Consider the following 131,910-nt stretch of genomic DNA (forward strand, 5'->3'; position numbering starts at 1 on the left):
TTTAAAACTATCTCTAGGGGCTTCCCAGGTGGCTCAGACAGTAAAGAATCTGCCTGCAATGCAAGAGACCCAGCTTCGATCCCTGGGTTGGGAAGATCCCCTGGAGGAGGAAATGACAACCCACTCTAGTATTCTTGCCTGGAGAATCCCATGGACAGAGGAGCCTGGCAGGTTGCAGCCTTTGGGGTTGCAAAAACTTGAACATGACTTAGCAACTGAGCACACACATCCCTAGAAAAGAATTAGAGACGTGTGACATATTTCCTCACATGGCATCATGGAAGGTGACTTTTTAACTAGTAAATATTGCCTGTGGTCTAGCATCCCATTCACAAATAAGAATTAGGCATTCATTTACTGAGTCAAGTGTCATTGATCCTATTCCCAGTTCAAGTACTTGGTTTCATATTGAGTTACCCATATAATAGATTTTGTAGGAGTTGATTATTTTGGCCAAAGAAATAGAAAGAGGGAGATTTAAACTATTGTCAAATTTTGTCTTTAAATTAGCAAAGTTATACAAAAGTATAATACAACTCCTAAATCTTAAAGTGAGGTTGTGTTTTTTTTTTTCCAAAAACATTGATTTAGTTAAATACAGTAAGATTATTTCACCATTTGTTGTACTTCTTAAAACTCAAATATTTCTTATTTATATCACTGTTCTAAATTTCAGTCAATATTTTCTTCACTTTGAACATATATGCCAAATTAAAGATTGGCCAGCCAGATTGCTATTTAGGCATGTAGTCATTCTCATCTTGAATATTAATATAATACAATTTTATTACTATTTTATGTAATGTGCCAATATAAATCTTTTGAAATATCAGTATTCTAAAATATAGAAGCAGAAAAGAAGTTTGTTTGGCAAATAACTTTAATATTTAGTTTTTGGCCAATTTAGCCAATTTAGTTGTTGGCTCTTGTAACTAGAGAAAGATAAAATAAGGTTTTTCTTTCAAGTAGCTTTAATTAGTAAAAGATTTACAAATCTCACATTCATATTACTAACTCAAAAGATGCAGTTCTCTAATATTAATCTCAGTGCACACCCACATATATACATATATATAAGTTTCTTGAAAATCCTTAAATATTCATTTGAGAAGAAAATAATCTAAGTAGCATAACATGGAGTTATTTTTAGAAATATTTGTGTGCAATCTGCATTGTTTAGAGTATTTTCTTATCAAATGCATATATAACAATTCTCAAGAAATATGTGTACTCCATGTATCTGGATACAAGCTTTCCAATTCTCCAAACATCTAGAACTTAACCTAAAATCGAGTTGAATATATAGGCTTTTGAACATTCCAAATATCTTTTCATATCTTTTGCTTCAAATTGAAGTCTAGATAAACTCAAATATAAATTTTTCAAAATAGATTCCTATTTAAAGCAGATCTTTTAAACCTGGCATTGGAAAGATCAAATTAATAGCGACTAGAAGATGAAATAGAGATGGAGATATACAGAATTAGGCATTCTCATCAAGGTAAGAAGGACTTTCCCAGATGGCTCAGCAGATAAAGAATCTTCCTGCAATGGAGACCAGAGACCCAGGAAATGTGGGTTTGATCCCTGGGTCGGCAAGATCCCTGGAGAAGGGAATGGCAACCCACCCCAGTATTCTTGTTTGAAAAATCCCATGGACAGAGAGTCCAGCGGGACTCTACAGTCCAAAGGGTCTCAAACAGTGCAACATGACTGAGCAACAGAGTGCATGCTCCATGTGTGCACGTGTGTGCATGTGCGCGCACGCACACACATCTAGGTAAAAAGGGGAAGAACTTAAACATTAAAACAAAGCATACCCACCATGTATTTATAAAGTCGTAAATAAAAAGTGTATAATATTTTTAGATTTCCAGCAGAAATGGTGAATGCATACAGTATTTTGCAAATTCCGTGAAAGGGCACATTTGAGATATTTGAGAAAAATGATTGAAGAATTTTAGGACCTTTATCTTAACTCAATATCTTGAGACAGCCTAAAAAATGAGAAAATAAAACATAAAAACCATACATATATTGAAATTGATAGTCACCTAGAATAACACAGATAAAAATAAAGCCTGTGAGTAGAGACTGTGTCCGACCAATTTAATTTCCTTTGTGACAAAGTAAAAAGTCATGTTGATTAAGACAAAAATAATAAATATCACTTATCTGTGCTTTGGGGATGCTTTCATATATCTGTACTTGATCTTTTTTTATGATCTTTTATTATTAATTCCCAACTTTCATGTAAGAATTATGAAGAAACACCAAATGAAAGAAGGTGAACTTTCAGTGTCTGTTGAGAGTAACAATACACTTTTTCAAAAACGGCATCTGTGAAAAAATTTATATTTTGTTTTATCATGTATATAATTACATAATTGAAAGAGATTATGATATGAATGTGTACATGGCATGTATTCAGCATGAATCAAAAGCCAGAGTGGGCATTACAGATTTTAGAATCTCTAGAATAACTCTGAGCCTGATTTCTTGAAATTATTGGTTTATTAATTTAGTTTAATTTAAAATTAATTGTTAAGTATTCAAGTGATTCAGGATGGTTAACAATGATTTCATGATTTCATGCAGAAATATACTAATTACACCATTGAAATCAACCCAGAGATTATTACTATTTAGTAACTTTTCACTGACCTCAATGTTGAAATTGGGAATTAGAGTATACATGGTATATAATAAATCATATTAATAGCTCTGAGGGATTCAAGAATAGAACACAGGATAAACTTGAAACTTTTAGAAGCTGACAGACTCTGAAGTTCAACCAAGGTTAGATTTTGAATCAAGAACAAACTATTAAGCATAAATATCATAAGATGTTGGGAAAACTAGTCACGAGTTGGTGGAATCAAGACCCGTATGTTTAACAAGAAGTCAGTGTTTCTGATTAATAGTAGGAAGAGGATCATAGGATGTTTTTATATGTAAAGACTGATTTTATTTTTTCAACCCTTTTTATAAATGTCAAATTGACTTGTGCAGATATAGGCTAAATGAATACAGATACCCTATTACTGAAACAATTTGTAAAGAAAATTATGCAAAAATTAGGAATCATCTTTTATTGCTGTTGTTGCTGTTTAGTTGCTAAGTCATGTCCTACTTTTTGAGACCCCATGGACTATAGCCCATCAGGCCCTTCTGTCCATGGGATTTTCCAGGCAAGAATATTGGAGTGGATTGCCATTTCCTTCTCCAGGGGATCTTCATAACCCAGGAATTATCTTTATGCTATTTGTAATTACTATTATTCCTTTAGAGTCTCTGAGCAGCTCAGTGAATTTGGGAAGAAATTGGAAAGGAGCAGGTGAACAATGCAAATAATTACATGGTGTCAATTACAGGACCTTAAAAGATTGGAAATTTTTCAGATTGGAAAAGAGCACTGAAGGGAGAGGTGATAACTGTTTTCAAATGTATCTAGGTTTGTTGCAAGGAGAGTATGTAATTGTATCTTTTTTAATCTCTGTAAAAAGATAAATTACTGGCAATGGGCATAAATGGTACCAAGAGAACTTCATGTTTTTTTTTCTTCTTCTTCCAAAAGTGATTTGATCTGACTTAAAAAACCAAATACAGTATAAATCAAAATAATAAAGACCAACAAGCTAAAAGGAGTGGTGAATTTGATGTTCCAAAACCTAGAAAAGATATGACTTATACTTGGTTCTGAACTTAACTTTGTGCTTCTAACGTTAACTAGCTAAAGGGAAAGCATGGAGGGTCATGGGGTACATAAATAGACCTCATTGTCTACACAAGAAAGTTAATGAAGGGGACACACTGGAAATCTCTGCTATCCCTGGATCATCTAGCATGTAACTGGGCATGGTTGTAGTTTAATAGTTTCTTTGGTTGATTAATTGATTGCTTGCTATTTCGTGAGCTGTTGTTGTTGCTGAATTCCATTCTACCATATGCCTGCCACTGTATGTCTGTCGTTGTTCAGTCAGAGTCATGTCCAGCTCTTTACAACTCCATGGACTGCAGCACTCCAGGCTTCCCTGTCCCTCACCATCTCCTGGAGATTGCCCAAGTTCATGTCCATTGAATTTGTGATGCCATCCAACCATTTTACTCTCTGTTGCCCTCTTCTCCTCCTGCCTTCAATCTTTCAGAACATCAGGGTCTTTTCGAATGAGTTGGCTGTTGGCATAAGGTAACCAAAGCATTGGACCTTCAGCTTCAGCATCAGTTCTTCCAATGAGTATTCAGGGTTGATTTCCTTTAAGATTGATTGGTTTGATCTCCTTGCAGTCCAAGGGACACTCAAGAGTCTTCTCCAGCACAACAGTTCGAAACCATCAGTTCTTCAGCACTCTGCCTTCTTTATGGTCCTGCTCTCATATCCATACATGACTACTGAAAACACCTTAACCTTGATTGTATGGACCTTTGTCAGCAAAGTGATGTCTCTGGTTTTCAACACACTCTCTAGGTTTATCAAACCTGCCAAGAGGCAATCTTCTTCTAATCTCAAGGCTGCAGTTACGGGTCAACTGTATGTCTATGCCAACTAATTAGAAATTTCTGGTATTTTTATCACATGCAACTTACTTTCTGCACTTGGCCCTACTTTGTAACATCTAAAACACTAGCTATTTTTATACTAGGATTTTTTGAATTTTGAGGTGCAAAACATTCTGAACGTTTCTTACTTCTGCCAGAAAATTATGTAATAACGTATAAAACTGACTATATGTGGAAAATAAATTCGGCTCAATTGAATATTCTGGGTACAACTTAGTATCACCTACACAATAACTTCTTCTGGCAGATGTTCTGCAAGGTCTAAATTGGTCATTTTAAAGGACACTTTCAACACTCGATTCATTAAGTGACATAGAGACTCCCTTTGCAGGTAACCCCTTCTGACAGATCCATCAGGATACAGTCTCCTTAAAATCAGTCATTCTTCATGTGCCATTCTTTTCTTTCTTTTAAAATGTGGAGGGTATAGTAACAATGGCTGCCCTTCTCCATTCTTTATAACACAGAGTTCTGATATCCCAAGTAGCCGCTTGTTCAAGTGCTTGAAATTATATTAGACCATTTTTTGAGAAAGATTTGGCCTGGAGGGATTCCTTGAGTCTACTTTTAAGGAAAGTTAGGATGACTCAATTTCTCAGTGAGAAAACATATTGTAATGATAAATGTTTCTAACCAAATATCAGCCCTGCTGCCTGAATTTCTGCTTTTATAACAAGAGCATTGAACTGTAAAACAGTAGACCCAGATTTCAATTTCAAACTTTCACAAGCTATCTGACTGGAGCTAGTCACTCCATTATCTGTGGTACCTAACTTTATTGAACCTTCATTTTCTCCTTTACAAGGTAGACAGTTAAAATTTTAAGAATCTGTTATGTACAAAGTGTCCTTACATTTTTAACGGGGGGAAGGGGAGGTGTCAGGGAATGCTTGTTTCCAAGGCATAAAAGCACATTCAAGTTAGTACAGGTCAAATGGGTTATTTATTGGAAATCCCACAGACCAAAACACAGCTAAGACGTAAGGAGACTAAACTGAACTGAGAAGTCGGAAGCCACATCACAACAGCTCCCTCTGGCTCACTGCATGCTTGCTTCTTATCTCTGCTGCCCTGTCTTTTATGCTTTGGCTGCTGTCCTCTGCTTGCTCAGGGCTGGAGAGCGCTTCCCAGACTCAACCCTGGGTCACTGCGTTCAGGTGCTTATAGTGTTCTGACTCACTCAGTCTCACTCCAATCTAGTCATTCTCCGGAAAGAGAACCCTATTGGCTCAGATAAGCTTGTGGATTGGTTCCATTGTGATCTGTGTCCTCATTTCACCTACCAGGCTGTGGCCCCCGGAAGGGATGGGAAAGTCAGGTGGTGCAAACCTGGTCACTTAGGTTCATCTTTCAGCCCTGGTTGCACATGGGGCTGAGTAAGCACCCTAAGTGTTATTATAAGAATTAATTACATTTTACAAATGATGAAACTGAACTGAGGGAAGTCAAAAAACTATTTTAAATGTCAGTTTACTAAGGGTTAGAGCCAAAATCTGAACCAAGATATCCTCTTTGAGTTCAGTGATCTCACTCCAAAACTTTCATGGTTGACAGAATAAACCTCCAGGTCAGAAGTGACCATTCCTCTATTTAAATTATTGAATCATGGATTCCTCTCTAATCAGTAAACTGATACTTGCATGAATTAATTTAATTCCTTAGGTATCAAATACTTGATTTTGATATTTATAAAGTATGCCTTACCTAGTTTATTCATCTATACCAGTGTTTATCAACATGTGCCCATTGATTAAATATAAACCCCCTATCTTAATCACCTGAACAAGTGGTTTAAAAACAGATTCCAGGCCCAACTTCAGATCTCTGAAACAAAAATACTTGGGTGGCTTTGGACTTGTGTTTTCCAAATCTTCCCCAGGTGATTTTTATGAATAAAATCATTTATATCCTCAAGGTTCAGTATCTATTAAATAAATTATATACCCTATTATTTTAGTTCCCCACAAATTAAAAAAATTCACTTAATTAAACTTTAATGTTCCATTTTTAAATTTTGTAGAAAGGAGAATTTTTATCTGAATGAAGCTCTGAAAATTTTTATTATCACTCTATGTTTGAGTTCCCTTAGTTTGGTGATGACATATATATTAAAGTGAGATGTGGGAGGACAGTGGATTTGCCCTTCTTAATGACCTGGGACTGGGCAGATGACCTGGGTCAGCCTCTGATTGTGAATTCATTCATGTATTCATTCATTCAAGAAAACATTTACTGAACACAGTGTGGCTCGTGTGTTGGTTCTCCCAAATGTTGAATAGGATGATCTTGCTTATACTTCTAGGAGAGTTGGGGGAAAACAGAGGATAAAGAAGATTTAGTTGATTTAGTTCTTGTTGGATATTTGCACAGTTTGCCTTTTTCCTTAATGCTGAAGTTGTCTTTTCTGCCTTCCTCTTTGGTGGGGGGAAAATAATTGAATAGTAGCAAAGGAGTCTTGGCTTGTCTATATAGCCAGCAAAATTTGGCAGGTTAAAAAGATGCCCAGAATGCTGAGTAATGCTTGCACATGTAAGAGGCCTGTCAACCCCATCCCTACAGCTCTGTTCATGTCCTCTATCAGGGCTGTTAAGTCTCTGATGCTTTATAACCCTGTTTCTAACCTCAAAATGAAACTCAAGCTAAATAAAGCATACATTTATCCATTTTTTCCTTCATTCAAATCAGTAGCATCTAAAGAAGTCTTGTAAGGACTCTTCGCTTCAGTTACCAGAGAGACAAAAAAAAAAAAAAAATATTTAAAACTGCTATGTCTCTTGTTTCTCAAAAGTGTCAAAAAATTTTTCTTTCCATGTAGTCAGTGTTTAAGGGAATTAATGTTAGATTAGTTATGTGAATTTTAAAAAAAGAAAAGAAAATCTCTGTTTCATCTCAGCTGAGAGCCAGCAGTGCTGCTCCTGAAAGAAGTGATTTTATTTCCAGCCTCTCTGCAGTGTCTCTGTACTGCATTAGTGCATTGCTGCAAAGCTTTGCATTGCATAGCTTTCCCCAACAGTCAGACAGCTGTTTAGCTGTGTTTCCCATAAATGTTATTGTTCAAAAGGAGGCAAAAAAATATAAACCCATTGCAAAATAGATTATTTTGTTCTGACATCTCTTTCATGCAGATTGTGGGTACAATAACATGCTAGTAATTGGAATGAATGTAATTGTAGTCTGATTTAACTTTGGCCAATTACATTTATTTTAATATAAAGTCTTAGGAAAATGATATTTTAAACTTGGATTGTTTGGTTACAAGAAATGAATAGCAATACTACTATAAAATAATAGATTTTGGAATTTAGAATCTATTTGGGGGATTTCACTTTAAAATATGAATTTTAATGAACAGTTGTTCAATTCATCAAAAATTTTGAAAAGCTGTTCAGTCCATCTTACTTTCCTGGGTGTCATAGACAGTGAAAGGAGTTTGTAACAATGGTAAACATGTAACAATATTAGCTACATTTTGTAAGAAAACATCTATCTTATGCCCAGTGAGTGGTAGACAACATAGGGTGTGGACTTTGGTGACTGGGGAAACTGCGTGGTTTAGACTCTGTTTAAGAAGGCAGTGGCACCCCACTCCAGTGCTCTTGCCTGGAAAATCCCAGAGGAGCCTGGTGGGCTGCAGTCCATAGGGTCGCTAAGAGTCGGACACGACTGAGCAACTTCACTTTCACTTTTCACTTTGATGCATTGGAGAAGGAAATGGCAACCCACTCCAGTGTTCTTGCCTGGAGAATCCCAGGGATGGTGGGAGCTTGGTGGGCTGTCGTCTATGGGGTCGCACAGAGTCGGACACAACTGAAGTGACTTAGCAGCAGCAAGAAGAGCTAAATGCTGCCAAATTCATATCCTTTCATTTTTGCTAGGAATATATTGTATCACATCTAAGGCTGAAGGGAATCTACTATTGCTTTAACTCTCTCAAAAGTGTATAGGTTTATGACTCATGCAAATGTGTAAGAGCGTTTTCCTTCCTGTTATTATGGCTGTTCAGGTTTACTGGTTTCGTTCTTCGTGATCTGACTAAACAGGGTGTGAAGGAGCAGATGTCATCCATGCCAAGAGCTGGGCTTTCAGACCCTTCTAGTTGAGACTTTTGTTTTAAATGGAAGCCAATGTTATTAATATAGCCATCGCTGTTTACACACATTGAAACCCAATGAAATTAGTTAACTTGGCCTGTTTTGTGATTTTAATTGCCATCTCTTCACCATTTGTGAAAATCTACTGGCCACTGATTTTAATATTTACCATTATCCACTTAAATTAAAAAAAAAAAAAAAAAAAAAGCCCACTACTGATTCCCTCATGAAGTAAGTACTGTTTTTGATGGAAAAAAAAATCTAGCACAAGTGGGCTTTCCCTGGTGCTACTGCCTTATACTCTTAGCCCCATTCCGTCCTTTGTCTAGTCTCTCCCTGGCCTTTGATAATTTTGTCAGAAAATCCCCACTAAAACTGATTCATCTGCAGATATCTTCCCATTGAAATTAGTTTCTACCTAACCATAATGAACCTCTTCCCGCCAAAAAAAAACAAAAAAAACTCCCAGGCCCTTCCATCTGACTGACTGACCCACTTTGACTCAGAGAAATGAGCTAGACATTGGGAATTAAGTAGTCTCTTTAAATTAATTCACACTGACACATGAACAACTCATATAATTCCCAGAAATATTTATCTTTTAAAAGAGAGTGCTTCTAAACTGATTGAAAAATGTTAATTGACTGAATGTTAGGTGATGTGAAAATAATTTTTAGCAAAGAAGCCTTTCTTCGGATTTAGGATGACTAGATTTAACAAATAAAAATATGAGATACCTAATTATATTTGAATTTCAGATAAGCAATAAATATTTTTTTGGTATAAAGTGTGCCCCAAATATTGTATGGTATATGCTTATACTATAAAAGAGAGTCTGTTGCTTATCTGAGGTTTAGGTTTAATTGGATGTCATGTATTGTTTTTGGCAGCCCTATTCCATTTCTCTAAATCACCATTGTGACTACTGGTATCCTCCAAGGTGTAAGCTGGCCCCGGCTTTCCCTATCCGTCTGCCTGTCCAATCCCAGTGATGTGTTGGTCATTGAACATCATTATATTTCCTCCTTTCAACACTCTACCCAAAAAACAGCAGTTTTCTCAACAAGTCAAGCACTCTTTTAGATCAGCTCTGAAACTTTTCTAAAAAAAAAATCAGACCCTGCCAAGCCCAGGGGCTTTGGGACTTTACTGGGGCTAGAGGTGAAGCAGTAGGTGAAAAATGTTTGGAAATTGATGCAGAAGGAAAAATCATTTGAGTGTAAGCTTTAGTTAAATGTAACAACAGTCTACATTATTTACAAGGTTTTATTTAACAAAGTGTGTAGTTGAACAACTTCAGCTGCCACCTGCTATGGAGGACAACAAAAAGGGAAATTTTTCTCAGCACTTAAATGTTCAAAAATATATTGGGATGGAAGAAGAGAAATGGATCCAAAAAGCATGCATTTTTCTTCAGGAATTTTTATTTTAACTAGCTCTTCACTGACACCTGAATGAACGACACTGGCGCCGCAAAACTGGTTATGTAGAAAGAAGGCAGGACATGCAGTGCACTTTCTCTTGTCTTACAGGCTTATTACCATTCAATATGATATACTAAGAACGTCTTAAATGAATGTGTTTTAAAAATGGGCGTCCAGATTACAGAAAAATCACTCTGGCCTGATAGTTTAGTGTGAGACTATGAATACACATGGTACAGTGGTTGACGAATTAGTAAAGCATGGTTTAGCAGTAATGATTCAGAATAGCTTTGCAGCTCACACTTGCACCTGCCACACACGCAGATATTCTCTTGACTTGTGAGGTTGGGAGAGATGTTCAGTTTTCAGTGCTTCAGTGTTCAATGTCCTTTTTTTTCTCCTCTCTGGGTCTAAAAAAAATTGAATCCATTAAGATAAAAAAGCAAATGTCTAATTCTCAAGTCAAGGGTCACATGGCCCTGAAGTTTATTTCATAAGGTAGCTTATAAAAGGAATTTGCTTACCTTCCAGTATTCCCAATATTGTTCTTTTCCACTTGCTAACTTAATATCCTTAACATCCTTGTTCAGTGCCTTGTACATGGTATACATTCAATAAATATTTGAAGAACGAACAAAATTAATTGTGCATATCATATGTTGCACAGAGAGACAGAAACAGTTCCAGCTAAGGCTCTGCTGTGACAGATGTTCTGGACATCTGGTCATGTCCACTCTATACAAATCTGTGCTAATCATCAGCTGGTGGGCATTCAATCTAGAAAAAACTATAGTAATAGCTAGAGGGTCACTTTAACACAGACCAGTACACCATAGAAGAAATGCAGTGAGGACGGTTGAATTCACATCACAGACTGACAGATGAAACATAAGTATATACAATTAACATAAGTATAATTGTATATAATAAGTGAATCATAATTATATGTCATAAATGAGAGATAAAGAAAATTTAATATAGTGAATTTTGAATTAGGAAATCGTCTCCATTTTTCAAGATCTATTTTCTGTAACGTCTCTCAGCTTACCCTGTATTGATAGGGTTTTTCTATGAACAAATAATAATTGTACATAATACTATTACTTTGCCTATAAATGTTCAGTTTTAAGATTTTGCATAAGCAGAATATTTTTCAACTGAGTTTCAGTAGCTCTGGTCTTAATTCCTCGTGTCTCAGGGAGTTTCCCGTCATCTTCAGGTTGTTCTGAGAGGTGAGTTTCCACCATTAGATCCCCCTCCCCCAGGGCTGTTCATTTGTATGCAGCGCCCTTCTCTCCCCTTCTTTCCCCTGTAGTTCTGTCCTGTCTCTACTCAGCTGCCCCTCAGTTGTGTACTGTGTTTCTCCATATATCAACTCTGCCTTCGGCAGTTTTGATTTGTGAAGAGACGGTGTCATACATAGTCATACATACAAACTTCTTTGGGCCAGAAGAGTAACTTCAAATTGCGTTCTTGCTAAAGAGGAGCCCCCTGGGCGGAATCCCACCCTCCAGGCTACTTCCTGTGTGACACCATTTCCACATCTTTCCGGCTTGCAGCTGCTCTGGGACTTCTCGAGAATTATTTCGTACTCTGAACTGTCAGGCAGCACTCAAAAGAGTGAAGGGTGAAAATCCTCCCCAGATAAAAATAAACAATTATGAATTCTTAAGAATACCTAGACATTCAGGAAAGATGTGACCAAAAAGACAGACTCTGTTTCTCTCATTAACAGCATCTAATCATGTGTGTTGTGAGTCCTGAAATTGTTTACATCCTAATTGAAAATATTGCATCCTTTCACTGAAGTGATGATCAAGGTAGATAATTTGCCAGGAGGGAATGTAAGCCTTTTCTCCCTGACATCTTGTGTTAAATGCTAGTGCTGGCTTCTACTTCCCTTCAATGGGAATTGTACCAAGTAAGCCTGATTGTTCTTCTCCCCTTGTTGTCCCATAGCCATCAAAGGACAGATGCCAACTCTAGCACCATGACCCCTGGCTGCTACTTAGGGCTACAGAATACCCACCCCTCCTTCAGGGACCTGGCCACAAATGACTTGCCTTGCCTGAGAGAGAACAGCAAGAACAGCGGCATTTATTTCATCTATACCTTTGTGGAGTTTTATATTCAATTATTTTTTGGCAGTAATTTCAAAAAAAAATTTGAATGGACTCCTGAAATTTCTGCAAAGGAAGGGGGTGTGTGGGGAAGATGAGCAATGGAAGCAAAATGGGGGCTGAGGGAAAGGGAGGGAAAGGGATTCAAGGAGAGTTGGGATAGAAAAGACTGAGCGATAAGAAAGGGAAGGGTGAGCAGAAGAACAGCACCAGTCTCTGCACTTCTGGGCTCTAACAAATTCTCTGCATTCACAGCCTGCTGTGGTTAGCCTGGATAGAAGTGTGCTTCCCTCCTTCCCAGGTCAGCAGGCTTGGGGCATCCGCAATAGGCTCTTGGTGCCCTGCACCTCACAGTCTGTCAAAATCTGTAACCACAGACACAGCCAAGAACTATGGGTCTTCTTCTCTTTATATCCTCCCTAATTTCTGTGACCCTGTCTCCCTTGCTCTGAGACCCAAACCTCTGGTTTGCAATGCATTTAAGATTTTACCAGGAGCATGGACTGCAAGCAGCTCCTATTTACTGCTCTACTAAAATTCCTGAGGTAATAAAGCCTCACAATTCAATTTGCTTGAAATGACAGAGAAAGGAAAATGTATACAGTGAGAAAGGAGAATGTATAAACAGAGAAAGGAATACGTATATAACATACAAAGTTATATTTCACTAAATTATGCCATCACATAATGAGTTTTCTAAAGGCTACGATTCTCAGCCTGAGTCTAGGACACAAGCATTTCAGCACTTTGTACTGTTAAAGTATCTTGTTCAGGGATCCACTAAATGCAAGGTGTATCTTATATTAGCTAGCAGTTTCTGGAGTTCAGGAAACTAATTAATGGTATAAAGGCATAACCTGGAAATAGCAATTGTTCATAAGACTGGACCCCATTAATTATTTTGCCAAATAAAATTTTCCACTGGGCAAAGAAAGATAGGATTCAAGGCAGGCAGGATGATGTCTATTAGAGCTAAATTTAAGTAGATGAGTTCTCTGTGGCGTGATAGTATAAGCCTGTGGTCTACAGGAGTACATATATGGTCAAGCCCTTTATGGGAGCTGATAATGAGTCTGTATATATTTTTTACTTTTTCAAATACTGCCTCAATCCTATTGCCAAACTGGGATAACATTCAAAGTTGACTCCAACTAATGTGATGTGAGGGCTCATATTTTGTTTTTCTAAACATTTAATTAAAAAATCATACAGCAAGGCAAAAGCCCAACAATTGAACAATCGCACAGTTTTATTAATAAAAAAGTGGTTATAAATTTTTTTTCCCAAACATGCCTAGAAAGTGGTGTTTTACTTTAGTTCAGCATAGTGGACTTGATTCTACTCCGTGTTAATTTTGCTTTGGCATCTGAAGTAAATATAGACCATTTGTTTAGCACAGGAATAATGATGTCAGTTTGGACAAAGTAGTTTATTGATACTGGATCAGCAAAGGCACTAGGGGATTTACTGAATTTTGTAGCTTGTAGTCTATTATTCGGATGCCCTGAAAAATGCTCCTGAAATGAACAAATGTACATGGAGATGTATATTAGATATGTGACCTTATTTTAAATGTAATTTGCATATAGCATAAAAATTAGTTTTGAAAGATTCAAATTTTTTGGAGGTTAATAAGGTTTTGAAAGAAAGCAAATGTTTTAAACACAGGGATGAACTATGTTATTTAGTCAATCCCAGTTGCAATACTAAAAAAGAGTCTTGTTAAAAACCATGTGAAATATAGTTATTAAAAGCATATCAAAGCCAATTATTTCTAGAAAAGAAATTCATAAAACAATATTTCTTAGGCTTGTGAAATTCTATGTAAAAGCAGCTTCTTTCTTGACTGTTTAAGAAATAATGATGTGAGATTACAACCGTGAGAATAACATTTGCCTAGTTATTTTTATTATTATTGGCAGTAACATTCTGTTGTAAAGTAGGTGTCAGAAATACCACAAAATCAAATGAAACATTTCCTCACGAACTACTGTGCCCAGATGGATTACGTCCCCAGAATAGTAGTGGGATGCTGCAAGGAGCTGGCAGTCATTTTGGCAGGAGACTGCTTTCTCCTCAGTTTGAAAATCAAATCATTTTAAAGACAGAATTGCAGATATAAAGATTTTCCCTGTGTTAAATTGTATAACATAAAGTGGTCAAGATACATCAATGTTATATAATTATAGCTTTGATTAGAAAACCTTTGAGTGGATCTAATGAATTATACAGAGTGATCTTCTCAGTAGTAAATAGAAGTAGGTTTAGCAAAACATAAAAAGTTATGAAATATAAATTGACTGTGGAAAGATGATTGATCAGGTTTCAAATCTGTATAACATAGTTTCTAAATTTAAGTATTATCATTCTTTTTGGTGTCTAGTGTTTTCCAGATTTTTTTAAAGATAGTTTCAACTTCTGCCAAAATACTTCATTTACTAGGTTTATTTTGTGTTTTGTCAAGAAACATAATTCACTGAATGAATGCCAGGTTACCATAGCTACTTGTGTTATATTTGCATACATTTTATTTAAGTTTAAAATCATGTAAGTACTTGAAAATCATTTCATAACTATTAAATATGGACAGGCACTGGTTTGGGAGTCAGGAAATATTCAGAATCCAGTTCGTTAATAAACTTGTGACCTGGACAAATCAGGTATTTATTTTGGAAGTAATAAGCACACATATTCTAAACAAAGTGTCAATTTTGTTTTGATTTTGTTTGTTTTCTATTAAATGAAAGGGATGGTTTAGATGGTTTTTAACTTTTCTTTCAACATTTGCTATTTCTTGATTTTATGATTTACGTATCTTTATCTGATTCTCTTAAAGTAACTTACTTAACCTTTCAGAAGTCCTGAGATTGAAGCACACTAATTCTTCTTTGACTGAAAAGCCTGTCTTATAAACTCTAAGGATCTCTTCCACATCAATAGCAAAATATGATTATGTTAAGGATTGTTTATGTATCTATTCTAATAGATCATAATGGCAGTAGTAAAAGTTTGTTGGAGAGCGTGATAAAATGGTCTTACCACGTTGGGGTGAGGGAATGGAGTGAGTGGAGAAGGAAATTACATTTAGGCTTTCCAGGTAACATGGAATTTAAGAACCAAAATAATTCCATGAGAAGTTGTCTGAATTATGTCATTCCTCACCTAAGTCAACAGCAGCATTAGGATGCAAAGTTGTGGATGTTGGGAGTCTTTTAAGGGCAGCATTAAATGACACATTTTTTCTCACTCAGATTCTGAATGAAAGAGGCAAATTAGCAGAGGAATAGCATATGAATGGGCTTTCCAGGTGGCTCAGATGGTAAAGAATCTGCCTGCAATGCTGGAGACCTGGGTTTGATCCCAGGGTTGGGAAGATCCCCTGGAGGTAGGTATGGCAATCCACTCCAATATTCCTGCTGGAGAATTCCCATGGACAAAGGAGTCTGGTGGGCTATAGTCCACAGGGTCACACAGAGTCAGACATGACTGAGCGACTAAGCACAACACATATAAAACAAAATATCACCTTATGATTTCATAGAAGTTTGTTCAGAGGGTATAGCTGTGTAGTCAGGGACAGAGGTATCCCCCAAAAGAAGCTGCATAGTATTAACTTATAAAAGGCCTAATTTCTTCAAGTAGTTGTTGTTATTGTTCAGTTGCTCCATATAAACACAAGGATTAAAGGATTAAAATGTATCTCTGGTTCTCCAATACATACACATACAAATATGTATTTGGAAGCAATATCAATTTTCACATTGGAGCTTTTCTGCTCAGATTTTTCCTCCTAAATTTCATATTCAAAAGACAATGTCATACATTTGCTCCATCTTAAATGTAATATTTAAGCATTACATTTCCAAAATAGATTCTGATCCCATCCATTTTTCTTTGTCTTCATTGTCAAAAATCTAGACCAAGCCTCTGTTTGTTGTTCAATCATTTGGTCATGTCTGATTCTTTGCAACCCCATGAATTGCATCACACCAGGTTTCCCTGTCCTTCACTGTTTGCTGCAGTGTGCTCAAACTTATTTCCATTGAGTTGGTGATGTCATCCACCCGTCTTGTCCTCTGTCGTCCTTTTCTCCTCCTGCCCTCAAGCTTTCCCAGCATCAGAGTCTTTTCCAATGAGTTGGCCCTTCACATTAGGTGGCTAAAGTATTAGAGCTTCAGCCTCAGCATCTGTCCTTCCAATGCATACTCAGGGTTGATTTCCTTTAGGATTGACTGGTTTGATCTCCTTGCTGTCCAAGGGAATCTCAAGAGTCTTCTCCAGCACCACAGTTCAAAAACAGCAGTTCTTTGGTGCTCTGCCTTCTAAGTGGGACTATAAGTCCAACTCTCATATCTGTACACGACTACTGGAAAAACCATAACTTTGAGTATGCAGACTTTTGGCATCAAAATAATATCTCTGCTTTTTAATACACTGTCTAGGTTTGTCATAGCTTTCCTTTCAAGGAGCAGACGTCTTTTAATTTCATGGCTTCAGTCACCATCTGCAGTGATTTTTGGAGTCCAAGAAAATAAAGTCTGTCACTGTTTCCATTGTTTCCACATCTATTTGTCATGAAGTGATGGGACCATATGCCATGATCTTAGTTTTTTGAATGCTGAGTTTTAAACCAGCCTTTTCACTCTCCTCTTTCACCTTCATCAAGAGGCCCTTTAGTTCCTCTTCAATTTCTGCTGTTAGAGTGGTGTCATCTGCATAGCTGAGGTTACTGATATATAACCTCCCAGCAGTCCTGATTCCAGCTTGTGCTTCATCCAGCCCAGCATTTCACATGATGTACTCTACATAGAAGTTAAATAAGCGGGATGACAATATATTACCTTGAATTATTCCTTTCCCAGTTTGGAACCAGTCTGTTTTTCCATGTCAGTTTCCAACTGCTGCTTCTTGACCTGCATGCAGGTTTCTCAGGAGGCAGGTAAGGTGGTCCGGTATTCCCATCTCTTTAAGAATTTTCTACAATTTGTTGTGATCTACACAGTTAAAGGCTTTAGTGTAGTCAATGAAGAAGAAGTATATGTTTTTCTGGAATTCTCTTTCTTTTTGTGTGATCCAAGGGATGTTGGCAACTTGATCTCTAGTTCCTCTGCTCTTTCTAAATCCAGCTTGTACATCTGGAGGTTCTCAGTTTACATACTGTTGAAGCCTATCTTGAAGGATTTTGAGCATTACCTTGCTAGTACATGAAATGACCACAGCTGTGTGATAGTTTGAACATTCTTTGGCCTTTATAAGACTGCCTTCATGTTTAAGACTTATGTGAAATGCCACACTGAAAACAAAATGCTTCATTTGAACTATTGTAGATATTTCTGTTTGGATGCGAAAATGCAGATGGTCTAAAGGCATCTGTACTGTGCAGCATCATGGGTTAAGGGTTTTGTTTTGTTTTTTTTTTTTTTTTTTTAATTGAAGTTCCTCTATGTGTACTATCAGTTCAGTTGAGTCACTCAGCCATATCTGACTCTTTGTGACCCCATGGACTGCAGCATGCAAGGCCTCCCTGTCCATCACCACATCCTGGAGTTTATTCAAGCTCATATCCACTGAGCTGGTGATGCCATCCAACCGTCTCATCCTCTGTCATTCCTTTATTCTCCCACATTCAGTCTTTCCCAGCATCAGGGTCTTTTCCACTGAGTCAGTTCGTCACATCAGATGGCCAAAGTATTGGGGTTTCAGCTTCAGCATCAGTCCTCCCAATGAATATTCAGGACTGATTTTCTTTAGGATGCACTGGTTGGATCTCCTTGCAGTCCAAGGGACTTTAAAGAGTCTTCTCCAACACCACAGTTCAAAAGCATCAGTTTTTCAGTGCTCAGCCTTCTTAATAGTCCAACTTTCACATCCATACATGACTACTGGAAAAACCATAGCTTTGACTAGATAGACCTTTGTTGGCAAAGTAATATCTCTGCTTTTTAATATGCTGTCTAGGTTGGTCATAACTATTCTTCCAAGGAGCAAGCATCTTTGAACTTCATGGCTGCAGTCACCGTATAATTTTGGAGCCTGAAAAAATAAAGTCTGTCATCATTTCCATTGTTTCCCCATTTATTTGCCATCAAGTAGGGGCCAGATGCCATGCCATGATCTTAGTTTTCTGAATGTTGAGTTTTAAGCCAACTTTTTCACTCTCCTCTTTCACTTTCATCAAGAGGCTCTTTAGTTCCTCTTCACTTTCTGCCATAAGGATGGTGTCATCTGCATATCTGAGATTATTGATATTTCTCCCGGCAATCTTGATTCCAGCTTGTGCATCATCCAGCCCAGCGTTTCTCATGAAGTACTCTGCATATAAGTTAAATACGGAGGGTGGCAATACACAGCCTTGACGTACTCCTTTCCCAGTTTGGAAGCAGTCTGCTGTTCCATTTCCAGTTCTAACTGTTGCTTCTTGACCTGCATACAGATTTCTCAAGAGGCAGGTCAGATGGTCTGGCATTCACATCTCTTTCAGAGTTTTCCACAGTTTGTTGTGATCCACACAGTCAAAGCTTTGGCGTAGTGAATAAAGCAGACGTAGATGTTTTTCTGGTACTCTAGTGCTTTTTCGATTCTCCCAACAGATGTTGGACATTTGATCTGTTTCTTCTGCCTTTTCTAAATCCAGCTTGAACATCTGGAAGTTCATGGTTCATGTACTGTTAAAGCCTGGTTTGAAGAATTTTGAGCATTACTTTACTAGCATGTGAGATGCATGCAATTTTGTGGTAGTTTGAGCTTTCTTTGCCATTGCCTTTCTTTGGAATTGGAATGAAAACTGATCTTTTCCAGTCCCAAAGCCACTGCTGAGTTTTCCAAATTTGCTGACATATTGAGTGCTGTACTATGAGGGTTACCAAAACCATACTGTTCACCAGTCCAAACTCCTCAGAAAAATGTTTTGACTGTGATAAATGCTTACTGAAGTCCAGCATGTAATGCATGTGTTATTTTCTAAGGGAACAAGAGATACGAAATATCAGGAAGCAGGGAGCAGAGTTCCTATATATGCTCAGTGGTCACGCAAGCACTATCCACTGTCAGTATCCCATACCAGTGTAGTACATTTGTTATAACTGAAAAGCCTACATTGACACATCATTATCCAAAGTGTATAGTTTACATTAGGCTTCACTCTTAGAGTTGAAAATTCTATGGGTTTGGACAAATGGATAATGACATTTTTCCATCACTATAGTATCATATGAAGCAGTTTCACTGCTTTAAAAATTCTCTGTACTCTACTTATTCAATTTTCCTTTCCCTCTAACCCCTGGAAATCACTGAGCTTTTTCTTGTCTTCATAGTTTTGCCTTTTCCAAATTGTCATGTAGTTGGAATCATACAATAAGCAGCCTTTCAGACTGACTTCCTCCACCTAGTAATATATGCATTTAAGTTTCTTCCATGTTATTTTCATGGCTTGTTAGCTCATATCATTTCAGTGCTAAGTGATATTCCATTGTCTAGATGTACCACAGTTTGTTTATTCATTCACCTAATGAAGGACATCTTGGTTGCTTCCAAGTTGTGCAATTATGAATAAACCTGCTATAAACAATCATGTGAAAGCTTTTGTGTGGACATAAGATTTCACCTCGTTTGGGTAAATACAAAGGAAGATAATTGCTGAATCATAAGCTATGAGTAAGTTTTATTTTGTAAGAAATTGCCAAAATTTCTTCCAAAGTGGCTGTACCATTCCAAATAGCAATGAATGAGAGTTCCTGTTGTTTCACATCCTTGCCAGCATTTTATGTTGTCAGTGTTCTGGATTTTGGCCATTCTAGTAGCCATGTAGTAGTATCTCATCATTGTTTTAATTTGCACTTCCCTGATGATATATGATGTGGTGCATCGTTTCATATGCTTATTTGCCATCTGTATCTCTTCTTTACTGAGGTGTTAAGATCTTTAGTCTATGTTGTAATTAAGTTGCTTGTTTTCTTACTGGTGAGTTTTAAGAGTCCTTTGTATATTGTAGATAACAGAATAGCAGTCGTTCACCAGCTTTTGTCTTTTGCAGTTATTTTCTCCTAGTTTGTGCCCTGTCTCTTCATTTTCTTGTTATTGTCTTTCACAGAGCAAAAGTTTTTAATTTTAATGAAGTATAGCTTATCAGTTATTTCTTTTGTGGATCATACTTTTTGTATTTATTTAAAAAGTCATCAACTTGCCCAAGAGTACCTACATTTTCTTCTATATTATCTTCTAGGCATTTTATAGTTTTGCATTTTACATTTAGGTCTGTGATCACTTTTAGATTAATTTTTATAAAGGGTATATGGTCTATGTTTAGATTAATTTTTTTATATATGAATGTGCAGTTGTTCCAATACCATTTGTTGGAAATAATTATCTTTGCTCCATTGTATTTCCTTTGCTCCTTAATCAAAGATCATTTGACTACCTCTTAAAGGTTCTTGAAGTCAGGTACTGTCAATCATCTAACTTTTTTATTGTCATTCACTATTTTATTGTCTATTTCAGGTCCTTTGTTTCTCTATATAGATTTTAGAATGTTTGTGAATATCCACATAATAATTTAAAATTTAGATTTTATTTATCAGTAGATCAGTAGACTAATAAAGTTCAATTTGGAAAGAATTAGCAGCACCCCACTCCAGCACTCTTGCCTGGAAAATCCCATGGACGGAGGAGCCTGGTAGGCTGCAGTCCATGGGGTCGTGAAGAGACAGACATGACTGAGCAACTTCACTTTCACTTTTCCCTTTCATGCATTGGAGAAGGAAATGGCAACCCACTCCAGTGTTCTTGCCTGGAGAATCCCAGGGACGGGGCAGCCTGGTGGGCTGCTCTCTCTGGGGTCGCACAGAGCTGGACACGACTGCAGTGACTTAGCAGTAGCACCAGCAGCATCTTGATAATATTGAAACTTCCTATCCATGAACAGGGAATATCTCCATTTATTTAATTAGTACTTTCCTGGTACTCAGACAGTAAAGAATCTGCCTATAATGCAGGAGACCTGAGTTTGATCCCTGAGTCAGAAAGATCCCCTGGAAAAAGGAATGGCAACCCACTTTAGTATTCTTGCCTGGAAAATTCCATGGACAGAGGAGCCTGATGGATTACCGTCCATGGGATTGCAAAGAGTAGGACATGACTGAGCAACTAAAACTCACTCACTTGATTTTTTGGTCAGCTTTATAATTTTCCTCATATAGACCTTGAACATAATCTGTTAGATTTGTATTTAAGTATTTCTTTGAGGGGAGTGCTAATGTGAGTGGTTTTATGTTTTTAACTTCCAATCCCACTTGTTCTTTGCTGGAACGTAGGAAAGCAACTTATTTTTCTATATTAACTTTGTAATTTGCAACCTCACTGTAATTGCTTATTAGTTCCAGGAGTTCTTTTGTTAATTCTTTTGGATCTTTTTAATATAAACAATTATGATGTCAACAGAGACATTCATTTCTTCCTTCTCAATCTGTAAACCTTTTATTTCCTTTCCTTGCCTTATTTCATTAGCTAACACTTCCAGTATGATTTTAAAAAGTGGTGAGAGGACTGTTTGCAGATGACATGATCCTCTACATAGAAAACCCTAAACACTCCACCAGAAAATTACTAGAGCTAATCAATGAATATAGTAAAGTTTCAGGATATAAAATCAACACACAGAAATCCCTGGCATTCCTATACACTAATAATGAGAAAATAGAAAGAGAAATTAAGGAAACAATTCCATTTACCACTGCAACGAAAAGAATAAAATACTTGGGAATATATTTACCTAAAGAAACTAAAGACCTATATATAGAAAACTATAAAACACTGGTGAAAGAAATCAAAGAGGACACTAATAGATGGAGAAATATACCATGTTCATGGATTGAAAGAATCAATATGGTGAAAATGAGTATACTACCCAAAGCAATCTATAGATTCAATGCAATCCCTATCAAGCTACCAACGGTATTTTGCACAGAGCTAGAACAAATAATTTCACAATTTGTATGGAAATACAAAAACCCTCGAATAGCCAAAGCAATCCTGAGAAAGAAGAATGGAACTGGAGGAATCAACCTGCTTGACTTCAGGCTCTACTACAAAGCCACAGTCATCAAGAGAGTATGGTACTGGTACAAAGACAGAAATATAGATCAATAGAACAAAATAGAAAGCCCAGAGATAAATCCACACACCTATGGACACCTTATCTTCGACAAAGGAGGCAAGAATATACAATGGAGAAAAGACGATCTCTTTAACAAGTGGTGCTGGGAAAACTGGTCAACCACTTGTAAAAGAATGAAACTAGATCACTTTCTAACACCACACACAAAAATAAACTCAAAATGGATTAAAGATCTAAACCTAAGACCAGAAACTATAAAACTCCTAGGAGAGAACATAGGCAAAACACTCTCCGACATACATCACAGCAGGATCCTTTATGACCCACCTCCCAGAATATAGGAAATAAAAGCAAAGATAAACAAATGGGATCTAATTAAAATTAAAAGCTTCTGCACAACAAAGGAAACTATAAGGAAGGTGAAAAGACAGCCTTCGGAATGGGAGAAAATAATAGCAAATGAAGCAACTGACAAACAACTCATCTCAAAAATATACAAGCAACTCCTGCAGCTCAATTCCAGAAAAATAAACGACCCAATCAAAAAATGGGCCAAAGAACTAAATAGACATTTCTCCAAAGAAGACATATGGATGGCTAACAAACACATGAAAAGATGCTCAACATCACTCATTATCAGAGAAACGCAAATCAAAGCCACAATGAGGTACCATTTCACACCAGTCAGAATGGCAGTGATCCAAAAGTCTACAAGCAATAAATGCTGAAGAGGGTGTGGAGAAAAGGGAACCCTCTTACACTGGTGGTGGGAATGCAAACTAGTACAGCCACTATGGAGAACGGTGTGGAGATTCCTTAAAAAATTGCAAATAGAACTGCCTTATGACCTAGCAATCCCACTGCTGGGCATACACACCGAGGAAACCAGAATTGAAAGATACACAGGTACCCCAATGTTCATCGCAGCACTGTTTATAATAGCCAGGACATGGAAACAACCTAGATGTCCATCAGCAGAAGAATGGATAAGAAAGCTGTGGTACATATACACAATGGAGTATTACTCAGCCATTAAAAAGAATACATTTGAATCAGTTCTAATAAGGTGGATGAAACTGGAGCCTATTATACAGAGTGAAGTAAGCCAGAAAGAAAAACACTAATACAGTATACTAACACATATATATGGAATTTAGAAAGATGGTAATGATAACCCTGTATGCAAGACAGCAAAAGAGACACAGATATTTAGAACAGTCTTTTGGACTCAGAGGGAGAGGGAGAGGGTGGGATGATTTGGGAGAATGGCATTGAAACATGTATACTATCATGTAAAGAAATGAATAGCCAGTCTATGTTCGATACAGGATACAGGATGCTTGGGGCTGGTGCACGGGGATGACCCAGAGAGATGGTATGGGGTGGGAGGTGGGAGGGGGGTTCAGGATTGGGAACTCATGTACACCCGTGGCTGATTCATGTCAATGTATGGCAAAACCAATACAGTATTGTAAAGCAAAATAAAGTAAAAAAAAAAAAAATTAAAATAATAAAATGGAATCTTTAGGAAAAAAAAGAGAGACACGTGTACCCCAATGTTCATCGCAGCACTGTCTATAATAGCCAGGGCATGGAAACAACCTAGATGTCCATCAGCAGATGAATGGATAAGAAAGCTGTGGTACATACACACAATGGAGTATTACTCAGCCATTAAAAAGAATACATTTGAATCAGTTCTAATGAGGTGGATGAAACTGGAACCTATTATACAGAGTGAAGTAAGCCAGAAAGAAAAGCACCAATACAGTATACTAACAGTATATATGGAATTTAGAAAGATGGTAATGATAACCCTGTATGTGAGACAGCAAAAGAGACACAGATGTATAGAACAGTCTTTTGGGCTCAGAGGGAGAGGGAGAGGGTGGGATGATTTGGGAGAATGGCATTGAAACATGTATAATATCATATATGAAACAAGTCGCCAGTCCAGGTTCAGTGCATGATACAGGGTGCTTGGGGCTGGTGCACTGAGACGACCCAGAGGGGTGGTACAGGGAGGGAGGAGGGAGGTGGGTTCAGGATGGGAAACAAGTATATACCCATGGTGGATTCATGTTGATGTATAGCAAAACCAATACAATATTATAAAGTAATTAACCTCCAATTAAAATGAATAAATTTACATTTTTTTAAAAAGTGGTAAGAGGAGATGTCCTTGCTTTGTTTGTAATCTGAGTGGGAAAGGTTCTAGTTTCTTCCATTGCATTTTAAAACTTGTTGTTCCTATAAAGGAAATATATTGAGTTTTTCATATCACCTTTGAAATAGACACTTCAATTCTTTTACCACTTTTAGGAATCTTTCAGATGTTTCTATTTTTTCTAGGCATACAATTATATAGTATGCAAATAACTATATTTTACTTCCTTCATCCTTATTAAATAGTGTAATTGTATCTCATATCTAATTGGATTGGTATGTATAGTGTTGAGTTTTTCCTAAGCTTTATGAGAATATGTTTAGGATTTGTAAAGTTTTTTGTTGACCTTGGGGATCTTTGTGTGTGTGTGTGTGTGTATATAAAATATTAGAACAACTGGACAAATGGATGTCTACCTCACTCCATATAGTAAGCAAATTCTAGGGCTTCCCTGGTAATCCAGTGGTTAAGAATCAGTATTGCAATGCAAGGGTCACCAGTTCATCCCTGGTCCAGGAAGATCCCACCTGCTGCAGTGCAACTAAGCTCACACACCATAACTACTGTGCCTGCACTCTGAAGCCTGTGAGCCACAACTATTGAGCCCACATGCAGCAACTGCTGAAGCCCACCTGCCCTAGGGCCCGTGCTCCATAACAGGAGAAACCTCAGCAATGAGAAGCCTGTGCACTGCTACTAGAGACTAGGCCCTGCTCCCCATAACCAGAGAAACCCTCTGTGCAGCTAGGGAAACCCAACACAGCCAATAAGTAAATAAATATTAGAAAACAAATTCCAAATAGATCAAAGATTTAAATTTATAAACCATAAAATGATAAAAATGAATGATGAAAACATGATGTATCCCTCCACACTCTCAGGAACGTGGATGCTTTCCAGAGCATGACACAAAATCTAGAAACCAGAGAAGAATTAGAGTTTAATCATCACATAATATGTAAAATATTTTAACTAAATTTGGTAATCTGTAGCGCTAAACACCATAGACTCAAAATACGTACACTATATATTTTTAAAAGCCCCCACATTCCCAAATTAAATGGTTCCTATTGTATCTAAAAGGGTGCTATAGATTAAAAAGGAACAGAAAATGAAAACATGTACTGTTATTTAAATAGTCACAGAAAGAAAAGAAAATATAGCTCTTGAACATATGCTCAAGTAAGTTCATATAAGTTCAGCTTTTCTCATTTTAAGACAAATGCAAATTAAAACAGTAATATGGCCCCTGTTTTGCCCCAGATTGAACATACTGAAAATATGATAACACATTATGTGGTGAGAATGTACATGAGCAGGCACCATGTTCCATTGTCGTCAGAAGAATCAATTGGTTCAACCTTCAGAAAGAGTTATTTTGTAGTAATACCAAAATTAAAGATTCACATTTTGCATAGCTAAGCACAACTGTAGAAATTGATACTATATTATTCACATATATGTGAAAGTATGTGTATAACATATATTAATTGTATCTTTATTTGTAATAACAAAAGATTAAAAACAGGCTGAATACCTATTACTTGGGAATTGATTGAATAAATTATAGTATGTACAAAAAAAGGAAAACCATGCAGCTGATAAACAGTTGAATCTGTAAAAACTGATAAGAAATTAACTCTAATAGGTATTTTCAATGAAAAGTGCAGGGTGCAAAAAATGTGTGAATATACGTATACCTATGTGATTGGCGCATATCTATTACATAGAAAACAGTGGTTACGTCTTGGGTCAGAAATTGATTTTTTGCAAACAAGAAGGAAGGGGAATTTTCCAGTTTCCTTTAATGTTTTGAATTTATGTCATTTATGCATGTATTCTATCAAAAAACTAGTCAGAAATAAGACCATCCATACATTGATGTATAATACTTCCCTTAGAAAATGCACCATACTTGTTATCCCTAAACATTTATTTCAAAATAAATAACTGCCAGTATTTTCCTGATTCCTTATGGGAGCAGTAGAATTTTAAGGCAAAATATTCTTTTTCTATTGATTTAAATTTTCTTTTTTTCCAGGCCCTAAGCTGAATTGCAGGTAGATTGGAAGGACCTCTGAAAATTTCACTAGTTCATCTCATGGACAGAGAATACAAATTTAGACTTGTGTACCCAGTAAAGAATCTGCCTGCAGTACAGGGGATCTGGAGTCAATCCCTGGGTTGGACAGAGAAGCCTGGCAGACTAGAGTCCATGGGGTTGCAAGAGTCGGACATGACTTAGCAACTAAACCATGAACCAATGAGTTAATGACGTGTCCAAATACAACTTGTGGTCAAATGATAGCCTAGGCTCTGAGAAGTTTTGGCTCAGTATTATGTGTGAAATTTGAGCTGATATTAAGTATGGCTTAAAACAATACTTTTGGGATTTGGCCTCCAGCATCTGATCAGGTCTGGCAGCTATATAGAGTCAAGAGTTTTGCCTCAGGTCCCTATATTTTGCACTATAGGATTATAGCATCAGCAAGAATATCATTATTGCCTTTAGTGAAGGAAAATATCTCAGTGTTTGAGCTTGTGGAACTGTCCTCTTTCTGATTATTTTTTCCTCTGAAATGAGACAATTCTGCTGTATCCTGTACCTACAGTTATCTTCTCCTGCCCACAGCCCAATCTAGTAATTCCTTTCCAGCCTAGCCTTTCTGCCATTCTCAGTCATCTAATTGTTGTCTGTCTAACTTTAAACTGTCTCTTTATATATGCATTTAAGTAGGCCGACCCTAACATGACTGATGCCATGACAGGTCACAGTTCCATTGTCTTTGTCTCAGAATAGATGAAGGCTCAATCAGGACAGCCACGGCTATTTGACTGGTCATTAAATCTGGCTGGAGCAACCTGTTCTGACTGGCTTGATCAGGAGCCACTTGTGCAGATTAGACAGTTGCATTTTATATCCTCTCAGAAACAACTCCCTTTCCACTTCATCCTGTTGATGAGTTAACCATGGTCTCTCTGGGGCTACATCCTCATTTTCTGGGTGGCTCACAGAGTGAATAGCTCATTTGGGATAGGGTGGTACTTAGCCAATGTACTTTAATTAAGGCTATACTTGAATAACTTCCTGAAGTTATGGCACAGTTCCTGCCTCGGCAAAGCATAAGGATTGGATTAATAAACATGGGACATTTATAACCAAAAAGCTGAGATAGAAAACCTGTTTGTTAAGCCAAACTCATAGAAACAGAAAGTGGAATGGTGGTTGCAAGAAGCTGGGGGAGGGGAAAATAGAGAGTTGCTGTTCATTGACATTAAATTTCGTTTACGTAAGATGAATAAGTTCCAGAGAGCTATATGACTTTGTGCCTATAGTTGACGATACTGTCTTGCATGTTTAAAAGTTTGCTTAAAGGGTCATGCTAAAGATCTCAAGTTAAATGTTCTAGCTACAAAAAAAAAGAAGAGAATTTATGTTTAATTATTCCATTTGGATTTAATTGGAAATGAACTTTTCAGTCCTCTAGTTTGTATTGCATAACAGGAGGTTGCAGATATTAAGATCTTTTAAGCTCCTTAAAATATCTGTATTCTTTCTCCTTAGGACTTCATATGCAGAGTAAATGGTGATTAAAATGTGCAGGATGACAAGATGGAGCAAACAGTGCTTGTACCACCAGGACCTGACAGCTTCAACTTCTTCACCAGAGAATCCCTTGCGGCTATTGAAAGACGCATTGCAGAAGAAAAGGCTAAGAATCCCAAACCAGACAAGAAAGACGACGATGAACATGGCCCAAAGCCAAATAGTGACTTGGAAGCCGGAAAGAACCTTCCTTTTATTTATGGAGACATCCCTCCAGAGATGGTGTCAGAGCCACTGGAGGACCTGGATCCCTACTATATCAATAAGAAAGTGAGTGTGTTTATCAGGCATATTTTGGGCTTATTGCCTTATAGTATACCTTAGACTGTTACTGCACCAACATATGCTAAGTTGGCACAAACTCTAAGTATCCTTCTCTTTGGGAAATAGAACATATTTGCATATGCTTTATGCATATATATGACAAATAATTGATTAGATCATAACAGATGGAGCTGTCCCAAATGTACACAAAAGATATCTAAAAATAAATGTAAGTCATAGGCAGCTATTGTGACAAATTAAAAACTTCTCCCCAGGGATTGTATTTACTATTTGAGTTTTCCGTACTTGAAAATCCTGAACCTGTCACAAGTTATAAAGATCTCAAAAATGTTGATATTAATTTCTCATAGAACAAAATTTGATACCACAAGGATGTTCAAATTTTATATTGTATATAAATATTATGTTATATAAAATACATCAATTAAGTTCCTGAAGAAACTTTTTCATTTGGGGAAAAACATTCCTATATAAATTATAAACAATTATTTAAACTTTTGGTGGGAATATATTAATATCAGTAAGGATTAACCAAAATGTAGTAATCTAAAAATACATAAATTTGAGTATTCATGCTTGAAATGAATGTATTTAGTACCTGTCCTTTCATTATGACCATGATATCACCAAGCCAAGAATAAAAGTATAAAACAAAGATAAAATTTAAAAATTAATATATTAATTTTAGAAAATTTATGGCTTGTTAATTTGCAATATTTTATTATATTTTTCACCTAAAACAACATATTTGTTAACTCTTGGTGGAAAGGTATAGCACAAAGATTGTGATTAAGCAAATGAAATGTTTTAGTTAAATATGGTCCTTAAAAATGCCCCCCAAACTTTTAGGGATGTTTTTGGTTGTTGGCACAATTATCATGTTAGTTTTTATGAAGTGCAGAAGTTTGGAATTATGATATGTTAATTCAAGGCAGTTTTGTAAATTGCTTCTCATTGACTACTGCAGCTTTCAGAGGTAGAAACCTCTTAGGTTCAGATTTTTTTTTTTTAACTTTTTTTAAACCGGGATATAGCTGTTTTAAGTATAACAATTTTCCTTTTTAAAACTGATTTGTCCATTTTACAGTAATGGAAGAGTTTAATCATTTTCCATAGATTTATTATCTTTTATTTAAATTTGTTTTTTAACATTGTAGTATTAAATCTTAGTAGGTGAGCCACTATCTGTTTCATAACTGCCATTTAAATTAAGAGAAAAATTACATTTTATCATTCAATCACTCCTTTGGAAATTAATATGATATCTGGAAAGCTAAAACCCATATTAAGCAGTCTACCAAGGGGTTATTTGTATTTTTTTTAAGTAGAAATGTGATAAACCAGTTATTCAAACATTTTAAGTTTTTAAAATTACTCTACTATTGAAGTTATGACTCTGATATGTTCTAGCCAGAAATTCATTGCAATAAAGTATATGACTTTATGTATGACTTTATTTATAGCCGTTGGACATATCCAAGCTATTTAGAGCTGCTATTATCGTGGGTTAGTGGGCACCATCCTAAGCAGGCATGTTGCTATCCCTAGACATCCAGTCCCCAGCTTTCCAGTAGAAATAACCATCTGAAAGTTATTAAAGTCACCCAGAGTCTACCACTTCATCAAACAGGATCCACAGCTAGGATCCCGGATCCTCTGCCATGTCCTTATCTGTAAAACAATAAATGCATACATTGAGAAAGACCAAACTAATGCGTGTTGACAAGGGCGGTTCTTCTTTAAATAGAAACCAAATCATCCAATCAATCTTTTCCTTTAAATTGAAAAGTTTTTAGATTGATAAAGTTGTCATCTTGAGCAAATGTCCCCAGACAAAGCAGTCCACAATTGGTTTATAATGAATGAGATATAACAAAGGATATAAAGGCAGATGGAGAACAAAATGATGTAAACCGTTCCGAATAGTTAAAAGAAAGGTCTTGAAACTGAGGATGAAAGACAAACTCTGAAGGAATGACTATTCAGCCAGATTCTTGTGCTGAAGTAACCCTTATAAACTTTGTTAGGTTCACATTCAAACTTGCCTTTACCATATCCTTATTTTCAAATGCACATTGTGTGAGGGAGGAAAAACATTCTGACATTTCAGAACAAATCAGTGTGCAAGTAACACAACCTGATAAGAAAAGTATTGTTATCAGAAAGGTTTCCCCAAGTTGAGGCACATCCATTGCTTTCACTTTGAGCTGACATCAAGCAAGTCTCCAAAAATAAGTCATTCAACAGAAATACAAATGAAACTTTTTGCAGGACTGAAATCCTTAAAAATTAACATGGCATGCTTGAGCTGTGTGTTTGAAATTTCCTTTTTTTTTTTTTTGCATCTTCATGTTTTAAAACTTTCTATCATTATGTGTACACTCTTTTCTAGTTTTAAATTTTCTTTCATAATTGGATTGTTTCAGTATGGAAGAATAGTCTTAAATTCTGAATTTGTTTCCTCTGATTGATGGTAGAATGCTTAGAAAGATAATAACCTTTTTAAAATAATGACTATTTCTTTTTATATTTGACCAATTTCATTTTAGTGGCTTGGGTGTCTAAGGATGGCAGGGTGTCTTCATGAAACAACACAATACACACACACAGCGCTCCTGGCATAGACAAAGGGTCTAATGATGGAAGTGTCACGGGGAAAAAGCTTCCTAGAAGGAGATTTCCCATTCTCACCAATACTGGGGATGTGGGTTTTACTGCCTTTGTGGGTTGTAACATACAAATATTAATCAGGCTAGTGATTCCCCTAAGGATTAACTAAAGTACAGTACTTAAAGTGTCGGTTGTGTCTATATACCACATCTCTATGGTTCCCTCCTTAAAAATGTGTAGAATAAGCAAAGCAAGCCTCTTATCAAAATGGCTGGAGAATCTTTGCTGTTTTAGGTGAAAGTGCAGTGGTGCATGTATGTAAGGAATGTACCTGTAAGGAATAGAAAGGACACAAACCACAGCGAAGCTGTCTGTGATCTACAAACACAATGTCAGTGAGCTTATGGAAACGTCACTGCTGATGGTATATTTTCGGATGGCATATGCCCACATATTTTTATCTCTTTTGCCCCAGTTTAAAATGTACTAATTACATAATGTTCAAAATTTCTGCTGAGATTGTTAAAATAGTTTAATCCATGGTCAATGATATTGTGGCAGTAACTGGAAAAATAGTATCAACTGTCTCATGAACGTTCATGGCACATGAAGCATTCTGGACCCTCAGATGTCTTAAGCCTTCAGAAGTCCAAGGTAAGAACTAAGGAATAAATTAACAGTGCTATTGGAAGAAACCCACAGAATTTTCCACACTGTGTTAACTTTGGTTCCATGGTCTTCAGAACATGATTCCAGGCTGGGTTCCTTTTTTTTGTTTATTTACTGTGTGGCAAGGCACATTTTAGCTTGTGAACACACCTTTATTTCTTCGTGGGATTCTTTTTTTTTTCAGTTTCCTTTCATAGCTTCGGTTGATATTGCACCATTTGGCTATACATTCAAATTCTTCACCCACTCTTTATTATAGAAAACTTCTTCCTTCTCATGTTCTTTTAAAATTACAGATGACTCATTAGTATCCTTTTGACTGTGACAGTGTACTGGAAATAGAATGAGGTATTTTAGCTGTGCAGTGAAAATGGATGTTTGTTAATTATGGAATGTACAAATGTATCCTTTTAAAAATGTACTCTTTACTTGACTGTCTCCCTAACCGTTTAAAGACAATTTATTCTCCCCTTTTATCAGCTCTTCTGAAAGAGATGCATGGCCCCTCTTTATTGGGGCTGCATGAAAAATCGGACAAGAATTCGTGGTTTTAAATTCATGCCTGGTTTGTCATCGCCACAGGAATTTTTAATTGTTACATGGGGTAGGGAGAGTTTGTTTTGGTTTTAAACAGATTGAGATTAGGTAGTTTTTCTTGCAAAAGTAATTTAAAAGAAAATCAGAACAATAGATGGTAAAAGCCCATGATTCCATGAATTCTCACCTTCATGAATTTTCTTTGTATATCATTAGCGACTAGCCTCTCCCTCCCTTAGTTTCAGGGCACTATAGTTCACTTTTAGATCTTTTTCCTACCCACCCTTTGTTTCTTCCTTATGTCCCTTTCTTCTTTGTCACGTCCCTGTCTCTGGCTCAGAAACAGTCCCAAGCTGATGAGGGCAGTAGTGAAATAATGGTTAGCATTTATCAAGTACCTGCCATATTAGTAAAGCTTCAAATGAAAGTGACCAAAACGCAATGGAAAATAGTTTTTGAAAACAAAGAATCAAACAACTAAATGTGTGTATAGGGTAAATCTGGTCTTGATATCAAAGGATCCAGTACCTAAAACTGTCATTCTTTTGCATTTCTCACTCTGCTTCCACCTCTGCCAGCTGCATTCACAGGCTGGTTCTTCCCACAAGATGGTAGAAATAGCCATCAATAGCACAAAAATAACTTCTACAGCCTAGTAACTCCAAAGAAAAGAACTCATATTTTCTTCAAAATTTCTCCTGGAATTCATTTTACTAGGTCACATAACCTATTCTGAATCAGCCACTGTAGCCAAGGGTTTGTGATGATCTCATTGGCCAGATCGGTGTCGCATGTTGACCGGTGTTGCCAAGGGATGGATCAGCTCCACCCAAGCCGTGTAGCTAGACAATGAGGCAGCGGTTTTCTGTAAAAGGAAGAGAGAGAGTCTGTGAAGAAGGTGTGCTAGACAAGCAGAAGCCAAGCTCTGTCTATGCTTTAGGACATTTACAGTTCTTATTTAACCAACATGCCCTTCCAAGATAATTCTTATCTTTATTTTAAAATGATGAAATTGAGGTAAAGTAATTTTCCTAAGACCATAGAGCTATTAAGTGCCAGAGACTAGATTTCAAATCAGATCCTTCAGCTCCCGTGGCTTATTGCCATGCTACTCTGGATTTGCAGTTGTCACACTAATGAAGATAAGTCAGTGATGGAATCTAAATAAGCCTGTCGCTACTTTTCCTGCCTCTCCACACAGGCCACTGTGAAGCTGTCCTCCTCATCTCCCCGGCTGGCAGTATTTCCCGAACCTGACTTGTTGCTTCACTACTTCTACTCAATCAGGGCCTGCCTTTATAAAAACTAAAATCTTTGAGACTCAGTGGCTCTAGACCAGTTCCTAAATTAATTAGAAAATTACATTTCCCATAAGATTCTAATAGATTGTTTTTTCACATTTTTTTCCAAAGAGGAAAGATTCAGGTAACATGAATTGTGTACCTCTGTAAAGAAATGCCATTTAAATTGGGATCTCAGGTGTAGAAAGAAGAGAGAAGTCTTCCATGGGAAGGGAACAGCCTATAAGAAGACATGTAATATAGTGGGACTGTAATAAGTAAAAGGAAAGTAAGATGTGGTTGGGGAGATGGGCTTGGGGCTAGACCAAAGCCCCAAGAGTATGAAGTTTAAGGGAAAAATAATTCTCTGAAGACTTTGTGTAGAGAAGTGACAATGTTCACTTTTTGCTTTTAAGATCAAGTTGGGGTCTTTATAGAGGTCTGGTCTAGATTTTTGACAATGAAAATAAAGAATAATGGATGAGATCAGAATCCATTTTGGAGACATAATGCTTAAGTATTGGGAGCAAACAGATGGCATTGTTTTTTGAATATGAAATTTGGGAGGAAAGAAACTGAGCAGCAAAGTTGAAATGTGAAAATTGGCACTGCTTTAACATGTTAAAACACGTAAGTTTTAACAAGTGTTTGTGTATATATTTGAGTTTGAATACACAAGTGTTTGTATGTGTATATATTTGAGAACCAGAGATACTTACATTTTTAATCCTTTAATCCTTGTGTTTATATGACACTTGGAATTCATTAAGGAGATTCACATGTTTTATTTCATTTCTATCCTTTAAACCACCCTGAGGTTAATAGTATTATAATCTTCTCCATTCAGATGAAGAAATTGACATGGAATAATTTGCCCAAAGTCTTCACACAGCAACATCTGCAATAAAACTGGGCCAATTAGTCCTTTTCTGTCAATGAAAAATTAACTGAGTATGGACTATGTATCATACCCATGTAATAGGCTAAAGATACAGGGATGAGAAATATTTGGCCCCCAGATTTTATCAGTTTAATCAGTTATAATTTTTTATCAGTTTAATCAGTTACAATTTTTTCTCTCCGTCTGAGGCAGAGGCAGAAGCATCTGTAACCAGCTGACGGGAACCCAGTTAGGGACCAATTATGGGGTCATCTCTAGCACTGGCCCCACTGCAACTATTCTACCCAGCTAAACCTTAGGGACAAGCAATTTTACAGACTCTTTTCTGGGTACATATTTTTCTCCTTTGCATGAACTTGAAGCAAAAATTAAAAAAAAACCTATGAGGCCTTGAGCCTGCAGATGTATTTTTGTTTGTCTCACGCAATACTGTTTAAAATTTTGAGTTAGTGTCTGAGATTTATAAATCAGAAGATTGCACATGTGTAACATGTGTAAACCTGCATATTTAGGTTTCTCACACACTATCAGATCTGGCATCACTGATTTGCATACCAGAAATTAGCATGCCTCTTGTACTGTCTGGCTTCTGTGGGGTGTTGGTTTGTGATCCCTGGCTTCAAGACAATTAAATGAGGGCTGGATATTGAAGCTTGGTGGGCCGTGGGCAGGCATCAGTTCACAGACTGTTCTTTAGGCTGGTTATCCCTCATCTAAGCAGAAAAGTAGAATGAGATTGGGAGAGAAAACATTTTTTAAATTATTGCTCACTCACTTTGGAATCAGGAGGAGAACCTGTGAGAAAGCTTTCCATCCCTCAGTGAGCCAGGAAAGGAGGGAAATCTTGGCCTGAATCAACAGGTTATTTAAAAAAAAAAAAAAAAAGGCAAAGAAGTAGGTGAGATCATTTAGATAGCTCATAGGGAAAAAAAAATAGAATTAGATGCCAAGGAATTGGCTCACAGTGAAAGATGTCCCCAGAGATACGTACTAATGGGAATTTCTTGCCTTTCTATGCAATTATTTACACCCAAAGCTCTGAAGCATCTCTTCTGCCATGTGGTTTCATTCTGCCCTTTCTTGCTGGAACCTTTTCTCAGGCCAACAGCTTAGAGCTAGAAAAAGATTGACCCCACTTCTCGAAGAAGATAGAGCCAGGGAATTTCCCTAATTTGAATGCCAGGGTAATATCAAAGCGGGGAGAGAGATACACCTTGCTAGCCAACTTAGAAATCTTACCACTTTTAGAGCGATGATTTCTTATAAAGAGTGATGGCGTTCCACGCTGTCATTACACAGAATTCTATTTCATTAGGAATTATATAGGCTTGTGAATCTATGTGTAAATATATATCCTTTCTTTGGGAAAAAGATGTTCAGAGTTCCAAACAATTGACCTCCAAGCACATTTTTGGATCACAGTATAAGCACAAGTTGAAAATCGCCTCTCTAAATTTTGAGGCTAAAGAATAAATGTATTTGACCGATAGCATATTCTGTTTTTCTATTATTCATGGTCATTGCTCACCTTCCTCTGTTATTTCTTTTGCTTTTGCCAGTACATTTACTATAAGAGCAGGCAAATTGAGTTGGCATCAATCCTTTTATTTGGCAATTTTAAAATAATGTTTAGATAAACACAAAGCTGGGCCTTGGGTTTAAACTATTTAAGAAGCAAAACACCTAGATTGAAAGAAAAATTAAGATAATGGACATGGTTTTTAAGGAAACTGGGAAACTATAGTTTGTTAAATTCAGTGTTCATCCTGAGGGGAAAAGATAAATCATTTTCTAAAGTCTCAGAGACAAGAAGGATTACTAATTTTAGTTAGCAAGTACAGATTCATAAACAATAATCCTACCAAACTAGTATAACTTCAGTGTTTTCTTATTGACTATGCAGCATGTAAAGGGGAAAGATTTTAATGCAGGTACATAGCATAAGCATTGATAACAAAAACAGATTCATAGCCCTCCTATTGCAGATCACCCTAGTTATTCATTAAAAGTACAGAATACTGGACATCACAGTCTGACCCACTAAATTAGAATCACAACACCTCTGTGAGCTTAGTGCATGGGTGCATGCTAAGTCGCTTCAGTTGTTTCTGATTCTCTGTGCCCCCACAGACTATTGCCCACTAGGCTCCTCTGTCCATGGGATTTCCCAAGCAGAATACTGGAGCGAGTTGCCATGTCCTTCTCCAAGGCATCTTCCTAACCCACGGATCGAACTCATGTCCCTTATGTCTCCTGCACTGGGAGGCCAGTTCTTTAGCTCTAGTGCCACGTGAGAAGCCCCAAGTTTAGTGTATATATTCTCATTTTTCAAAAGAGACAAATGAGTCACAGAAAAATTAATAACTTGTCCAGGATCTCAATGCTGGGAGGCAGCATAACCAGATTTTGAGCCAGGCATCCAACTCCAGAGTCCACACTCTTAATAAATACATAAGCTAAAGCAAATCCTAAATAATTTTTTTAAAAAGAATTTTAAAAAACCCAGATAAATCCTACTTGTATTTTCCTAATGTTGCTTTCTAGGCTATTAAACTTTGAATATCAGGAGTGTTAACCTGCTTGGGTTTTTGTTGTTGTTTTCTTTAAAGCTGGAATGGGTTTTTACCTAACAAAGCTTGCTGAAGAGAGTATGACCTGGCAGTACAATGAATGGTTTACACCTAGGTTGGTGCTGCCCAATTCAGTGGACAATATTCATGCGTGGCTATTGTACTTGAAAGGTATTTGACCTGTGGCACGTTCAGTCTTTGAAGATTTAGAATGGTATGAAAAGAGGATGTAAATCATTTCAATAATTTTTAATACTGATTTCATCCCCAAATGATAATATATAGGATATATCAGGTTAAAGAAAATATTATTCAGATTAATTTCATCTGCTTTTTTTTCTATTTTAAAATATGGCTATTAGAATATTTAAAATCACATATGTGACTCAGATTTGCAATTCACGTAGTATTTCTATTTGGTAGCTCTGGTCTAAGTAAACTTTCACTAATACTTCTAGATTTTCTTCTGTCAGTAGAGATAGTTGAACATTTACTAGTTTTCAGGCTTCTTGGGGTCATAACTTACTATTTATTCCAAGTTTCTTGGGGGTCTTTGTTTTCCCTTCAAACTTTAGTACAGAACTTTGTGAATATTGTGCTAAATGGTTAACACACATCTTCTGCACTGAAGTGAATTGAATTAGCAGTTGGACTGAGAATTAGGTCTAGGCTGCTTTCCAAGTGTCTGAAACACTCATACATATTAACAGCTTAACATATAGGGACTTAGTAAATGCTACTTGAGTTTAGTAGCTATACATAGAAGAGATAAGTGACAAGCCTGATCAATACCTAGTATATGAAGAGTTACATTCCTACAAATGTCTCTAAAGTGGCATTTTATATATAACATCTCATTTTTAATTTAGTCAAAATGCTGTCTTGAAATTTGTTCTGAGGCATAGTATTATTCTCAGGTTAAAATGACTTCATGAATTTCCTACAGCCTTGGGCTGTTTAAAAAAAAAAAAAAAGAAGTCTCTTTCAAGCTGGATACTACTGTATCAGCCTTTTCTCCACAATCAATTCTGAAGTTTTTCTTTTCTATTGAAGTGACTTAATGCAATAAAAATTTTTCTGAGTAGTTATGTTGATGAAATTTTTATTAAACTAAATAGATTTAAAGAATGTTAAGATACTTTCCTCTAATAAGACATTCAGTACATTCATTTAAAAAGTTAACACCAAACTTGTACACTTAGAATGGTTTAACTGGTAAATTTTATGGTAGGTGTATTTTACAATAAAAAAATTAGGGGCAGGGAGTTTAAAATGTCACTCATTCGAACAGCTCATAAATCTTGCTTTGCTTAAAGTTTCATATTTGCTTATACAATTTAAAGTACAGAAACATCTTGCCTGAAAGTGAAAATGTTAGTTATTCAGTCGTGTCCAACTCTTTGCAACCCCAGGGACTGTATGGACTATCACCTGCCAAGCTCCTCTGTCCATGGAATTCTCGAGGCAAGAATACTTGGAGCGGGTTGCCATTTCCTTCTCCATACATATTTGTTTATACAATTTAAAATACAGAAACATCTTGTCTACCTTCCTTGCTGTTTTCTTTTTGACCCCTTACCTGTGAAATGAGGAAGGCAGATATCTCTATGTTGGAAAATTCTAGAGTTGCTTGACTACTTGTAAGTAATAGTGTTCCCTTCTTACTCTCATCTCCCTTCATTGCCATCAATACCATTATTGGGGGCAATGTGTATTTGAGAGTCTTTTGGGGCAAGTGACTGAGGATGCAAACGCACAAACATCCTTTCATTAATCCTTAATACTTACGAACTAAATGTCTGGCTTCTTGGATGTGCAAGTAAATATAAGGAGGATGAATACAGATAGATGATGAAATAGATATGAAATTAGTTACAAACAGTAAGTTTGAAGTTCTAAATGGAACATAAAAATGGTTACAGATTCAAGATTCTAACATTAGGTTTCTCTGTAAGTCAGCAGTTTAAAATGAATCCATGAACACTTCAAGGAAATATTTGTGTAGATTGTATATAAATATATATGTTTCAACCTGGGAATGACAGTCCTCACAGAAGAAACCCTGAAATGGTTCCTTAATGCTGGTCTCATCATCAGCTTCCTAGGAACTCTACCAAGAATGTCTTATCTCTCTGTACTGCTGGTGAAAAATTAAAGAACAAGCATTGTTATATAGTAAAACCTCACTAAATTCATTATACATTCTAATTGTAAGCACTTACACACTGTGCACACATTCCTTATGAAGTTAAAAATACATTCTTTGAATTTTGTAAGTGAAAATATCCTAAAGTCAGTAAAAGTTTCTGTCTGTCTTGAACAATTGAGAATTATGTCCTTTTGCCTTTAACTTTTGTGTCAAAGTATTAATTTATCTGTGTGTAAGGACTTTTAAATTGAGAATTGTTTATCAGCATCAGGGGTGCTGTGGCGTTCATTAGCTTCACCCTGCTGAGTTCTGGCTCTCTTTCTGTGCCTTTTCGGGCTCCTCTTGGTTCAATTTCAGAGTCTTGCTTCTTTTTCTTCCTGGTCTTTAGGGCAGAGGTTCTTTCTGTCTTACACCCTTTCATTTGGCCTCTGCAGCTTTGCCTTCAGCTTCATCACCCCCTTCCTCTATCTTTTCTACTTCTTCCTTTGTTAGGTCTGCTCATGGTTCAGGCTGGAGGCTGGCTGCACAGCCAGAGTCACAGGTAATCTTTTCTGTGCATGGTCCCATCTCCTCAGGATGAGCTGGATTGTTATTCTTATCCACTGAGCTACAGTCAGGATCATCTTCCTCCCCCTCTCCAAGTTCATGATTTAGCCCCATATGGACTGTAACTTCTTTTCCAAAATTTGTTTTTTGTTTTTGTTTAGTCACTAAGTTGTGTTTGACTCTTTGCGACCCCGTGGACTGTAGCTCACCGGGCTCCTCTGTCCATGAGATTTCCTAGGCAACAATACTGGAATAGGTTGTCATTTCCTGTTCCAGGGATTGAACCTGCATCTCTTGCCTTACAGGCAGACTCTTTACCGCTGAGCCACCAGGGAAGCCCTTTCCAAAATTAGGCTTGTAATATTATTTAAAACAAGGGTATTCTTACTTGAAAAAATATATATCCTATGTTATGTTTTCACTGGCTTTCCCACTCCCAGCCCATAATATTTCTACTAGGGTTTACTCAGCATAATTTTGGGGAGAGGAAGCATAGGTTCGCAAGGTGGACCATATTGGTCCTGAATTAGCTCACTCAGGGCCTTTCTGTGTCCTTGCATGTGTGTACTCCCTAGGGCAAAAGCATTTGCATTGCACAAGTCTGTGCACTTTTTATGATGATATCACAATGCCATTTAGGGACAGGGGCCCTGAATGAATCAGAGAAAAAGGCACAAAGTACTATAGACACAGATGATTGCTCCTCCAGTAAGCACATGTGAAACTCTTACCTCCTACAAATGGATATGATGATACAGTTTTCTTTGTATTCATGACCTATGGTCCATCAAAGATGAAAGTGGAAACATGGAGTCAAAGTTACATGTAGAGCAATGCTTCTCAAACTCTCTGCTGTGAAGATGAGGTGGCTAGTCTATAAAATACAGTAAAATTAATTTTCAGAAAATTGAAAAAGCAGACCCACAAAATACACTCTTCTGTTTTATTATTAGATGCGACAGCTGTAAAATTAGTTTGTCAGACTGGCTTACACATTTCTAAATACTTACTCTCAGTGTCGTGTTGGAGATCAGGAAAAAGTTGGAGACCAGCACTGGTTGGACCAGGTTCAAAGCTCTCATTTAGGGCACTTCTACCCATACCAGCCAGGAAGCGCTAGTTTCAAACAATAACTCAGTAAATATTTGGGAATGATTGCTTTCATTTAGAAAACCCTGAAAATAGAGGGAAAAAGATTTGAGAAATCTGTGAATACCTGAAGACTAAACACAGAGAATAAACGCTTGTCAAAGATTCTTAACTAGAAAGTAAACATAAGGTTAATGCTTGCTATGTAGTAATGCTGGCTTCCATCTATGCATCTTAGAAGAGGGTAGAATTTTTGGAAAAAATGGGTGAATTTAAATTTAAAAGATTTGTAGTTCCCTTCCCAAGACATGTTCTTCATAAAGAAATAGGCTATTTCTTTATTTCGTAGAGAAATAGGCTTCGTTTCATCGCCCCCAGGCCATCTGAATATATATAAAGGTCTTAAGACACAATGAGTAAGAATCCTTGATACAGGGTTGCACGTTGCTGCTTTGTTTGTTGTTGTTTTGTCTACATACCGTTAATTGTGCTCAAATATGGCTAAATTTTGGAATGCCAATTCCATTCACATCCATGCATCCTGGATTCTACAGGGTCTTTGAGCTTTTCCTCTATGCTAATAAAGCACTACATGAAATAGGCAATCAGTTGGGACTGGAATTCAATGTGTCAGCTAACTCAGAAATCCAAATACAGAATTTAGTACTCCTAGTCAACAGATACTCTCCAGGGAACTTGGCCTCCAGAAATCAATCATTGGTTTACATCCATCTAACCCAAGAGTGGGTTTAATGGTGGCTGTTTTTATTGCCTATTATAAACAGAGTGATTTTTTAATAAGCAGAAATGGTAAAAGAATATTTCAAAAAGTATTAGTTTTATTGAATGATTTTGCATTCTACAGCATTAATTTTCAAGATAATCAAAATGAGAAAGCGGAAATCACTATAAAAGAACTGCAGTGTCTTAAGGATCTGTAGAATGAAATGTGAACCCTTTTGAGACTTTCATTTAACTTAGATATTTAAAATACTAAGAAAGTAAATAAATTATTTTGGCTAACTATCTTATAGACAATAAAACTGCAGTATCAAGTCAAAGGTAAGTGATATCACTGGATATTGTTTCTAGATATGAGAGCCTGGAGCAGTTTGTCCTTATGGTACACATCAAAAAGTTGTAACATTGGAATAATTCATGTTGACAAATAACAGAAGGTGGGTAATAGAGTTTAAATGGTTGATACTTTTATACTTCTGTGTTGTGTTCCTATCTTACAGACTTTTATAGTATTGAATAAAGGGAAGGCCATCTTCCGGTTCAGTGCCACCTCTGCCCTGTACATTTTAACTCCCTTCAATCCTCTTAGGAAAATAGCTATTAAGATTTTGGTACATTCATATCCTTTTCAAGTGATCAATATTAGCTATTTGTACATAATCTATAAGTGCTTTGTAGCTAAATGTAAGGTTAAGTTGGGAAATGTCATATTCTGTGGTTTTATTATTTTCATTTTGTATTTTCTTTTGTCATATAAGTCTTTTCTTAAAATTTATTACATTAATGTTACTGAAATTTACAGTCTTTACTACTATAGATACACACTATATATATATTTCAGTCTATTATGTATCAAAGTCTAATATTATAGATCTCTTTCTAAAATTACTCATCCTACAAATCTAGCGTAAAACAGACTTATTTTTACAATATTGTATAAAGTTTGTGACTTTCTGGAATTTGCATGGAATCCTGATATAGTAGCAAGAAAACCAAACCTATATCCAGAGCCAAGTATAACTATATCTATAATATAAAGCATTTTAGTGTACCTTAGAGTTAACCTTTAAGCATATTTCCATTGGAGAAGATCAGGGGGCTTTGGCCAATATGTAGCTAGTTTTTGAACTTTCCTAATGAACTCTGTGAAGGAAGTATTGGATCACTGGCTGAATTTCAAATGGAAGTCAATGAATTATGACTCTGCTTTGCAGAACTGATTGCTTAGTAAAGACTGGAAGTTAATGAAAGATGCAGGGATTGTATTTCCAAAAGGTCTTCAGGGATTTAGCTTTGTGATTTTCACTGGTGTTAAAAAAAAAAAAAAAAAAAAGGACTCTGCAACTAAATTTATCTGTTCCTATTCATTGGCCAAAAGCCTTCACTTCTGATTATGTCTCATTTGACGGCTTTGGCAATAATAAATATAGAATTACTGGTATAATTATCATCTAATTATACTACCTGATTTTTAGAAAAAAAAAGACTCAAAAACTTAAAAATCCATTCTATTTTTAAACTGATAACAAGAGATTCCTTATGGCATAAGTATGGTATTAGTGAATTTCAAAGATTTGAAACATAACTTTTACATGTTCCGAGCTGTTACTTTTATGGAGGTTTCCTTATCCTAGTTTGTGTTCCTAGTGCCATCGTGTGGTCATTTGATGAAAACTTTCTTTTTCACTTATGGAAAATTTTTGCTCTGGCTGTAGACTGTTGTTGAATGTTAGTTATGAATGCAAGAAATCTGTGTTTTACTCCTTGGCCAAGTTATCTAGTTTCTCTAAAGTTTTATCTGTATTTCTCTGATTTATAAAATAAAGGAATTAAATAGTTATTTTTCAAGGTCCCTTTCAGCTCCATAATTCTACTAGGTCCTGGTCATTTGTTTCAGCTAACATTAAGATCATATCTACTAACCAGACCTATTCCGATAATTCACACATATTATCCCATTTAATCTGTACTTCAGACTGATGAGTTCCACATCTGATTAGGTCCACTGAGTAAAATTCAGTGGAGACACTAGAAAATTCATTGGCATAGAGAGGTTGAGTGACTTACTGAGTCATTTTTATGTTGCTAAGATCACCTTTATGTTGAATTTTGCCTATATTCATATCATGCTAAGTCATGACTTTGAAATATTCACTTTCAATCTTATCCAATGCTGCTATATGTTTACAAACATTTGAAATAGAGTGACCTGACATTTAACACCGTGCTATAATATATTCACTGATATTGTATCACATGTGTTTAAGAAATTACAATTCTGCAAGGATGTGCCTTCCTCAGCAATTCACTATTTTAATCAACTAAATTAGTTCACATCAGTGCTCTCTGCTCAAAAGCTATGCAACTCCAGAATGCCCACAGTTTTCCCAATAAGGTCTTCTGGGAATAAATAGATTGATTTAATAATAGTAGCAAAAGCCACACTTTATACTTTTATAAGCTTTCTCATACATTATCTCGTTCAATCTATACAACTACCTTGTGAGAGTAGTGTTGTTATCTAAATTTAAGGATGAGAAAAGTGAAATGTAAAGAGATTAGATGATTTTCCCACAGTATATTTGTCACTGATTCCTGGCCAAACTGCAGGTTGAGCTTTTCAGTGTTAGTTTTACATAATGGGTTTGGGTTTTCTTCTGTGTGTTCCTTAACAATAACCTACATTATTCAGCATGCTAATTATGTGCACTATTTTGACAAACTGTGTGTTTATGACAATGAGCAACCCTCCCGACTGGACAAAGAATGTAGAGTAAGTTCAATTTATAAGCCAACTATGTGAGTATGTATGTGTGTGTGTGTGTGTGTGTATTGGTGCATAGACAGAGAGATGTATATCTATGTCTATATATGTGTATTTAGGATTTAACATCTCTCCATGTGTACTTGGTGGTGACCAGAAGCCCATCATTCTTGCACATTCATCACTCTCCCTTTAGGATATACAGTGGCCAGAGCAAACATGGTGAAAGCTATCACAGAAAGGAACCAATGTGTTAGACCTTGGTTCCAGTTAACTTCCAGATTAATTCAGTGAGTCTTCCACAGGCCCTAAAAACATACTATCAAGCCTCGCCAAGTTTACACTTCCATCAGGCACATCCACTCTGTGCCAGGCCTATATTGGTTTCAAATGTGGTCACCAAAATATCTGCTGGGAAAAAAATCCCCAAATTTGGGATTTTCAAACTTGAATATTTGATAAACTGAGGGCTCTGCTAACTGAGCCTCCCTAGTCACTCAGACAGTAAAGAATCCGCTTGCAATGCAGGAGACCAGGTTTTATGCCCTGGGTTGGAAAGATCCCCTGGATAAGGAAAAGGCAACACACTCCTGTATTCTTGCCTGGAGAATTCCATGGACAGAGGAACTTGGAGGGTTATAGTCTATGGGGACACAAAGAGTTGGAAACAACTGAGCAACTAACACCCCCTCCACACACACGCATACTGAAATGAAAGAGTAGCATTTTCAGAAACCAAGTGCATTGCTAACTGTTCTAATGGACTGTTCTGGGATACTTTGAGGACAGTGAGGCCAGATTTGTGGTGAGTGCCGCTGGGGCTGTTCTCATGGCTGGCGCGGTAACCACTATTGCTCTGTAGCTTCTGACCCTTAAAACAACAACCATGGGGGTATTCTAAGGGCCTTTTCCCTTCCTGGACACTTCCAGGTTGGAGCCAATAAAAAGATAAAGTTTCTGAAGAAGTGAAAGTCACTCAGTCGTGTCTGACTCTTTGCAACCCTGTGGACTATACAGGCCATCAAATTCTCCAGGCCAGAATACTGGAGTGGGTACCCTTTCCCTTCTCCAGGGAATCTTCCCAAGCCAGGGTTCAAACCCAGGTCTCCCACGTCGCAGGTGGATTGTTTCCCAGCTGAGCCACCAGGGAAGCCCAGGGATTCTGAAGGAAATTTAAAAAAAATTATATACAAAGGATTGCTTAAGTATTAACACTAACGTGTGAGGCCCACCAGTCTCAAGTCACCCTTGTTACTGTGATTTCATTCTCCAACTTCTGAGATGAAGATTAAAACATCTAAGCTTCTAGTTGGAAATCTATAAATTTCTTCTCATTTAAACTGAGTAAGTGATTTAAATTTTGGAAACATCTAAATTTCTAATCTGTCTCAATATTTTATTCTAAATTAGATTTTCACGTCTGATGACCCTAGAATTATCCATTTGGCATGAACAAAATTCTTTTCCCAATAAGTTAACTTACCTTATCTTGAAAAAGGAGGAAAACTTAAGACTTACTAATTTGTCAATGTTCCCTCATTCATAAAACATGATTGAAATTAAGCATTTTTACTTTCTAAAGGAAAATAATTTTATGCTTCCATAATATCGTTGATATCATGTGAATGTACTGGATAATTCTCAGGAGGCTCTATTCATTTGTGTCAATACTAAGACATTTCAGATACACTTTATACAGTATGTATTTCTCACTCTGCTCTTAGGGCAATTTACAACAACTCTGTGTGTGTTAAGGAGTTGAATTTAAATTTCAGACTATGTTTTATTTCCATGAAAATAATTTTAACCTGCATGGATTCCTTTTTAAATGTTTGTTATTAACATAATGAAAGAGTGTTAAGAAATTGATATACCATGAAAGAAAGTGATTAGTTTATTCATTCTTTTTGGATACTTGTCTCCAGGTACACCTTCACAGGAATATATACTTTTGAATCACTTATAAAAATTATTGCAAGGGGCTTCTGTTTAGAAGATTTTACTTTCCTTCGAGACCCATGGAACTGGCTTGACTTCACTGTCATTACATTTGCGTAAGTGTTTTTTTTGTTTCGGAAGCTTCAAAAAAGGACATATTTTGGCTTCTATGAGTGTTCACGCTTTTAAAGAATAAGCTTGCTTTAACTGTAGAATATATCTGTGTGATTTATACATTTAAGCTCTGGATTTTAATTTAGTGCAACAGAGGTCAAAGAGGCATTTCACTTTGGCATAAAGGCTTTGCAGTAATTGAAATTATAATGTTCACACATAACAAACATCTGTCAGCAAATTTTATACATGCTGCTGTTTCAACAGTACACACACACATTCACACATACACACACACTAATATGGAAGCAAAAGTGTATTTATAATACATCTGTGAAAATGTTTTTTAAAAATTACAACCAAAAAAACCTCTGCTGGCCCTGCAAATTTCCATTGACCTTACCCATGTCATGCACTCTCCCCCGTTTCTTAGGTAGAATAATAGAAAATAAACATCAAAACATTTTGATATAACAAACTAATAGAAAAACATAAGGTTCTTAATATATATTTGCTATTAAATGGTTATGTCATCAACAAATGCACAATTAAGGCTTACAAACAAGCATACTCTCTGACTCTTCCTATTTCTCACTTGATCCTTTCCTTTCTTCCTCTCCTCCTTTCCCCTTCTAATTTTCCTCATCATTTTCTTTATATAAACCTTCTTATCCTTATTTCCCAACCAGATAAATTCAGTAATGCATACAACACAACTTTTGTAGTCTGCTTTTTTTTTTTTTTTTTTTGGTTTAGTGATAAACTTCCCCGAGAAAGAAGAAACCCAGAAAAGTAACAGAAGGACACTCTGCACTAGGTGAAATTAGAATGTGGAGAAAGATGGACCAATGTGGTTCATTCTCATTCTTCAGCAGCTGGTTTACTTGGCCTCTTACAGGCAGAAGGATGTGGGAAGATGGGCAGAGGAGAAATGGAGCTGATATTCTCAAGGCTCCAAATGCTGCCTGTCTCGTCTAAATTCTATATCTATTCAAGATGAGCTGATTCTTCACCGTCCCCTCTGGCCATGACTCAAAAGAAACCATTTTTGAGGGGCTATTGTTTCTTGAGGCTAAAATAACAGGAATGGCACGAGTGATCATTGGGCCCCTATAAAATACTGTTCTTAATTTGCCTAGCTTTCACTTAAGAGTTACACCAAGAAATATTGATCACATAGGCAATAGTGAGTCTGCCTGAATTTCTCTTGGATGATTTCATGTATTTTTTAAAAACTGAAGGTTTAAAACTATTAGTTCAGTTCACTTAGTCATGTCCGACCCTTTGTGACCCCATGGACTACAGCACGCCAGGCCTCCCTGTCCATCACCAACTCCTGGAACTTGCTCAAACTCAGCGTCCATTGAGTTGGTGATGCCATCCAACCATCTTATCCTCTGTCATCCCCTTCTGCTCCTGCCTTCAGTCTTTCCCAGCATCAGGGTCTTTTCCAGTGAGTCAATTCTTTGCATCAAGTGGCCAAAGTATTAGAGTTTTCAGTTTCAGCATCAGTCCTTCCAATAAATATTCAGGACTGATTTCCTTTAGAATTGACTAGGACTGGTTTGATCTCCTTGCAGTCCAAGGGACTCTCAAGAATCTTCTTCAACACCACAGTTCAAAAGCATCAATTCTTTGACGCTGAGCTTTCTTTATGGTCCAACTCTCACATCCATACATGACTACTGGAAAAACCATAGCTTTGACTAGACAGACCTTTGTTGGCAAAGTAATGTCTCTGCTTTTTAATATGCTGTCTAGGTTGGTCATAGCTTTTCTTCCAAGGAGCAAGCATCTTTTAATTTCATGGCTACAGTCACCATTTGCAGTGATTTTGGAGCCCTCTAAAATAAAATCTCTCACTGTTTCCATAGTTTCCCCATCTATTTCCCATGAAGTGATGGGACTGGATGCCATGATCTTTGTTTTTTCAATGTTGAGTTTTAAGTCAACTTCTTCACTGTCCTCTTTGACTTTAATCAAGAGGCTCTTTAGTTGTTCTTCTCTTTCTGCCTTAAATTATAGCCAAGAATTATTGTCTTTTTACTTAATTCTCCTAAATTACCCATATCGATTGTAGCTGCTTTCTGCAATGACAAAAGGATTGTGTACTTAAGAAATTTACATCCACTTCATGGCCTTAAATGATGTAAGTAAAGAAAACCATAGTGATGGACCCTAACTTCTAAATTGTTACTGACAAAATTATCATTCAAAATCACAAAGAAGGGCTTTATAAAAGACCCAAGCAAATAGTATAAATGCTGCTTAATTCTTGAATAACTCTAATTTAATTCTACAGGTATGTAACAGAATTTGTAAGCCTAGGCAATTTTTCAGCTGTTCACACTTTCAGAGTCTTGAGAGCTTTGAAAACTATTTCTGTAATTCCAGGTAAGAAGTGGTCAGTGCAAAGCATAAGGCTTCTTGTACCTATGGCTCTTTCTTTGTATCCTGTTATTGTGTTTGTGTGTGAACTCCCTATTACAGATACGTGACAGAGTTTGTGGACCTGGGCAATGTCTCCGCATTGAGAACGTTCAGAGTTCTCCGAGCGCTGAAAACCATTTCAGTCATTCCAGGTGAGGGTTAAACACTGAGGCTCAGCTGTCATGATTTTTCAACAATAGTCTCTTTTCTTAACACTCAGCATTACAGAAAATTGGGGATCATAATCATTTAAATCATAATAATAAAAAATGAGTGTTACTCAGAAAATAATTATTATTTGAACATAAATGTTTATGTTTTCATATTTTTCATCAGTCTTGAAGTTCAATACTTTCTTGCATGAGACACTGTATTATACGGTCTATGTGATTTGCACTTAAATAAGTCCTGGATTTTTTACTCCATGTCAGTTTTACTAAAGATTTGTTCCCTATCAAATGTACCCGTCTGTAATTTCTTGTTCATTTTAGGCATTGATGACAATGTCTGTACAATGTGAATCTTAATATTGTTTAAAAAGACAAGGAAATAAGATAGTAAAGAGTAGCACGGGTCTGCCGGAGGATTTATTAGCTTTTGAGCCATGCTGTGAGGCTTGGGGGATCTTAGTTACCCAACGAGGCTTTGAACTTGGACCATGATAGGAAAAGTAGCAAATCCTAACCACTAAACTGCCAGAAAACTCCCCAAGCGTTTATTATCTTAAAGTGCAATTTACTCCAAACCACCGCTAGTTTAATAGCAAAATCTTTCCTACTTATAAATAGGAATTTGAAAATATTTTTATTCTGGTAATTTGTCATAAAACTGACAACTTATCCTAATGAAAGTATGGGGCAAGTTTCATTAGCAAACCAGAGAAATACAAGATATTTTTCTTCATATAGGCCTTGTGAGGACCAGGAACTTCCAGCTATTTTATCCAAGTGTAATGGCATATGGATTTTCATTTCATTGTTCAGATCATTATGTGTCCAGAGTTTATTTTAATTAGCACTTCAACCTTCCATGAAGTGTTGCTTTCCCTTTACCATTGATTGCAGTCATTTTCAAACTTATTTATGGAATCTATGTTTTCAAGAAAATTATGTGAAGCTTTTCATACTTCAGACATTCTAAGTCTTCATAGTAATAACCTTCCTTCTTTCAGGTCTGAAAACCATTGTGGGGGCCCTGATCCAGTCTGTGAAAAAGCTCTCAGATGTCATGATCCTAACTGTGTTCTGTCTGAGTGTGTTTGCCCTGATTGGGCTGCAGCTCTTTATGGGCAACCTGCGGAATAAATGTGTACAATGGCCTCCCACCAATGCTTCCCTGGAGGAACACACTGTAGAGAAGAACATAACTAAGAGTTACAATGGCACACTTGTAAACGAAACTCAAAATGAGTTTGACTGGAAGTCATATATTCAAGATTCAAGTAAGAATTACTATTATGTAGGTTTATTTTTTTCATTGTTGATCTTCTTTCCATATAGGAATGGAAAAATTTTTTAATGATTTCATAACAGGCTGTGATATCTTTATCACTTTATAATGGTTTGCACAGAAATTTAATTATTTTAATGATAAATATTCTAATTATAACTCTTAAATGCCACTTTCTGTCACATCATCTGATGAGAGACTGAAAAATTCAGCAAGAAAGAAATTTTCATAAGATATTGGTTTCTGTACATTCTTCTCATCAAGGTATGAAGCTATACATTGTCTCATTTGAGGCAATCAAAAAAAATATTTGAAGGCCCTTTGTTAACTCCAAAGTATTATGCAAATATACCTTATTAAATACCAATTTCAGAATGCATTTTATGTACCAGAAACTGCACAGGATTCCAGGAAAATAATGGTGATGGCACATGGTTCCAGGATACTTATAGTTTAATAGGTAACTTTTATTGTTACTTTATAGAAATCAAGTGAAGACCTAAAGATAAATACTGTTCTTACAATTATAGAATAAGAATTTTAAGTAGTATTCCATCAAAAAGAAGGAAATGAGAATCAGTAAACCTTTAGGAGAGAGAAGTTAAAGATGTCAAAAATCTGTGAAGATATGGGAATCAGTTTATCTTTATTTCAAGAGTTTAGACAAAATACTAGAATGTTTAAATATTCTAGTATAGAAGGATGAAAAACTAAATGGCCTAGTATCCTTTCTCTTTTGAAAGTGACAATAAAAAGAAGCAAATTTTTTTTATTGTATAATTTTAGTATCTGCCAGTAGCAACATTTCAAAAGCAGAGAAAAAGACCATGATTCATGGGAAAAGAGACCATCCTTTTAAAGAAAAATGTTAAATATATAAAACTTAGACTCTAGAGGTGCTTAAATATAGCTACATCTTTATTATTTTAAGGGGATGAGTAATACTTAGGGAAAAAAATCAAAGAAGAAAGAAAGCCTTAGTATGATTATGTGAAACAAGTAGAATTAGTCTTAAAGGTTAACTTACTGGCGATTTGATAATTTTTAAAGTAGTGATATCTTAATTATATCTACTACTGTGGGCAAGAATCCCTTAGAAGAAATGGAGGAGCCATCATCGTCAACAAAAGAATCCGAAATGCAGTACTTGGATACAATCTCAAAAATGACAGAATGATCTCTGTTTCAGGCGAACCATTCAATATCATGATAATCAAGTCTGTGTCCTGAGTGTAATGCTGAAGAAGCTGAAGTTGACTGGTTCTATGAAGACCTACAAGACCTTCTAGAACTAACAACAAAAAAGATATTCTTTTCATTATAGGGGACTAGAATGCAGAAGTAGGAAGTCAAGAAACACCTAGAGTAACAAGCAAATTTGGCCGTGGAGTACAGAATGAAGCAGGGCAAAGTCTAATAGAGTTTTGCCAAGAGAACGCACTGGTCATAGCAAACACTCTCTTCCAACAACACAAGAGAAGACGCTACACATGGACATCACCAGATGGTCAACACGGAAATCAGATTGATTATATTCTTTGCAGCCAAAGATGGAGAAGCTCTGTACAAGCAGCAAAAATAAGACCAGGAGCTGGCTGTGGCTCAGATCATGAACTCCTTATTGCCAAATTCAGACTTAAATTGAAAAAAGTAGGGAAAATCACTAGACCATTCAGGTATGAGCTAAATCAAATCCCTTATAAGTATACAGTGGAAGTGAGAAATAGATTCAAGGGATTAGATCTGATAGAGTGTCTGATAGGATGGAGGTTCATGACATTGTACAGGAGACAGGGATCAAGACCATCCCCAAGAAAAAGAAATACAGAAAGGCAAAATGGTTGTCTGAGGAGGCCTTAAAAATAGCTATGAAAAGAAGAGAAGCAAAAGGCAAAGGAAAAAAGGAAAGATATACCCATTTGAAAGCAGAGTTCTGCAGAATAGCAAGGAGAGATGAGAAAGCCTTCCTCAGTGATCAATGCAAAGACATAGAGGAAAACAACAGAATGGAAAAGACTAGAGATCTCTTCAAGAAAATTAGAGATACCAAGGGAACATTTCATGCAAAGATGGGCACAATAAAAGACAGAAATGGTATGGACCTAACAGACGCAGAAGGTATTAAGAAGAGGTGGCAAGAATACACAGAACTATACAAAAAAGATCTTGATGACCCAGATAATCAGGATGGTATGATCACTCACCTAGAACCAGACATCCTGGAGTCCTAAGTCAAGTGAGCCTTAGGAAGCATCACTACGAACAAAGCTAGTAGAGGTGATGGAATTCCAGTTGAGCTATTTCAAATCCTGAAAACTGATGCTGTTAAAATGCTGCACTCAATATGCCAGCAAATTTGGAAAACTCAGCAGTGGCCACGGTACTGGAATAGGTCAGTTTTCATTCCAATCTCAAAGAAAAGCAATGCCAAAGAATGCTTAAACTACCACACAATTGCACTCATCTCACATGCTAGCAAATTAATGCTGAAAATTCTCCAAGCCAGGCTTCAACAGTACATGAACCATGAACTTCCAGATGTTCAAGCTGGATTTAGAAAAGGCAGAGGAACCTGAGATCAAATTGCCAACATCTGCTGGATGATAGAAAAAGCAAGAGAGTTCCAGAAAAACATCTACTTCTGCTTTATTGACTATGCCAAAGCCTCTGACTGTGTGGATCACAACAAATTTCCTGTGGAAAATTCCTAAAGAAATGTGAATACCTAAACACCTGACTTCCTCCTGAGAAATCTGTATGCAAGTCAGGAAGCAACAGTTAGAACTGGACATGGAACAACAGAATGGTTCCAAATTGGGAAAGGAGTACATCAAGGCTGTATATTATCACCCTGCTTATTTAACTTATATGCAGAGTATATTATGAGAGATGCTGGACTGGATGAAGCACAAGCTGGAATCAACATTGGAATATCAATAACTTCAGATACACAGATGACATCACCCTATGGCAGAAAGTAAAGAAGAACTAAAGAGCCTCTTGATTAAAGTGAAAGAGGAGAGTGAAACAGTTGGCTTAAAGCTCAACATTCAGAAAACTAAGATCATGGCATCTGGTCCCATCACTTCATGGCAAATGGATGGGGAAACAGTGGAAACAGTGGAAACAGTGGCAGACTTTATTTTGGGGGGCTCCAAAATCACTGCAGATGTTGACTAAAGCCATGAAATTAAAAGACACTTGCTCCTTGGAAGAAAAGCTATGACCAACACATTACTTTGCCAACAAAGGTCTGTCTAGTCAAAGCTAGATTTTTTTCTAGTCAAAGCTACTGGTTTTCCTAGCAGTCCTGTATAGATGCGAGAGTTGGACTATGAAGAAAGTTGAGCACCTAAAAATTGATACTTTTGAACTGTGGTGTTGGAGAAGACTCTTGAGAGTCCCTCAGACTGCAAGGAGATCCAACCAGTCCATCCTAAAGGAAATCAGTCCTGAATATTCATTCAAGGACTGATGCTGAAGCTGAAACTCCAATACTTTGGCCTCCTGATGCGAAGAACTGACTCATTGGAAAAGACCCTGATGCTGGGAAAGATTGAAGGCAGGAGAAGGGGTTGACAGAGGAAGAGATCATTGGATGGCATGACTGACTCAGTGGACATGAGTTTGAGTAAATTCCGGGAGTTGGCATAGGACAGTGAGGCCTGGCGTGCTGCAGCATGGGGTCACAAAGAGTTGGACATGGCTGAGCGACTGAACTGAACTGAAAGTAAAGATAGCATAATAAAAAAACCAATGGGTCTCTTATAGTTGTAGATCTGGAATATACTTTGGTTGATACAGATGGAAGATCCATAATCTTCCATGATATTATTGACATGCCAAAAAATAATTTGCATATGATTATAAATTGCCACATTAAGACAAATGATGAGAAAAATACATGTAGGAGGAACACATGAAACGTCTCTTATTCATTTCACATGATGCCTATCAGTTCACTGATGTCACAACTCCCTGAAGTCTGTTTTTCTTTTTAATCAAGAAACTGGTTATGAGGATGTCACTTATGATTTATTCACATGAAGGAAAATTTATTGAACTCCATTCTTCTTACATTGAAAATAAAAGAAGTTAAGAATATCTCAGGCTATTTTCAGCCCTAAAAATCTGTCTTATTTTCTCTAATAATATTCCATTTGTTGAAAAAAGAGTCTTTTAAACTAATGCACATATAGATAAAATGGTTTGTTTTTGAAAGTGATAGAAAATATAATTTATTAAAATCAAAGATAAACATTATGATTGAGTTATATTTTCTTCAGATTAAACTTCTAGATCACTGAGTTTAATGGACAAAGCTTCCCTTTAAAATACCTAGTATCAAGAATTTGTCCAGAAAATGTCATATTGCTTTCACATTGTTTAATTTTAATTACAAGTTAAATTATACCTTCAGTTTCTTATGTTCAGAGATGACATGGGGAATTAGAATATTTTTATTATGTATCTTTGTATCTCTTACAAAACTATATAAAATAAATTTCTCAGAAAATTTAACATCTAGAAAATATTTTTTCTTATAAAATCCTAACTTGTTCTTTTTACAAAATGACTCTTCAATTTCACGTGTTTCACTTTTTGTCATCCCTTTCCTTATTCATTCAGTAAACTTTACTGAAAGGCTGAAATGAAGTGAAGTGAAAGTTGTTCAGTCATGTTCAACTCTTTGCAACCCCAAGGACTATACAGTCCATCGAATTCTCCAGGCCAGATTACTGGAGTGGGTAGCCTTTCCCTTCTCCAAGGGATCTTTCCAATCCAGGGACTGAACCCAGGTCTCCCGCATTGCAGGTGGATTCTTTACCAGCTGAGGCACAAGGGAAGCCCTATTGAAAGGCTATTTGCTATTGCTAAGTCGCTTCAGTCGTGTCTGACTCTGTGTGACTCTATAGATGGCAGCCCACCAGGCTCCCCCATCCCTGGGATTCTCCAGGCAAGAACACTGGAGTGGGTTGCCATTTCCTTCTCCAATGCATGAAAGCGAAAGGTGAAAGTGAAGTCACTCAGTCATGTCCGACTTAGCGACCCCATGGACTGTAGCCTACCAGGCTCCTCCATCCATGGGATTTTCCAGGCAAGAGTACTGGAGTGGGGTGCCGATTGAAAGGCTTCTCCGATTGAAAGGCTACTAGGTCCCAAATACTATGTATTCCCAAATAATATGGAAATAACCGATGACTCATTTTTCAAGGAGGAGTAGTATTTGTAAACAAACAATTACAACATAAGACACTGAATATAATAATAAGGAGTATACATGTTCCAGATAGCATAGTGAGAGTCCTTAATTTTGCCTATCTTCATTGGAAGAAAGTAGAAGATATCAAGGAATAGTTCACTGAAGAGTTGTCGTTTCAACAGGATATTAAAAAAGTCTAAATAATTTGCCCAGAGACAGAAAACTTAGAGTTAATAAAATATTCACCTATAGTAATTATTTTAGCTTTAGTATTTAAGATTATTTTAAATTTTCAATTATTTTAGTAATTGACATGGTTTATGCATCTTTTATTATAAGTTGCCTATGACATATTTTATAAATTGGTAGAATATAAATTATAATTTATTAGTCATTTTTAAAGTGTTAAAAAATATAGAATACTGTTCAGAAAAGCTAAAATCCCTTTCTTTTGAAGTATGTGGCAGTCTTGAGAAAGCAAAGAAATCCCTATCATTCTTACCTATTTTTAGAGAATGAAATTTTTATTTTTCATGAGGAGGGTAGAAAAACACCGATACTTTTAAAAATGTTATGTTAGTTCCTGTGATTATTGCTTGTTTTACATTCACAAAGAACAAATGTTTTCTACTCTTACGTAAGTATCCAATCCCCTTGATATAATAGCTAATATTTAGAGGGAGTGATAGTTCTGCCTTTGAATATATTATGTATTTAAAATTACAAACTTAAAAAGTAGAATCGGATCTTAATCATATTTTGCAGTGTCATGCAAATGTTCATCATGTGACTTTTTTTTCCTAAACAGGATATCACTATTTTCTGGAGGGTTTTTCAGATGCACTATTATGTGGAAATAGCTCAGATGCAGGGTAAGCCAATAATTTGTATGTGTGTATACATATTTTCTCTTTTTTTGTACAAAATGACAGATAACAGCCAGCTAATTTTATTTATAGTAATTTGTGATAATAAAGATTTTGTTTATTTATAAGGTGAGGGATTATTTTAATGTTAGGCAAGCTATCATGTTTTGTAAAACAAGATGGAACACTTTAGCTTTAATGCTATTTTCTTTAGATGAGTATTCGTGAGCTATGAGTCAAATCTGGAGCATCCATGCTAAGAAAATGAATTAAACACGTTAACACACTGATTACGGACAGAAAATAGTTTTGTAAAATATTACTAGGCATGCTACACAATATTTTAATGATGACATCAGGTGATTAGTAAAATTATATTAAGTCAAAAGTTGGGAAATGTGTTACTTATTTATCATACTTTCATCCCTTGAAATAGCAAATCTTTCTAGCTCAACTATTAAAAGTATAGCGTGCTACCAGAATGAAAACACAGAAGAACTTCTTATAATACTCTTTTTTGCCACATTTACAGCCAATGTCCAGAAGGATACATGTGTGTGAAAGCTGGTAGAAATCCCAATTATGGCTACACAAGCTTTGATACTTTCAGTTGGGCTTTTTTATCGCTGTTTCGACTGATGACTCAGGACTTCTGGGAAAATCTTTACCAGCTGGTGAGAACCTGAGGCGACACGTATTGTGTTTAATTGGAAGTATATAAGAAAACCAACTTAGTTACGAAATCCAAACCACACCATAATATAATGGAAAGAGCAGAACTTGAAATCAGAAGACGACTTTCTTTATCTTATTGATTATAACACATATTAAATAGCAGTGTGTTATAAACACAATTCTGTCTCATTTCCCCTTGACCTCAAAACATATTCCCCACCCTTCCCATACACAGCTGCTCCTAAATAGAAAAGCACAGCTTCCTCTCAATTCCATTTACCCCCTCAGGTATTATCCTTCAGGTGGCAGGTGATGAAAATGAATAAACAGATGTAGAAGGATAAGTGTGGTCTCTTCCCGACTTTACTCAAAGGTTCAGCTCTTTAATGGAGATCCCCATGGTATTTTATTTGACTCTGCTTTATTCCTGGTAAATCCAGGAATTCCCTCCTACAGATTAGAAGGCTAAATGCATGAGTTAGGGGAGAAGGGAGAGGATGAGGTTAAAGAAACAGATAGTCAACAAGGTAGGAGGGGATGTGACCACCATAATTATTTATATCAGAGTCCTACAAGACACAAAGTAAGCTGACAATTGAAGCCACCAGTTAGTGAAATATTGTACAAATAATAATTCTGGTATTCTTGCTTTCAGACGCTGCGTGCTGCTGGGAAAACATACATGATATTTTTTGTGCTGGTCATTTTCTTGGGCTCCTTCTATCTAATAAATTTGATCCTGGCTGTGGTGGCCATGGCCTATGAGGAACAGAATCAGGCAACGCTGGAAGAGGCGGAGCAGAAAGAGGCTGAATTTCAGCAGATGCTCGAACAGCTTAAAAAGCAACAGGAGGCAGCTCAGGTAAATCCACCAAATCAAGTATGTCCTGTCTCAGGGTATGAACCTTTTTTTATTGTTTTGGTTGTTACAGCAACACTGGAGAGAAAGCGAGAAACAGATGATTGTACTTAGGAGAAACAGGTAGTATAGGGGGTTAGTCAATATTTCTACATTATTCTGATCATCTGTAAATCATTTAGTTTCCCTGTTCTAAGATGTTTATACTATTGACCACAGTAGGAATCTTTCATGCTATTTTAATCATCTTAAAAATTTTAGAATTCAAGGAAAAATATGATTTTGAGGTCTTCTCAGGTGAGAAACTTTTACTGAATGAGTATACTGGCATTAGAAGAATGCTAAGAAATTATCTTTTCTTAGAAAAAAATGGTTATTGTGTAAAAAGATGTTCATGTGGTTCTTAGAAGATAGTCTTTACCCAAAAATATGTTGTCTTTTATGTGGTTGCTTGTCTTTCTAAATAAAGAAGTGATCAAATAATGTAATGCTCTCTGATATAGCAGTAGGCATATAAAAGTCACCAATTTTATGGCGATCAGGGAACTTAAGAATTACTTCATCTTATAGTATGAGAAAATGCTCTTCCTATAACTTCCATCTTTCTTCACTCCTGTTTAGCATCAAAACTAACTGTCTTTACTATAAAAGAAAGTTGATTGGGGAATATTAATTTATTTGCAAACCTATATTGAGGGCACTCTTGGAACAATGAAAATCATCAAAAAGTTCCAACAAGCTGTGATAAAGAGCTTTGTTTTCATCCCATGACCATGTAGCCAGCAAAAACCAGTGCTGACTTGAAGAAACTGGGGATGATCTTTGGTTAGCTTAGCAGAAACTATTGACCCTCTGGTCTCTAGTCTTTTGGATAGAGTATTGTAGAGGTGAGACGGGATATCACCTTCTATAAATTTGGTTGATAATATTTTGAGGGTACTGGGCAATCCTATTTCAATAGCTAGAAAGAGGCCCTCAGTTCTTTATCTCATGCCTCCTCTCTTTGGATATGACCCCAGGTAACTCATCACCTTTTCTTCCATGCTCTAGTTTGTTTGTTTTTTTTCCCCCAGTGAAAAAAGGACAGTGCTAATTACCAATTTTTAGAGTAAATCAAATCCCCAAAGAAATATGAATATATGTTCTTGTTGGTGTCTGATTGATCCTTTTGAGTATGTGGTCTGTAAAAATTGTTAGCACAGAGAAAATCAATTTATTTCTAAAAGCCTTTATTAGATGGACAGGAAAAAAATGCCCTCATATTTGCAGTTTCTTCAGTGTAAGATTAACTGGAGTCAGCTGAATTTTTTTTCAAGTACTTGAAACTTGAGTTATATTTTTAAAAGTAAGTTCTTCTCCACTTCCATGCTGAAACCATGTCTCCTCAATGTAGCAGGCAGCAGCTGTAACTGCCTCGGAGCATTCCAGAGAACCTAGTACAGGAGGCAGACTCTCAGACAGCTCATCTGAAGCCTCCAAGTTGAGTTCCAAGAGTGCAAAGGAAAGAAGAAATCGGAGAAAGAAAAGAAAACAGAAAGAGCAATCTGGTGGAGAAGAGAAAGATGATGATGAATTCCAGAAATCTGAATCTGAAGACAGCATCAGGAGGAAAGGGTTTCGCTTCTCCATAGAAGGGAATCGGTTGACATATGAAAAGAGGTACTCCTCCCCACACCAGGTATGGCACTGCAGAGTTAAATGATGCCTGGATGCAAATTAGCACATAAAGCTGGCAGGGGGAGAGGGGAAGGAGCGGCTGGTGGCTGGGAGGAGAAGTGAATACAACTTAGGAATTTTTATCAACTGAATTGACTGCTTTAAAAAAATATATATATATATATATATATTTAAATCTATCCTTTCTATACAGTTTGAAAGAATTTTAGTTTGCATATTTGTAAACCTGCAGCTTGGTGTGTATGTGTGTGTTAGTCTCTCAGTCATATCCTTGCAACCCCATGGACTGTGGCCCACCAGGCCCCTCTGTCCTTGGAATTCTCCAGGTAAGAATACTGGAGTGGGTTGACATTCCCTTCTCCTGGGGATTTTCCTGACCCAGGGATCAAACCCAGGTCTCCTGCATTGAAGGAGGATTCTTTACATCTGAATCACAAGGGGAAGCTCTACAGCTTGGTGTATTAAGGTAGCACAGAATCAAAAGTCAGGAGACCTGAATTCTCACCTGAACTTGTCTCCTGGCACTTGTTCTAGCTCACATCTTTCTGGTCCACAGCCTTTTTAACGAGAAAAAATGTGGATGACTCATCAGTAATGTCTTTTTGTCTTTTTGGTTATTTTATGTTGTGTGTGTGTTTTTTTTTACAACCCAGACTTCTTTAGAAACCATAATGCATGCTTCTGAAAATATTCGCCATGGTATGCTTTATGAAAAAGCACATCACTCTGAATTTCAGAGGTCTTAACTTCAAGCTCCAACAACACTGTGCCTATTAGATGCAATGGGAATAATCATTCAAGTGATATTAGGAGGATGGACTTAAACAATTTGTGCCAAAGTGTTGGAATTTCTTGAAGGGAAAGAGCAGTGGAAACAGATATGCCCTTGTTAAGGTCATGCTGTTTATTGAGTGTTTACAGTGTCCACAGTAAGGTGCTAAAGATGTTTGCTTTTGAACTTGAAAAATGTAGTTCAGGGTTTTGTTTTTCAATACCTTTAAGTTGTGGTCTATCTCTCCAGTTATTAATCTCAAGGGCTAGAAACCTTCTCTTATAAACTAATTTAATCTGAATGCACACAAAATGAGAATGTTAATCAAGGAATGAGTCACATTCTGTTAAGAATGCTGAAATCCTCTTCAACTTAATCTTACAAAATAAAAGCACATTCCAAATGACCATACTAATATGAGTTTAAATTTTTTTCGGTTTCACACTTACAGTCTTTGTTGAGCATCCGTGGCTCCTTATTTTCTCCAAGGCGAAATAGCAGAACAAGCCTTTTCAGCTTCAGAGGGCGAGCAAAGGATGTGGGATCAGAGAACGACTTTGCTGATGATGAGCACAGCACCTTCGAGGATAACGAGAGCCGCAGAGACTCCTTATTTGTGCCCCGACGGCATGGAGAGCGACGCAACAGTAACTTGAGTCAGACCAGTAGGTCGTCCCGAATGCTGGCCGTGTTTCCAGCCAATGGGAAGATGCACAGCACTGTGGATTGCAATGGTGTGGTTTCCTTGGTTGGTGGACCTTCGGTTCCTACATCGCCTGTTGGACAGCTTCTGCCAGAGGTGATAATAGATAAGCCAGCTACTGATGACAATGTAAGGAAGTTTTAAATAGTTCAGGCATGGCAGGCCCATGATTGCTGTACCAGCCAGTGTTTCTACAGAATGGAACCCCTTGAGAATGATTCCTGGTTGGTCAAGCTGTGAATGCACCTGCATCTTGTATTACCTTTAAAAGACTAACCAACTAAAACTGAAGGCCTCAACACTCTCTTGCATAACACCTGAATGCATTTATTTATTAAATGTGCTAAGGATAAATTATACACAGTAATAAATGACTGCCTCCAGTTGGAGGATTTGCTATATACCCATGCTGAACTATCTTTAGATAGCAGGCCATCCACTATAGACCTGGTATAAGAATAAATGAACAATTCCTATATTTAAGTGTAAAGGGTGTATAATAAATCTTTCCAACAGATTCTTTGATATAGCCTGCTTTAGTGTAGAAGATTTCAAGAACACTGTGCCTAAATAGATAGCTTCATTATTATCTTAAAATTTCTAGTACTCATACTTGTCTTACTAAAAAATAATGCTGATATAGGTCTTCTCAAAACTAATCTAAATGAAGAGACACAAAAAATTATTAATACAGACAGTTAAAAGAATTCTCTGTGTACAAAGGTATGTGTTTGTGAATATATACCCAGATAAGGAATTTCTAAACACGTGCTGCCTCTTATTAGACCTGGAAATATATCAGCATGAATGAGGCATGATCAAGTCAGAACTAGATGACTTATTGCTTTGGTACCCTGGATGAAACTGTTGTCCATGCAGCATGTATTGTTGTTTTTTTTAACATACAGCTTGTGTTGTCAATGACCATCTGTGTCTTGTGTCCAGAAAATGAGATGGCAGCTACGTGTGTTCTAACTATTTGTATTCCTTTAAAAATAAAGGGCTACCTTCTCAAAATAAAATGCTCTGATCATTTAGGTGACTTTTCAAGTTATTACTTTGCTGTTACTTCTGAAATAAGCAAATTGTTACATATGTCACTCACAAGGTTTATCAAGAATATCAAAATTATGTTATGTCACCTAGAACTATAAAACCAGAGGGTAAAAAGAAAACCCTCAGTTTTGGTGTATGAATAAATGGCTAACAGTTTGAACAGTCCAGGTTAATGCTACAATAAGTCAGCAATATCTGCCATCACCAATTAAATATGAACGTGCATGATGCATGTATTTCACGAATTTCACTGTGTCACAATGGTTGTTTGCTTATCATATTGTCCAAGTTAAGCATTGACTACATTAACATTTTCTTTACAGGGAACAACCACTGAAACTGAAATGAGAAAGAGAAGGTCAAGTTCTTTTCATGTTTCCATGGACTTTCTAGAAGATCCATCTCAGAGGCAAAGAGCAATGAGCATAGCCAGCATTTTAACAAATACAGTAGAAGGTTTGTAACAAATTTTGTTGCAGTTTCAGTTGTTTTCACTGAATTTCTATTGTCTTATTTGAAACACATGTCAGTAAGTTGGAAGTAGTGTATTTCAAAGAAAACATCATAGGTTTTATTTAAGAGTTATTTGTTATATATTTCTATATTCTAGAAACTTTTTAAAAAGTTACTTAAACTCCATGGTTTTTGCAACTCTAAAGAATGTATCTTGTATGTTTCATTGGGGAGTCTCTCAATAATGACCGACTCTTTGCCACCCAATGTACTGCACTACACCAGGCTACCCTGTCCTTCACCATTTTGCAGAGCTTGTTCAAACTCATGTGCACTGACTTGGTGATGCCATCCAACCATCTTGTGCTCTGTCGTCCCCTTCTCCTCCTGCATTCTATTTTTCCCAGCAGTCTTTTCTAATCAGTCCGTTCTTTGCATCAGGTAGCCAAAGTATTGGAGTTTCAGCTTCAGCATCAGTCTCTCCAATGAATATTCAGGATTAAATTTCTTTAGAATTAACTGGTTTGATCTCCATGCAGTCCAAGGGACTCTCAAGAGTCTACTCCAACACCACAGTTGAAGAGTTGAAAAGCATCAGTTCTTTGATGCTCAGTCTTCTTTATGGTCCAACTCTCACATCCATACATGACTACTGGAAAGACCATAGCTTTAACTATATGGACCTTTGTCAGCACAGTAATGTCTGCTTTTTAATATGCTGTCTAGGTTACTTATAGCTTTTCTTCCAAGGAACAGGCCTCTTTTAATTTCATGGCTGCAGTCATCATCTGCAGTGATTTTGGAGCCCAAGAAAATAGTCTGTTACTGTTTCCATTGTTTCCCCATCTGTTTGCCATGAAGTGATGGGACCAGATAGCAGGAGCTTCATTTTTTGAATTTTGAGTTTTAAGCCAACTTTTTCACTCTCCTCTTTCACCTTCATTAAGAGACTCTTCAGTTCCTCTTTGCTTTCTGCTGTTCAGTTCAGTCGCTCAGTCATGTCCAACGCTTTGTGACCCCATAAATCGCAGCACGCCAGGCCTCCTTGTCCATCACCAACTCCCAGAGTTCACTCAGACTCACGTCCATCGAGTCAGTGATGCCATCCAGCCATCTCATCCTCTGTCATCCCCTTCTGCTCCTGCCCCCAATCCCTCCCAGCATCAGAGTCTTTTCCAATAAGTCAACTCTTCGCATGAGGTGCCCAAAGTACTGGAGCTTCAGCTTCAGCATCATTTCCTCCAAAGAAATCCCAGGGCTGATCTCCTTCAGAATGGACTGGTTGGATCTCCTTGCAGTCCAAGGGACCCTCAAGAGTCTTCTCCAACACCACAGTTCAAAAGCATCAATTCTTTGGTGCTCAGCCTTCTTCACAGTCCACCTCTCACATCCATACATGACCACTGGAAAAACCATAGCGTTGATTAGATGGACCTTTGTTGGCAAAGTAATGGCTCTGCTTTTCAATATGTTGTCTAGGTTGGTCATAACTTTCCTTCCAAGGAGTAAGCGTCTTTTAATTTCATGGCTGCACTCACCATCTGCAGTGATTTTGGAGCCCAAAAAAATGAAGTCTGACACTGTTTCCACTGTTTCTCTGTCTATTTCCCATGAAGTGATGGGACCAGAGTTAAGGTGGTTAAGGCATATCTGAGGTTATTGATATTTCTTCTAGCAATCTTGATTCCAGCTTGCACTTCTTCCAGCCCAGAATTTTGCATGATGTATTCTGCATAGAAGTTAAATAAGCAGGGTGACATCATACACCCTTGATGTACTCCTTTCCCAATTTTGAACCAGTCCATTGTTCCATGTCCACTTCTAACTGTTGCTTCTTGACCTGCATATAGACTTCTCAGGAAGCAGGTAAGGTGGTCTGGTATTCCCATCTCTAAAAGAATTTTCTACAGCTTGTTATGATCCACACTGTCAAAGGCTTTAGTATAGTTAATGAAATGGAAGTCAATGTTTTTCTGGAATTCTCTTGGTTTCTCAATGATCCAGTGGATGCTTGCAGTTTCATCTCTGATTCCTCTGCCTTTTCTAAATCCAGCTTGAACATCTAGAAGTTCTTGGTTCAAGTTCTCAATTCTCTTGACAGAGAATTTTCATCATTTTGCTAGCATGTGAAATGAGTGCAATTGTATGGTAGTAAAAGACTCTGATGCTGGGAGGGATTGGGGGCAGGAGGAGAAGGGGATGACAGAGGATGAGATGGCTGGATGGAATCACTGACTCGATGGACATGAATTTGAGTGAACTCCGGGAGTTGGTGATGGACAGGGAGGCCTGGCGTGCTGCAATTCATGGTGCCGCAAAGAGTCGGACACGACTGAGCAACTTATTATTATATTTTTTTTATGGACATTCTTTGGCATTGCCCTTCTTTGGGATTGGAATGAAAACTGACTTTTTCCAGTCCGGTAGCTACTACTGAGTTTTCCAAATTTGCTGGCATATTGAGTGTGCCATTTTAACAGCATCATCTTTTCAGATTTGAAATAACTCAGCTGGAATTCCATCACCTCTACTAGCTTTATTAGTAGTCATGCTTCCTAAGGCCCACTTGACTTCACACTTCAAGATGTCTGACGCTAGGTGAGTGATCACACCATCATGGTTTTCTGTGTCATTAAGATCTTTTTTGTACAGTTCTTCCGTGTATTCTTGCCACCTCTTTTTAATACCTTCTGCTTCTGTTAGGTCCATACCATTTCTGTCCTTTATTGTGCCCATCTTTGCATGAAATGTTCCCTTGGTATCTCTAATTTTCTTGATGAGATCTCTAGTCTTTCCCATTGTTTGTTTGCCTCTATTTCTTTGCATTATTCACTGATGAAGGCTTTCTTATCTCTCCTTGTTATTCTTTGAAACTCTGCATTTGATAGGTATAGCTTTCCTTTTCTCCTTTGCCTTTATCTTCTCTTATGTTCTCAGCTATTTGCAAAGCCTCCTCAGACCGCCATTTTGTCTGTTTGCATTTCTTTTTCTTGGGGATGGTTTTGATCAATGCCTTTTATATAGCATGATGAACCTCTGTCCATAGTTCTTCAGGCCCTCTGTCTATCAGATCTAATTCCTTGACTCTATTTGTCACTTTCACTGTATAATCATAAGGGATTTTATTCAGGTCATACCTGAATGACCTAGTGGTTTTCTCTACTTTCATCAATTTAAGTCTGAATTTGGCAATAAGAAGTTCATGATCTGAGCCACAGTCAGCTCCTAGTCTTGTTTTTGCTGACAGTATAGAGCTCTCTATCTTCAGCTGCAAAGAATATAATCAATCTGATTTCAGTGTTGACATCTGGTGATGTCCATGTGTGGAGTCATCTCTTGTGTTGTTGAAAGAGGGTGTTTGCTATGACTAGTGTGTTCTCTTGGAAAAACTCTGTTAGCCTTTGTCCTGCTTCATTTTACTCCAAGGCCAAATTTGCCTGTTACTCCAGGTATCTCTTGACTTCCTAATTTTGCTCTCCAGCCTCCTATAATGAAAAGGACATTTTTTTTTTATTGTTAGTTCTAGAAGGTCTTGTAAGTCTTCATAAAACCATTCAACTTCAGCTTCTTTGGTATCAGTGGTTGGGACATAGACCTGGATTACTGTGATATTGAATGATTTGCCTTGGAAACTACTGAGATCATTCTGTCTCAGACCAAACTACAGGGAGAGAACACAGTCCCACCCATTAACAGAAAATTGGATTAAAGATTTGATGAACATGGCCTTGCCCACAGAACAAGAGCGAAACAGAACAAGAGCGAAACAGAGCAAGACCCAGTTTCCCCACAGCCGATCCCTCCCATCAGGAAGCTTCCACAAGCCTCTTATTCTCATCCAGCAGAGGGCAGACAGAATGAAAACCACAATCACAGAAAACTAACCAAACTGATTGCATGGATCACAGCCTTGTCAAACTAAGTGAAACTATGACCCAAGCCGTGTAGGGCCACCCAAGATGGACAGGTCATGGTGGAGAGTTTGAACAAACATGGTCCACTGGAGAAGAGAATGGAAAACCACTTCAGCATCCTTGCCTTGAGAACCCCATAAGTGAAAGAGAAAGTGAACTCGCTCAGTTGTGTCTGACTCTTTGCGACCCCATGGACTGTAGCCCACCAGGCTTCCCTGTCCATGGGATTCTCCGGGCAAGAACACTGGAGGGGGTTGCCATTTCCTTCTCCATGAACAATATGAAAAGGCAAAAGATGTGACACTGATAGAGGAGCCCCCCAGGTTGGTAGGCATCCAGTATGCTACTGGAGAAGAGCAAATAAACAGCTCCAGAAGAAATGAAGAGATTGAACCAAAGCAGAAACAGCACCCAGTTGTTAATGCGTCTGGTGATGAAATAAAGTCTAATGCCGTAAAGAACAATATTTCATAGGAACCTGCAATGTTAGGTCCAAGGATCAGGGTAAATTGAAAGTGGTCAAACAAGAGATGGCAAGAAGGAAAATCGACATTTTAGGAATCAGTGAACTAAAATGGACCAGAATGGGTGAAATTAATTCAGATGACCATTATATGTACTACTGTGGGCAAGAATCCCTTAGAAGAAATGGAGTAGCCCTCATAGTCAATAGAAGATTCTGAAATGCAGTACTTGGGTGCAGTCTCAAAAATGACAGAATCCTGTCTGTGGCAACTCCTTAAAACTGCACAATAAAGTATTTCTGTAAAGGGTTTCTAATCCTATTAGTCATAGTGACTGTACCTTCTATTCCGTTTAGTTTAGGACTTCTGATACCATCCTAAACACTCTCAAGTTTGGAGGGGAAGAATGGGTTACTCTCACAAAATAAAAACAAACAGCTGATTCTTGGCTCTCTTATAGCCTGAGGATGACAGCATAGCCAGACATTAACATAGGATTACACACAGTATCTCTATTAAAAAGACAATCCACGTAACTTAGAGCCAAATATGGAACCACAATATCAATGCATAAGAGAAGAAAATCATTCTTTGATACCCCTGTTCTATGTTTATGTCTGAAGAAATTTTGGGGAGGAATCTAAAAGAGTAAATTAAATTCTATTTTTAAAATCATGTTTTTTTAATAATGAAGTACAAAAATAGGTTGACTATAGCAAATGAGGGTGTTTGGTTACTGAAATCTATTGGATCTGAGAGGAATATATATGTTTAAAAATCTCTTTTGGTGGTTGTTTTTATTTTTAATTTTTTAATCTAGAACTTGAAGAATCCAGGCAGAAATGCCCACCCTGTTGGTATAAATTTTCCAACATATTCTTAATCTGGGACTGTTCGCCATATTGGTTAAAAGTGAAACATATTGTCAACCTGGTTGTGATGGACCCTTTTGTTGACCTGGCCATCACCATCTGCATTGTCTTAAATACCCTCTTCATGGCCATGGAGCACTATCCTATGACAGATCATTTCAATAATGTGCTTACAGTAGGAAACTTGGTAAGCATATTGGAAGGTAAATGTGTTCAGTCTTCAAATTTTCTGTTTGAGAAACTGTTTGCATTTAATGTCCTATAGCAGTCTTACCACCACCCTTTCTACTTCCTTGCTTTCGAAAGATGGGAATTATATCTAGCTGGCTATACCCTACTCTTTGCCAAAAATAGCCCTTAACAGCCCTTAATATCCAAGCTGAAACTGCGAAAGACAGCAATATAAAAACAGGCCTACATTACTACTTGAAAAAGTCAATACTGATATTTATAAGTAATACAAGGCACAGAAGCAGTTCATAGTTTAAGGACACACTTTTTGACATGATATTATCATAGTTTCCCTACATACAGAAGGCTAAAAAAAAATTACAGATCTTTTTATCTTGCTTAGTCATTCATCTTCACTATAAGCCACAACTTATTTAACAACTCACAATGGCTCCAGCTTTTCTACTTCCAAGATCTAGGTAGGGCCTGTATTATTTAATCCATCTAGTCTAGATCAAAGCCATACAGTAATAAAAAACATCCAGTGCATTTTGTGCATCGTATGATCAACAAGGCCAATTTTGGTGAAGGTTTCCACCTAATTCTTTCTCTTCTGAGCTTAAAAAAAAAAACAAATTGTTAAAGTGTTTGTTGTCTCAATTTAGGAATATTAGCTTTCATTTGCTGAAATAAAGGTCTCTAAAATAACGTATTCATTTTTCATAATATTTGTTTTGAGGCTTAAAGTTTTTGATGTTAGAAAGAAAAATATGTAAAGCATCCTGAATTATAGTATTCCTATTTTTAAAGTTCTAGTATTTACTGTTGAAGTAATTTTTTCATGTGCATAATAAATAATGATAATAATGCACATATTATAATGTAGGTATGCATGTTAAATAACTGAGTAGAGGGAAATGGGAATAAGCTTATAGAAAAAACTGTTTATGGGGAAAATCTTGTCAGTACCTGTGCTGTATGAAGTCTGGAGGAAAACGCAGTGATGTAATGGAAAGAACACTGATTAAAAATAGATTTGCTCTCAAATCCTAGTTTTTCTAACTTTCTAGTTATGTTGGGCAAGCCACTGAACCCATCTGAAGACATGTTTCCTAATTGGTAAAGTAAGAGTTATAATACTCACATTGTGTGTTTAATAGTGTTTCATTTGAGGATGAAATTGAATAACATATATGAGAGCTTTTTAACAACTACAAATTATTGTGCAAATGTAAGCATGGAATAGAATAATTACTAGTGTAAACATTTTGTTCTAGGAGCAAATATTATGGCATGCTACTTTATCATTATCTGATGGAATTTGAGTAACTTTGTTTTGATCTTAGGTTTTCACTGGGATCTTTACAGCAGAAATGTTTCTGAAAATTATTGCCATGGATCCTTACTATTATTTCCAAGAAGGCTGGAATATCTTTGATGGTTTTATTGTAACGCTTAGCCTGGTAGAACTTGGCCTGGCCAACGTGGAAGGATTATCAGTTCTCCGTTCATTCCGTTTGGTAAAGAACAAAACAAAGACAAAAACCTTTCCAACAATCAGGGTTCTTGCATCATAGATTTTACCACACACCATTAACATTTTAAGTTTTTTGTGTAACATTTGCATTGTTCAAAACAGTCCCTAAGTGGAAAAAAATATTCCCACATATTTAGGAAAAAGCTTTATTGTAAAAACCCTGGTCATATAGAGTTGAATATGTTACTCAATTACCATTCCAACTAATTATTGTTTCTAGAGATGACTGCAGTTAATATTTTTGCATCTAAGAAAATATTTTAATGAAAATATATTTTAATAGTACTTTGAAAATATTAATACCCTTTTATATTGGTGAATAACAATCAGATAAGGATGTGCATGTAGAAACCATTTCTAATTGTTTCTCTAGAAAATATTCTCCTTCCCAAAATCAGAGGAGAGAAATCAGAAGAATTATTTACTTAGTCCACTGATTCACATTTATGTGCATGCAAATAGGGGAAGAATTGTGAAGTCGTGGGAAGTATTCCAAGTTCTTAAGTGCACGTGCATCTAGCTATGTCAGTGCAACAGAGGCGCATTATGAATAATAAACACTTTACTTATAGCTGGGCTCTATGTGCTGTTACTTTGCCTGCTATTGACAAATGAATATCTTTGAGCAGAAATCATTGAGATCAAATATTAATATTAGTGTCAGTCCAGGTATGCCTTACATCCACCTTTACAAAACAAATGAGGGACAGTATGTCCCCAAGTAATAATTAAAAATTCACTCACAGGGAAAATTATCTACATAAAACATGGAAGGATGAGATTCTTCCTGGGTGGGAGGGAGGGTTTCCAAAACTTAGCCATGAGACTGGCCGTGGTCAAGGATAGGACAGATGTTGTAAGAGAGTTTTGTTGTTGTTGTTCTTTTTTTTTTTTTAAGATAAGAAGCTCCTTACAGGAAGACCTTTGCTTCTTGTTTGGTGAAATGCAACATTTGCTCACAACTCTCTGTTCCTGATAGATTAGAAATATGTCTTGGAGTAAAGCAAAGCACTGACACAGACATCCAGACAACCTGCTCTTCACGTCTTTCGCTTAGGAGGGTGGTGCTATGACAGTGCAATGGTGCAGGTCATTTCTAATTGGTTACGGTCCAAAGGTAGATGGATTTAAAAGTCTGGAAAGCAAAGTGTAAGAATGCAAGGTGGCTCTTACTTTTTTCTCCAATCAAGATTGTAAGTTTTGCAATCAGTAGTGGCCCAGAACATCCACTAACTCTCTTAAAAAATGTCTTTTGTTATACACTTCAATATCTTTCTTATTATTATCGATATAATATAACACTATATTTCAGGTTTACAACATATGATACAATATTTGTATATAGTACAAAATGATCACCACAATAAGCTCAGTTAATATCCATCACCTTTAGAACATCTGTAGAGCAAAGGTTGTTAGAGATTCCATTTTAATCATTTCTTGGTAAACCTCACATGTAATGCTTTCAAAGATTGATCATAATAACATATATATTTTTTATTTTCCAGCTCCGAGTTTTCAAATTGGCAAAATCTTGGCCAACATTAAATATGCTAATAAAGATCATTGGCAATTCAGTGGGGGCCCTGGGAAATCTGACCTTGGTGTTGGCCATCATCGTCTTCATTTTTGCTGTGGTTGGCATGCAGCTCTTTGGTAAAAGTTACAAAGATTGTGTCTGCAAGATCAACAGTGAGTGTAAGCTCCCTCGCTGGCACATGAACGACTTCTTCCACTCCTTCCTGATTGTGTTCCGGGTGCTGTGTGGAGAGTGGATAGAGACCATGTGGGACTGCATGGAGGTCGCCGGGCAAGCCATGTGCCTGACTGTCTTCATGATGGTCATGGTCATTGGAAACCTGGTGGTATGTACCCATTTAAGATATGAGTTTGAGAAATGCATTAAGAGCATGATGAAATGACGACCATTTTGTCTAAAACAAAATTATGATTATTAATTTCAAAAGTCTCTTACCTTGGATACACTTATAATCTTACTTTGACAACACAACCAGTGACCCTACAATGTTTATTCTCAACTGTTTTGCCAGTCATTTCATCAGATTTATTATGTGAACTCCCATGGAGTATAATATTAAAGACAGGCTTAGAAGGATATGTTGAAAACATTTAAACAATTCAGATCCAAGGAAGGGAAAAGTCTGAAAAAAATAATAAATTTAGAGAAAACCCAAACTTACTTGCCAGTATTGGAGAAGGCAATGGCACCCCACTGCAGTACTCTTGCCTGGAAAATCCCATGGATGGAGGAGCCTGGTGGGCTGCAGTCCATGGGGTCGCTAAGAGTCAGATACGACTGAGCGACTTCACTTTCACTTTTCACTTTCATGCATTGGAGAAGGAAACGGCAACCCACTCCAGTGTTCTTGCCTGGAGAATCCCAGGGACGGGGGAGCCTGGTGAGCTGCCGTCTATGGGGTCGCGCAGAGTCAGACACGACTGAAGCGATGCAGCAGCAGCAGCAGCACTTGCCAGTATAGGACTAAAAAGTGGTACTTTCCATTGTTCCTAGCTATTTCAACTTTTCTTTGGCCATTCATTGTAGATAGTATTCAGTTACTCTTATGTCATAAGGCGGATGCATGAACTAACCTGGGTTAGTCAATCCTTACATCAAAACAGAGGTTGGCTAAGGACTCCTAACCCACATGGAGTAACTAATCCATCCTCTTTTAGGTTTGGTACCTTACTGTACTGTACCTTTTGGTACGCTTTACTGTTGTAAAGCGTCTGTCTACAATGCGAGAGACCCGAGTTCGATCCCTGGGTTGGGAAGATCCCCTGGAGAAGGAAATGGCAATCCACTCCAGGACTATTGCCTGGAAAATCCCATGGACAGAGGAGCCTGATAGGCTACAGTCCATGGGGTTGCAAAGAGTCGGACACAACTGAGCAACTTCACCTTACTGTTACCATATAAAAATATATCATATACTCCAAAGGATACGTACATTAATATGCCAGTCTCATGGAAATATTAGTGATTGTTTATAAATAGTTGTCCTAATTAGTCAACAGTGGGGTATGAGAAAAATAGTAGATCAAGAAAATATATATTGATGCGAAAAGCGTCTGCCTCCAATGTGGGAGACCTGGGTTCGATCCCTGGGTCGGGAAGATCCCCTGGAGAAGGAAATGGCAACCCACTCCAGTATTCTTGCCTGGAGAATCCCGTGGATGGAGGAGCCTGGTAGGCTACAGTCCATGGGGTCTCAAAGAGTCGGACACAACTGAGCGACTTCACCTCACCTCACCTCACCTCAATGTTAAGCCCATAATTCTCATTCTGGATCATAATGATTTTCTTTCAATTAATACCCAACTTAATATTTCTTCATCAAAAAAGAAACTATAATATGCAATTAAATGCATAGTTTTAAAAACTAAGGAATTTTAAGTTTAAAACTCTTATGTAGAGCCCATACAAATTTATTTCTTATAATCACATAATTTTAAGTTTAGTAAAACCTTAGGTCAGCTTATTCAGTGTCTTCATTTTATAAGTAGAGACCAGTGGAAATCATGGCTTTGCCCGTGGATGAACTGCGGCATAGCCCAGATCACAAATTGAGATCTCTGAACTTCTAGTCACTATGCTGTGGTGTTTCTTTCACCTCATTGTTAGACGTTATAGTTTCCTCTGCAAGGAATAAGTGATCTCAATCTGCTCTTCTTCACATTGGGGTGACATTATAATGATGTTTGTGTTATTTTTAAGGTCCTGAACCTCTTTTTGGCCTTGCTTCTGAGCTCATTTAGTGCAGACAACCTTGCGGCCACTGATGATGATAATGAAATGAACAATCTCCAAATTGCTGTGGATAGGATGCACAAGGGAATAGCTTATGTGAAGAGAAAAATATATGAATTTATTCAACAGTCCTTTGTTAGAAAACAAAAGATTTTAGATGAAATTAAACCACTTGATGATCTAAACAACAGGAAAGACAATTGTATGTCCAATCATACAACAGAGATTGGGAAAGATCTTGACTATCTTAAAGACGTAAATGGAACCACAAGTGGAATAGGAACCGGCAGCAGTGTTGAAAAGTACATTATTGATGAAAGTGATTACATGTCCTTCATAAACAATCCCAGTCTTACTGTGACTGTACCAATTGCTGTAGGAGAATCTGACTTTGAAAATTTAAACACAGAGGACTTCAGTAGTGAATCAGATCTGGAAGAAAGCAAAGAGGTAAGATTTTATAGATGTGGTTGGGTATAAATGTATATGTATATACATGTATTATATTGCCTGTATTTATGATTATATATTCTCCATGTAGGATATTTTTGCCATAATATAAAATATTATTTCACTGAAGAACCAGAGATTTAAGCTCAGTGAGATGATTAATAAGTTAAAGAATAACATATGTGTATGTTTTCTCATCCTCATAGTATAAGTGTTCTCATCCTAAGTAATGGGTATTTGTTAGATATGAATCCAGGGAATGAACAAGCATCATTGGATTTAATCCTTGTAATAGCCTCAGAAAGATTTGTTGTTATTCTAACCTGTCAGATAAGAAAATTAGCTTAGGAAATTTAGAAGCCCATATTATAATGAGCTATAGCTGAGAATTGAACTACGGTCTTTATGAGCTCTGTATATCTTACACTGCATTGCACCAATTCACATACATGGAAGAGAATTTAACAACAAGAAATAGTCTATGTCGTTCTATTAAGGTGACTCAAATGGTAAAGAATCTGCCGGCAATGCAAGAGATGCAGGTTCGATGCCTTGGTTAGGAAAATTCCCTGGAGAAAGGAATGGCTACCCACTCCTGTATTCTTTCCTGGAGAATTCCATGGTCAGAGGAGCCTGGTGGGCTACAGTCCTTGGGGTTGCAAAGAGCTGGACATGACTGAGCAACTAACACTTTCTTCTGAACTTCATGTTAATCTTCCAGGCTGCCATAGCAATGCTCCACACACTGGGTGGCTGAAACCATCAAAATGTATTTTCTCACATTTCTGGGGAGTGGAAAGAGCAAGGGCAAGGTGCTAGGAGGGTCAGGGTCTGGGGAGAGCTTTCTCTGCGTTGCAGATAGCTGTCTTATCACTGTGTCCTCACATGGTCCATCCTCAGTATGTGGGTGTGAACTCTGGTCTCTCTTCTTATAAGAGCACCATCCCTGTTGCATTGGAGGTTGGATCAAGACCTCACTTAACCTTTATCACTACTTCACAAACCCTGTCTCCAAATAGAGTCACACTGGGAGTTACAGCTTCAAAATACTAATTTTGGGGGAACACAATTCAGTCCATAGCAACTGACTTAGAAATATTAATCTGAAATTTTAATGGATTTAAAAGATAATTCCAAAGAAACATAAAACATCTTAACTTCCCATTTATTGTGTGGAAGTCTCAAAAATGGTAAGATGGCTTAGGTTACATAGTCCAAATTTTTAGACAGTTTATTTAAACAATTTATTTTTAAAACAGGTTCACAGAAAAATTGAGAGGAAGACAGCAAAATTTCCACATACTCCAATTTATTTGTTGAAGCTATATTGATGTGTCATTATCACCCAAAGTCCATAGGTTACATTTGGATTCATTCTTGGTATTATCCATTTTATAGTCAGTTCAGTCATTCAGTCATGTCCAATTCTTTGCAACCCCATGGACTGCAGCAGGCCAGGCTTCCCTGTCCATCACCAACTCGCAGAAATTGCTGAAACTCATGCCCATGGAGTCAGTGATGCCACCCAGCCATCTTATCCTCAGTCATCCCCTTCTCCTCCTACTCTCAATCTTTCCCAGCATCAGGATCTTTTCAAATGAGTCAGTTCTTCACATCCAGTGGCCAAAGTATTAGAGTTTCAGCTTCAGCATCAGTCCTTCCAATGAATATTCAGGACTGATTTCCTTTAGGATTGACTGGTTGGATCTCCTTGCAGTCCAAGGGGCTCTCAAGAGTCTTTCCCCACACCACAGTTCAAAAGCATCAATTTTTCAATGCTCAGCCTTCTTTATAGTCCAACTCTCACATCCATACATGACTACTGGAAAAACCATAGCTTTGACTAGACGGACCTTTTTTGGCGAAGTAATGTCTCTGCTTTTTAATACGCTGTCTAGGTTGGTCATAGCTTTTCTTCCAAGGGGCAAGTGTCTTTTAATTTCATGGCTATAGTCACCATCTGCAGTGATTTTGGAACTCAAGAAAATAAAGTCTGTCACTGTTTCCATTGTTTCCCCATCTATTTGCCATGAAGTGATGGGACCAGATGCCATGGTCTTTGGTTTTTGAATGTTGAGTTTTAAGCTAGCTTTTTCACTCTCCTCTTTTGTACAAATGTCTGAAGGCATTTATTGACTGTTATTGAATCACACAGAGCCATTTCTATGGGTCTAAAAACCTCTGCACTCTATTCATCCATCCTTCTGTACTAACCTCTGGCACTGATCTGTAACTGTTTCTGCCCTTTTCAGAATGTCATATACTTGGAGTCATGTAATATGTAGCCTTTTCAGACTGGCTTCCTTTACTTAGTAATCTGCATGTAAGACTCCTCCATGTCTTTTCATGGCTTGATAGTTCACTTCTTTTAGTGCTAAGTACTATTTTGTTGTCTGGATATTTATTTATCCATTCACTTACTGAAGGACATCTTGGTTATTCCAAGTTTTGGTCATTATGAATAAAGCTACTATAAACAGAGTCGTGTGCAGGCTTTTGTGTAGACATAAGATTTCAACTCATTTGGTTAAATACCAACAATGGCGATTGCCGGTGGTATGCTAAGTGTAAGTTTTATTTTGTAAGAATTTACAACCTGGTTTCAAAGTGGCTGTACGGTTATTCACAGCCACTAGCAATGAAGGAGAGCTCCTGTTGCCCCGCAGCATTTGGTGTTGTCAGTGTTCAGGATTTTGGCCATTCTAGTAGATGTGTTGTTGTTCAGCCGCTCAGTTGCATCCAACTGTTTGTGACCCCATGGACTGCAGCACACCAGGCTTCCCTGTCCTTCGCCATCTCCCAGAGTTTGCTCAAACTCATGTCCATTGAGTCAGTGATGCTCAATAGATGTGTAGCGGTACCACACTGGTTTTCCTTATTTTTCATTGAAGGATAATTACAATATTGTGCTGATTTCTGCTATATAACAACATGAATCAGCCATAGGTATGCATATGTCCCCTCCCTTTAAACCTCCCTTCCCGACCCATCCCACTCCTCTAGGTTGTCAGAGACTTGGTTTGAACTCCCGAGTCATATAGCAAATCCCCACTCGCTGTCTATTTTACATATGGCAGTGTATATATTTCCATGCTGCTTTCCCCATTCATCTCACCCTCTCCTTCCCCCCGCCCCCGTGTCCACAAGTCAGTTCTCTATGTCTGCATCTCCATTGCTCCCCTGCAATAGGTTCATCAGTCCCAGATTTCTAGACACCATATAAATATACAATATCTGTTTTTTCTCTTTCTGACTTACTTCACTCTGTAGGCTATAGGTTCATCCACCTCATTAGAACTGAATCAATGCATTCCTTTTAATGACTATTATTCCAGTGTATATATGTACCACAGCTTCCATTCTATATATGTACCATTACTTTGCCAACAAAGGTCCGTCTAGTCAAAGCTACGGTTTTTCCAGTAGTCTTGTATAGATGTGAAAGTTAGACTACAAAGAAAGCTGAGTGCTGAAGAATTAATGCTTTTGAACTGTGGTGTTGGAGAAGACTCTTGAGAGTCCCTTGAACAGCAAGGAGAGTCAACCAGTCCATCCTAAAGGAAATCAGTCCTGAATATTCATTGGAAGGACTTATGCTGAAGCTGAAACTCCAATACTTTGGCCACCGGATGTGAAGAACTGACTCCCTGGAAAAGACCCTAATGCTGGAAAAGATTGAAGGCGGGAGGAGAAGGGGACGACAGAGAATGAGATGGTTGGATGGTATCACCGACTCAGTGGACATGAATTTGAGTAAGCTCCAGGAGTTGGTGGTAGACAAGGATGCCTGGAGTGCTGCAGTTCATGGGGTCACAGAGTCAGACCTGGCTGAGGAACTGAACTGAACTGACTGACCACAGCTTCTTTATCCATTCATATGTTGATGGACATCTTGGTTGGTTCCATGTCCTAGCTACTGTGAATAGTCCTGCATTGAACATTGTTTTTTAATTTACATTTTATGAAGACATATGATGTGGAGGATCTTTTCCTATGGTGCTTTGTCATATGTTTGTCTTCTTTGATGAGGTATCTTGTTGAGAGCTTTGACCTGTTGTTTTTTTTTTAATCAAGTTGTTTTCTTGTTGAGTTTTGAGAATTCTTTGTGCATTGTGAATAGCAGTCCTTTACCAGCTTCATTCTTCAAAGGTTTTCTCCTAATCTATGGCTTCTCTTCTCACTCTCTTGATGATGCCTTTCACAGAGCAGATATTTTTCATTTTAATGAAGTCTAGTTTATCAATTCTCTTTTTCATGGGTTGTGCCTTGACAGATTTCTGAAATCTGGGCAAAATCGCTGAGACAATGCAAAAGACAAATAAAATCATATCTCCCCAATTAGAAAGTAATTCCTTTGGCAATGGATTGTGTTCTATATAATTTTAATCCTCTGAAGCACCTAGTACCATGTTGTATACATAATAAGGGCTCAATATCTTTTTGAGTTTAGATTGATTTGTATGGATACTAAAGTTAGAGTGTGTTGGTCTTAACTGTATTATGGGCAATCACTGATTGTATATTATCCAATTTCCCAGTTATAATATGGGTATATCTGTCCTGTAGTGCTTATAGGAACCTTATGAGAATCTAAAAGCTGTTCAGTAGTTAAAAGGACTCAAAAGCAAAAGGTAGTGATGGTGCAATTACTACCCTAACTGCTTAAATAAATACTTTTAAAATCAATTGAGCTATTAAACTTATTTATCTTTGGAATAAAAACAACATATTAGTAGCATAGTTAGGGGAAAGTACCCTTATTTTAGCAATGAACGCATGCCAGAATGAAGTAAAACTGTCATTTGAGTCTTTGTAATTCAGATCATTTTAATAACATGTCATTTGTTGTTTGCTCACCGCAGACAAAGCACTGTTTATAGGGCTTTACACATAGCATTATCTCATTCAGTCTTCACACCATGAGATAGATACTATTATTCTAATCTACAAATAAGAAAATTGAACACAAAGAGTTTAAGTAACTTGCCAAGGTCATACAAGTAGTAAAGATTGATCCTGGCCTAGAATCCAGGAAGTGAGTTTATATTTTGAACCATTACTTTAAATTACCTTAACAATGTCTGAAAGAATACTATCTCTGGTATCTCTTTGAATTGAATAATACTGTTTACTGACAAACTAATAAGTGTTCACTATAGAGCTGGTATTGAATACCAAGTCCTTGTCACCTGGCACAGGTTAATGATATAGCCAGGAGAATCTGAATCTCCATCAGTCCTGGAGGGTCCTCTTCCTCCTTTGCTGGCCTGTACTTTAGATTGATCTACTTCTGCATACCACACTAATCTGTAGCAATCTGCTAATTACAGACCTCTTATTCTCCCAAATTATAGGTACTCAAAGTTGTGCTTTAGGAATATACCTTTCTGCATTTAATCCCACCTGCAAGAATCCTCCAAATAATTAGGAAGCACTTCTGTGGTTGCATTGTTAGTTTATGAAGCCTTTGAGAATAGAGAAAATACCAACCATGTCTTACTCACCTGAAGTCTGCAGCATATACAAAATGTTTATTAAATGAATGAATAAATGAGTAGTGAACAGTTCATTGATCCCAATGAACAAGTAGATCCCACTTGTCCTCTCAGTGATAAATATTTCCTTACTGTTTTGCTGATAATTCCTCATTTAATACTTTTATCTTTATTATGCATGATAATTTTCACACGAACATTTTCAATCTGTTACATACTGCTGAATATCAGCAAGTTAAATTTGTGCTACCACATAAAGGTCTACAGGGAATGCCTTATGTGGACAGTAATCAGTTTTCAAGTGTGTCTAAGAACAAGGATTAAGCTCATTTCATTTAACATATTATGCCCCACATTGATCCTAGTCTCTAGCATACAGTAAGTATCCAGTAAATGCATGTTAAATAAAGAAATAAGAATAGGAAGTCTTTGGTTAATCTTGAATCAAATGGATATATATCAAAACTTCTGCAAATATCCAAATTTATGAACACCATGATAACATAATCTTCCCCAATAGAAAAATAGCAGACAATATATCTGGAGATATTAAGAATCTTCTGGAAGACAGGTATATATGCCCCCAGCTTTTCTGTGTAGACCATCTCTTTACCTCATGGTCTCTACAGCAGGGGGTGCCTCCATCTTATTAGTCTGACATACGTTAAAGCAGAATTCAGAGTATGTGTTGTATGTTCAGTCATTGAGTCGTGCCCACCACCTTACAAGCCCATGGAAGGTAGCCTTCCAGGCTCCTCTTGTCCATGAAATTTTTCAGGCAAGAGTACTGGAGTGGGTTGCCATTCTCCACCTCAACCCCTACATAAGGCAAATCTTTGACTAACAGAAGATTTCATAATTAATAATAAAATTTTATATGTATTGAATATGAATAATCAACTGAAGACTGTCATTACAACATAAATCTTGATGAATAAATCATCTGAGTTTAGGGATGATAAGGAAATTAGAGTCAGTATTGATTTTTCCATAGCTTCCCTATGGAAATTCTAAATCTCAGTACAGAATCTGTTCCTTTGATACTGTTGCTTTGCTGAAAGTTTTTAATAGAAGTCACTTTAATTTTTAATATGGTTAGTGTACACTAGAAATATTTATTAATGCACAATGTACACAATGAAATATTAATATTGATATTTTTGATGTTGAGCATCTCGACTATGTATGATTTAAGATATATATCTTAAATATATGTTAATATGAATACATATAATAACAGTAAAATTCTCACCTTTAAAATAGTATATGCCAGCTTTTAAAATATTTTTTCAAAAATAAAAAATACATGTATTATACACATATTCTGTATCCTTTTGACCCTTAAATTCCAGGTTTATTTTTAAAATATTTTATCTTATTATAAATTGAAATTCTATTACACCCTATAAATAAGCTCCTTGTAACAAATCAAGTATAAAATAACAGTATAAACATCCTAAGATCGAGTCAGAGAACAATAACCAAAAAAAATGTGATCACTTACTCAAAGAAATATTGTGGAGAGTACTATTTGCTTTGCTTTGTTTTGCTTCACCCTCAAGGTCAAAATCATTTGCTATAGTAGAAAATATTTTTTAAAAAGCAAGAAATGTTGCATAAATCCACTGAGGAGGAAAAATGCTCTTCACATCAGGACTGTGGTTATCAAGTGGTTATTGAATGCCCTTGTGTACAAGGCAAAGTGGATGCTTCAGATGTGATGCAGTTCTTTCATTCTCTCTGTTCACTTGTCATCCTGCCAAATATACATGGACAATAAGTCAGTATAGAATTGAGCCATTGAGAGTTACAAGTGTAAAAAATGAACTAGCACAATTGGAAATGAGTAAATCAAAGGTCAATTAATGGCTTAATAAACATAAAACTCAATACTTAAAATAGTCTATTAATCCCAAAGACCATGAGAACCAATTGCTTTATTATGTGAATGATGAATTTCAAAATAAAAGTGAGCTTCAATGTAAGAACAAAAAAGGAAAAATTAATTGTTTTATTGGTTTTAAAATCAATACAAGTACTTATTTGAAAATTTTACTTTTGTTGTTATCCAACTTATTTAGTAGTTTATCTGAATTCATATCTCATGTTTATCTGAATTAATATATCAGATCTAAAAATCTTTTCCTTCCCTTTTTGAGTAATAGTGTTTTTACTCCAACCAAATAAAGGATTCAGAACCATATTATCTTTGATTTCAACAATGATAAATATAAAAATACACTGAAAAAGCATAATGGTTGTGAGAGTTTTAATACTATCCTTTTGGCCTGTGATGAACCAAAGAAAAATAAGGATGTCAATCATTTGAATAATATAAATAGTAAAATGTTATAAATGTTTGTTATCTAGAAAAACTATACGTACAGAGAATTCTAATTTTCAATGGCCCATGGTGTATTTATCTAAATTAATAATGTACTGGGTTTCAAAGTAAGCCTCAATAAATTCAAACAAGCAGACACTGTAGGGTTATTATACCAATAAATTAAAGATAGAAGATGTCATATAGGGTTATTATCTAATCACAATGCAGTTAAACTAGAAATTAATAATAAAATAACAGAAAAAAATATAACCATTTGAGGATTTAAGAGTTTCCTCCCAAGCAAATGTTGGGTTAAGTAGAAAATAAAATATATAAACAACTGTTTAGAAAATAAGACCTTTTTCTCTCAAAAATCTATGAAATTGGACCATACACCCTCTGAATATCTCACTGTTAACAAAGATAACCAAGAACGGATGAAAGAACATGACATAGAACTTAATTTGAGAAATTAGAAATAGAACAACAAAACAAAGGGTACATGAATGAAGAGAAATTAATATAGCCGATGATATTAGTGTAGTAGGTGGTTCTTAGGGAAAAAATCAATAAAACATATGAACTTTAGTATTATCAGCAGGATCCTAAGATGATGCCAATGACTCAACAAGCTTGGGTTCAATTTATTAATGTTGTTATTTAATCTATTTTTGTTTAATACATTTGTTACTTATTTTTTAGTTTCAAATTTACCTACTAATGTTCTTTATTAGGCTCATCAAGCAAAGCCCTTGCTGCCTCCTCTGCACTGTCTAGGCACGCTTCTCAGCTCAGTCTCTTCTGTATCAGCTTTGTTGGTCTTTCTTTTCCACACTAATTCTATTTATTTCCATTATGTACAAACTTAAAGGAAAAACACTAAGATTTTTCTTGTGGTAGCATAGTTTATCTAGAGTAGATTAGCTGGCCTGAGTCCACTTGCCTGTGGTTTGTTTTTTCTAACATTCACATGTCACTTTGTCTGATGTCAGTATGATTTAAAGTTGGGGCAAGTTTCCCTCACTAGTGTGAGAATCAGGGTCTATCAAAGGGGTCAGCCAGGGTGTGGCTTACCAGGCTTCTTTTGCAAAATGTTGTTTTAGGGACATATTTAAACCATATATGAATACTAAATTTAAAAATCTAATTTGTAATCATGTCCCACTCCTAACATGCATACAAACTCCTTCTGGATCCCAAATATTAAACTGCTTCATTTTGAAAAATGATACATACTTACATTAAAATATCTCCTTGGGCCTCTTGTTCTAGCCTGAGATCATTGTTTCAAGTTCTATATCATTGCTTATTATGAGCTATATCTATAATTCATCATCTATGATTCTAGTTTAGGTTTTTTCAGAAGACAAAGATTATAAAGAACTTTATAAAGCAACCTGAATTTAGCATCGTTCCAGAAATTTATACCCCATATATTACAATGGTGTGGTTAGTCATCCAAAGCCAGACATTCTATCTAGAATGCAAAGTCAAGTGGACCTTAAGAAACACTGTTTTTAATCAAACTAGTGGATGCGATGAAATTCCAGCAGAGCTATTTAGATCCCTAAAGGATGATGTCATCAAGGTTTTGCATTCGTTATATCAGCAAATCTGGAAGACCCAGCAGTGGCTACAGGACTGGAAAAAGTCAATCCTCATCACTCATCACCCATGCTAGTAAGGACATACTTAAAATCTTGCATGCTAGGCATCAGCATTATGGGAACCAAGAACTTCCAGATGTCCAAGCTGGGTTTAAAAAAGGAAGAGGAACTAGAGATCAAATTGCCAGCATTTGTTAGATTATAGAGAAAGCAAGGTAATTTCAGAAAAAAACATTTCTTTCCCTTTCATCAACTATGCTGAAGCCTTTGACTGTGAAAAGCTCTTAGAGAGCTTTTCATGACAAACTGTGGAAAGCTGTTAGAAAGATGGGAATACCAGACCATCTTACTTGTCTTCTGAGAAACCTGTATTTGGGCCAAGAAGCAACAGTTAGAACCTTGTATAAAACAACTCATTGGTTTACAACCGAGAAAAGTGTATGACAGGGCTGCATGCTGTTACCCTGTTTATTTAACTTATATGTTGGGTACATCATGAGAAATGCCAGGCTGCATGAGTTACCAGCTGGAATCAAGATAGACAGGAGAAACATCAACAACCTCAAATATGCAGATGATACCACTCTAATGGCAGAAAGGGAAGAGGAACTAAAGAGACTCATGAGGAGTGTGAAGAAGGAGAGTGAAAAACTGGCTTAAGACTAAATATTAGAAAAACTAAGATCATGGGATCATGGGATCCACCCCCATTACTTCATGGCAAATAAAAGGGGAAAAGGTAGAAGTAGTATCAGATTTCCTCTTTCTTGGGCTCCAAAATCACTGCAGATGATGACTGCAGCCATGAAATCAGATTATTGCTTCTTGGCAGGAAAGTGAGGACAAACCTAGACATTGTGTTGAAAAGCAGAGACATTACTCTGCTGACAAAGATCTGTATCGTTAGGGCTATGGTCTTCCCAGGGGTCATGTACAGCTGTGAGAACTAGACCGTAAAGAAGGCAGAACGCCAAAGAATTGATGCCTTCACACTGCGGTGCTGGAGAGGACTCCTGAAAGTCCCACGGACAGCATGGAGGTCAAACCAGTCAATCTTTAGGGAAATCAACCCTAAATATTCACTGGAAAGACTGACGCTGAAGCTGAAACTCCAGTATTTTTGTCATCTGATGCGAACAGATGACTCATTGGAAAAGTCCCTGATGCAGGGAAGGATTGAGGGCAGAAGGTGAAGAGGGCATCAGAGGATGAGATGGCTGGATGGCACCACCAATGCAATGAACATGAACTTGGGCAAACTCCAGGAGATGTTGAGGGACAGGGAGGCCTGATGTGCTGCAGTCCACGGGGTTGCAAAGAGTTGGACATGACTGGGCAACTGAACAACAACAGCATACCCTTTTTAAAAGTAACCTATTCACACCTAATTTTACAACAAGCTATGTTTTAATTTGTTTTTTAATTGGAAGAAAATTGCTTTACAACGTTGTTGGTTTCTGCCATACAACAATCTGCTGCTGCTGCTGCTGCTAAGTCGCTTCAGTCGTGTCCGACTCTGTGCGACCCCATAGACGGCAGCCCACCAGGCTCCGCCGTCCCTGGGATCCTCCAGGCAAGAACACTGGAGTGGGTTGCCATTTCCTTCTCCAATGCATGAAAGTGAAAAGTGAAAGTGAAGTCACTTACTCGTGTCTGACTCTTCGCGACCCCATGGACTGCAGCCCACCAGGCTCCTCTGTCCATGGGATTTTCCAGGCAAGAGTACTGGAGTGGGGTGCCACTTCCTTCTCCACAGCAATGTGAATCAGCCATAATTATACATATATCCCTCCTTCTTGAACCCCCCTCCTTACCCTCATCCCACCACTCTAGGTCACCACAGAGCACCAGGTTGGGTTCTCTGTGTTATATAGCAACTTCGACAAGCTTTTATGTGTTTGTATGTGTTTGAGGGATTTGCCTTTATTAATTTTATCCAATGATTTCAATTTAGTTTTTATGAATATAGTAACTTTGTTTGCAAACTCATTTTGTCATATTATGCAAGAGTAAATTCCATAATTATAATATATTAATTTACAATAGTACAGATTGATTTGAAAACAAACAGCTTATTTTTGATAAGCATACAACTCACCAGGTGGAAGCAGAGATGTACTACAGTATAGCCAACCTCCTGAGAAAATAGCATATTACTGGTATCAGTCATTGTGTTTTACAGCGAAAATGCCAAGCATTGTTAGTTTGGTAAGTCAATTAGCATGGAGGTGGGCTAGATAAAAAGCAGTCTGTGCCCAAAGAATTGTGCAGATAAAGTGGGTGAGGATAGAATAATTATTATTCATCCAAAATGATGGGCAAAAACCACTATATTACTAAAAGCCAGAGAACATTAAAGAAGTTCACCGTGACTAAATTACAGCTTCTGTGAAAGACAGATCTGGGAAATTTGCTTGGAACGCCAAGCTGGAGACAGAAACTTCTCAGTACAGGCACTCATTCATTCACCAAATATTTATTGGGTAACTAGCATAATTCAGGCCTTTGTGGTTCACAAGGGTCTAGTATTAGGTAAGGCTAGAATAAATGGTGAATTTATTATTTATAGCTGTCCAAAACAGAAGTGACAACAGTGAACAGAGCATTCCTAGGAATCAGGAAGATGAAACTGAGCAGAGTATTTCAAAGGTATAACTAAATTTGACTTCACTGTCATTATTTGAAATAAGAGTAAGCAAGATGATTTTGAGTCTAGGTGCTAAGAGATATTTCAAACAGAATCAGGAACTTAGTTTAAAAAGTACATTTAAGAGAGGAAAAAGAAGTCATGCCTTTAATTGATATAGGTTGAGTTTCAGTGACGCTAGACACACTTCTGCTTTCTTACCGTAGTCCAAACAAACCATGGGATATACTTATATTGCTTAAATTGTGTTTGGAAATTAATTTATAAACATCTAAAGGATCACCTGTGTAAACCTGGGAACTTTCTAAGAGCATATCTTCCATTGTAATACTAATAATGGTCATTTAATCATCTTTTATATCCTTTTAAAATTTCTCCCAGATTGATTCCAAACTGTACGCATTAAAGGGGGATTATACCTTGAAGTATAATAACTGGTAATATTATAAAGCTTGATTTTAAAACAAGAGTAGCTAATTTTTAAGAATATTCTTAAGAATGTTGTTGTTCAGTCACTCAGTTGTGTCCAGCTCTTTGCAACCCCATGGAACTGCAGCACGCCAGGCTTCCCTGTTCTTCACTAATTCCCAGTTTGCTCAAACTCATATCCATTGAGTCAGTGATGCCATCCAACCAACTTATCCTCTGTGGCCCGCTTCTTCTGCCCTCAATTATTCCCAGCATCAGAGTCTTATCCAATGAATCAGCACTTTGCATCAGGTGGTCAGAATATTGAAGCTTAAGTTTCAGCATCAGTCCTTCAAATGAATATTCAGGGTTGATTTCTTTTAGGATTAATTGGTTTGATCTCCTTGCTGTCCAAAGGACTCTCAAGAGTCTTCTCCAACAGCACAGTTTAAAAGCATCAACCCTTCAGTGTTCAGCCTTCTTTATGGTTCAACTCTTACCTTTGTACATGACTACTGGAAAAACCATAGCTTTGACTAGACAGACATTTGTCTGCAAAGTGATGTCTCTGCTTTTTAATATACTTCCTAGGTTTGTCATAGATTTTCTTCCAAGGAGCAAGAGTCTTTAATTTCATGGCTGCAGTCACTGTCTGCAGTGATTTTTGGAGCCCAAGAAAATAAAGTCTGTCACAGTTTCCATTGTTTCCCCATCTATTTGCCATGAATTGATGGGGGACCAGATGCCATGATCTTGGTTTTTTAAATGCTGAATTTTAAGCCAACTTTTTCACCCTTCTCTTTCACCTTCATCAAGAGGCTCTTTAGTTCCTCTTTGCTTTTTGCCATAAGGGTGGTGTCATCTGCATATCGGAGATTATTGATACTCTAGCAAGCTTGATTCCAGCTTGTGCTTCATTCAGCCCAGCATTTTGCATGATGTATTCTGCATAGAAGTTAAATAAGCAGGGTGACAATATTCAGCCTTGATATACTCCTTTTGCAATTTGGAACCAGTCCATTGTTCCACGTCCTGTTCTCAGTGTTGCTTCTTGACCTGCATACAGATTTCTCAGGAGGAAGGTAAGATGGTCTGGTATTCCTATCTCTTTCAGAATTTTCCAGTTTGTTGTGATTTACATAGTTAAAGGCTTTAGCATAGTCAATGAAGCAGATGTTTTTCTGGAATTCCCTTGCTCTTCTATGATCCAGCGAATGTTGGCAATTCGATCTCTGGTTCCTCTGCCTTTCCCAAATTCAGCTAGTACACCTGAAAGTTTTTGGTTCATGTACTGTTAAAGCCTAGCTTGAAAAATTTTGAGCATTACTTTGTGAGCATGTGAGATGAGTACAATTGTGTGGTTGTTTGAACACTCTTTGGCCTTGCCCTTCTTTGGGACTGGAATGAAAAAGGACATTTTCCAGTCCTGTGGCCACTACTGAGTTTTCCAAATTTGCTGGCATATTGACTGCAGCACTTTCATAGCATCATCTTTTAGATTTGAAATAGCTCAGCTGGAATTCCATCACCTCCACTAGTTTTATTCATTATGATGCTTCCTCAGGCCCACTTAACTTCACACTCCAGGATGTCTGGCTCTAGGTGAATGATTATATGATTGTGGTTATCTGGGTCATTAAGACCATTTTTTGTACATTTCTTCTGTGTCTTCTTGCCACCTCTTCTTAATATCTTCTGCTTCTGTTATGTCCATACCATTCTGTCCTTTATTTTGCCCATCTTAAGAATAAAGATGAGTTTACTGGCAACAGCTCTCATCTGAAGAAAGTATGACCCAGTAAGACCTGGAGTAACTATACACCAAGAAAAAAAGTATCAATTTATTTTATCATCATCTAGGCAAGACACAGCATATTAAAAAGCAGAGACATCACTTCGCCAACAAAGGTCTATATAGTTAAAGCTATGATTTTTCTAGTAGTCATGTATGAATGTGAGAGTTGGACCATAAAGAAGTCTGAGCTCTGAAGAATTGATGCTTTTTAAATTTGGTGCTGAAGAAGACTCTTTGAGAGTCCCTTGAACTGCAAGGAGATCAAACCAGTCAGTCCTAAAGGAAATCAACCCTGAATATTCATTAGAAAGACTGATGCTGAAGCTGAAGCTCCAATACTTTGGTCACCTGATGCTAAGAACTGACTCATTGGAAAAGACCCTGATGCTGGGAAAGGTTGAGGGCAGAAAGAGAAGGGGACGACAGAGGATGAGATGATTGGATGGCATCACCAGCTCTATGGACATGAGTTTGAGCAAGCTCTGGGAGTTGGTGATGGACAGGGAAGCCTGGCGTGCTGCAATTCATGGGGTTGCAAAGAGTCAGACATGACTTAGCAACTGAACAACAACACAGGCAGGACACAACAGAGGAGGATATTTAGTGTGGCAAGCAATAGACAGAAACAAATTGACTTTATATTATTTTAGGTTCACATCTTTTCATCTTAGTACTCACAGTTGCTAATTGAAAAACTGAAGTCTGGGTGACCAATAATGATATTTACTAATGGATACAAAGTTTGATATGAAGTCTGATATTTGGCACTATATGTGAAGAACTATGATAAGCAAGAACAGGATTTGCCTCAAAATTTTAAAGACTTTTCAACTAGTACTTGTAAAAAATTTCTCTGAGTTAAAGTAATATTATACCAAAATGTTTTATTATTGCTTGTGCTTAAGTTACTATTATGCCATTTGTTTTCTAACAAGTGTTTAATTCATTTGGAAGAATTACTGTAAACAAAGATTAAACAGGAACTCATGTCTACAACTACCTGAAGGTTAGTTTTTTTGCATCTGATGAAATTATTTCCATGAAGACACTGAATATTTATATCATTGTAAAATTCCACTATTGCTTTACATTATGGATAGATGTTTTTGTTTTTGTGTCACTTCAAGATTGAATTATAGATTCTCTTCATCTGTTAGACTCACCTTGGGATTTTTCCTATGGATTATAGAATTATAAGCATGTGAATATACTGTTTCTCTTATTTCAGAAACAGTGTAGTTGCACAGAAGACAGGGGATGGACATTGGGGTCAGGAATAATTCAAATCTTGGTTTTCTCATTTACTGGTTATATGACGTTAGACAAGTTACTTAACCTGTCTAAGCCTTTGTTTTATCATCTCTAAAATGATACCAATTATACTAACTCCTCCTCCCTCAACCTTCCTTTTGGCTCTTTTCTAGTTCGTAAGACAGTGGTTTACTTAGTACATATTTTCAATAGCCATTTGTAACTTCAAAATATAGAAGTCTGATTTCATACACTGCAAATTATAGTGAATGATTATTTTCTTATACCTTAATATAGATACCTTATATAATCTTATATATCTTATATATATATCTTATATATATATCTTATATATAAGATATAGAAGAATCTTAATATACCTTATATAATCTGGTTACCATAGATTATTTTCTTATTTCCTCCTCTTATTCAATCACTCTTTTGCTCTAATCTTAAAAATCTCTTTATTTCAAGGAGAATCCAAAATCAGTTCATAGTATTCTTGCTAGACTATTTCTTAGTGACCAAATTAAAGTGATTTACTTTTTGTGTCCATCTCATGGTCAGAAGCTTAATGAAAGCAGTAGTTCATCTGAAGGTAGCACTGTGGACATTGGAGCACCTGCCGAGGAACAGCCTGTAGTGGAACCCGAGGAAACCCTTGAACCTGAAGCCTGTTTTACTGAAGGTAAAATAATGACCTTCATGTTAATCTTACATTTATAGAGTGCAGTTGTTTTTTTTTCTTTTTTTAAAGCTGTTGATCATCCAAAATGGACAACTCAGAATAGAGCAGTACATTGTAGTCAATCTATTTTAATTACTTCTAATAAGCTAACATATGTAAAATCTATCATTACATTTTGGTTATACCTGCCATGTGTAAGGAACCATGAACATGGAGAAAAGATCATTTAATGTAGTCAGAATGAATGACTAATTCATAATTTTTCAGATAAAATGGTGATTTTGCAAGAAGTCAGCATCTTAAACATTAGTCAAAATTCTCATACACATTTACTTTAAAAATAATTTTTATATTATTATCAAAGGAATTGCAAGCATATTTTTTTCCATGAAAACAGCAGTTTCCAATACTTAGGTGGAACAGGAAATAAGTATTGCCCTACTCCTGATCCCTGCACAATACCTAGTTGAGTCTGGTGCAGTGTGGACAATAAATCCATACTTATTGCTTTGTTTTCTCCATGATTAGTATTTCCCATGAAAATAAGGGGCTGAATAGTTTTCACAATTTCACATCGCTAATGCATATGTTCTTACTACCCTAGGCTTACAGAGTTAGCCCAGCAAAATGGAGATGGCAATAGTCATGAGAAAATGAATCCAGAACATGCCAAAGGGTATCGCTGAAGCAGGAGAAGTTATTTATCTGCTCCCTTTTAACATTATATTTGCAGGCTGTGTGCAAAGATTCAAATGTTGTCAAATCAGTGTGGAAGAAGGGAGAGGAAAACAATGGTGGAATCTGAGAAGAACGTGTTTCCGAATAGTTGAACATAACTGGTTTGAGACCTTCATTGTTTTCATGATTCTCCTTAGCAGTGGTGCACTGGTGAGTGTATACTAAGCAAAAGTGCTATAATACTAAGTTTTAGAATCACCTAATACTGATGACTTATTAATCCTTTCTGTTGCATTCTTTTACTATCCAATGCATTATTTTTCCTGAACCCTCATTGTATAGCTATTTCCATTTCCATGGAATCAGCCATTAATCTCTGTTTGATAACCCCAGAACTTTTATCTCTATTTATGACTTCTTCCTTAAGCATACATACATCACTATATCCATCCATCCACCCACCCATCCACTCATATCTTTCTACCTATCTCCAGGGCATTTTTAGTAACACCACTTCATATCTTCCAGACTATAGACAATGTATAACTATGCAGCTCTGCATTGACTTTTATTATGTATACACACATTTCTAATTAACTAGTTATTAACTTTCATTTTATTATTAAGTAATCCAGAAAAATCTGTCTAATTTATTCATGATAGTCAAAGGACATGAGTATTTAATTACTCATATTTTAACAACAAAGTAAGTATGATAATACAGAGTAGTTAAAGTCCTGTGGCTGGGTATATATGTTAATATAATTTCTATGTTCTGATGAATTTTGTTTATGAATTATATTATTGTTATCTCCTTATGGACAGTTGATAAGTCCTTAAAGACCACTTCTCTGTCCTTTTTGAAATGCATCCAGTGTTCTCTTGTTACTCCAAAACCAGTGAATATTGGTAACAATAAACACTGGGCAGTGTGCCTAAGTAATCATTTAAGGATTGGTTTCTCTGTGTATAAAAGTGTTCATTTTATCAGAATCAATTTCTATTTATGTAAAAATCATTTACAAAAATGTGAAGTATAGCACATAGATAGCACTTTAGGAAAATGCTAACACAAATAGACTACTTAAGCCATAAAATAGATGTAGACAGACAGACAGAGATGGAAAGACGATACAGTACTTAACTGAAACACAATAACTTAGGTTTATTTAACTTAAAAGTGTATGATTCTAACACAGGCCTATATTTTTCTGCATATTTCTCTGATGAAATAAATTTTACCTACATGCTACTTTAGATAAGAAATAGTTTTTTTACCATTTAAATGAATACAGACTTAGATATAAAGTATCATTGAGGTTCATATTAGAAAAAGAATACATATTATAGTTTAAATGAGAAGGGATTTCATCCCACCATCTTTGTTACACCATATCTTTGCTGATAAACATAAACTGTCAACAAAATGAAGGGGACAAATGAACTCAATGTATAGTAAAGTTAGATGATGTATTGATCAATTATAATTTCTGCTTTATGAAAAGTATAAGCCTTTTTATTTCTTCAACCTCCTTTCTGTGGAAAAAATAAAGAGGCTAACAGGAGGAGGCAAAAGATATGAAACAAAGAGAATAAAGAACTTCAAGTTGGGATACCAGCATCAAGACGTGACATTAACAACTATTTCCTGAACAAGTCACTTTAATTCCTTAGAGTCATGCTTTTATTTCTTCCTTTTAGTTAGATCAATAGAGAGCATAACTTTTCTCCTGATTCATTAAAAGATCTTTGAAAGGAAGAAAAAAAAACATCAATAGCTACTTTTCCTCTACCCTATATGTATATGAAAATCAGGAAAAACTATGTAATCAGGGAAAACAGCCTATAATAGCTGTAGCATAAAAGTTTCAGAAAACTGAAATAAGTAACTTTTTTTATAGGCATTTGAGGATATATATATTGACCAGCGAAAGACGATCAAAACAATGTTGGAATATGCTGACAAGGTTTTCACTTATATTTTCATTCTGGAAATGCTTCTAAAATGGGTGGCATATGGCTATCAAACATATTTCACCAATGCCTGGTGTTGGCTAGACTTCTTAATTGTTGATGTAAGTATCCTCCATATTTTTGTCTTTCATTCAAGGTAATTTGTCTTATTTAGAAACTAATTCCAAAATAGTGAATCTTTGATCACTCTGTTATGTTGACAGGATATGCTACTTAATAGACACTAAACTAATTCACTGAATAATAGTGAAGTTTTTGTAATAAATAAGCTAATTTAGTACTGATTTAGCATTGGGAGGATGGGATTTATGGTGGTTATCTAAGATAAAAAGCTGGGGGGAAAACATGAGAAGTTTGTAGAGAGAATGGTGAAATAGGATATGATGTTTAAGTTACTTTTATTAATATTATGATTCAAACAGAGTTGAGTTTGAACCCCAGCCCCACCACTGATTTTGTGTGCCACTAAGTTACTTGGCTCCTGACACTATAAAATGATCATATTAGTACATGAGAGTTAGAGGCACTCAGTAAACAAACAAACCAGTGATGATGGTGGAAGCTACTGTCAGTTTTTAAAAAATCATTTCTAATGAGGTGGGTGAAACTGGAGCTGGTTATACAGAGTGAAGTAAGCCAGAAAGAAAAACACCAATACAGTATTCAGTTCAGTTCAGTTCAGTCTCTCAGTCATGTCCGACTCTTTGCGACCCCGTGAATCGCAGCACGCCAGGCCTCCCTGTCCATCACCAACTCCCGGAGTTCACTCAGACTCACGTCCATCGAGTCACTGATGCCATCCAGCCATCTCATCCTCTGTCGTCCCTTCTCCTCCTGCCCTCAATCCCTCCCAGCATCAAAGTCTTCTCCAATGAGTCAACTCTTCGCATGAGGTGGCCAAAGTACTGGAGTTTCAGCTTTAGCATCATTCCTTCCAAAGAAATCCCAGGGTTGATCTCCTTCAGAATGCACTGGTTGGGTCTCCTTGCAGTCCAAGGGACTCTCAAGAGTCTTCTCCCACACCACAGTTCAAAAGCATCAATTCTTCGGCGCTCAGCCTTCTTCATAGTCCAACTCTCACATCCACACATGACTACTGGAAAAACCATAGCCTTGACTAGACGGACCTTAGTCAGCAAAGTAATGTCTCTGCTTTTGAATATGCTATCTAGGTTGGTCATAACTTTTCTTCCAAGGAGTAAGCGTCTTTTAATTTCATGGCTGCAGTCACCGTCTGCAGTGATTCTGGAGCCCAAGAAAATAAAGTCTGACACTGTTTCCACTGTTTCCCCATCTATTTCCCATGAAGTGATGGGTCCAATACAATATACTAATGCATATATATGGAATTTAGAAAGATGGTAACGATAACCCTGTATGCAAGACAGCAAAAGAGACACAGATGTATAGAACAGTCTTTTGGACTCAGAGGGAGAGGGAGAGGGTGGGATGATTTGGGAGAATGGCATTGAAACATGTATAATATCATATAAGAAATGAATCACCAGTCTAGGTTCGATGCAGGATACAGGGTGCTTGGAGCTGTTGCACTGGGATGACCCAGAGGGATGGTATGGGGAGGGAGGTGGGAGGGGGGTTCAGGATTGGGAACATGTGTATACCCGTGGCAGATTCATGTTGAAGTATGGCTAAACCAATACAATATTGTAAAGTAAAAAAAAATTAATTAATTAAAAAAATAAATAAAATGTGCTACAAATTAAAAAAAAGAGAAAAAAAATTCTTTTTGATTTTCGTAAAGGATATTTTTAAAGAGTAGCTTATACAGCTTGTAACTAAATTATAGAAAATAAGATGTATGGGGAATAGTGAAAAAACTCTACTTCATGCAGTGAGGGGAGTTACTCTAGAACATAACTAGATTTACGGCAAGCCCATAATATACCAATTGCCCTTCACAGAGTTGGTGTATTCAACAATTAATACTTCATCAGCCCAAAGCAAGTAGCTGTCTTTGAGATTTGTTAAAGGCAAACATCATGCTTTATGTTTGGCATATTTTCAGCTTTAAAAATGTATTTTCAAAATACCACAGACTTCATAGGCATTTTATTCTCCTAAAATGATAATCCAGCAGAACTACTCAATTTTCTTATGGAAAGTATTTGTAGAGCTAAGAGCCATGCAATATCTCTTTAATTCTGTTGAACAAAGGCAAATCCAGAGCTATTTGAAAAGCTTAACATTACTAAGAAATGAGTAAATTAGGGAAAAAAAATAAAACCTCAAAAGAGTGATAAGTGGCTCATATTCTACATACATAAATAGCTCATACAACTCAACATCAAAAAGCAAATGTCCCAATTAGAAAATGGGCAGAGAATTGAATAGACATTTTTCTGAAGAGGAAATCCATATGGCCAACAGGAACATGAAAAGATGCTCAGTATCACTAATCATCAGGGAAATGAGCAAAACCACAAAGAGATATGGCCTCACACCTGTCAGAGAGGCTATCATCAAAAGGGCCACAAATAAAAAACGTGGAGAAAAGGGAACAACTTGTACACTGTTGGTGGGAATGTAAATTGGTGCAGTCACTGTAGAAAACAGAATGGAGCTTCTGCAAAAAAACACAAACAGAACTACCATATGACCCAGCAATTCCGCTCCTGGGTATAGATCTGGAGAAAATGAAAACATTAATTTAAAATGGTACATGCACCCCAATGTTCATAGCAGTATTATTTACAATCACCAAAATGTGGAGGCAGCTTAAGTATCCATCAAGAAATGAATTGATAAAGAAGGTTTATAATACTGCTAAATAGAATACTACTCAGCCATGAAATAGAATGAGATTTTTGCTATAAGTAACAACATGAGTAGACCTGCAAGTTGTTATGCTTAATGAAATGTTAGACAAGTGCTGTATGTTATCACTTAAATGTGAAATCTACAAAATAAAGCAAACTAGTGAATAAAACAAAATAGAAACAGATTTCACAGCTGTAGAGAACAAATTAGTGGTTACCAGTGAGGAGAGAGAATGGGGGAGGGCAAGATGGGGTAAAGGATTAAGAGGTACAAACCACTATGTATAAAGTAAGTCACTCACAAGGATATATTGTATAGCACAAGGAATATAGCCTATACTTTATAATAACTTTAAATGGAATATAATCTATAAAGATTTTGAGCTACTATGTTATAAACTTGAAACTAATAGAATACTGAAATCAACTATACTTCAATTAAAAAAAAAAACCTCAAATGAATAATTGCTTCAGCATTTCACAAAGAAAAAAGTTTCTGCTATTGATATTTCAAACACTAGAAGTTATTTCATATTTCAACTCCTCAAAAACTTTCAAATTAGGCTTTAAATCTAAATGTAATTTAAACTTTTTGAAAATTTCTAAGCTTTACTTTTCTTTATTATACTTATTACGTGTCTGAACTTTTTAGTGGAAGAATAGTGATTTTGTTATTGTAAGTTGGTTTTTAATAGCCATTTCCAAAATAGTTTAGGAAAATAATTCTATAGAGAATTTTATAGTTTTGCAACAATAATACTTTCATTTTTCAAGGTTCTATTTTAATTATTTCTTAAGGTTCAATGTATCACTCTAAAAAAAAGACAGAAGGAATTATACCACATCTCAGGTAAAGTAAAAAGCACCAATTTAATACACTAAAATATAGAAGATTTTGCAAAAATAGTGTTTAGTTTATTTGGAACGATCCAATATTCTATTCTCAAACCAAAGAAATTCTATTTGGATACAGGGCTTTGGTCTTTATTTAAAGAATTAGACAACTAAAATTTTATTTCTTAGTTATTGCATATTTCATGCAAATAAAATTTAGTTAGTTTATTTAATAAATATTGACTGGCCATTTTGGATCAAGTACCATGACAGGAGGCTCTAAATTAGTATTAAAAATTTAAGTAAACTTCATGATGGAATTACTTTTAAGTTACATTATTTATCGGAGAAGGTGATGGCACCCCACTCCAGTACTCTTGCCTGGAAAATCCCATGGACAGAGGAGCCTGGTAGGCTGCAGTCCATGGGGTCACAAAGAGTCAGACACGACTCAGCGACTTCACTTTCACTCTTCACTTTCCTGCATTGGAAAAGGAAATGGCAACCCACTCCAATGTTCTTGCCTGGAGAATCCCAGGGACGGGGGAGCCTGGTGGGCTGCAGTCTATGGGATCGCACAGAGTTGGACACGACTGAAGCGACTTAGCAGCAGCAGCAGCAAACTTTAGGCAAGTGAAAACACAAAGTATTAGCAAGACACCAAAAAAATCACTGTCAAAAAATCAACCTCAAAACAATGTGACTTAGTGCATTAATTTCTGAGGGTATCAATTATCATTAATTGAAAATACCAACCAACACAGGATAGAGATTGCTTGCCTTTTCTGATACAATCGCAGTTTTTACATTTTATTACTGGGCTTCCCTGGTGGTTCAGAGGGTAAAGCGTCTGCCTGCAATGCAGGAGACCTGGGTTCGATTCCTGGGTCAGGAAGATTCCCTGGAGAAGGAAACAGCAACCCACTCCAGTACTCTGGCCTGGAAAATCCCATGGACAGAGAAGCCTGGTAGACTACAGTCCATGGGATTGCAAACAGTCAGACAGGACTGAGCGATTGCTTGCCTTTTCTGATAAAATTGCAGTTTTTACATTTTATTGCTGCTGCTACTGCTAAGTCACTTCAGTCGTGTCCGACTCTGTGCGATCCCATAGACGGCAACCCACCAGGCTCCCCGTCCCTGGGGTTCTCCAGGCAAGAACACTGGAGTGGGTTGCTATTTCCTTCTCCAACGCATGAAAGTGACAAGCGAACATGAACTTGCTCAGTCGTGTCCGACTCTTAGCGACCCCATGGACTGCAGCCCACTAGACTCCTCTGTCTATGGGATTTTCCAGGCAAGAGTACTGGAGTGGGTTGCCATTGCCTTCTCCACATCCAACCAGTCCATTCTGAAGAAGATCAGCCCTGGGATTTCTTTGGAGGGAATGATGCTAAAGCTGAAACTCCAATACTTTGGCCACCTCATGCAAAGAGTTAACTCATTGGAAAAGACTCTGATGCTGAGAGGGATTGGGGGCAGGAGGAGAAGGGGACGACAGAGGATGAGATGGCTGGATGGCATCACTGACTCAATGGACATGAGTCTGAGTGAACTCCGGGAGTTGGTGATGGACAGGGAGGCCTGGCGTGCTGCGATTCATGGGGTCACAAAGAGTTGGACATGACTGAGCGACTCAACTGAACAATTAACAGATTTTATTTATAATTATTCAGAAGATAAATGCTTACATATTTTTAGTAAACCACTTGTGGAAGTTAGTCACTCACTCTTGTCCAACTCTTTGTAACCCCATGGACTGTAGCCTGCCAGGCTCCTCTGTCCACGGAATTCTTTAGGCAATGCTGGAGTGGGTAGCCATTCCATTCTCCAGGGGATCTTCCCAACCCAGGGCTAGAACCCAGGTCTCATTCATTGCAGGTAGATTCTTTGCCATCTGAGCCACAATACTTCAATAAAATATAATTGTAATAAATTATAATTGTGTTATGGAATACTACGTATTGAATGGCAATAATTCTAATTTTATTCATCTATTTTTGTATGCTTTCAGGTTTCATTGGTCAGTTTAACAGCAAATGCCTTGGGTTACTCAGAACTTGGTGCCATCAAATCTCTCAGGACACTAAGAGCTCTGAGACCTCTAAGAGCCTTATCACGATTTGAAGGGATGAGGGTAAGAACCATGAAAGAACATGAAGTATTGTATATAGCCAAAATTAAACTAAATTTTAAAAAAGGAAAACTCATGCATGCAAAAGGAATGGCAAATCCTTGCAAAATTGCTACTTTATCTTTTTATCTGTTGCATATTTACTTCTCGGTGATATGCAAGAGAACTTAGGCCTCCTTTGAAATGATATAATATCATTTATCTGCTGTGCTCATTAAAATGACTTTATTTCTTAATCCATTTTGGGAGTTTCCTTGCAAACCTGTACACAAAAAAGCAGATGCAATATTAAAGTACTATGTGTCATGATGATGATGATGATAATCAACTAAAATAAATCCTACATCATGTGGTTCTCATTTGTGATGGTCTAAACTGTGTTCAATGAGTTTTACTGAAAATAATATGAATCATGCCTACATATAAAAGAAAAAAATTTAAGTTGTCAAAATTTTGTCTGTACAATGCCAAAGTTAGCCTAATTTAAATGTTCAAGGGTAGATATTAAAAGTTAACTGAATTTCAAAGTTTTCAAAAAGTTATATTAATGTAACCTCAACCTATAACTGTATTAATCTTAATCTATATAAACAGTAATATTGACTTTAAGATTATATATAAGTGCTAAGTTGCTTTAGTCATGTCCAATTCTCTGTGACCGTATGGACTGTAGCCTGCCAGACTCCTCTGCCCATGAGATTCTTCAGGCAAGAATACAGGAGTGGGTTGCCATTCCCTTCTCCAGGGGATCTTCTGAACCCAGGGATAGAACCCAGGTCTGCATTGCAGGTAGACTCTTTGCCATCTGAGCCACTAGTCTTATGAGATCCTCACATTTTTACTAAAATGTTACTGAAATTCTCTTCACGATATGTGAAAATAAAGTTTGTTTTCCACTTAAAATAGAGAAAAATATCATTTTTATATATTCTACTTGAAAGGATTTTTTTATGTTTTTTTAAAACATTTGATTGGAAGTCACATTTGAAAAGGGGCTTCCCAGGTGGTGCTACTGGTAAAGAACTCACCTGCCAATGCAGGAGACTTAAGACCTGGGTTCAGTCCCTGGGTTGGGAAGATCCCCTGGAGAAGGGAGTGGCAACCCATCCACTATTCTTGCCTGGAGAATCCCTATGGACAGACGAACCTGATGGGCTACAAATCCATAGGATTGCAAATATTTGAATATGACTGAAACCACTTAGCATGCATGCACATTTGAAAAGTTTTCTGAAATCTGAACAGTTCTAAAGATTTGAGGCTCTTATAATTATTTCAGGTTTGACCTTTTGTAAGTTGATTAAATCCATGAATCCAAAGGCCAGACATTTTCATATTTAACACCTTACTTCTGAAACAATTCTGGCCCTGTGGGCCTTTAATTTTTATAGAAAGGACCTTCTCTATAATTTTGATCAATAATGTTTTTTATGCTGTAGGGGAGGCCAAATTTTGAAACTTGAAGTTTGAAAAACATAAACTCACTATAGATACTGATAGGAGATGAACTCATCATTTAAATTATCGCATTTATAAATATAGTTCTTGCCTCATAATGACAGCATGTATACAACCCTAAAATGGCTGATGGTTTCAACACGTATTTGGCATTGTAAAGACAAAGTAACCTGATTATTGATTCTATTTGTGTGTTTTTGTTTCTGGTGTTTGGAATTTTTGACTTTGTTAAAAATATAAACATATATGCTGGTGAGGATGGAAATAATAATGATGATTATAATTTAGAAGTGAGCTTTGAATATATTCAGAAACTCTCATTTTATTCTTTTCCCTAGTAGCATAAAATCACAATGGCTATGTCAAAGCGTAAATCAGACTCATTTTATTTTCGTTGTTTTGTCGCTTTTTCAAAGCATGTGCTTTAATGCAATATTACCAAGTAAAGCATGTCGTATAGTGCTTGATAAGAAGTTAGAAAGTGAGAAATAAATTATCATCACTTTGCCCTTTATGTTTTGCATGTTTTATGCACATTTCTGGCTGACAGCTTTGAAACATTTATTGTATTTCAAATTTCCAGTCCAAATTTTTCAACTTGTAAAATTGAACTGAGTGAATTGATGTCATGAATAACTTGAGTAAAATACATTTTGTATTTTCAATTTCCTTATCTAGGAAATCTTAAATATCTTTTTTTTTTCAAAAGAACTCAAGTCTTGATTGATAGGGAAACAGACAGAGAGCATCATATACGAAAAGTAACACCAACTGTTCTGTCATATCAGATTTCTAACTAATAACAAACTATATATTTCTATTTTGTATAGGATAATCTTGCTCCAACTTGGATGGGGTGGAGCGCTGGTTCCGCCCCTCAGCCCTTTATTATGGGTACTGTATTACCCCTTTTGCTTCCTTTCAACCTTTCACTGTGACTTTGTGTAGTGGGATGAGGGAGGGGTTGGGAGGGGTACTATTGTACCACAGTAATAAAAATACAATATTTACATTATAATCCCCTATTTTCAAATGCCTTTACTTTTCTTTTGAGAAAAATACCTTTTGTGAATTTACCCTCTGTGGATTTGAAGCCCAGCTGTTGATATCCTTATTAAGTTTCACTGAATCTGATTAGATGTGTGTATATCAAGTTATCCATTTATGGGGAGATTATCTATCTGATTGGTGATGGGGGGGGACCCTGGTTCAGAATGGTTGAATGAAATTTTTAACTTGTCAAGTTGAGTGATGCTCTTTGAGTCATTTAAAAGTACCCTTGTTATTTTCTACATTGCTCTGAGTCCTGAAAATTAATATCAAGTTACCAACAGTGGCTTCTTGCCTTTTTGATCTGTGTGAGCAGATGCTGGAGTGTAAAAATCCCAGGTTTCATAGACTGGAATTGATTGTGTGATCATTCTCATGTTTTATTAAGTGTAAGTTTATAGGGGTTATTTTCCAAATGCAAAAAAACAAAGATATATTAAGATAGAGTTGACTGAGCAAATGTGATTTGTGTTTTAAATAGGAAAAGTAAATTTGAAAGGATCCACTTATTTGAATTATACAGACAAGAACACCTACCTAGAAATAAAATATCATGTGTATTAAGATAGTATTTAATGCATAAACTGACTTCATAGAATACATCACTCCCAACTAACCTTAGAAGACAGCACAGTGAACACCTAAATAAAAATGAATCTGCTGCTGCTGTGCTGTGCTCAGCTGTGTCTGACTCTTTGCAATCCCGTGGACTGTAGCTCACTAGTCTCCTCTGTCCATGGAATTTCCCAGGCAAGAATACTGGAGTGGGTCGCCATTTCCTCTTCCAGGGAATCTTCCCCACCCAGGGATCAAACTCACATCTCCTGTTTCTCCTGCATTAGCAGGCAGGTTCTTAACCAGTGAGCTACCTGGGAAGCCCCACATTTTATTGATTCTTAAAGTTTGGGATAATGTGCAAAGATGATAGTTATTTCTGAGGGAGAGAAAACATTAGTATTTTTGTTTGGATGATTGATACATCTTATCTCTCAATAGTAATTACCTTAAGTAAATCCCACAACACAAATGAAGACATTAGGTTTTTAAAAGATTTTATACTTTTCTTCATACTTTAAAAGGGGTGACTTCTACTTTGCCTACTTTTGATTTTTATTCACAGTCTTTTCAGTATTTTGATGAAAGCAGCAGTAGAATCCGCGAGTAGTATTGATTTGAAGTTCAAAGGCAATTTATTTAGGCAAGAGGACATTTCTTCATGTATCAAAATTCCCAACATTAATTTGCATGTTTAATTGTCAATTTCTCATTTTGTGTTGATTTACTTAAGAAGGAGATAACGAACCAGAGACAGTTTCTATAACAGTGAGTTGTGCTAAAATACAGAAATTCTGTAGGATGATGCTGTGCACAACGGTTGTGAGGAGAAGCACCTTTTGTGTTAATTTATAAGATAGTTCCTTTCTTCTGCACCTCCTTTGATGCAGCCTGAAACCTCAGTCTGTCCTTTCAAGTTGATTAGTCCTGTTCTGCCTAGTGCCTTCACCACCTGGAAACCAATTACTGCAGTTCCCTGGAGCCAGAAAGGAGTTAATACACCTCTCTCTGTGCTGAACCAAGAGAGGGCTTGGGGCTCTTGGGATGTGAGTCCTTTCTCACATCCCTCATTGTCTAATTTAATGAAATTTTAAGAATAGATGGATCTCTGTAGAGTAAGACCTTTTATCTTATAAAAATAAACCTTTTCTCTGTACCAAATGTATGTGAACGTTGTAAATGTATCTCGAAGCATGCTACTGCAGAGCACTTGCTTGTGTGGTGTGTTACATAGAGTTAATTTGAATGCAAATCTAATCCCTAGTTTCAAAGGAAACCCCTCAGACCTATCAGCCAACCCCACATCTTTTGTGTACAGCTCTTTATTCTCATTCCTATATCTAGAAATAACATTTAAAATTTGTTTTGATCAATAAATACTAAGTTAGCCTTTACTTCATTCATTCAGTCACCATTTTTATAGCCCTATATTAAAAGTACTCAAAGCCTTGGAGAATTCACAAATATATATTTTTATCTGAAGTAAAGAAAAAGCCTACCATCTGTCAAGATTACGGGAATGCAGTTAACTCTACTGCAGAGCAGTCTGGGGAGCAGATAAATAGGAGCGACTCTAGGGACAATCAGTGCAGGGGAGAGGAAGAGGCACTCGATGCCACCCATAGTCTGCATTCTGCACTGAAGCTGGCTCAGCTCATTTTTCTCATTTTCCAAATGAGAATGCAGTAGCAAAGTATCTCTATAGTCCTGTCCAGTGCTAGACTTCTAATTTTTTAATTCAAAAGAGGAAACATCTCTATCTTGGAGGCTAAATTGAGCGGAAGTGAGGCTTCATGACAAAAGTGCTGCTTGAAATGCAGCTAGTGAGAAGAAAAGTGTTTCAGAAGGGGAGGAAGTGGACAAGGAATTTCAAAGGAAATGGTGTCTCAATTCTCTGGTAGTGTTATTAGCATATGGTAGCTACATTAGTTGGATTGGCATGAAGGCTAGGTAGCTAGTGAAGTTAAAATTAGACATATAGATTGAGCAGTGATTTGAACATCAGTTCAGTTCAGTTGCTCAGTCGTGTCCGACTCTTTGTGACCCCATGAATCGCAGCACGCCAGGCCTCCCTGTCCATCACCAACTCCCGGAGTTCACTCAGACTCACATCCATCAAGTCAGTGATGCCATCCAGCCATCTCATCCTCTGTCGTCCCCTTCTCCTCCTGCCCCCAATCCCTTCAAGCATCAGAGTCTCTTCCAATGAGTCAACTCTTCGCATGAGGTGGCCAAAGTACTGGAATTTCAGCTTTAGCATCATTCCTTCCAGGGAAATCCCAGGGTTGATCTCCTTCACAATGCACTGGTTGGATCTCCTTGCAGTCCAAGGGACTCTCAAGAGTCTTCTCCAACACCACAGTTCAAAAGCATCAATTCTTCGGCGCTCAGCCTTCTTCACAGTCCAACTCTCACATCCATACATGACCGCTGGAAAAACCATAGCCTTGACGAGACGGACCTTTGTTGGCAAAGTAATGTCTCCGTTTTTCAATATGCTATCTAAGTTGGTCATAAATTTCCTTCCAAGGAGTAAGCGTCTTTTAATTTAATGGCTGCAATCATCATCTGCAGTGATTTTGGAGCCCAAAAAAATAAAGTCTGACACTGTTTCCACTGTTTCCCCATCTATTTCCCATGAAGTGATGGGACCGGATGCCATTATCTTCGTTTTCTGAATGTTGAGCTTTAAGCCAACTTTTTCATTCTCCACTTTCACTTTTATCAACAGGCTTTTTACTTCCTCTTCACTTTCTGCCATAAGGGTGGTGTTATCTGCATATTTGAGGTGATTGATATTTCTCCCGGCAATCTTGATTCCAGCTTGTGCTTCTTCCAGCCCAGCGCTTCTCATGATGTACTCTGCATATAAGTTAAATAAGCAGGGTGGTAATATACAGCCTTGACATACTCCTTTTCCTATTTGGAACCAGTCTGTTGTTCCATGTCCAGTTCTAACTGTTGCTTCCTGACCTGCATATAGGTTTCTTAAGAGGCAGGTCAGGTGGCTGGGTATTCCCATCTCTTTCAGAATTTTCCACAGTTTATTGTGATCCACAGTCAAAGGCTTTGGCATAGTCAATAAAGCAGAAATAGATGTTTTTCTGGAACTCTCTTGCTTTTTCCATGATCCAGCAGATGTTGGCAATTTGATCTCTGGTTCCTCTACCTTTTCTAAAATCAGATTGAACATGTGGAAGTTCACAGTTCACATATTACTGAAGCCTGGCTTGGAGAATTTTGAGCATTACTTTACTAGCTTGTGAGATGAGTGCAATTTTTCAGTAGTTTGAGCATTCTTTGGCATTGCCTTTCTTTGGGATTGGAATGAAAACTGACCTTTTCCAGTCCTGTGGCCATTGCTGAGTTTTCCAAATTGGCTGGCATATTGAGTGCAGCACTTTCACAGCATCATCTTTCAGGATTTGAAACAGCTCAATTGGAATTCCATCACTTCCACTAGCTTTGTTCGTAGTGACGCTTTCTAAGGCCCACTTGACTTCACATTCCAGGATATATGGCTCTAGGTGGGTGATCACACCATCGTGATTATCTTGGTCATGAAGATCTTTTTTGTACAGTTTTTCTGTGTATTCCTGCCACCTCTTTTTAATATCTTCTGCTTCCGTTAGGTCCAGACCATTTCTGTCCTTTATTGAGCCCATCTTTGCATGAAATGTTCCCTTGGTATCTCTAATTTTCTTGAAGAAATCTCTAGTCTTTCCCATTCTGTTGTTTTCCTCTATTTCTTTGCATTGATCAGTGAGGAAGACTTTCTTATCTCTTCTTGCTATTCTCTGGAACTCTGCATTCAGATGCTTATATCTTTCCTTTTCTCCTTTGCTTTTCACTTCTCTTCTTTTCACAGCTATTTGTAAGGTCTCTTCAGACAGCCATTTTGCTTTTTTGCATTTCTTTCCCATGGGCATGGTCTTGATCCCTGTCTCCTGTACAATGTCATGAACCTCATTCCATAGTTCATCAGGCACTCTATCTATCAGATCTAGTCCCTTAAATCTATTTCTCACTTGCACTGTATAATCATAAGGGATTTGATTTAGGTCATACCTGAATGGTCTAGTGGTTTTCCCTACTTTCTTCAATTTCAGTCTGAATTTGGCAATAAGGAGTTCATGATCTGAGCCACAGTCAGCTCCTAGTCTTGTTTTTGTTGACTGTATAGAGCTTCTCCACCTTTAGCTGCAAAGAATATAATCAGTCTGATTTCGGTGTTGACAATCTGGTGATGTCCATGTGTAGAGTCTTCTCTTGTGTTTTTGGAAGAGGGTGTTTGCTATGACCAGTGCATTTTCTTGGCAAAACTCTATTAGTCTTTGCCCTGCTTCATTCCGCATTCCAAGGCCATATTTGCCTGTTACTCCAGGTGTTTCTTGACTTCCTACTTTTGCATTCCAGTTCCCTATAATGAAAAGGACATCTTTTTTGGGTGTTAGTTCTAGAAGGTCTTGTAGGTCTTCATGGAACCATTCAACTTCAGCTTCTTTAGCATTACTGGTTGGGGCATAGGCTTGGATTACTGTGATATTGAATGGTTTGCCTTGGGAACGAACAGAGATCATTCTGTCGTTTTTGAGATTGCATCCAAGTACTATATTTCGGACTCTCTTGTTGACCATGATGGCTACTCCATTTTTTCTAAGGGATTCCTGCCCGCAGTAGTAGATATAATGGTCATCTGAGTTAAATTCACCCATTCCAGTCCATTTTAGTTTGCTGATTCCTAGAATGTCGACGTTCACTCTTGGCATCTCTTGTTTGGCCATTTCCAATTTGCCTTTATTCATGGACCTGACATTCCAGGTTCCTATGCAATATTGCTCTTTATAGCATTGGACCTTGCTTCTGTGAGCAGTCACATCCACAACTGGGTATTGTTTTTGCTTTGGCTCTATCCCTTCATTCTTTCTGGAGTTATTTCTCCACTGATCTCCAGTAGCATATTGGGCACCTACTGACCTGGGGAGTTCCTCTCTCAGCATCCTATCATTTTGCCTTTTCATACTGTTCATGGGGTTCTCAAGGCAAGAATACTGAAGTGGTTTGCCATTCCCTTCTCCAGTGGACCACATTCTGTCAGACCTCTCCACCATGACCCGCCTATCTTGGGTGGCCTCATGGGCATGGCTTAGTTTCACTGAGTTAGACAAGGCTGTGGTAGGTAAGGCAAATATTTGATAATCAGTGGAAAGTCATTAAATAACTTTAAATGAGAGTTGAAGAAAATTCATCTTACGTGAATTAAAGAGACAATTGGAAGACAGTAGTACAAGTTGGTAGTAACAGATATCAGAACTGGATGGCAATCATGAAGATTGAGAAGTGAAAAAGGTGAGAAAGGTTTTGAAGAAAAATGTGAGACCTGCAGATGAATATGAAAAGAACTCAAGAAATAGCTATAGGTAATCAGTGTTCTGCTTATGGCCTAAGCGGGGTGTTGTAGGTTTTAAAAGTGCTTTGTATACACAGTAGAAGCAGCTTTTTAATCTGGATGGTAGGCAAAATGTTTGGAAAAGGAGAGGAATAAAAACTTGATTTCAGCTTTCAAATCTTGAATCCAAAGAAATCTAAGTGTATCCACACATTTAAAGTGAAGTAAGAAATAAAGACTTATTCATTCAATTGTATTAAAACAGATGGCCACATGAGATAAGGTGAGGGGCCATGTGTCAACTTGGTAGGCTTGCATAGCTCACATCATCTGGATCTGCCTAGATAACTCAGCTGACTTCATTGTTTCATTCTCATTCCCCTCTTTGTCATTAACAGTTTTTACTTCTTTTGGCTCATTTATCACACTGTATTGTAATTCCAGAAGGCCTAGAGTTCTTGATAGACTTTAAACACAGCTCAGAAGCATAAGGAAGTTCCTCATCTGTTCTTGTGTTCAGACAGTCAAAAAATTTGTTCTAAAAACACATTGGTATCAAATGGCAGGTAGAAGATATTTTGATGCCTGTTGTTTCTTTTAGATCAAGAATGATAGAAATACACAGGCAGAATTCAATTTAGCTATGAATGCTCAAGTCTGAGGCATCATCTGCTACTTAGGAGCATATTAGGGCCTGTCTTTCTCTCTTAGCTATTCATGTGTATCTCCAAAGGGAACTATAGAGAAGGAAGCAAAGACAGTCATCCCTACAGTGTTGCTAAATATTAAAACACAGATTTTTAACTTATGGTCCAAGAATAAAGATAAAAAGGGAAAAAATGCTTCCATTAAAAAAAATAAAGGTAGATATTTAGCACAGAACTTGAGGTAATCACATCAGATTTGGGCACTATCACCCCAAATATGACATCTCTCCTTTTCTTATTTTCCTAAGAAACTGATTTCTACTATGTTTCATTTAAAATAAGTTTATCAAATTAAACTCAGTAAATGAAACAACTGATATGACTGGAGCTTGAAATAAGCTATGTGATGATCTAATGAAATACATGATGCTAAATTGTCTTGCTTCTTATGCAAAAATTATTATTAGTCATAGTGATGCATGAATAATTAAGGACAAAATTATTTAGGTATTCAATAATATTTTTATATTTATACACCTGAATTTTTTTAGTTTATTAAAATATATCAGTCAATCAAATCAACTCTTGCCCCAATATTTTAGTTTCATTCTTTAATATATTGCTTTGTTTAATGAGTTAATCTTCTCTGATAGGATTTCTTACTTCTCTTTTTCTAATAAACAAATTTTATGGCTTCATCTGGCAGCAAATTCCTCTGATTTTGTTTTCCCTTTAACCTTTTAGTACTGTCTCCTCTCTTTTAAAAAACTTTTTATCTTTGTTATATTGTCTATATTCATTTCTCTAAATGTATACTTATGAAAGAATATATTTCATTTTAAGACTTTTTTATTTTGCTTTTAAATATCTTAGAATAGTCTTGATATTAAAAAAAGAATCACTAAAGATTACTAGGGGGATAATGTTTTTTCATTTAACCAACAAGAATTCTGACTTTTCTTTTTTTCCATTTGTGTATTAGGTGGTTGTGAATGCCCTTTTAGGAGCAATTCCATCCATCATGAATGTACTTCTGGTTTGTCTTATATTCTGGCTAATTTTCAGCATCATGGGCGTAAATTTGTTTGCTGGCAAATTCTACCACTGTGTTAACACCACAACTGGTGACATGTTTGACATCAGCGAAGTGAATAATCATTCTGATTGCCTAATACTAATAGAAAGAAATGAGACTGCTCGCTGGAAAAATGTGAAAGTAAACTTTGATAATGTAGGATTTGGGTATCTCTCTTTGCTTCAAGTTGTAAGTGAACACTCTTTTCTCTGAAATGTGTTTATTGTCTGGAATAATAACAAAGTGATGACATACAGCCTTTGTGTAGTACTAAGAAAATGTGTACATCCTTTTTTCTAATTTTGATTTATTAGTACAAGCTTAGGAGCCCAGATGGGTGGAAGTGTCAGTATATTTAAACAGTGAAGACATAGTTGATAGTGGCCAGGTATTTCAGTTATTCTCCTATGATTCTCTCTTCCCATATGAACAAGTTGATGACTAAATCAACAAATCTGGTAATATTTTCCTATTGCAATTGGAAAGCTTGTTCCACTGATGGATCACCCCCTCCCCTCAAACACACACCCTAAACACACCTGACTGGATTATAACAAATTGGTGAGAATTAATTGCTACTGAGTTATGTTATTTGGATTGAAGATTGTGGAATGATATTTAGGCTTTAGGATTAGATCCTCATAGTGAAATGGAATAATACCAGTTAGCACTCAGAAACAGAAATGAAACACAAGCAGCTGTTATCCCATCGCAAATGGCCTTTAGTACAATTATAGAAGTCTTTTTTTCCTCTAAATATTAATGTTTTCACTACTGGGTCTCTAAGACTGAAAAACCATTCACAATATATAAAAACATAAAAGATGGTGGCCTCTTGAACATTTTCATTTGATGCAGCTTCTGACCGCAACTGCATCACAAAGCAGTGGATAAAAAGAGTCCAGAGTATTTGAAAAACATTGTAAAATACTGCTCTATTTTGGCCACTGAAAACTCATATTTAAAAAAAAAAACTACATAAATTTGTTCCTATGGTTCTATAGTCCTTAGGGTAGAAATCTATTTTATTTCATGAGGGTTGTGTTTCCAACTGTTCAACCAGGAGATTAAGCAAGCAAACAAACTTGCACTGATCAAAATTCTCCTGCATCTCTTTCAGAGTACTATGGTTCTTTTGCAAGTTCTTTCTACCTTCTTGTTAGAAATTCTTACTTCTCTTGTAGTTGTTTCTGATTTACTCTAAATGTTCATGGAATTGAAATAGAGATTTTTAAAATTTGGACAAGTATGATTTCTTTGAATATTATAGTAGACACATGATGTTATTTCCTTGGCCACTTACCCTAACCCTTAACTGATAACCACACTTGTAAATATCACTAATGTATGTCACTTCCTCCATAAAATTGAGAAAGAAAAATTGAAAATTTCAAGCAATCCCTTAAAATGCTAGGGTAAAGATGCTGTACAAAGCCAGTACATAAATTCTGCTACCAAAGTACTGATTTACACTTGGCTATATATAGAATCATCTCTCTGTTGGTTAGCAATTCATTGAAATGGTCCTTTGAATCACCTTTTACTGCTTTTGTACCTAGTATGTAATGAACTTGTTCTGTCATTGACCTCAGCCATTGACACATTCAAAATTTCCCTCTTTGATAGACAAATAAGTTCTATTTTCTAGCTAAGAGTCTTTACTTTTTCTTCATTGCCATCACAAGCACCCATACTTGACTTACTTCCCATAACATCTACCACTTCATAAGCATTAGTGTTACAAAAACAAAGACGTGTTAAGATACAGATGCTAAAAGCTTTTTGCTAGACTTTCTGACTAAGGAATAATCCTCTCAGGTCCATAGTGTTCACAAGTATCAAGTTACTATAAATTATTACACTTGGAATACCAAGTGTCTACTGTACTACTCTCACTTTTCTTACCCAAATTAACTCACTCTCATCAAAAATTGCAGAAAAGAAAGTGGAAGATAGGATTATTTCTGATGTTACACTTCAAAATTCTTAAAATGTTAGCTGCAACTGACTTTTTGGCTACCTGTATGATCTTTAGAGTGTTACAACCGAGAAATCGCAAGCTTTCAGTCACTTGGCTCACCTTGTATACAGAGTTCAGCGGATGACCATCAGGTCTGAGATGTAGCTGTTTTGCTACTATGAAGTTTGCCAAATGTGTTGGCATTTGTTAAGACTTTCTAAAAGTATTCCGCCAAATCTTGATAGCACTTTAAACTGCATGATTCCATTAACTAAAGAACTGAAAAGTATTTGTCAGTTGGTTGTCAAGCAGGAGGATATATCAGAGGACCATTTCTAGACCATTATATGGTCTAGAAATGAAGAGACTTGCTGAGATATTGTTGGTCCAAAATCCATGTAAAATTTGTTTTGAGATGTCTTTTTAAAATGTTCCTTTTAAAGAAATGTATCAGTAAGGATATTTATTGAATATCAGGTCTGAATTACTTTTACCCCAAAATAAAACATGCATGTCCTTTTTAATAGGCCACATTTAAGGGATGGATGGATATAATGTATGCAGCAGTTGATTCCAGAAATGTAAGTATTCTTTACATTCTAAGTCTTTTCACAATACTGATTAGACACTAAAAATAATTTAACAGAGCATAGCAGCTACATGGAATGATTTTACAATGATTTTTTTAAAAGAAAAAGTATGATTCAGTACTCAAGTATAGCAGTAGTATGCACGCACATAGCAGTATTTATCTGAAATCTTACTAGGATATATCAAAACAGAAGCGCAACTAAAGTAACACAGTCATATGTTTAACAACTAACAAATATCCTTCTATTGACTATTTTTCTATTTTGTTTCCTTTCAATCTATCAACTACATACTCATTAATAATTTTGGGGTGATAAAACAAATGTGAAGAAATATATGATTGCCATGGATAGTTTACCCTCCATATTGGACAAGTTAAGGAAGTTGTCTAGGCAGTGTAAGATTTCTGTAACAGCCACTTTAAAATCCATTCCTTTATGTGATGATACACTGTGCTCCGTCACTTCAGTCATGTCTGACTCTTTGTGACCCTCTGGACTGTAGCCCACCAGGCTCCTCTGTCCATGGGATTCTCCAGGCAAGAATACTGGAGTGGTTGCCCTTCTCTTCTCCAGGGGATCTTCCTGACCCAGGAAATGAACCTGGGTCTCCTGTGTTGTAGGCAGATTCTTTACCACTGAGCCATCTGGGGCACGCCCTTTATATGATCCATAAATTTACTGGAGCCTTTACAGATACTGTTATCACTTCTATGATCAACAGTTTCCTTTAAGTTTCTATCACCTAAGACCTACTTTTTTCATTTCTCCTACTACAGCCTTTTTTAGACTTCAAGAAGAATTAAAATCCATGCTCATTCCAAATCTGCTCTTCAAATTTTGTACAATTTAGTATTTTCTCTCTGTCTTTCCATTCTTAGGTCCCATCTGTTTAGCCTATAATCATGATGGATGACTTTTGCCCCTTAATCTTTAAACTGACCTAAGAGGCTCCCTTTTATCTTTCTTGATATACATTTTCCATAAATGATTCTAGTTTTGTGTTGAGTACTTTCCTGATATCCTCCAGAGTTATTTTACTTTGTTATTATTTTGTTTTGTGTGTTTGGCTGGTTTTTAACTCTAATATCTTTTAGGAGGATATGAACATATTAGGGCACTGTCTGCCTTATAGTGACTCCTTTATGTCTTTATTACACACTAAGTAAAAGCTCAAATGCTTATTTCTCATGTGTACACTCTAGAGATTAAATAACTGGTTGAGGATTTAGCAGATGGCATGTCCAGTTGGATGCTAAGTCCCCTTTAGTTGGATCTGACTCTTCACAATCCTATGGACTGTAGCCCACCAGGCTTCTCTGTCCATGGGATTTTCCAGGCAAGAGTACTGGAGTGGGTTGCCATGCCCTCTTCCAGCAGATCTTCCCAACCCAGGGATCGAAACCAAGTCTTTAACGTCTCCTGCATTGGCAAGCAGGTTCCTTACCACTAGTGACAGTTTAATGTCTACTTAATCTGAAAAATTCAGTGACTGTTACACTGTTATAGGCAGGGTCAAACATCTAAATAAATAAATAACTCAATTCTTGTTTACTAAATAAATCCACACATCAGGAATGATTATTTCTAAACATAATCTACACATATTTACTGACATAAAATGTTTTCACTAGTAATTTTTAAATTATCAAAATGCAGTATGTTAAAAATTGCCAAATTTAGTATACTACTGTCCAAGGCAAGATATTGGTTGTATTTGTAGTTAGAAAAAAAAATTTTCTAAATCATTTTATGGTATTTTTTACATAACACCTCACTTTTCACTTAAAAAATTATCCTAAAGGCTAATTTCAGAGATTATTTTTAGAAGTAGCTGATTTAGAGGAAATAAAAGTACTGCTTAAGTATTACTAAAAATTTTCTTATCTATTCTTGTGAAAAAGCAACAATGACTTCCGGCATCAAATGTATTATAATGTCTTAAAAAATATTCTCCTTTGGTAGGTGGAACTCCAGCCTAAGTATGAGGAAAGTCTATACATGTATCTTTACTTTGTTATTTTCATCATCTTTGGGTCCTTCTTTACCTTGAACCTGTTTATTGGTGTCATCATAGATAATTTCAACCAGCAGAAAAAGAAGATAAGTATTTCTAATATTTTCTCTCCCACCAAGATAATAAATCATTTAGAGGGCTTTCAATACCAAATGAGTATTTTAGCTCAGATACCAAAAGGGGTGATATATTACAATCTATTTTTTGCATGCATCCTCTCTGCCATTCACTGCCCATGTCTTTGCCAAGAATGACTGTTCCATATTTCTGTGCCTAGGCTCACAAAATCTCCTCTTTAAATAAAAACAAACAAATAAATTTCAGGGACCACATTTTCTCTTAAAAAAAAAAAAAAAACTAAAAAAGAACTGGAAGAGAACACAGACACACAGACATATACCTCTTTCCCAGACTCAGCTTATTGTTTATCCCTATGACATCTCCCCTTAAAATATATTGTCCAACAAAAACCTTTAGAATGCAACAAATTATACATGAGATGGAAGCTTCTTCTGGTGCTTCTTTTCACACTTTAAAATTCTTTATTGGCTCCTTTTATATATTCCCACTTCATTCTCCGTGATATTAATTATAAGCTATCAGTTCTAGCTTTGAATTGAAAGTTCTTTATTAATTAGTATCATTTATAAAGCCCACTTATTATCTAATTATATATGTACATTATCATAAAATTGAAAGTAAAGAAATATCTTTACTCAGGAATAACCACTATTCATATTTTATGTTTTGCTGTATAAACTTTTTATATACACATTCTTATTACTGAAATTATTTTATCTATAAATTATTTTTGACAACATATACATTTCCCTTTTTAATCATTTATATATACATTTTCATAATTTACTTAACCATTTCCAAGTAGACTGATGATATAGTTTATTTTTAACCTTTAAGGATTAAGTAGTGCCTGGTCTAAACTCTTTGTGCCAAAAAAACTGGAGACTTTAACGATTTCTTTAAGGTAGATTCCCAGATAAAGTGTTTTGCTTTCCTACTCATACTACCAATAACAGCATATGGCTCTGCTTAGGTCACCACTGATACACTAGCATCAAACATTCTCTCTGTTTTTTGATACTTGTTATTTGATATATGAAAATTGTATTTAATTTTCATTTTCATGTCTTTTATTATTAGTAGGTTCAAATATGTTTTCAAGGGGTTTTTTTTGCCATTTGTATTTCTTCCTTCAGGTACTGATCCTTCATCTCATTTGTTCAGTCTGTTTTCCTATTATATAATTGCTTTCATTGTATGAGACTCTTTCACTATAGGACATGCCCTCCTTTGTTATTACTAATATTACTCTGTCATCATTATCAAGCTATTTCATTTCACTTATTAGCCTGAATTCCAGTTGTCTGTAACTACTGGCCTGTCACATAACTGCCAAACTTATGACTTTGACTTTTCCCCCAACTCTTCTACCAACTTCCCCAGTTTCCTTTCTAGCCTTTTGCTCAATTCTTGGCAGAGTGACAGTGGCTTTTTATGAGTATTTCTAAACCATCATGCAATATACCTACTTTAACTCTTTGCTACATATGAATAAGAAAATCCTTGTCTGAAAATTCTGAAAGACAGTATGTCTAATGTAAGGAACCAAGTATTTAGTGACTCAGTGAACCAAACAGTACTACTTCCTGAGTTTACAGTCTTGGGTAAAATACTTAACCTCTCAGTTTGTGGGATTGTTTTCCTCCATAAAATAATAATAAAAATCATAAAGTCAATTTTGGATGATTGAAATAAACAAGATTATAGTATCTAAAACTAGTTTTAATTTTTCAATTTAAAATCCTAGGCAAATAATGCTAATTGGTTGAATTTTGTGTTTCCTTTTTTAATGGTCCCTTTTCTAAGTCTAATATTGAAAGAAGGAAGGTACACAGTTTTAACCAGTTTTTATTTTTCTTTTCTATACTTTGGAGGTCAAGACATCTTTATGACAGAAGAACAGAAGAAATACTATAATGCAATGAAAAAATTAGGATCAAAAAAGCCACAGAAGCCTATACCTCGACCAGGAGTAAGAAATACCAAATGATATGGGGGGAAATGTACAAAAACAAAAATTTGCCTGGTTTTTCTCACAGAAGAGATAGCAGCTAACATTTCTAGTAGCAAAGATTTCTCCCACTTTTAGAGCATCACTAATTCATACATTTTATGGTAATGGTAAAATAATTCTTTACAGGAAGAGGCCAAAAGGAAAAAGAGGAAACAGAAAATGTACCTTTATTGTCAAGTCAATTAGAATTATACAGCTAGAACTGAAATGAAAAGGCAAAAGACACATAGGCAGTGTTATGTGCACAAGAAATTTGATCATGTAACTCAAGAGTAGTTTCTGAGTAATGTATATAAAGGAGTAAATCTTTGATAGGGTTCAGAAACAGTTTCCTGATAAACAAGTTGATAAACTGTTAAGTGAAATAATACCTTACTTCCATTTTATTTTTCATTAGAGGTACCAAGTATTTTGGAGATGAAAAGACTTCTAGTATCTAATATTCATATATATGGCTATAAAGTTAGAAATTACTAATGTCTACAGAAGTCAGAGCCAATAAGTACAATTCATGATGATAAGAAACAGGTATCATGTTTCCATGATAACCAGTGAAACAACTGCTATGAAATAGAGCCTTATCCCACACTGTGTTGATTTTTATGATGATGACATGTGAGGTTAAAGCAACTCCTGGGGTGTACTGAGGAATAAAATGTTAATGAACATTCATATTCATATTGTGCTAGCCCACACTTGCTTTCTTGAGAATGATGAAAAACATACGCTGTCCTCTGTAAAGGCTTAACACTGAAAGTAGAAATAAGTTAATTATGTGTAGGAAAAATGTAAGACAGAAGATATCCTCAAAGTTCCTCAGTGGCCTAGGGAAGTGGGTCAGACAATGAAAGTGAAGTGAAAGTGAAAGTCCCTCCATCATGTCTGATTCTTTGCAACCCCATGGACTATACAGTCCATTGAATTCTCTAAGCAAGAATACTGGAGTGGGTAGCCTTTCCCTTCTTCAGGGGATCTTCCCAACCCCAGGGATCAAACCCAGGTATCCCACATTGCAGGTGGATTCTTTATCAGCTGAGCCACAAGGGAAGCCCAAGTGGGTCAGACAATGGCCTGCAGTGAATGTCAGCAGCAAAATCACAGATCAGTGAAAAGCGCCATGAATTTTTGACATCAAAGCAAAAGGAATGTCTTCCGGTTTGATTATCCGTGTGTAGACAGCATTCTGTGTGTGACGCTATCAGCAAAGACTGTTTGGTGGAAGAACATCAATATTGCCACACAGGGACTTTAAACACATAATGTTGGGAATCCCAAGTTCCCTATAACAATTTTTTGAGAACAAGTCTAATGGATTGTTAATAGATATTATATTTTGAAACTGCTGTATGGTCCAACTAATCATGGGAAATTCTACTAAAACAAAATTAAGCAGATTTCTTAACCTCTCCTAATCTTAATACATTCTCATGCATTTTGGGCCTCTCAGAGTAGTGTATAATAGTATGCAGTGTTTCTTATCAGAAGTCCCTTTTTGACAAGAGATTGTTATTCTGTGGAATATATTTTGGTAAATAGTAATTTGGATAACTAAATTTAAAAACTTAAATGTGATACAAACCACCTTTCACGAAATTCAGAACCAGTGGTTCTTAGGTACAATCCTAGACAGTCAGTACAGAAACTACTTACACAGAAGTTCATGTCTAGACGGAAACTCCTCTGTCACTAAAAACTTTTCTGTTTCTCTACAGAACAAATTCCAAGGAATGGTCTTTGATTTTGTCACCAGGCAAGTTTTTGACATCAGCATCATGATTCTTATCTGTCTCAACATGGTCACCATGATGGTGGAGACGGACGACCAGAGTGACTATGTGACTAGCATTTTGTCACGCATCAACTTGGTGTTCATTGTGCTGTTCACTGGAGAGTGTGTGCTGAAGCTCATCTCCCTCCGCCATTACTATTTTACCATAGGCTGGAATATCTTTGATTTTGTGGTGGTCATTCTCTCCATAGTAGGTAAGAAGTATTTCAAGACTTTTAGCTCAATAAAAGTAAAAGAGTGATCACATTTAATTTAGAAGTCATCTGATCACTGAGAGAAAACCACTGTGAAAGTCTGATGTTTTTCATTCAGATGTGTTTGTCTTTCTTACAAAATTTAGCTCCTGCTATACATTGAGTATTGTATCCTGTTCTATCCATTTTAGACTAGGTGTATTATTTGTCAATATAGTAAGGTCTCATTCATTTGAACTGCTGCTTCTGCTAAGTCGCTTCAGTTGTGTCCGACCCTGTGCGACCCCATAGATGGCAGCCCACCAGGCTCCCCCATCCCTGGGATTCTCCAGGCAAGAACATCGGACTGGGTTGCCATTTCCTTCTCCAGTGCAGGAAAGTGAAAAGTGAAAGTGAAGTCGCTCAGTCGTGTCCGACCCTCAGCAACCCCATGGACTGCAGCCTTCCAGGCTCCTCCATCCATGGGATTTTCTAGGCAAGAGTACTGGAGTGGGTTGCCATTGCCTTCTCCGTAATTTGAACTAGAAATGTGCTATTAACTAAATGTGCTATTAAGATTGAAATGTCTTTGACATGTTGAGGTTGAATAGCCTATACAATATGTAAATGACTCTTGAAAAAAGGGCTAGAAATTTAGTCTGGTACTCAAGAGAGACAGTACATCAGAGACATAGAGTCATTGGCATATAGGTAAGAGTGGAAGCTGGTACTAATAAGGAAGAGTAAAAGTGAAAGAGTAAAGCTAAGAACAAAATGTCAGTGAAAATGGTAGGTTCTTTAATGCAGAGTATCAGAGACTTTCTAGATTACCTTGAAATGTATAATAATGATGCACAAAAGTGATTTGGCATGGAACATCATTTCACCAGTCATATACTTCAAAGCCTGGAATGGCAAAGGTCACATGAGCAATAACTCATCTAATTGAAGATACAGCTCCAGCTGCAGTGGAGTGAAGAGGTCTGTCTGTGGGCCTGAAGTATCAATTTTTTTCCTAAAGCAGATGATATGATTGAGTAAATATTTTACCATCCAATATGGGGCACCTCTGTTGGGCAGATTTTTATGCCATTCTCCCCTCTGAAAAAGTTGATCTTTTATCCAACTTATATGTTGTATGTACCCTTTGATTCCCACAGTCTTCTGTGGTGTAACTAGTTGTGGATAGGGTACTTAGTTGTATTCACCTCTCTTTCTTTCTCTGTCTCTCTTTCCCTCTCTCATACACACACAAACATGCTTCAGTTCAGTTCAGTTTAGTCGCTCAGTCGTGTCCGACTCTTTGCGACCCCATGAATCACAGCACGCCAGGCCTCCCTGTCCATCACCAACTCCTGGAGTTCACTCAGACTCACATTCATTGAGTCAGTGATGCCATCCAGCCATCTCATTCTCTGGCGTCCCCTTCTTCTCCTGCCCCTAATCCCTCCCAGCATCAAAGTCTTTTCCAATGAGTCAACTCTTCGCATGAGGTGGCCAAAGTACTGAAGTTTCAGCTTTAGCATCATTCCTTCCAAAGAAATCCCAGGGCTGATCTCCTTCAGAATGGACTGGTTGGATCTCCTTGCAGTCCAAGGGACTCTCAAGAGTCTTCTCCAACACCACAGTTCAAAAGCATCAATTCTTCAGCACTCAGCCTTCTTCACAGTCCAACTCTCACATCCATACATGCTTACTTCCTTACAAAATGAGATATTGTAATTCAAAGATACTTGGTTTCTTGAGCTCCTCTTCAGCTCATTCATTATTTCACTATTTCGAAGGTAAATGGAGAAAGAAGCTTTACATAAGAGGGCTAAGACACAGATGTAGGAAACCAGAAAAAGCATCAGCTTAAATCCTTTTAGAAATGCACCAGAGCATATATAAATATATACATCTATATATGAATATTATAGTGGAAGCTTAGGAAAGTGTCATGTTCATGGAGAGATGAAAATAGCATTCAAAACTACAGATAGGTTTATATGGGGAAGGACTGAATACAGGTTATATGATTTAGTGTTTCAGAAAAAAATCATTGTGTTCACTGTATTTTTATAAACGTTTACATATACTGTCAGCTACTGCTGTTCAGACAGACTTGAATTTTTCACTTGTTTTTTTAGATTCAGCCTTTGGATTTTCTGTAAGCTAAAACTAGTTTATAAATACCCCTCAAAGATAAAATGTACTATAAAGTCCTTATTGAATTGAATACTATCTTAGTCACCTTGGGGTTTCCCAGGTGGTACAGTGGTAAAGAATCCTCCTGCCAATGCAGGAGATGCAAGAAATGTAGGTTTAATCCCTGGGTTGGGAAGACCCTGTGGAGGAGGAAATGGCAACCCACTCCAGTATTCTTGCCTGGAGAATCCCATAGACAGAGAACCCTGGCATGTCACAGTCCATGGGGTTGCAAAGAGCTGGACATGACGGAGTGACTAACACTTGCACGACACTTTTGAACTGAATTTTAGTACTCTGAAATTTACCTATGAGCCTTAACAAAATTCCAGTATTAATTTAGTGGATAACTTCTTCACTGGTTGGTACCCTCATCTTTTTTGTCCATAGGTATGTTTCTGGCTGAGCTGATAGAGAAATATTTTGTGTCCCCTACCTTGTTCCGAGTGATCCGTCTTGCCAGGATTGGCCGAATCCTGCGTCTGATCAAAGGGGCCAAGGGGATCCGAACACTGCTCTTTGCTTTGATGATGTCCCTTCCTGCGCTGTTTAACATCGGCCTCCTGCTCTTCCTGGTCATGTTCATCTATGCCATCTTTGGAATGTCCAACTTTGCCTATGTTAAGAGGGAGGTTGGAATTGATGACATGTTCAACTTTGAGACCTTCGGCAACAGCATGATCTGCCTGTTCCAGATTACCACCTCTGCTGGCTGGGATGGGTTGTTAGCACCTATCCTCAACAGTAAACCACCCGATTGTGACCCTAATAAAGTTAACCCTGGCAGCTCAGTTAAAGGAGACTGTGGAAACCCGTCTGTTGGGATTTTCTTCTTTGTCAGTTACATCATCATATCATTTCTGGTCGTGGTGAACATGTACATTGCTGTCATCCTGGAGAACTTCAGTGTTGCTACTGAAGAAAGTGCAGAGCCCCTGAGTGAGGACGACTTTGAGATGTTCTACGAGGTTTGGGAGAAGTTTGATCCCGACGCCACCCAGTTCATGGAATTTGAAAAGCTATCTCAGTTTGCAGCTGCTCTTGAACCACCACTCAATTTACCACAACCGAACAAACTCCAGCTCATTGCCATGGATTTGCCCATGGTAAGTGGTGATCGAATCCACTGTCTTGACATCTTATTTGCTTTTACGAAGCGGGTTCTTGGGGAGAGTGGAGAGATGGATGCCCTTCGAATACAGATGGAAGAGAGATTCATGGCCTCCAACCCATCGAAGGTCTCCTATCAGCCAATAACGACAACTTTAAAGCGAAAACAAGAGGAAGTGTCTGCTGTTATTATTCAGCGTGCCTACAGGCGCCACCTTTTAAAGCGAACTGTAAAACAGGCATCATTTACGTACAACAAAAATAAAATCAAAGGTGGGGCTAATCTTCTTGCAAAAGAAGACATGATAATTGACAGAATAAATGAAAACTCAATTACAGAAAAAACTGATCTGACCATGTCCACAGCAGCTTGTCCACCCTCCTATGATCGGGTAACAAAACCAATTGTGGAAAAGCACGAGCAAGAAGGCAAAGATGAAAAAGCCAAAGGGAAATAAACACAAATAAATAAAAATTACTGGGTGACAAATTGTTTACAGCCTGTGAAGGTGATGTATTTTTGTCAACAGGACTCCTTTAGGAGGTCAATGCCAAACTGACTGTTTTTACACAAATTTACTTAAGGTCAGTGCCTACAATCAGACAGTGACCCCTTGTCGGAAAACTGTGACTGTGTAAAAGGGAGATGACCTTGACGGGAGGTTACTGTTCTCACTACCAGCTGACACTGCTGAAGACAAGAGACAAAATGGCTATGTGGACTGTAGGGACCAGTTCAAAGGGGTGCAAACCTATAATCCGGGGGTTGTTTAACATGAAAACACTGTAGTGTAGTAACTGTATCCACTCTTTGCATTTCGACTGCCACATTTGTCACGTTTTTACAAAATCTGTTAGTGGATTCATCTTTTTTTTAGTCCATATGTTGTTTATTATATGTGACTATTTTTGTAAATGGGGTTTCTGTTGGGAAATAGATTAAAGGACCTCTTTAACAGGTATGCCACCGGGGGTTATGGCAATCACATGGCCCTCCCATCTGCACAAAGACATGGTTTGCATGAGGGCATGCAACACTTAGAGATCATGCATGAAAAAAGTCATGAGGAACACAATGAGCTCTTAAATTCCATCTATGTTTCTGGGAGGGGTAATTAGGTGATAATTGGAGGTGCTTTGCTGATCTTGTTTTGTCAAGTCCAACCCCTAGACCAAGTATGTCATTTTAGGGGGATAGCCCATTAAATCTTAGCAGGTGCAAACTTCACTCAAATGTCAGGAATCGTAAGTGTTACATTTCTGTTTATTGTATTTAAAAAATACTGAATAATGAGTATTGCTTCTCCCTTAAAGACGGAATTGACCAAAAGAACCCTTTATAAATTTCTGCTTAATCCTGCACTTTGTTTAGCCATCTTCAGCTCAGTAAGGTTGACAATGTATATGTTAATGAAATGCTATTTATTATGTAAATAGTCATTTTACCCTGTGGTGCACGTTTGAGCAAACAAATAATGACCTAAGCACAGTATTTATTGCATCAAATATGTACCACAAGAAATGTAGAGTGCAAGCTTTACACAGGTAATATAATGTATTCTGTACCATTATAGATAGTTTGGATGCTATGAATGCATGTTTCTATTACCATGCTGCTGTATCTGGTTTCTCCCACCGCTCAGAATCTCATTTATGAGAAACCATATGTCACTGGTAAAGTCAAAGAAATTGTTCAACAGATCTCATTTATTTAAGTCATTAAGCAATAGTTTGCAGCACTTTAACAGCTTTTTGGTTATTTTTAAATTCTAAGTGGATAACATATGGTGTATAGCCCGACTGTACAGACATGTTTAAAAAAAAAAAAACACTGCTTAACCTGTTAAAATGTGTTTAGAATTTTATAAGCAAATATAAATACTGTAAAAAGTCATTTTATTTTATTTTTCAGCATTATGTACATAAATATGAAGAGGAAATTATCTTAAAGATTGATATCACAATCACTTTCTTACTTTCTGTCCATAGTACTTTTTCATGGAAGAAATTTGCTAAATAAGAAATGAACACAAGATTGGGTAGTTGTAGATTTCTGCTTTTTATTACATTTGCTACTTTTAGATTATTTCATAATTTTAAGGGGCAAACATAGATTCACAACTGACATCCAAATTATGCTTTGCAATTGGAAAAAAGGTATAAATTTTTATTTACATTTTTGGTAGTGCCTATACTAACTGACTGAAGGTAGTGTTTATTTTTCATTTGTGTCTTTTTTTTTTTCTAACTTCTGTTTATGTTTCCATTTATTTGAAGTCATGCTGCTCTAGATTGCTCTAAATAAATGTGGGTTTCACAATTTTTTTTCCCCACAAGAACAGAGAGTAGTGAACTTATGTAGTCAATTACATCAGGATATTTTGTGTTTCTTACAGAAGCAAACTATAGGCACCTCTTTTTCTTAAAACTACTTAGAATACTTAAACTGTATTCGTGAACTGCATGCTGGAAAATGCTACTATTACACTAAATGATGCTAACCAACATTAAAAATGTGCAAACTAATAAAGATTACATTTTTTATTTTATTGTTTGCCCAGTTACTTTTGGTTAACCATGTTGTGTAACAAGACAAGTTTTATTCTACAGATTGAGGGAGAAGGGGAGCTATACACACCCACCCACCCACCTACACACACACCCACACCCACACACCCACACACCCACACACACACACACACAACCCCCACACACACACCCATTCAGGCTGAGAGCAAGAAAACTTGGGGTAAGAATGAGACTGGAGGGAGTATCCTACCAGGGACTACAAGCAGCAGATTATAAACTGGAGGCTCCAGCAGAACAAGAAGCAAGGGTGGGTGGCCACTTAAGGTACAACTGAATCCCTCAAAACCTATTAAAATATTAGAAGTTGCTCTGTGTGAGTGGGGTCTTTTGTTTGCTCCTCCAAAACCACTCTTCCTGCTCCTCCATCAAGCTCTGTGTTAGGGTGAATTTGTAAATTGAATCAATGGGCTTCTTGCCCTCTAGATCTCAGTGGGTTTGGCCAATGGGAAACCCCAGCAGGAAAACACCATCAGGAAAGCAGGAGAACGGCACAACTGGGTGTTTATACCCTAGTGTCATCTTTGACAGGTTGCTCTGGGTTGGCAATGCTGCCTTCATCAACAAGGTCATACTTCCAGTCAGACAGCCCCTCCTACAATGAGAGCTACTTTGTTGAGGGGCTGGTCATCACTCTCTGCCTTGCTCCCTTAGACCTGTGGCCCCTTTATCTTGCTGACATCTTTTTAAATGGCCCTTCATGAAAAACATCTCTCTTGCCTCATTTCAGTGTGCCATCTGTCTCTTACCTGGATGAAACAGTGATTAAAATAGCTTGTGAAAGTGGGCAATAGGCAAAGATTTGCCTTGGGTCAGCTTGGAGGCTTAATCTAACCAGCATTAGTAGACGGAGAAAGAGGAACTAGGGAAATTACAGTCCAGTCAAGCACAGATTTCACAGAGATCATGGAGCAGTTACTGGAGTGGTCCAAACAATAAAAGTGACAGCTGAAGAAACATCTAAATTTATGAGAAGAGAGAAGCCTCATTTACTATCAGATTTGCGCAATGTCAGTTATGAAGTCTGAAAGAGGAACGTGACCTTGATGAGAAGAGCAGTCACACACAGGGCCTTTCCCTATCCTTCAGCTTCCTAACCTTGTCTCTTCATGACATCATTGCTCTAAAACACCAGGACAACTAATTCTGAAAAGAATTTCCCATTTCTAACTGATAAAAATAAGGATTATAGGATAATCCCTATAGATTTTTTAAATATTCCACATTCATACCAGTACTCACTGGTACCTTTTCAAATACAAAGCAAATTGGTGAAACATAATCATATAAATCACCATAGTCATTTTGGTATTATGTTTACATAGTGAAAGACAGTAACAGATTATAATCCATTGAATAAGAATTCACAAGCATGTACCAACACAAATGAATGGAAAAAGTGAAAAGCTCTTTCTCACAGTTGAATATTAACTAACATATGTAGAAGAAATAATGAAGATAGAAAATTACCACTTGGCAACCATCATAGAGACATTCATGCAAGAAGAATCAATGAATACTAAAACTCATGGGTGAAAGTTTGACAAGGAATAGGACATTTACATTGTCTCTAAGTATCTCTTCTGCATTAAAATTTTTTTAAATAAAGCTTACAGTGGAGACACCTAGAAGACACTATCTTCATCAATTATGGGACAATTCTGAAGAAGACATCACTTCTTGGTATCCAGTCAAAATGACATAACCAGAATTTAATCATAAGAAAAATCAAATTGAGGACATTCTATGAAATGACTGAACTCTTTAGAAATGTCATGAAAAGCAAACACAGGGTAAGGAACAACTTGAGGTTGAAGAGTTATGAAAACAAAATACAACATGTGATTCTGGATTGAATACCGGACTGGAAAAATAGTAATAATTATGAATGTTACTGGGAATACTGACTAAATTTGAATATGGACTCGATTAAGTACTAGTATTATAAAAGTATTTTAATTTCTTTAATTTTATAAAATCTAAATGAGGCTATTACATAATTATGGGTAATATCCTTACTCTCAGAAAATGCACATTAAAGTATTTAGGAATGAGTGGCATGATGTCTGCAGCTCACTTTTGAGTGGGACTGAAGGACAATTAAAGGACTTCCCTGGTGACTCAGATGGTAAAAATTTCTACCTGCCATGCGGGAGACCCGGGTTCGAGTTGATCCCCTGGAGAAGGAAATGGCAACCACTCCAGTATTCTTGCCTGGAGAATTCCACAGACGGAGGAGCCTGGTGAGCTACAGTCCATGGGGTTGCAAAGAGCCGGACACGACTGAGAGACTAACACAGAAAGGGCAATGAACTCTATGTGTATATGTGTGTATGTAAACGTTGGTATAGATGCATGTGTGTGTCTGCAAGGAAGTGAAGATTTTTTTGTCACTCTTGTGTTACTGCAGTATGTATGTGTGTGTGTATTCACTTTATCACCTGTTTTTCTGTGTGCTGGAATTTATGATTCTACTCTTAAAATTAGATAAACTATTTCGAATTACTTCAAAGAACACTGCATGTTAACTACTATTCTTGTTTTCCAGACGTTGTGTTTTTGAAGAGACAAATGAGTACATTCCTTATCCTTTGTGGTAACCCTTATGTTACTAAAAATAAGAATATTTTTAGGAGAGATCTGTGGCATAGTGGTTAAGACTCCAGTATTTGTAGCTAGATCTACTAAATTGGAAACTTGTGATCTAAACTCTGGTGATCCTGCCTGTATTGTATCAGAATGTGTCTTATGGGCTATATGAGTCCCTGGGGTCCAGAAATTTTAAGTACCAACCAGCACCCTCAAACACAGCTCTACAGGCCAGCACCCACGTGACAAGTATTTCACATGCCACAGTTAACCTTGGAAATTACGAATGATGTGATAAATATTTATAAAGCTAAACATATTCAATTTAAAGAACTTTACTGTAAAAATATGCCTTTTTAATGTTTCATTTCCAAAGACTAAACACATTTTATGTTAAAATGCTCTTTTTGAAATGATGGTGAGAATAAATGATAGTGGGTTGTTTTAGTATTTTATTTAGCTAAATTAAAAATTGACAACCCTGTGTTGGTCCTCCCATTTGTATTTTACTGATGCAGCAAATCAAGAGTCTAGAAACTAGTGGGATAGATAATCGGTACTCAGCCTCATAATTTGTATGTTCATATGTGTGTAACAAAAAGTTTGGATGCTAGAACTATACAAACTATATTAAAGTCTGCAAATTTGTCCTATAATTATTTATTCTACCATACATGGACTAAATTTCATACTATTATGTAATAAGATGAATGCTTCTTAGTCAACTATGAATGTATTGAAATGTTCATAATCAAAATATTATTGCTTTAATCATGTACAATAGCACTTATAGTACTGTCCTTCCTGGAACATGGGAATATTCTCCTAAATTGTCAATTAACACTGATTCAGTCAGTGTGGCAGCAAAGGCACTAGAGGAGAAAAATATTCCGAACAATTGAATATTGTTGGGGAAACTGCATCACCAAGAAATTCTTGACATCAGTAATAGATAATCTGCAATGTCAACTGAGTACTCAGTGTTGAGTTATTGCCCTCTCTTGTGTCTTTATTCTCTCCTTTTGATTGCTTCTTTCTGTCCAATTTTGCACTTTCAAAATTGCCTTTCTAATCTTGAAAAATAACTTTTCTCAACCCTTATGCATTTTTTCTCATTGTTCATAGCTCATTGCTTTTTTAATAAAATACCTTTTAAATTCAGGGTTCTATACTCAACACTTTCACTCTTGGTTAAAATTAAATATAGGTCCCAATGATATTGATGAGAAAATTTGGCTGTGAATATTCTTATTGACATAGCACATGGAGTATTCATATGCTATGCTGGTCGTTATCCTTCTCAATAACACGATGAAGAAAAAACTTGAAAATACAAAAGGTGAAGATAGGAAGAAAGAACATTATCCATGTGGAACAGAACTGTATATACTCTATTTCTGGTTATCATGAATTATCTCTTTATTTAATATTTACTTAGAAGAGCAAGATGGTCAGAGAACTATTCGATTGATAACTGCAGCATTTTGTTTGTCTTCCAGGAATGTAGTCTTTATTTATCATGGGATGGAGACCAGAAAGTTCTTAAAATAAATTTATAGGAAATTACATTTTAATATAAATTCTTCATTAAAAATATGCTGTTATAGGAAATCCAATTTACTTCATGAGCTTTCATGAATTCACTACCCCATGTTTAACTTGCCACAGTGTGGTGTGTGTTAGAGAACATTAAGATACAAGTTTTATCTTTCTTCTTCAAGCTGTTTGAAATATATATTGAGACTCTATCATGCCAGCCCATTTCAGTGCCTGGAAAATCTTATGGACAAGGAGACTGGTGGGCTACAGTCCATGGGGTTGTAAGTGTCGGACATAACTTAGCAGCTAAACCACAACAGATTCAAATATCAAACTAATTTTGAATCTTTTTCTTACAAAGCACCTTCTCATTCTCTTCAGTGTTCTCAAATCTGGTTCTACCTCCAACCAGTCTACAGTTACTAAAACTCAATTATCTTTATTCAGTCTTTATCATATTTTTTACAGCTTTTTAGAATTTGATGAAGATGGTCATCACCACCTCCTTCACTGAATTGCGTCTTCCCTTGCCTTCCATAAAAACTAAGCTTTTCTAGGTCTCTTCTTTCTTTAGGATCTTTGCCTTCACTTTTTAATTTTTCCCCTCTCCTATCAGATTTCTTCTGCAGCATCGGCCTCTTTTTTTGAGTTACAATTCTAACTTTCTGTTGGTCTTTTATACTTGCATACATGTCTATCATCTTCAATTTCATATATCCAAAACTGATTTGACCATGTTCTAGTCCTCTCAACCACCAGGAAAATTAGCCAGAAGTCAACCTGCTTTCTCACTCTGTTACTGTTTGGAGTCTTCCTTCAGGCTCAGCAAAAGTAAGTACAAATTACAGAATACATAGAGGAATGGGTGAGTAACTCTACAACCTTGGATTAGAGGCTTGGAAGGAGGATTCAGAGACAGTTATAACTGTAAACTCTGACCTGGATTTGAAGAATGAGAAGGGTGGGGCAGTTCAGATAGCAGAAATATTACAGAATAGTGGTCAAAATGTGTATTCTGCAGATTGCCAAAAAGCAGGGTCATAATTTGAGAAGTTGCTGGAAGAATACAGGTAAGCAATGATGGAACATAATCCTTGAGTGCTTCTTCATCTGTCTTTCTACCTCTGAAATCAAACCCATCCTTCAGGATTCAGTGACATTTTCCTTGTGTCTTATTACTGGAAGAGGATTTTCTCTCCTGTGAACTTCTATGGAATTTGATGTCTATGTTTACACCTGGACAGTTTTGAAAGCAAAAAGAGAGACAATTAATAATTATGCTAAAGCAACAAGCATCAGTGAGGACTCTCCTGGGCAAAGCGGGACGTAGGATCACCTCCATGTTCCATTTGTATGGACTAAAACTACCATGGCACTGTAGTTTAAAATGGTTTTCTTCCTCTCCTCACCCTTCTTCTCCACTTCTGCCATAAGAATACACATACCAGAAAGTGTACAATTGGCAGAAATTGGCCTTAAATACCATTGTATCCTCTACAGTAACTTTTTACAGAGAGGGTGTTCTCTAGATATTTAGTAAATGGGCAAATCAGCTAATTTTTAGCACTGTTCTAAGTAGCTCTATTTTTGAAAGCATTATTTACCACTCTGGGATCTTTCCCTCTTATATGTTTTTTCACAGGGATATCATTATATGCAAGAGATATAAAAGAATAAAACATCACAAAAGTTACAAATGAAAATTAGCCTTGGTATTTTATAGTAATATTGGATTTATATAATAAATATTTAAACAGACATAAATTACATCCATAAGAGAACATATACTGTTTTTGTTACTTATAAAGAAATAATTATAGATATGAGGGTAGTTATACATATTTGTATATCCAGAAATGTTTGCAAGGTATAAGAGTAAAAAATAAATTGACTTTTGACTCTCTAGAACTCAAGGATTACACAATATTCACCTCGTTCTGTGCTATGATGGAACTATTGAGCTTGCCATTTAAAATTTAATCTCTAAAAGGAATTAGGGCTTCTGGACCATGTTTTTGCTTCAATATCATTTGGCCTGACTCTTAAATGCATTATTAATGTTCCTTGTTCATCAAGGATGGTGAAGAAATGCCTTATTCAGCAGTATTTCTTGCAGTCACAGAAAACACATGTTTCTGAAGGCAAACAGGTTGTGCTTGTGATCAACTACAGTCATAAATGCAGCCATTTGTCCTACCACAGGAAAAATGTCTATTGAGTTATACTGACTGATATTCTCAAGTAGGTGCAATGCTAGAGCAAAATATACTAACTATAAGTTTTCAATGCCATAAACATGCAAGGATATGGAAAATAGGATTTATGGAGAATGGCTAAATTATGTAGACAGATTTTTTTTTTTTTTCAGAGACAAGGAGAGTGAGGAAGGACTTGATTCATATACAGGAGAGGTTGTCCTATTTGTAACATGCTACCATTTGCTAAAGTGAAACTCATTAGGCAGTTAATTGCATGAAGTTTAGTGTAAATCTAGTCAGGCACATCTTAGAACTTTATGATTCTACTCTTCTTTCCCCACATCCAAATCTTGGCATTTCCATTGTATTCTCTCTGGACTATGCCTTAAATGGCCAAATCAATCCAAAGATAACTTCAGTGTGGTGGGCTCCAAGTCTTTGGGTCTATTAGATAACCTCTCTTACCTTTCAATAATCTTAGGGCATTAAAAAAAAAAAAAAAACAACTCATCTAAAAGCCTACCAGGACAATAGTTAAAAATTTAGTTTCTGTATGCGAGACAGCAAAAGAGACACAGATGTATAGAACAGTCTTTTGGACTCTGTGGGAGAGGGAGAGGGTGGGATGATTTGGGAGAATGGCATTGAAACATGTATAATATCATATATGAAACGAATCGCCAGTCCAAGTTCGATGCATGATACTGGATGCTTGGGGCTGGTGCACTGGGACGACCCAGAGGGATGGTATTGGGGGGGGGAGGAGGGAGGGGGGTTCAGGATGGGGAACACGTGTATACCTGTGGTGGATTCATGTTGATGTATGGCAAAACCAATACAATATTGTGAAGTAATTAACCTCCAGTTAAAATAAATAAATTTATATTTAAAAAAAAGAAAAAAAATTAGTTCTAAGTCTCATCTCAAATTAAATCAGAATCATCAGGAAAGGGCCTAAAAATGTCTATTGAATCGTGCTGTTAGAAAGAGGTAGAAGAAAGTTATAACAAGCTTCCCAGGAGGGTCTTATAAGCAGCAAGTCTGAGAAATCGGTCTGAGTTATTGGCAACTGGGTAAGGTTCAGGCCTTTAGGAACTCATCATTAGTTGACTGTAGTACTTAATTAGTAAAATACTCAAAAGTCAGAATGGACACATCACCAAGTAGCATCTCTGAGTTACCGAGTGTGATTCAGTATGGTTGTGTTATGTATCTAAAGACTTTCCAGCAATCTGGGCTGAATAGTAACAAGGCAGCTTACATTTCAACCTATGTGATTTAGATTTACTAAAAGAAAAGGAGTTCTAACATCAGGGACACAATTAGCTCATATAGGCCTTTGTAAAAAATTAGGGAAAATTTCCCTTTTTTCCTCTGGGGAAAACAACTCTGTGCTGGGACAAGGGATTCAGTAAATGAATTTCAACAGGTACTGTGTAGGAGCTTCTCTTTGAAAGGATCACAGGATACTCTTGAATTTTTCATCTCTCAATATATCTTCCAGGACAAATAATTCTACAACCATAACATCTGTAAGGGAAGGAACCATGCCCACCCTACATGGTATGGAACAGTGCCTATATTGAACTTTTTAAAAAGTCGAATAAATGAATAACCTACCACCTTGAATAGATATTGCAAACTGCACTGAAAGCATCCTTCACAATATCTTGAAATTTAGGAACAACCACACAGAGCCAATAATACTTTCTCTTTTTTTTTTTTTGCAGGGAACCTAACACAATCAGCCTGTATGACAGTGTCATATTTCAGATGGTGGGAGCTGCATGACATACTATTATTATTCAAAAACAATGACTGCCAGAGAATGAAAATGGGGAGGTATGCCAAATACTATTAGCCCATCTGATGGTATTTAATTCTTATATATTCTATGAATGATATACAAAGAATGTAATTTAAATTCTCTTTGAAAAATTACGTGTATATATATATATATTTTCACTGTTTTCACTAATTTTTGCATTGTAGGTAGATTCTTTATTGTCTGAGCTGCTAGGGGAGTCCGTCACTAAATTTTATATGGGCATGAAACAAGAAATTTCTACCTCTTCTTTTAAATCTAGTAAAATTCAAAGCTGAGCATCAGTCCCATTGGACTGCCAGGAAATTTAATCTCATTCAATATTACAGTCTTCTCTCCTAGGATTCCACCGGAATCCCAGAGGCTTATAGGGTGTTCAGTAAATGGGAAGCCCATCATAGCTTCTAAGGGCAAACTTTTGGCCACACTGGATCCCTGAGGGTCAGTATTTTAGACTCAACTCTGCTGGGCACACCATGCAACTGTTTTTTCTGAAATTTTGCCTCCTTCTGGGCACACTGTCTCAGAAGAGGGGGTGGGGCCCTAGGAATCACAGGACCCTATTGCTTTTGGGCCCTGTCCTGGTTTCAAGGACAAACTCAAGTGGTAAGTTTTTGCAGACTCAGCACTTGACATTAGCATGTATTGCCTCCCTCTCTTGCCTTAGATACAATTCTTTGGCTCCTCTTACCTACCAAGAAACCCAGACTCATTTCTTAAATAAACTTATTCCTCTACAGAAGACCCAAGAGCTTTTAAAGTGCCATAAAATAGAATTTCCTGAAATGATGCAAATGACCTCTGTGCTGTCCCAATCCAGCAACCACTAGCCACATGTGGCTACTGAGCATTTGAAATGTGGCTAGTG

General features: G+C 36.8%; 1 protein-coding gene across 1 annotated transcript; it reads left to right on the forward strand.

Annotated features, from left to right (window-relative positions):
* Positions 1–28,086: 28,086 nt before the first annotated feature.
* Positions 28,087–120,763, forward strand: SCN1A (sodium voltage-gated channel alpha subunit 1). Its single transcript, XM_052664148.1, has 26 exons — positions 28,087–28,350; positions 41,958–42,076; positions 44,141–44,230; positions 46,147–46,275; positions 48,764–48,855; positions 49,875–50,144; positions 56,164–56,227; positions 56,754–56,895; positions 57,552–57,758; positions 59,149–59,433; positions 60,656–61,036; positions 62,287–62,419; positions 67,615–67,853; positions 69,184–69,357; positions 70,883–71,239; positions 73,114–73,596; positions 89,693–89,813; positions 90,547–90,701; positions 92,393–92,566; positions 98,091–98,213; positions 108,292–108,573; positions 110,872–110,925; positions 112,900–113,037; positions 114,900–115,004; positions 116,759–117,029; positions 119,586–120,763. The coding sequence occupies exons 1-26, from the start codon at positions 28,087–28,089 to the stop codon at positions 120,761–120,763; spliced, it is 6,030 nt and encodes a 2,009-aa protein (XP_052520108.1).
* Positions 120,764–131,910: the final 11,147 nt, after the last annotated feature.

Source organism: Budorcas taxicolor, chromosome 2 (genome assembly GCF_023091745.1).
Source record: "Budorcas taxicolor isolate Tak-1 chromosome 2, Takin1.1, whole genome shotgun sequence".
In the NCBI taxonomy this organism is placed as follows: domain Eukaryota; kingdom Metazoa; phylum Chordata; class Mammalia; order Artiodactyla; family Bovidae; genus Budorcas; species Budorcas taxicolor.

Excerpts from the sequence above, each read along its gene's own strand:
- SCN1A (XM_052664148.1), top strand. The coding sequence starts at position 28,087 with ATGGAGCAAACAGTGCTTGTACCACCAGGACCTGACAGCTTCAACTTC. Across the intron at positions 56,228-56,753 it reads GGAAATAGCTCAGATGCAGG|CCAATGTCCAGAAGGATACA; the intron begins GTAAGCCAATAA and ends CCACATTTACAG. Across the intron at positions 62,420-67,614 it reads TTTAACAAATACAGTAGAAG|AACTTGAAGAATCCAGGCAG; the intron begins GTTTGTAACAAA and ends TTTTTAATCTAG.